General features: G+C 40.0%; 1 protein-coding gene and 1 long non-coding RNA gene across 4 annotated transcripts in view; one reads left to right on the forward strand and one right to left on the reverse strand.

Annotated features, from left to right (window-relative positions):
* LOC121858933 overlaps positions 1 to 12,918 on the forward strand; it is a 16,945-nt gene extending 4,027 nt beyond the window's left edge. For both annotated transcript variants that reach the window (XR_006087573.1, XR_006087572.1), the window contains exons 2-4: positions 6,964 to 7,063; positions 7,865 to 7,968; positions 12,664 to 12,918. This is a non-coding gene — a long non-coding RNA (uncharacterized LOC121858933). The remainder of the gene's footprint in view (positions 1 to 6,963; positions 7,064 to 7,864; positions 7,969 to 12,663) is intronic.
* A 33,665-nt stretch (positions 12,919 to 46,583) lies between these two features.
* Positions 46,584 to 113,769, reverse strand: LOC121858934 (N-alpha-acetyltransferase 38, NatC auxiliary subunit-like). Of its 2 annotated transcripts, none has more exons than XM_042355588.1 (5): positions 113,665 to 113,769; positions 105,865 to 106,018; positions 86,828 to 86,929; positions 52,563 to 52,716; positions 46,584 to 47,320 (listed from the first exon to the last, which is right to left on the reverse strand). In XM_042355588.1, exons 2-5 carry the CDS (start codon positions 105,874 to 105,876, stop codon positions 47,196 to 47,198), a joined length of 393 nt encoding a protein of 130 aa, XP_042211522.1. In that variant the 5' UTR covers positions 105,877 to 106,018; positions 113,665 to 113,769; the 3' UTR covers positions 46,584 to 47,195. The 2 variants fall into 2 exon arrangements, with proteins under 2 accessions (XP_042211522.1, XP_042211521.1); XM_042355587.1 differs by having other exon boundaries at positions 86,828 to 86,972.
* Between the last annotated feature and the right edge of the window lie 11,273 nt (positions 113,770 to 125,042).

The following is a 125,042-nucleotide window of genomic DNA, read 5'->3' on the forward strand; positions in this document are numbered from 1 at the left end:
TTGCTTGTAGAACTTCCCATTAGCTCTAAACACATTGTCAGTTACGCATAACTCTATCAATTTGAGGAAAGTATCATGTTCAATAGTTAAATCTAACAGTTGTAATTTATCTTTAAGAAATGAAAGTAAGTCTTTCACAGGTACTCTAGTGAACAGCGAATTTACATCAAAACTTATTAATTCGTAAGGTTCATTGTGTTTCTTGAGTCTATCAATTAAATCACTGTTATTGTGTATATGTGAATTAGATATTTGGCCTGTAAGAGGGAATAGCATCTTTACCAGCCACTTGGATAATTTGTAAGTAACAGAACCCACAGAACTCACGATAGGACGTAATGGATTGTTAAGCTTGTTTGTTTTGATCAATCCATACATATAAGATAAAGTGGGATTGATTTGAGAGAGCTGTTTGATGAGATCGGGGTTCTTTTTCAATAACATCTTCATTTTGGAATTAGATAACTTATTAATATTTTCCAGGGGATCTTTCGTATATATATATATATATATATATATATATATATATATATATATATATATATATATATATATATATATATATATATATATATATATATATATATATATATATATACATATATATATATACATATACAGTTGTACCCCACTTAACGCGGTCAATTGAACCCAGAGGGTCCCGCGTTAAGTGAAAACCGCGTTAAGTGAATAACAGAACATATGGGATTAATTCCAATAGAACCCAGCCCGACCCCCAAACTCCAATTTTTGACGACAAATAACTATGTTGTAGTAAAAATAACATCTTAATTTTATGATGGTACATGCACACAATTAATACTTAAGAGAAATAGAGAAATACAGTCGCCAAGTTAATGTCCATTCAAATAATGGACTCAACTCCCTCCCCCTCTCACACTACACAGCCGGCTAACAGATGGTCGGTCGGTCCCTCCCTCCCCCCCCCACCCCCCACCAACCGTCCCAAGGAGATGTGTGGGATAACCTCAAACTAAAGTTAGGAAAATATAATTGACATTGCTGGATTCCTTGTAAGACCAGGAATATTTTGAATATAAATGTCATATATTTTTCACAAAAGATAACATACTTACTCAGATTAAACATTTTATCTAAAAATTGTATGTTTAATGCAAAAAATATGTTGTTTATATTCAAAATGATCACCAAATTATAAGAATTCCAGCAATGTAAATTATATTCTGGCCGGATAATTTGTATGAATTTTATGAGCTAAAACAAATATCTACAGTTAATAAAAAAAAAAATATATTCTTCAACACTATCTGTCAATCAAAGTACCCCACCTTGCCTCCCCCCCTCTTCCAACCGCGCGGTCAGTCCCAACCCTCCCCCCACCCCCCACCAATCCTCCATTCAAGAGTTTTTAACATTTAGTATTAAATAATACCTCAGATTAAAGTTAGGATAATATAATTGACATTGCTGGATTCCTTGTAAGACCAGGAATATTTTGAATATAAATGTCATATATTTTGGACAAAAGATAACATACTTACTCATATTAAACATTTTATCTAAAAATTGTATGTTTAATGCAAAAAATATGTTGTTTATATTCAAAATGATCACCAAATTATAAGAATTCCAGCAATGTAAATTATATTCTGACCGGGTAATTTGTATGAATTTTATGAGCTAAAACAAATATCTTCAGTTAAAAAAAAATAATTCTTCACCGGGTAACAGATGGTCGGTCGGTTGGTCCCTCCCTCCCCCCCACCCCCCACCAACCGTCCCAAGGAGATGTGTGGGATAACCACTAAATTTTAATAAATAATACCTCAAACTAAAGTTAGGATAATATAATTGACATTGCTGGATTCCTTGTAAGACCAGGAATATTTTGAATATAAATGTCATATATTTTGGACAAAAGATAACATACTTACTCAGATTAAACATTTTATCTAAAAATTGTATGTTTAATGCAAAAAATATGTTGTTTATATTCAAAATGATCACCAAATTATAAGAATTCCAGCAATGTAAACTATATTCTGGCTGGGTAATTTGTATGAATTTTATGAGCTAAAACAGGCAGTCAGGCAGGGTGGAGGGTGGGGGGTGGTGCGAATCTAAAAATAGCTCTCGAGCCGGACACTCACCGCGTTGCTGTGGAAAAATCCGCGTTAAGTGAAAGTTCAGCTTTGGCAAGGCACCGCGTATATGCGAAATCGCGTTAAGTGAAAGCGCGTTAAGCGGGGTAATACTGTATATATAATATATATATATTATATATATTTTATATATATATATATATTATATATATTATATATATATATATATATATATATTATATATATATACATATATATACATATATATACATATATATACATATGTATATATATATATATATATATATATATATATATATATATATATATATATATATATATATATATATATATATATATATATATATATATATATATATATATATATATATATACAGTAAAAGTCCAAAAATCTGGACTGCTTGGGGATTGGGTCGGTCCGGATTTTCGGATTTTCCGGATTCTCAGGCAGTACTTTTAAAATTAAAATTTAAGGAGGAATAAAGAAGAGATGAACAGGTACATTTTGATAGTTTATTCATTAGCAAATACAGCATGCTTCATTTATCAAAACGAGCAGTTTTAATGAAAAAGCTGTGAATTCTAGAATTTTATTCTTTGCCTTTTTGATATCATAAATTGTAGACTTTCCAATGTTGTATTTTCCATTAGAACAGTATTGCTCACACCACGTACTAGTTTCTTAATTATTTCAAGTTTGTCACTCAATTTCAACGTGTTCTTCTTTCTCTTCACACAATGAAGTTTATCTACTTTAGGAGCCATTATTATGGGCTTGTAAATACGTATGCTATATATGGTAAATGGAAAGAGTAAGACTCAAAATATTGTTCTATTCATACTATGCTTGATATAATGCATTCACGGAAATGTAATATTTTTGCTAAAATGACGTACGTATTACAGTGGAAAGTGGGATCAAATCGTGACGAAAACCATGACTTTCGCTTTCTTTCGTTCAAAAGATGTTACCGTAATCACTTTTCGAATGGTTTAGTTAAAAAACTGTTGTATTGTATTACAATAATATCCTAATTGACTTGAATAAATATTACGATACCATATTTCTGAATATTTTCATTAAAATCCATCAAAATCATTTTCTTTGTCATCGTCTGCAGCACCAAACAGCTTCTTCTCCCAGTCCTCTCCTTGAACAGGGCTAGAGGGTACGTGTTTTTCGAATCGTTTTCAGTTAAAAAACTATTACATCACACGTATATTTTACCTAAACTGCGCCTGAATGAATATATTCTCGGAAATAAATAGTAGTTTTGCTGAAAGGTGATGTATTTCAATGTAAAATAGGATAAAATACATGTCGAAAACAAAAGACTTTACCTAAGCTTCCGATGTTCTTGAGATGTTACTCGTTTTTTTAATAGTTTTCGGTTAAAATTCTGTTATATTACAATGATATTCTATTCATACTGTGCTTGATATAATACATTCACGGAAATGTAATATTTTTGCTGAAATGACATACGTATTAAAGTGGAAAGTGGGATAAAATCGTGACGAAAACAATGACTTTCGCCTTCGGCACTCGTGTTTCAGTTTATAGGACGTAGAGCGTTTTTACTGAAGGTTTTGTTGTTCGCTTACCCTCAAAAACGTGGGTCGAACTATAAACGAGGAATATCATAAATTAACGATTTCTTGGTCAAAAAATCAGGGCGACAGATAAACGAGGGGGGGTTTATAGATGATTATATACGGTATGTTGTCACAGTTTGATTGCTCGTTTTAAAGTGGAGACCACGTGGTCGCTTGTTGTCGCTGTGCAGCTGTGGCGCTCACGCATGCGCATATACACACAAAAGCCCGCTAAAAAAAAATAATAATAATTAGTTTTCCAAAAGTCCGGATTCTCGGGTGGTCTGGATTTTTGGCATCCGGATTTTTGGACTTTTACTGTATATACAGTATTACCCCACATAACGCGGTTTTGCTTAGCGCGTTTTACCGTATACGCGGTGCCTCGCCAGAGCCGAACTTTCACTTAACGCGGGTTTTTTCCAATTATACACGGTGAGTGTCCGGCTCGAGAGCTATTTTTAGATTTGCCCCACCCGCCACCCTGCCTGACTGCCTGTTTTAGCTCATAAAATTCATACAAATTACCCGGCCAGAATATAATTTACATTGCTGGAATTCTTACAATTTGGTGATCATTTTGAATATAAACATCATAGATTTTGCATTAGACATACAAATTTTCGATATAATGTTTACTGAGTAAATATGTTATCTTTTGTGCAAAATATATGACATTTATATTCAAAATATTCCTGGTCTTACAAGGAATCCAGCAATGTCAATTGTATTATCCTAACTTTAGTTTGAGGTATTATTTATTGAAATTTATTGGTTTTCCCCAAAAATTTCTCAGAGAGGGAAGAGCCAGCAGTGTAGTGTGAGAAGAGGGGGAGGGAGTCCAGTCCATTATTTGAATGGACATTAACTTGGCGACTGTATTTCTCTACTTCTCTTAAGTATTAATTGTGTGCATGTACCATCATAAAATTAAGATGTTATTTTTACTAGAACATAGGTATTGTGAAAAAGTGGAGTTTGGGGATCGGGCCAGTTTCTATTGGAATTAATCCCATATGTTCTGTTGTTCACTTAGCGCGTTTTTCACTTAACACGGTACCCTGTGGGTTTTATTGACCGCGTTAAGCGGGGTACTACTGTGTATATATATATATATATATATATATATATATATATATATATATATATATATATATATATATATATATATATATATATATATATATATATATATATATATATATATATATATATATATATATATATATATATATATATATATATATATATATATATATATATATACAGTAGTGGGGTATGCTATAACGAACGTAATTGGTTCCAGAACCTCGTTCGTTATAGCATTCGTTCGTTATAGGATTAATCCGTTCCAGGCCCCCAAATACAACCACTTAACACTGAAAAAATTCTGTGGAAAATGTAAAAAATACGGTACTTTATCTTACCTTAGTGTTATTCAGCATGCAGGTACCCCTAAACACTGGCACATCACTATCACTTCCACTGGGAGTCTTGGCTTTAAGGTCCTCAAACAATTGTTTAGCCTTCTCACAAATTATAGCTTCACTAATGTTACCACCTGCCATTTCTTTCTCCTTTATCCACACTAAGAGTAAATTTTCCATTTCTTCAATCACATTATACCTTGCTTTGCTAAGTCTAAAGATTCCCTTAGCCACTTGCACAGTTTTTAACTCCTCTTTATTCTTCAAAATCGTACATATAGTCGATTTAGCCATCCCATATTCATCACTAAGTTTCGCAATGCTTCTTCCATTCTCACGTTTCTTTATAATTTCTTTCTTAGTTTCAAGGGTTATTAGCTTTCTCACTCGCTTTGGATGACTCATTGTTACAATTGTATACTTGTATAACAAAATAGTTATACAAATAACGCGAATTTCCACATCAAAAGACGAAATTTCAACAATAACAGTGGTGCACTGGCTACACAATGAGACAAAGATGGCGCCTGACGCTCTTGTTGTGGGTCGCGGTACAACAATATTCATGTGCCAGGCGAAATAGTCCGGTATTCATCCGCGTTCGTTGTAGGAGTTGCGTTCGTTATAGCATTCTCAATTTTATAGGTAAAACCGTTCGTTATAGGAATATTCGTAGTAGGGTCCGTTCGTTATAGCATACCCCACTGTACTGTAAATTGTCAATGGAACAATGTTTAGGAAATATTTTGATAGTTTGAGGTATTTTATTACTTTCGTGTTTAGTATGTGTTTCTTTTACGTTTGATAAGTTTTGTTACTTTTGGAGTTGTTACTTGTCATTACTTTCTGTAGGTATGACATTACTTTTAGTTTATTTTTTAGATAAGTTTTTAAATTTCTATATTTTTTTTTTATATAAATTTTACGATAATTTTACTTATTTTGGTTCCTTTTAAACAAATTTTGATACTTTTGGTACTTTCGTGTGTTTTTGTTTTGACTTCTCTTAGTTCTGTAGTTTTTTTTTTTTTCTTTTAATAATTTCCCGAAGTTTAGGGATTTTAGTACTTACATATAAGTTAGGTTACTTATGTTAGTTTAGTTTACTGCCATGATAAAGTAAAGGTAGTTAGTCCTGGGTGATAACTGAGCTGCCATTAACAAGAACTTCCTAATATAGTTTTATAAAATTTATTCATATATAACATTAATATTTAGTTTTTATTCTAGTTTTTACACATTATGAATTATTCTTTTACAAATAAAGGATCCAGTTGCTCGTGTGGTGGACTACCACCTCGTTACTGCCTCGCTGATATTTAACGTAGATGGTAGTTAAGCTCTTGTCATACATTTGAGGTGATTTTTGGTAAATTATATTTAATGTAAGAATTTGAGTCTTGATTAAAAAAATTTGGCCTTTATTTAAGAATGTTGGGTTTTCATTTATGGTAAAATAGTAGTTTCACGATCAGGTGTTTCCTTGGCCAGTAATCTTATTGTATTTGGTGGCATTTAAACCTAAGCTAACCATATCTTCTTCACAAACACTAAATGTCAATATCAGCAGTTATAAGAATTAACCCTAATAGCCGTGAAATATTTTAGGTTTCCTGAAGTTAATTTACCATGTATGTTATTACCCTTAATGACTCAAGTGGTATTAGAAAGTTGTTGCAATTGACCAGATTTAACTTGTGAAGCCAAATTTGCTAGATCTTGATTGGGAGTGAGACTACAATGCCATAAAGTATCCATATTTTATTATTTTTATACAATTTATTCATATTTTGTCTTTATACTAGTTTTATTAATTTTATTTATTCACTTTACAGATGACGGCTCCAGTTGGTTACTGTAGTGTTAAGACAACTACCATATTGCTGCCTCACTGATCATAGTTAATAACTGAAGTTCCTAGTGTCAACCATTGAGGTAAGGTAATTTATTTTAATTAAGTTTAAGGGAAAATTTATTTCTTTAACCATAAGATTGCATTTAAATGTTTGGAGATTTGTGAGTTTCTGGATAATATAATACACTGTACAGTACTGCATACATATTAAATAGTATTACTGTAGTCCACAGTTCTCAAAACACTGTCATACAACAAAACTAATTAGAAAGCTGAATACTGCTGAGGAAGTTTTATTGTAAATTAAACTAAACTTTTCACCTGACATACCAACCATTGTGAGATGTACCCAGCTGTTCCTGAACTATGTGGTGAGTGTGTGGGGTTTCGTGATATGGTCTCACACTCAGGATGGGTTGGAGAAAGGAAACTAACAATGCGCGCTCTGTATATATATTGTATTGGATGTACAGTGCTGGGAAGTTGCAGCGTGGTTAGAAGCTGGAGTAGAGAGAGCTGGTTGATGAGTAGCTTGCTCGGAGGTGGTGTTGCGTGCTGCTGGGCTCAGGTAGAAGGAGGGAGGTCACAGCGCGGTTGAGAGCTTACACTGTATAGCGGAGGTAAGCATGGCTTGATGGCTGACCTGCTTTGTCAGACCACGAAGCGTTGGCTGGGGAATTCGTAAAGGGGTCGGCTAGTCAGCGACAAACTGTAGTTGTAGGGGAAATTTCCACTACAAGTGTTCCGAGAGTACTGTATAGTATAGGTGTACAATGACTACCGTATAGTATAGATGTACAATGACTACCGTATAGTATAGGTGTACAATGACTTCAGAGTATTTAATTTATTAATAGTTGTTGAAATGTTATTCATTCCAGGACGGTGACGTGAAGATGTAAGATGTGGGCCACAAGACGAAGGTTTGTTTTGGTTAACGGGTCTCTTGCTGCACCACATTGGAAACTTTCTGCTATAACATAGGGTACGGTATAGTGTATGTCTTTGTGGTTTTAGTTCTTATTAAGGTTCTGGGATCAAGTAATTATGTTAATATTTTAAGTATATTACGCTGTGCCCGTAAGTTTTAAAAGGCCTTTATAGATGATCTTAAATATGTTGACCATCTTTACTATATGAAGTTTGTTTTCACATTGTCATAATATTTGTCAAATATGCCTGACCTAATACCTTTGTCTTCAGCACTTGGGGTAAAGAAAATAGTTTAAATATCCTACAAAGGTACAGGGTACTATTTTACCTGATTTTAAATCTGGGTGCACTAATTAGTTATTGTGTTAATGACTTTTTGAAACAATTAGACATTTAAAGTAGATCACTTAAGCTTTGCCAGTATTTTTTAAAAGACCTTCATATACGTTTTAAAAATATAGACTATTGGGGTGTCGACTGCATGGAAAAGCCAGAAAACTTTACAAACAAATGGGGTATTTTATTTGGGTTTAGTTATACTTAAATATAGTTTTTTGGCACCAATCTTGCCATAAATTAATGCTGTACTGTGTAATAGGTTAATAATTGCAGTACTTTTAGGAACATACCACAACAATAATTGTAATGATCATAGTTCAAGTTAGTGATCAAATATTACAGGTTATACCTACTAATTCTGCAATGAGTATTGTCCAGTGAATTGTTCTTATAATGGACTTGTGTAAGTGGATTATTCCACATTAATAAAGGTTCATATAGGTGGATAGTGATTTATGGAGTGTTTAGGTCGACCCACGTTTGTCTCCAATATGGGGGGTTAAGGTTGTCTGTACATCACCAGGCCTGGGGAGGGTCGCTAAGGGGTCTAACATATCTTCAGTGGTCCCTCGATTAACAAACACAATTGGTTCCACAGAGTCGTTCGTTAAATGAATCTATATACTGTAGTGTTATATATTATTAAATATTAATGAATAAACTTAAAATAGTTCAACACAAAGTGTTGTTGTTTAAATTTATTTTAGTGAAATTGTAAATGCTGTCAAGCTATTCGGTTCTCAAACCACCGACTTAAGTTTAGTATTAATATATATCTATTAGCGGGAATTTAATCAATAATCAAGCATTATAAAATATAATTTATTTATATAACGTAATATTTATTAATAAAATACCTTTATTATAGTATTAATGATGAAAACTTGTATTACTGAAAGATAAGAGAGAGAATCGGACAAGGTGTAGCAGGTCAACAACAACTAACGTGGTTCTCTTGTTTATTTTTGTTAATTTTGTGAGTAAAAGTTAATTTGAGGGCCTTCCTCCCTCCCTCGTGGTAAGTTAACATATATATATGTGTGTGTATAAATGTACGTATGGCCGTGTTAAGATAATAACTAAGACACAGTACAACTAACGTGGCTGCCTTGTTTATTTTGTAAATTTTGTGAGTAAATATTAATTTGGAGGCCTGCCTCCCTCCCACGTGGTAAGTTAAGATTATTTATGTGTGTGTGTGTATGTATGTATGCATGTATGCATGTATGTCCGTGTTAAGGTAATAACTAAGACACAGTACTTGTACAACTAACATGGCCGCCTTATTTATTTTTGTTAATTTTGTGAGTAAATTTTAATTTATGGGCCTTCCTCCCTCCCTCGTGGTAAAGGTAATAAATGTTTTGTTATGTCAATGATATAAACATACGGTAGAATGTTTTATGTTATGTCAGTGATATGAACATACGGTAGAATGTTTTATGTAATGACGTTGATATAAACATCCGGTAGAACGGTTTATGTAATGATGTTGATATAAACATACGGCAGAATATTTTACGTTATTTTTTGTGATATAAACATACGGTATAATGTTTAAGTCAAAGGTTGGTTATCCGAGATGGTCCGAGTTGGTATTTGATGGGCCGAGTTGGAGGTGCACCGGTCACACTATAATAACCCGTTATAGTACATCCTTCTTTACTCACACAGCCAAACTGTGTCTGTGGATGTGGGTCACGCTATAATAACCCGTTATAGTACATCCTTCTTTACTCACACAGCCAAACTGTGTCTGTGGATGTGGGTCACATTATAATAACCCGTTATAGTACATCCTTCTTTCCTCACACAGCCAAACTTTGTCTGTGGATGTGGGTCACACTATAATAACCCGTTATAGTACATCCTTCTTTACTCACACAACCAAACTGTGTCTGTGGATGTGGGTCACATTATAATAACCTGTTATAGTACATCCTTCTTTACTCACACAGCCAAACTGTGTCTGTGGGTCACATTATAATAACCCGTTATAGTACATCCTTCTTTACTCACACAGCCAAACTGTGTCTGTGGATGTGGGTCACACTATAATAACCTGTTATAGTACATCCTTCTTTACTCACAGCCAAACTGTGTCTGTGGATGTGGGTCACACTATAATAACCCGTTATAGTACATCCTTCTTTACTCACACAGCCAAACTGTGTCTGTGGGTCACATTATAATACCCGTTATAGTACATCCTTCTTTACTTCAGCCAAACTGTGTCTGTGTGGATGTGGGTCACACTATAATAACCCATTATTGTACATCCTTCTTTACTCACACAGCCAACTACATTATAATAACCCGTTATAGTACATCCTTCTTTACTCACACAACCAAACTGTGTCTGTGGATGTGGGTCACATTATAATAACCTGTTATAGTACATCCTTTCTTTACTCACACAACTGGGTCACACTATAATAACCCTGCAATTCCTCTTTACTCACAATAACCAAACCAAAGTCTGTGGATGGGTCACAATTATAATAACCTGTTATAGTACATCCTTTTACTCACACAGCCAAACTGTGTCTGTGGATGTGGGTCAAATTATAATAACCCGTTATAGTACATCCTTCTTTACTCACAGCCAAAACTGTGTCTGTGGGTCACACTATAATAACCTGCTCTAGTACATCACCTTTACTCACACAACCAAACTGTGTCTGTGGGTCACATTATAATAACCTGTTATAGTACATCCTTTCTCACAGCCAAACAGTTCAGTTCACTATAATAACCCGTTATAGTACATCCTTCTTACTCTGTGTCTGTGGATGTATCACACTATAATAACCCGTTATAGAACATCCTTCTTTACTCAAACCAGATGTGGGCACATTATAATAACCCGTTATAGTACATCCTTTCTAACAAACTGTGCTCCAGATGGGTCATAACAACCTGATAGTACATCCTTCTTTACTCACACAACCAAACTGTGTCTGTGGATGTGGGTCACATTATAATAACCTGTTATAGTACATCCTTCTTTACTCACACAGCCAAACTGTGTCTGTGGATGTGGGTCACATTATAATAACCTGTTATAGTACATCCTTCTTTACTCACAGCCAAACTGTGTCTGTGGATGTGGGTCACACTATAATAACCTGTTATAGTACATCCTTCTTTACTCACAGCCAAACTGTGTCTGTGGATGTGGGTCACACTATAATAACCCGTTATAGTACATCCTTCTTTACTCACACAAGCAAACTGTATGCATAGGGTCACATATAATAACCGTTATAGTACATCCCTTCTTTCCTCACACAGCCAAACTGTGTCTGTGGATGTGGGTCACATTATAATAACCTGTTATAGTACATCCTTCTTTACTCCACACAGCCAACTGTGTCTGTGGGTCACATTATAATAACCGTTATAGTACATCCTTCTTTACTCACACAACCAAACTGTGTCTGTGGATGTGGGTCACATTATAATAACCTGTTATAGTACATCGCTAATAGCACACTTTCACACAGCCAAACTGTGTCTGTGGGTCACTATAATAACCGTTATAGTACATCCTTTGCTTTACTCACACAACCAAACTGTGTGTCTGTGGATGTAGATACACTTATAATAACACCTGTTATGGTACATCCTTCTTTACTCACAGCCAAGCACGGCATGCGGATGTGGTCACACTATAATAACCGTTATAGTACATCCTTCTTTACTCACAGCAGAAAACTGTGTCTGTGGGTCACACTATAATAACCGGTGCCGTACATCCTTCTTTTACTCACACAACAAGCTTGTGTCTGTGGGTCACATTATAATAACCTGTTATAAAGTACATCCTTCTTTACTCACACAACCAAACTGTGTCTGTGGGTCACATTATAATAACCTGTTATAGTACATCCTTCTTTACTCACACAGCCAAACTGTGTCTGTGGATGTGGGTCACACTATAATAACCCGTTATAGTACATCCTTCTTTACTCACACAGCCAAACTGTGTCTGTGGATGTGGGTCACACTATAATAACCCGTTATAGTACATCCTTCTTTACTCACACAACCAAACTGTGTCTGTGGGTCACACTATAATAACCCGTTATAGTACATCCTTCTTTACTCACACAGCCAAACTGTGTCTGTGGATGTGGGTCACACTATAATAACCCGTTATAGTACATCCTTCTTTCCTCACTGTGGAATGCTCTGCCTTCTTCTGTTTCCATACTCACACAATCTGTGTCACTTCAAAAAACTGGATTTCCGGCATCTTCGCAATGTAGATTAATATAACCATTTTCTTTTATATTTATATTTTATTTTTACTCGTGTTACACAAATTGATTTAGTCACTTGTAGTTTTCATTTATATAATGTACTTTTATAAGAATATCATCTAAGGCAAAATATTCTGTTTCAGTTATTTTGACGTCACATCTCAAGACCAGGTGTAACTAAGAAGAAGTTCACAATGTCAAGCAGAGATAAAAAGTTCTCATGTGAGGAATGTGGCAAAGAGTTTGGCTTCAAAGCTACTCTTCAGAAACATTTACTTAGACACAGTGGTGTAAGAGAGTTTAAATGTGAGGAATGTGGGAAATGTTTCTCCCGGAAGAGTACTCTCAAGACACACTTTCTTGTACACAATGGTATAAAGGAGTTTGAATGTGAGGAATGTGGGAAATGTTTCTCCCATAAGAGTACTCTCAAGATACACATTCTTGTACACAATGGTATAAAGGAGTTTGAATGTGAGGAATGTGGGAAATGTTTCTCCCATAAGAGTACTCTCAAGACACACAGTCTTGTACACAATGGTAGAAAGGAGTTTGAATGTGAGGAATGTGGGAAACATTTTGCACTAAAGGGTACTCTCAAGAAACACATTCTTAGACACAATGGTATAAAGGAGTTAGAATGTGAAGAATGTGGGAAATGTTTCTTCCAGAACAGTGATCTCAAGACACACATTCTTGTACACAATGGTGTGAAGGAGTTTAAATGTGAGGAATGTGGAAAATGTTTCTCCCAGAAGAGTACTCTCAAGACACACATTCTTGTACACAATGGTGTGAAGGAGTTTGAATGTGTGGAATGTGGGAAACATTTTGCACAAAAGAGTAGTCTCAAGAGACACATTCTTTCACACAATGGTATAAAGGAGTTTGAATGTGAGGAATGTGGGAAACATTTTTCACTAAAGAGTAATCTTAAGATACACATTCTTCAACACAGTGGTATAAAGAAGTTTAAATGTGAGGAATGTGGGAAATGTTTCTCCCAGAAGGGTAATCTTCAGACACACATTCTTGAACACAGTGGTATAAAGAAGTTTAAATGTGAGGAATGTGGGAAATGTTTCTCCCAGAAGAGTACTCTCAAGAGACACATTCTTGTACACAATGGTGTGAAGGAGTTTAAATGTGAGGAATGTGGGAAATGTTTCTCCCAGAAGAGTACTCTCAAGACACACATTCTTGTACACAATGGTATAAAGGAGTTTGAATGTGAGGAATGTGGGAAATGTTTCTCCCACAATGGTTATCTCAGACATCATAAACTTGTGCATGAAAAAAGCAGAATTCAATAAATGTTTGAATGACTTTAACAGAAGGTAAATGTGACACACAAACTTGAATACAGTGATATACATTAATATAAAACCACTTGAACAAACTCTATGAATGTAGCAGAAATAAAGATAAGTGACAAATGCCACTTTTATAGATATTAAACACGTTATAATTATCTGCTCTTAAGATGTAAATTTCTTCTACCATGGCCTTAGTGTAGACATTTGGTGTTGGTTAAATATCACTCATAATAATACCCCATTTTGTTTCATCAACCTTTTTAATAATGTTATTTACAGTACAGTAGTGAACAAAGGTTAAACTTATTGTCTGTGCTTAAAATTTCATCTTTAATGGATAATTGGTGCATCAATAGTTGTCATCTGTGTACATCTGTCTTTATTTACACGTGACGTAAGTTTTATCACAAGTACGTACATTAACACAGGTAGTAAATCATCTTGGTAAAGTAGTACAGTGATGGTAGACCATTTGTTATAGTCAAGGTGTTGTCATTTGCTCACAGAACCTCTTCAATCTCTGTTGAAATTGTACGTAAATATTTGATAAGTTTTGCTCAACTCTGACGAGATATTTTGATATTTTATCTTAGACTAAAATGGTTGGTAGTTTTGATTCATGTTCATACTTCAAATATATTCTTTCAACACCTACAGATATATGGTACCATTGTCTAGTAAATAATGGTTGGGGTTCATATATAGTACCTGGTGTTATGGGGCAGATGAACTTTAACACCTCTTAACTGTATATAATATCATGTTGAATATATTTTTCATTTAGCATCTTGTACATTAGTTAGGTAACTAATGTAGCCAATGCAGAAATGCCAAACTCTGGGTTAAATTTTGTTTTTTGGTCATGTTAAGTAGAAGACTTGGTTTTATTAACATACAGCAATTAGATATATGCTGTTCTCATATACAATTTAAGCTAATAGTTCTGGCTTGTGTTAATCTAACATTGGTATTTTAAAACATTATTGCTCCAAGAATGGCATTTATTTTTGTACATTAATATAGAGTTTTATGTAAATTCTGTGGACTGCATACATTAGTACAGGTCCCTATAATCTCTTGTGACTCTTATTACAGCTGCATAACGTTCACACTCACTGCACTAAGGGAGTATCTTAAGTTTTCTATTGGGTAGTGTCACAGTAAACACACTGAAGGGGTAATTTGTATGTTGTATTATACCAGAGTATCTGTGTATACTGTAATGTAAAGTGTGTACTGATAGTATTAAGGGAGAACTCAAGGTACCGCTGTATGTTGTATTATACCAGTGCTTGTGTATATCTTGTAAAGTGTGTAATGATAGTATTAAGGTCAGTTATTTTGTATGGCGAAGCAGAGACCTAAATTTATGGGAGAATGTCAGTTATGTTTGTGTGGTGCAGTGACCTTAGTTACTTGGGGAAGGTTAACTATTTTTGTATTGTCACAGTGTAGTATTTTTATTGTCGTAAAATAAATTGGTTAAAACTATTAGTTGGGGTTTCACCCTTCCTTCCACCCTCAACTTTGGTAGGTAGTAGGCAGCTACCAAACAGGGAGGTACTATTGCCTGGTAAGATATTGGAAGCATAATGTGTTGTCTAATGGTAGACCCTGCTGCCATATGGCATCACAAAAATTGTGACCAAGTCCCAGGTTGCTGATCTGACTTTCTGCCTCATTTACACACAATTGCAGGGTCTCAATTGTTTCTCTTACTATTGACAACACAACATACATATATCATTTCTCACTTTTGATCTTTTTTTTTCTTTTTTGTATTTATAGTTCTTTATTATTAAAATTATTATTATTATTATTACAGTTACTGTAGTATTATCATCATTATTTTTTTATTATATTTTTGTTTGTTTTATCATAAATTTTATTTATGAATTATTATGACAATTATTATTATTATTAATTATTATTATTTATTATTATTAATTATTATTATTATTAATTATTATTATTAATTATTATTATTATTATTATTAATTATTATTATTATTATTATTATTATTATTATTATTATTATTATTATTATTATTATTATTATTATTATTATTATTATTATTATTATTATTATTATTATTATTATTATATATTACATTTTTGCCCCCCAGGCCTCGATGTGGGTCAGTGACCTGTGTCCGGGTGGGCTAATCTCCGTAAAAAAAAAAAAAAAAAAATGAAAAACATATTCACACTGCTATACTAATCTCTCACTCCTACAGTAGACTAAACTCACACTGCTAGATTTCTTTGCCAGCTCCCCAAAGAACAACTACACATGTTGTCCTGCGGTTTGTTTGCAGCGACCATAAGTTAAGAAGTAAACCCTAGTATTAAAGTGACCAATACGTTTAAGGCGCGGAGGCTGGGACAAAAGCAGGAGGACAAGCCTCTCCCCCTCAGGATCAGTGAGGAGGAGAAATGGGAGGTTATTCAGCAGGCAAAAACCTTAGCCAGGAGCAAGGCATTTCTGAGTGTATTCATTCACCCAGATCGCACAGTAATGCAGAGGGAACAGCACAGGAAGCTCCTCCAGGGCTTGCAGCAGAAAATGGACGAGTCGAAGAGGAGCGGGGACGAGTATACATGGGTTGTATTCAGGGAGAGTGGTGGAAGCAAGTGTGCCGACACAGGGCTGGGGTACAACAGCGCACCCTCCGCCTGGGAGGTGGCACCATCTCTGCCTATCAGCTGGGAGGAGGCGAGCCCCTTGTAAACAATGACATTTCTAACCACACCCTGCAAAATACAGTGTACTTAGCAAATGCTGCAGCTTCTGAGAATGGTGGGGGGGGGTTACTACTATGAGCAGAGACGTTACCGAGAACAAATTCGGGCTTGAATGTCATGTCCACTAATACTGACACGTTCCTTGATAAGAGAAAGAGGAGTTTGAACCACTACTGAAGGTACACCAACCAGATATTGTAGGAGTTGTCGAACTGTTGTACAAGAACAGAAGAATCGATCCAGAGGAATGTGAGTTCAGTATTGCTGGATATGACTCATTTACGAACCTTTCTCAAGAAACTTGCAAGAGGGGTGTGGTGATCTATGCTCGGCAAGTTCTTGGAGCCAGCCAGGCAAGGGTACAGGGAGAGGATGTCTTTGAAGAGTCCAAGTGGTGTAAAATTAAAGTAAAGGGAAGGAACTTACTTACTTGTCGGATGTATCTACAGATCCCCAAACTGTGGCCCACTAAATCAAAGGAACTTAACAGCCTTAATACACAATGCTGCAATGCTCTACCCTACCTACCTCCTTACATGGGGGACTTTACTATGATAACATAGACTGGAGAAACGAGTTCACCCCAAATGACTTGAATAACCCTGCTACTCTTTTTGTAGAAATTATGAAAGATTTTCTGTTCCAACATGTTAGAGACCCCGACACATTACAGAGGGGAACAAAAACCCAAGCCACTAGACTTCATCCTAACAAACAAGGAGGGTATGGTGGCCAAACTGGAACACCTTGCCCCAGTTGGCACCAGACACCATATAGTGTTGTCATTCAGACTTAACTGTTACCTAGTTCAAGATAAGGCCAGGCCAAGGTGCAAATATTATAGGGGAAATTATAACGGGATGAGGGAAGAGATGGGGGGGGGTATCCACTGGCCTGACTCATTAAGCCACAAGAAGGCAGACACTAAGCTGAATATCATAACTAGTAAAGTGACCCATTTGATTGATAAATACATACCAAGACCAAACGCAGTGCCTCTAGGAATACGAGGGGTTCCCTACACATGAACCATGCTGTGGTCGATAAAGTTAAGAGGAAAAGCCAGAAATTCAAGACGTTGGTTGGATCAAATGAGCAGGACGGTCCGTCCTTCGTAACGATATTCAGGAGTGAAGTGCTTCCCCATCTGGAGTACTGTCTTCCCGTCTGGTCCACAAGATATGCTAGGGACTGTCCGTTGGTTGAAACTTAAAAGGAGAGCCATCAGACTGGTGCCTGCACTTAGCCCTTCAGCTACCCTGAGAGATCGGAGTGCCTGAACTACAGACTGGCAAGGGCTGACTAATTAAGGTGTATAAGCATCTCAAGGGGTAATACACAGTCGAGTGTCTTTACTTGGAGCTGGCGGACGTTCTCTCCACAAGGGGCCACAGCTCAAGATTGAACAAGCCGCAGGTCCAAAAAACTGTGAGGGCAAACTTTTTCGGAGTGAGAGTTGTGAACTCTTGGAACAATCTACCAGAAAGTGTTGTGACGGCACCGAATGTGAGCTCTTTCAAGACAAGACTTGACCAACACTGGAGCCGGTGCATGCAAAGTACTTGCCAACAGTGCGTGACAGATCGCCCAGGCGGCTAACAAGCCGATCAGTGATGAGGATAAAAGTACAAAATATGAATAACATTTTCCTTATGGTACTCATATGTTTACTCAAGGAATATTTGCTGTAACTCAAAAGGATTACATTCTTTTTTTTTTAAACTTTAGCTTATTTATTCTTACAGATACACTCTCCATGAACCAAGGTTTCAAATAAACTTTGATTGGCAAAGGCACACACAAATCTACAATATTATATTCACACAACAACTGACAAAGTTTATTTAGTATAAGTATTCATCTTAAAATTACTAGTAATTACATTAGTAAATTAATCAACAGCAGACTAATAAGCCTTAGAGTAGAAATGACAGTCAACTCCCTAATTCTGTGTATTATGCTCGGTACATTTAGCTCCATCCTCATAATCTCTATTCTTGTTGTCCTGCCAAGCACAATCCTCATTGCTTCATTCTGGATAAGCTCTAATGCCTAAGATCTTTTCCTGAGTAAGAAGCTAGAACTGGAGCTGAATAATCAATGATACTCCAAACTGTACTTAAGTACATAGATCTTAAAACTGGTACACCAAAACCATTTCCTCTATTTGACAAAAATTTCAGAGGTTTTAGCCGAGATGTACATATATTTTTGACATTAGTAATTTGATCTTTAACATTATTATTTATACCCACAAACATTCCCAGATACTTGTAACTGGATACTTTTTGCAATTTTATTCCATTTAGCCAAAATTCTTTTCCATTTACTGCCCTTGACTGAAATTTGGTTTTATTTTCCTTAATGATCAGTCCCAAAGAGAGACAAAGTGTACTGCACACATCACTGTCATTCCTAAAAACCTCCTTTAATTCATATTACGCTACATAACATTCAAATCCACCGTGCTTGTAGAATCTCCGAGAACCGGAAACTTTGATAAAGGATAACTCGCCTACTCAATGTTACTGAATCATGTGTTGTATTTTACCCACATACGGTTATATAATATTAATTGTATGTATTCATAGCATTAAGGAGAACTCGAGGTATCCATAAGATGATTGGGAATGTCCAGTTGAGCCTGACTAGTGTACTGTAGGACTAAGTGTGGATCGTGATATGAAGGTCATAATGTGACCGTGTAGCGAACATAACTTCCGCAGATATCATATGAAGATACAAGAGAACAATGGTCTGGAAAAGGATAAATGTATCAGAACTACAGTATGTAAGGTGTTGGAAGTGACCTAGAAAGTATACTTGAAAGGAAATATCTTGTAGGCATTGGTGTGAACTTAATACACCTCTATCCTCAGGTGGCATATACCCACGACATGTACAGTGATCAGAGAATCTTATGTCTGTGTTCAAGTAGTGCAATGTGTGTGAGGAGGATCCCCAATTACAGTTTTAAGTGAAGTGGATACCCAGGAACTAGCAAACCCGAACCGTATTCTAGTATGTAAGTAAGGATTAAAATATGGATTTATAAGACACCAGGTCACAATAAATGGGAAAATGGAGAGGTGAGAACCATAAGAAATCAAAGTAAAAATTAAAGATTGGAAACTGTAAGCCTACGCGGTGAGAAGCGGCTGGGCACTGCCCTCAGTATCCTCCGTTCTCGCATAAACTTAGGTCAGTGTCCTCCATCGGGCTACATCCCGCCCTAAAAAAGGCTTATATAGCAGTTATTGCAGTTTAAAACTTTGCTTGATGCATAAAGTGAAACAGGGATGTGTTGGAGTGGGTCATAACAGCCCATCCGGCATTATTTCTGAGTATCCTCCGTTCTCCCATCAACTGAGGTCCCACACGGTCGGAGCACCTGGCTGGGCGTCAGCCATTATCCCTGTGAACGTCCCACCATGTGAGATGATTACCCCCAGCTATGCTAATCCACTGTGAACCTGTGGATTCCCGGCATACCACCACACATGAGTAGGAATACATATGAAATACGCGAGAAACTCCGCAGTCGTCACTTGGAGCGACCGATAATACCAGGCGTAGAAACAGTACTGGTATGTCTCTTGGTGAAACCCTCGTCTCTACCCACCACCCACCGAGGGCGGTGTGCGAACGAGGTGCCTGATATGTGTACCTAGAAATTACACGGAGTCCCATACTTGCAGGTGTGGAGTATAACAGGTGTGGTGAGCTGGTGCTACAGGGAGGTGAGATGGTGTTACTATGTATAATGACCTAAGGTGCTATATTCCATACAGGTGGAGCGGTCTGACGTGTTGAGTGATATTATTAGAAGGGAAACCAAAATCCTCGTTGTTCTTCTGAGGAAGGCTAACTCATTTGTATTTTACAGGAATGCAGTATGTTTTATAAGGAATAAATTAGTTAAGACATGTTACGGTTTCACCCTTCTTTCCCCTTATCGATCTGGTCCATGAAAAATCTAACCCAATGCCTAGTCCACTCTGCCCGCTACCTAACGAGCTACATACTGCCCAGAGGGGGTCTGGTGGCAGCAAACTTTAAAATTAAGACTATAGTTAAGTTTTCTCCTTAGACTTAGTGACCCCAGAATCTGGCAGTATAAAAGATACTGCAGCTGATCAATGACCCTAGACATATCTTCCTCATTCTTACATTGGATCAGAATGTCATCAGTATAAATGATTACTTGGGACTCGCCCTGGAATTTGTAACTAGCTATTCTGTCCATAAGAATATTAAAAAACATAGGACTAAGAACGCCACCTTGTGTGGTAGCCAACTCTAGTCTTTTTCTTCTGATTCATAACCTTGAAACCAGACACTCGCTTTTCTGTTAGTTAAGTAATCTGTAATCCACATCAATAATTTCCCTTTTATACCTTTACTTACAAGAGTTTCTAAGATCACTTCCTTATTTGCCTTATCAAAGGCACTTTTAAGGTCTACAAACAGAGCTAATGATCACAGCGATTCGTTTAGTTTCCTGTCTTTCGTATACAGTCTTTGGTGTGTTGACCAATCACTTCTGGAACGCTGGCCGTACTGGTCGGACGTGCTGGTCGCTCTCCTACACCTCCCTGGCGGGACACGTACTGTCATGACTGACGGAAGAGCTTCAACGAGCAGATCGCTTACTGAAATGACGGAATTGGGTGGTGGATACAGCAGACACAGCAATGTAGCCCAGGGTACTGCTGGAGGACTGTTGACGGATTTGAAGCTGTCTAGCAGCAGTGAATGTGAAGAACAAGAGCCGTTTAAAGTTGTTAATAGCATAAAGAAGAATAAAAGGAGGAATAGAGTATGGTACAAGCAGTGAAGATAATATTTCCCACTTGGTGGATAAGCGAAAGAAAATTGATGGTGTGAGTCATTCTTCAACCATGATCAGTACAACGAATGTAAACCCCATTGATGGTGTAGTCAGGGGTGTCAAACTCATTTGCCAAGGCGGGCCAGATTTAATATGAGTTCACAGTATGCGGGCCAAGTAACATAATTATGAGCACTTCGCAATCACCTCTTAGGTGAGTAGTACGACAAAATAAGAAAGGTGGTGTAGGGTTTCATGATATTATGTTGTCTAGCACTCAGGATGGATGGAAACTCTAAGGTGGTGGTTTTCTTATATAATATAAGTTATATGGTAGACAGTCTGGTGCTGGAGATGCCGTGTGGTGAGGAGCTGCTCAGTAGACACGTTCGGTGAGTAGCGTGTTGAAGGAGGTAGATGTGCAGGAGCTTCGTTAGAGAAGATGTTGCCTGTTGCTGGCCTCCAGGTTGAATGAGAGCTGGACAGCGAGGAGCTTGCTTGGAGGAGGTGTTGCGTGTTCAGGAACGTAGAGTAGAATGAATCTCAATGGAGAGACAGAGCTTATATACACAGCCGCCGGAAGTAAACCCGTGGGAAGTCGCCGGTTTCTTGACTCCGTTGCTAGGGAAGACGTGGCTGGTTGCTAGGATACTGTGGCATCTGGTGACGCCCCCCCTGGGCCGCTCGTTTGGTTGCTAGGGAAGACGTAGCAGATGGCTGGTTGCTAGGATACTGTGGCATTGGAATGCGGCTATGCAGTTGTAGGGGAGACGTCCACTACAATACTCCCCCTCCCCTCCCGGCGCGGCGGGAGGCTGGATGTTGTCCGGGTTGTGTCCCACACATAACACATACCGGGCAGGTGTACGTACGACTCGGCCGCTACGTGTAACAACTCCGTCTAGTGACACAAAACCTGTGGGAGAATTAGGAGGAGAAAGAGGGTTTGGGATTAGAGGAGGTTGTACAAGCAATGGTTGTTGTGCTCCTGCTGCTGCAGGGGCTGCGTCAGGAGGAGGGTCCATGGCAGGAGCAGGTTCTATGATAGGAGGGAGGTCTATTACAGGTTCAGGTTCTATGACAGGAGGAGGGTCTATGACAGGAGCAGGTTGTACATGAGGGTGAAAAGAGGGTGCCCAGAAATGTCGTGGGCGTGGTGTTGCTGCCGGTGGTAACTGCGGGTAGACTGGTGCAGGCGTAGTTTGTTGATGGTGCTGCTGGGCTGGGGGCCCGACGGGTAAGGTGGCCGGTTTGACTCGGTCTATGCTGACGGTGTTATGTCTGCCATTCCGGATAATCGTCAGGAACTTTGCTGAACGGGTAACCACCTGGAAGGGTCCATCGCAGGGGCGTTGTAATGGGTTGCGGTGAGCATCATGCCTGACGAAAACATACTCGGCTGTGAGTAGTGCAGGAGGGATGTGTTCAGGGTGCCAAGGAGGCTGGCGTGGAGCAGTAGCTCTGAATGCAGAAACTGCTTGTCGTAGCTTTTGGAGTAAGTCGTGATGAACGGCTTGAGTGGTTTGGTTGGGATCAGGAGGGAGTGAGAAATCCCCGGGTAGCCGAAGGGGCTCGCCTAGTGTAAGATCTGCTGGGCTACAGTCCATATCCTCCTTGTGTGACGCACGGATGCCGAGGAACACTAAGGGAAGCGCATCAGTCCAGCTGTAAGGGTCGTGCTGTGCCTTGAGTGCGTCCTTCAGCTGCCGGTGAAAACGCTCTACCATGCCGTTGGCTTGAGGGTGGTATGCTGTAGTGCGTTGTCTAGACGTGCCGAGGAACTGTAGGAGGTGCTGCCAGAGTTGTGACTCAAACTGGACTCCTCGGTCAGTGATTACGGTTGCGGGGGGGGGCCAAAACGGGAAACCCAACCGGACATGAAGGCGCGGACAGTAGTCTCTGCTGTAGCATTGGGCATGGGAATTGCTTCTGTCCACCTGGTGAAACGGTCGATGCAGGTGAAGATGTAGGTGCTACCGTAGGATGATGGAAGAGGTCCCACGATGTCGAGGTGTACTACTTGAAAACGTCCTTTGGGAATAGGGAAGGTTTGTAAGGGGGCCCGTATGTGATGATGTATTTTGGAGGACTGGCAGGCCAGGCACTGGGCAGCCCATTTCTTAGTATCAGACTTGATGCCGGGCCAGACGACATGTTGCGTGAGGAGGCGCTGGGAGGCCCGCACACCCGGGTGGCTGAGACCATGGATGCGGTCAAAAACAGCGCGGCGGTGGACGTGAGGCACGAACAGTCTAGGCTGTCCACAGGATACGTCACACCACAATTTTATCTTTGTGCCAGGAACAGGGAGTTCTTCGGGTGTGAGGCCTGAGGGGGATGTCTTGTATGCTGCCAGGTCTTCGTCTTTCTCTTGAGCCGCGGCTCGCTGCCCATAATCAATGGGTGGAGATGAGGGGAGAATGTTGGATATACAATGAGAGAGGGCGTCGGCGATCTCGTTGTGGCTGCCTTTAATGTGTTGGACATCGCTGGAGAACTCCGAGATGTAAGCCAAGTGGCGCAGGACACGAGGTGTATGTGACTGGGAAGCTGAAGCGAAGGCGTGGACGAGGGACTTGTGATCAGTGAAGATGGTGAACTGACGGGCCTCGAGGAAGTGCTGGAAATGTTTGACAGCCAGGTATATGGCCAAGAGATCTCGATCAAAGGCGCTGTACTTGAGGTGTGGTGGTTGAAGCCGTTGTGAGAAGAAAGCAACGGGCATGAGAATTCCGTTGAGGTCCTGCTGTAAGACGGCGCCCACTGCAGTAGAAGAAGCGTCTGATGTGAGAGTGGTCCGGGTGTTAGGTGCGGGGTGGGCCAGGAGGGTGAGGCGTGTAATGTGCTTTTTGATAGTGGTGAATGCCATAGTAGCCTCTTGAGTCCACACGAGAGACTTGTGAGACTTCTTTGGGCGTCCCTTGAGAAGGTCGTGTAGGGGGGCTAGGACGGTGGCAGCTTTGTCAATGAAGCGGTGGTAGTAGTTGACTAAACCCAGGAATTCTCGGAGTTTCTTCGCCGTTTCAGGTTTGGGGAACTCCCTAATCGCAGTTATCTTCTGTTGTAGGGGTTGTATGCCACTGGGCGAGACTCTGTGACCGAGGAAATCGATGGCCGAGGTTCCAAAGACGCACTTAGCAGGATGAACTTTCATGTTGTTGTTCTGCAGGCGTTGGAGAAGGAGTTGTAGGTGGTGGCGGTGCTCGGCAGGCGTCGAAGATGCGACGAGGATGTCGTCAATGTAGACGGTGACAAAATCGAGGTCGCGAAGCATATGGTCCATGTACCTCTGGAAAGTCTGTGCTGCATTGCGTAGGCCAAAACTCATGAAAGCGTACTCGAAGAGTCCAAACGGAGTGGTGATGGCTGTCTTCTGGGTTTCTGCCGGTGATACTGGGATCTGGTGGAAGGCACGCTCCAAGTCGATCTTCGAGAAGATAGTCTTGCCATGAAGTTTGTGGTGAAAGTCCTGGACATGCGGAATAGGGTACCTGTCAGGTTTGGTGACGAGATTCAGGGCTCTGTAGTCGCCACACACCCTCCACTCGCCAGGTGTTTGCTTAGGAACCATGTGAAGAGGCGATGCCCAGGGACTCCTTGAAGGGCGAATGATGCCGTCTTGCAGTAGTTTGTTGAATTCTAGTTTGGCTGTGTTCAGGAGCTCAGGGCGCAGGCGGCGAGGGCGTGAAAAGACTAGTGGTCCTTTGGTTTCGATGTGGTGGAAAATTCCCGATGTAGGTGGTGGGGGTAGGGAGACTCGGGGTGAGAAAAGCTCCTTGAATTCATCGAGCAGGGAGGAGAACTCGTTGGAAGGCGCAAGACAGGTGATAGTGTCGGTGTGTCTGGCACGAGAACCCTGGATCTTGCGTGCTGTAGGCTCATGGATGAGGCATAGATGACTTGGTTTGACGCCGAGCTTGTGGAAGGTGAGGAAGTCGAAACCAAGGATGGGTTGAGACACGTCTGCTATCACGAATAACCAACGCAGAGTCTTGGGCAGACCGAGGTCTAAGGCGAGGGTGCGTACGCCGTAGGAGGCGATGGAGGTACCGTTAGCAGCGAACAGGTCATAAGAGGGTTGCTTTGACTTGTCTTGTAGTGAGGGAGGGATGAGGCTGACCGATGAACCTGTGTCGATGAGGAACTTCTTGCCGGAGGTGCGGTCAGTGACGCTCAGTAATGAAACGCCTGAAGGGACGGAGGCTGAGGCGTCTACCAGCCTCCGGTGTTGCCGTTTCCCGAATAGGTGCAATAGGGCTCACAGTTTCGAGCATTGTGGCCGAAAGTCTGGTGATACCAGCAGAGGGTATATTTGTTGTGCTGGGGGCTGGCTGCTGTGCGTCGGAACTTGTAGGGCGTGGTGTGTGAGTCAGGAACTGGCGCAGCAGCGGGTATGGAGGAGCAGAACTGCTCAATGGTGTCCATCCTGCGGTTCAAAGTTTGCAACAGGTCCTTGATGTCTTGTGAGGTATTGCTCGGCTGAGGGGTGTTGACCCGGCTTACAAGTTCGGTGGTAGGTACTGGTGTGACCGTGGCGGCAAGGGGTGCAGCAGCGCACTCGTTGAAAATTCTGTCTACCACGGTTGCATATAGTTCTGGTGTCGTAGAGTAATCTACTGCGGACAGGATGTTGCGTACTTCTGTGGGTAGCTTTTGTGCGTGAAGCTGGCGCAGGATAGAGTCAGGGAGTCTGTCTGTGTGACGGGAGTTCAGCCGACACATCTCCTCCCAGAGACGTCCCGGGGTTGAGTTCCCGAGGGAGACAGAGGATAGGTCCTGCAGGAGATTGGGGCTGGTCTGTTGATAACTCGTCTTCAAGGCATCCCGCAGGGTAGCGAATTTGTTGTCATCTGGAGGGTTGGAAATGGTCTGTGAGACCCGCGTGGCAACTTCCGTGGGCAAGGCACAGAGCAGGGTGCCATACTTTTGCTCGTCAGTCGCTTGTGAGCCGACGAGGGCTGCTTCCACATGATCTAACCAGTCCTCGACATTGTGGTTGAAAGTCGGTAGAGAGATCCGTCCGTCCTCCATCCTGTGTGAGTGCTTTTTTCCGGGGGTCACCATTTGTAGGGTTTCGTGATATTATGTTGTCTAGCACTCAGGATGGATGGAAACTCTAAGGTGGTGGTTTTCTTATATAATATAAGTTATATGGTAGACAGTCTGGTGCTGGAGATGCCGTGGGGTGAGGAGCTGCTCAGTAGACACGTTCGGTGAGTAGCGTGTTGAAGGAGGTAGATGTGCAGGAGCTTCGTTAGAGAAGATGTTGCCTGTTGCTGGCCTGGTTGAATGAAAGCTGGACAGCGAGGAGCTTGTTTGGAGGAGGTGTTGCGTGTTCAGGAACGTAGAGTAGAATGAATCTCAATGGAGAGACAGAGCTTATATACACAGCCGCCGGAAGTAAACCGTGGGAAGTCGCCGGTTTCTTGACTCCGTTGCTAGGGAAGACGTGGCTGGTTGCTAGGATACTGTGGCATCTGGTGACGCCCCCCCCCCCCTGGGCCGCTCGTTTGGTTGCTAGGGAAGACGTAGCAGGTGGCTGGTTGCTAGGATACTGTGGCATTGGAATGCAGCTACGCAGTTGTAGGGGAGACGTCCACTACAGTGGATTTAGTCTGCGCTCGTGCGAAACCCTTAAAAACAAACAAATCAAGTGTTTACTTACCTTGATCAATCTTATTGTTTGCTGCTGCTTCCCTACCTCTTGGTATGGACCAGTGCATCAAAGTTTGGCACTAACGACTGAGCTGTAGCAACCTTCAGTATTGAATTAAGGTGCGCATCAGTAAGTTGAGAGCGAAGCCGAGACTTGTACAAGTTCATCACAGAAAAGAGTTGTTCACAGACATACTGTATGTACCTACGAACATTGACATAATCTTTGAGGCAAAACATTTAATACTGGGATAATTTGGTCCAAAATATTGATTAAATGTGCCAACATCAACACTCGAAAACTTGTTCCTCAACACAGACTCACACTGGAGCTCAATTAATTCCAACTGAAGATGTTCTGGTAGCTCATTAACACCAACAGAGAATGTCTCCATAAAAATGAAAAAATCCTTCCCAAGTCTTTTAAAGTCAGCAAATCTTTCTTGGAACTCATTCATAAATTTGGAAATCTTGATGCAGTACTTTTTTGTGTTGATATCAGCATGAAACTCAGGTGTGCCTTGCAGGGACTTCAAGGTCAGAAAGTGAGAAAGATTACTCTCTGATAGTTGCCGTTCAAAAAGCTGAAGTTTCACCTCAAAGGCACGAAGCAGTCATAAAACTGTCACAAATTTATTGCGTCCTTGCATCTTTGTATTCAAGTAATTTAAGTGTTCTGTAATATTCACCATGAAAGATAGATCTTGAACCCATTAGTTATCTTTGACACGAAGAGTTAATTAATGACTGACTAAGAGAACAAAGCAATAGACTGACTCCCTACCACACAGGAAACCCAGAAAGACTAAGACCCAATAAATTCATAAATCACGACGAACTATTACACTGCCTACGCAGATTTAAAGAAAAATCCCCTGGAATGAGCGGCATAACCCGAAACATGTTATTAAACCTGCCCAGCAGACCAGTGGAAGCTCTGATAAATATTTATAGCTCAACCTTATCTGCTGGTTACTTTCCCGATGCCCTCAAGCGGGCAAAAATGATCTTCATTCCCAAAGAAGGCAATTATCAAAAAAAGATAATAAACTACAGACCTATATCCTTACTGGAAATAACCGGGAAACTCTTGGAACGCACACTAAATAACAGACTGGATAAGTTCCTGGTTAACCACAACAAACTCAACCCGGCTTTAGAAGAGGTAGAGGAACCCAAACGGCAATAGCAATAATAACAGAAATCATAGCCAAAGAAAAACAGCAAGGAAACCAAGTAAACATAGTCTTAAGAGATGTGGCAAAGGCATTCGATAAAGTGTGGCACAACGGACTAGCATATAAAATATTAAGACTAGACCTACCTGCAGAAATAAAAAGAATCCTATGTGACTACCTTGAAAACAGGACAGCACAGCTACAAATTGGCAACCATTTAGGTCCACCCTTCGACCTAGAAAGTGGAGTGCCCCAAGGAGGCGTCCTATCCCCAACACTATTCTCCATACGAGCAACTTACCTGAACCAACGCAACATAGCGAACACATTATCTTTGCCGATGACACCACACAAATCATATCATATCCAGGAAAATCAGAAGCAATGATGGCACGCCATACGGCCAGAGCAATAAAAAACACAAATGACTACGAAAAGAAATGGAAAATACGGACAAACATCAACAAATTTAATATCATACCAATTGCCAAGAAAAAGGTCGAACCAGTAAAAGTAGATGGAGAAATTTACCCATACACCAACGAAGGCAGCACCCTGGGACTGAAACTCTCAACAAATGGTTACCAGAGCTTCATCAATAAAAAATTCCAGAAACTAGGTAGCAAACTCTCAGAAATAAGATTTAAAAAACTGAAAATAACAAACAAAAGGAAATTATACACGGCACTAATAAAAACAGTAATGTGCTACCCGCCTGTACCAACCAACTCACTTAGTGCAACGAGAATCAAGAAACTTCAAACGGTACAAAATAAAAGCCTAAGATTCACATATAACATCAGTTACGAAGAAAGAGTAACAAACGAAGAACTCCATAGAAGAGCCAACATCAACTCAGTAAGCGTAGACACCTACATCCAAGCCAAAAGAACATGGGAAAAAGTACGAGCGTTAGACTCAGAAACTAGCAAACTGGCTCGACAACGAACCAGTAAGAAGAGCAAGAGAAGAACAAGCTTGGTTCAGATTAAGCAGAATAAGAGTCAACAACCCACCACCAATACCAAAATACATCTAAAAATTATCAAATTCAATACAAAAACAAAAGAACTGTATAGCCATTAAATACTGTACCTTCAAGTCAAGCTTCAATCTTTCAATTAAACCAAAAAGATAGGACCACCTCCTTGTGAGCAAAGGTAGCAAGTTGGATCCTACACCTCTTCTTAGAAATTAAACTTCCCTACTATAAACAAAACGCTTCATTAAAAGATGAGAGTGATCAAAGGACACTATCCTTGGCCTCTACAACCCTTGTCTTCTTGCCCCTTCCTTCCACTCTTATTAAAACAAAAGATACGTTGCTCAGCCAGCTCCACAAGAACCTGGCTAGAGGTCGTCACCCCTTCCTTGAAACAATGGCTACCTCAAAAATAAACATACTTTTAACTAAATGAAAAAGGCTTGAGAGCTAGATCACGCAATATGTAAGTTCAAATATAATTATTACAACCTCAGCAAATCTGGTTGAGCCCGGATACTGTCAATCTCTTACTTTCCTTCAAATTTCCTCCCTCTTTTCCTTGATCCTCAACCAATCCCCTCTCCCCCAAAAATTCCGCCAAAGAACTTCCAATCCTAATCCAGGCCCTCCCACCCACAAGTAATAGCCTTCTACCTTATCTACAGACGTCAAGTCAAGTCAAGGGAGACACTCTACTCTGACCCACTAAGACCTGTCTGCTGCCAGTCCGGGCCAACCGCCCTACCTGCATCACCTGCTACTCCACACCTCACGACCGTAAGGTTTATAATGCATTAGTCTGTTCTCCCCACTGGCGGTGTGAGTGACCCACATCACAGCCGGAGAGCAACTATTGTGCGATATTCCAAATGTGGTTTGAGCCCTTTTGCCTTCTCTCCTATATTTCTTTTGTTTGTTTAGTTCTGGCCTAAGGACTTGCACCCTAAAAAGTGTATTCGTGCCGAAGTCCCCCATGCAACTGTTCACCTCCCTCCCAGGAGATTGTGAACACGGAAGGGGGTCAGAACAAGCACCCATCCCTCATCCTTCCCTAACAAGTTTGACGCACTTCCGCAAGAATGGACGGACGGATCTCTCTACCGACCTTCAACCACAACGTCGAGGACTGGTTAGTTCATGTGGGAGCAGCCCTCATTGGCTCACAAGCTACTTACAGGCAAAAGTATGGCGCCCTGCTCTGTTCCTTGCCCACGGAAGTCGCCACGCAACTCTCACAGACCATTTCCAACCCTCCAGATGACAACAAATTCGCTACCCTGCGGGATGCCTTAAAGACGAGTTATCAACAGACCCGCCCCAATCTCCTGCAAGGCCTATCCTCTGTCTCCCTCGGGAACTCAACCCCGGGACTTCTCTGGGAGATGTGTCGGCTGAACTCCCGTCACACAGACAGACTCCCCGACTCTATCCTGCGCCAGCTTCACGCACAAAGGCTCCGCACACAAGTACGCATCACCTTGTCCGCAGTAGATTACTCTACGACACCAGAACTCTACGCAACCTCAGCAGACAGAATATTCAACAATTGCGCTGCCGGGAACCTTGCCGCTGCGGACAACCCAACGACCACACCAGTACTTACCTCCGAACTTGTAAGCCGGGTCGACACCCCTCAGCTGAGCAGTACCTCACAAGACATCAAAGACCTGTTGCAAACTTTGAACCACAGGATGGACACCATTGAACAGTTCTGCTTCTCCATGCCTGCTGCTGGGCCTGTTCCTGACTCAGGCACCGCGCCCTTCCTGCCCCGGAAACCGCTGCCAGCCCCCAGTACAACAGATCTACCCTCTGCTGGTATCACAAACGTTTCGGCTCCAACGCTCAACACCCTGAGCCCCACTGCACCTACTCGGGAAACGGCAACAACGGGGATTGGTAGACGCCTCAGCCCGCGTCTCTTTAGGTGTCTCACTACTGCACGTCACCGACCCCACCTCCAGCACGAAATTCCTCGTCGACACAGGTTCATCGGTCAGCATCATCCCTCCCTCACTACAAGACAAGTCAAAGCAACCCTCTTATGACCTGTTCACTGCGAACGGTACCCACATCGCGTCCTAAGGCGCACGCACCCTCGCCTTAAACCTCAGTCTTCTCAAGACCCTGCGCTGGTCATTCGTGGTCGCAGACGTGTCTCAACCCATCCTTGGCTTCGACTTCCTCACCTTCCACAAGCTCGGCGTCGACCCAAGCCATCTATGCCTCATCCATGAGCCTACAGCAAGCAAGATCCAGGGTTCTCGTGCCAAAGACACTGACACTATCACCTGTCTCTCGCCTTCCAACGAGTTTTCCCTCATGCTCAAATAATTCAAGGAGCTTTTCTCACCCCGAGTCTCTCCACCCCCACCACCTACGTCGGGAATTTTCCACCACAACGAAACCGAAGGACCTCCAGTCTTCTCACGCCCTCACCGCCTGCGCCCTGAGCTCCTGAGCACAGCCAAGGCGGAATTCAACAGACTACTGCAAGAGGCATCATTCGACCTTCAAAGAGTCCCTGGGCATCGCCTCTTCACATGGTTCCTAAGCCATCATCCGGCGACTGGAGGGCGTGTGGCGACTACAGAGCCCTGAACCTCGTCACCAAACATGACAAGTACCCTATTCCGCATGTCCAGGACTTCCACCACAAACTTCATGGCAAGACCATCTTCTCGAAGATCGACTTGGAGCGTGCCTTCCACCAGATCCCAGTTGTACCTGCAGATACCCAGAAGACAGCCATCACCACTCCGTTTGGACTCTTCAAGTATACTTTCATGAGTTTTGGCCTACACAATGCAGCACAGATTTTCCAGAGGTACTTGGACCATATGCTTCGCGACCTCTACTTTGGCAACGTCTACATAGACGACATCCTCGTCACATCTTCGACGCCTGCCGAGCATCATCACCACCTACAACTCCTTCTCCAACGCCTGCATAACAACAACATGAAAGTTCATCCTGCTAAGTGCGTCTTCGGAGCCTCCTCCATCGACTTCCTCAGTCACAGAGTCTCGCCTAATGGCATACAACCCCTACCAGAGAAGATAACTGCCATTAGGGAGTTCCCCAAACCTGAAACGGCAAAGAAACTCCGAGAATTCCTGAGTTTAGTCAACTACTACCACCGCATCATTGACAAAGCTGCCACCGTCCTAGCCCCCCCTACACGACCTTCTCAAGGGACGCCCAAAGAAGTCTCAAGTCTCTCGTGTGGACTCAAGAGGCTACTACGGCATTCACCACTATCAAGCAGCACATTACACGCCTCACCCTCCTGGCCCACCCCACTCCTAACGCCCTGACCACTCTCACAACAGACGCTTCTTCTACTGCTGTGGGTGCCGTCTTACAGCAGGAGATCAATGGAATTCTCATGCCTGTTGCATTCTTCTCACAACGGCTTCAACCACCACACCTCAAGTACAACGCCTTCAATCGAGAACTCCTGGTCGTATACCTGGCTGTCAAGCATTTCCAGCACTTCCTCGAGGCCCCTCAGTTCACCATCTTCACTGATCACAAGCCCCTCGTCCACGCCTTTGCTTCAGCCTCATGTCCAGTGCCACTTGGCTTACACCTCAGAGTTCTCCAGAGACGTCCAACACATTAAAGGCAGCCACAACCAAGGTAGGTAGATACCAGGTAGTCTTACGCAGGCCCATAAGAAATCAGTAATTGGCAACTCTACTCTCGAAATCTTTAAACCACGCCCCTTTTGTCTTCATGCGTTTGTAATATTGTGGTATTATTATCTGTATAGATTCTTTCTCTAATCAAAATATACTAGCAGGTGGCTACAGCGCAATAAATCATGGTTATAAAAGAAAAATACTCCACTTTCACTTGTAAATATCCTGCTTCTACGGTTTGATGTAACGAAGTGGGCGGAGCTTAATGAGTGATGTCATCGCTAGCCAATCAGTCACGTTGGATTGAATCCAGCGGTTGCAAGCGTCACAAGAAAGATATTTATATTTGTTTTATATATTTAATCTGTGGCTCCAATTAAAATAAAACAAAAAATCTCCATTCCATACATTTATTGTACAACTCTTAATACCATCATAAGCCTTCAAAAATACGTAAATGAAAATTTCAAATTTATTTTCATTAGCGTAGAGCCTATGGGAGTGAGGCTACCTGGTATCTACCTACCTTAGCCACAACGAGATCGCCGACGCCCTCTCTCGTTGTATATCCAACATTCTTCCCTCATCTCCACCCATTGATTACAGGCAGCTCGCCCCGGCTCAAGAGAATGACGAAGACCTGGCAGCATACAAGACATCTCCCTTAGGCCTCACACTCCAAGAACTCCCTGTCCCTGGGCGGGCTAATCCCCGTAAAAAAAGAAAAAAAATGTTGTACCAATTAGGACTCATTGATGCGTGGTATATAGGTGTAAGGTGCAGGTGTAGTGATGGTGCAGGTGTAGTGCTGTGGTGCAGGTGTAGGTATATGGCGCAAGTATAGTGCTGTGGCGCTGGTGTAGTGCAGGTGTATAACTTAGGTATAGTGCTGGCGTGGTGCAGGTGTATAGTTTAGATGTATTGTGCAGGTACAGTGCTGGTGTGGTGTAGGTGTACAGTGGAATTTATGGTGGGGGTGTAAAGTTTAGGTATATAGTGTGTTTATGGCACAAGTGTGTGGTGTAGGTATAAATTAACAGGTAGACGGTGAAGGCAAGTGGACCAATAACTGGTGCTGCTTATTAATGTAAACTACTGTAGGAAATTGTCAATGGAACAATGTTAAGGAAATAGTTTGATAGTTTGAGGTATTTTATTACTCTCGTGTTGAGTATTATGTTACTTTTACGTTTGATAAGTTTTGTTACTTGTGGAGTTTGTTACTTGACGGAACTTTCTGTAGTTATGACGTTACTTTTAGTTTGTTATTTTTGAGATTCTTTTAAATGTCTGTAGTTTTTTTTATTAATTTTAAGATAATTTTAATTATTTTGGTTTTTACACATTATGAATTACTGTATTCTTTTACAAATAAATGATCAAGTTGCTCGGGGTGGTGGACTACCACCTCATTACTACCTTGCTGATATATTTAACGTAGATGGTAGTTAAGCTAGTATCATCCATTTGAGGTGATTTGGGGTCGATTATATTGATTGATTGATTGATACGTTTATTGAGATACAAAAAACATTAATACATCTCAAAGGGATGAAGTGACATAAGTCATCCTCACCCCAGTCCAGGAATGTCCCTCTCAGGACTCACATAAATCCCTAATATTTCATATAATCAGTCATAGTACATAGTTATATTCTAGATGCAAAATTTCTATATTTCTTTAATATTTCATCTATTTTCCTATTTTTAAACATCCACTCTATTTGCATGGGGACATTATTTATATGGGCATTTCTATATACATTAAGCAATGGGCATTCCAGTATATAATGTGGCAGGGTATGGGATCTGGATGTTCTACAAACTCTACATTCCTTATCCTGTTCACTTCTCTCAGCTCCAAGTTCCCAATAATATTTATATCCTAATCTTAACCTCATAAACACTGAATCTTTCCACCTCCTCCTATCTTTCCCATATGTAAATTTTGTGTTCATGAGAACATGATGGTAATGTTTCATTGTTTCACTTTTCTCGTATATTTCATTCCTTTTGAAATTATCTTCTATTGATTGTATTTTCCGTAATTTGCTCCTTAATTGTTTCAAGGTTTTAGTACATATTATGTCGATCTCGGCCTTTTCCGTGGCTCTTTTTACTATTATATCTACTGCTTCATTAAGACCAATGCCTACATGTGAAGGGACCCATACAAATTGAATATTATGTCCATTTTTCCATATTGTATTTACTAATTTTCTCCATGAACCAATAATGTGTTCAAAGACTGGACTCCCACTGTTCAAAGAATCCAAAGCTCCCCTACTATCAACAAAAAAATATGCTTCTTTATACCTCTTTACAATATTTTCTAATCCTACTAACATTGCATATAACTCAGCTTGTGCTGATGATATAAAACTGCTCAACCGAAGTCCAATTTTGATGTCATCATTTCCTTGTTCTGTGTACTGTCTTATAAGGATCCCGCACCCTGCCCTGCCACTTGACATAACTGAACCGTCACAATATACATGCAATGTGTTTATTCTAGGCAAATTACTAATCTTATTCCCATATAAAGCCCTTAACTGTCCTGGTTCATGTAATGATTTCTTCATTGTGAGAGGCACTATGTCTAACTCTACTTCTCGTTCTTCCCAGGGTGGATTCTTACAACTTTTCTGAACAGCTGTACACCAGTTTGCCAGATTACATTTTTTAATAATATTTACTAATCCATTCATGTATCCTCTCTTGCCTTGCCTGCAGAAGGTCCTTTTATCTTTTAAACCATCATTTATATCTTGTACAAATTTACCTCCACTGTTCCCTCTCATTAATCAAACTGCTGCAACTGTATTAATTTCATTGACCCTCTGTGAAATGCTCTGTAACCCTAGTTCCATTTTCATTATCTCAATCATTGCATTCTTTTGACACCCTAAAATTATTCTCATTGCTTCATTTTGCATGATCTCAAGCTTCAGTAGCCTTCCTTCACCAGTACAAAAGAGGACAGGTGCTGCATAGTCTATAAGTGATCTGATGGTAGAAATATAACATCATTCTCAGTATGGGTACCCCAGCACCTTTACCACAACATGCTAGAGCCTTCAAGGGCTGTAATCTTGCTCTACATTGAGTGAGGACATGATATATTTCTGCCTCTTTACTTTCACTAGTAAAGCCAATATACATTCCTAAATATTTATACTTTGACACTTGCTCAACAATTTTTCCATTTAGATAAACGGATTCAGTTCCTCTTCCTTTACATTCACACTTGGTTTTTTCTTCATTGATAACTAAGCCCATCTTTTGAGAAAGAACACTAAAATTATTTAATGCAATCTGCAAATTTTTGACAGAGTTTCCTTGAAATAAGATGTCATCTGCATAAATGATGGTTACAACTCCTTTGGGATATTTGTGTGAGGCTATCTTGTTCATTAACACATTAAATAACATTGGACTCAATACTCCCCCTTGGGGAGTGCCTAGTTCAAGTGCTCTTTCCTCAGACAAACATCCCTGATACCATACACAGAATCTCCTTCCATGCAAGTTGTCACCTATCCAGTGTAAAAACTTTCCTGATACCCCTAGAGCAGCCAGTTCATTCATAACTACTTCACTGTGAGCTTTATCAAATGCTCCTTGTAAATCCACAAAAACTCTACATCTGTCTGCATCATTTGATAAACATTTTATAACACAGTCTGAAGTACATTTCCCTTCCAAAAAACCAAATAGATTTTCCCCCACAATATATACAAGCCTATTTAATAATACTCTCTCCATCATCTTGGAAAAACAAGATGTTAAAAACACTGGCCTGTATCCACCAGTTGCCTTAGGGACAGGAATAACTATCGCTTTCTTCCATTCTGTTGGTAATCTACCCTCTGTATAGCCCATGTTGAATAAATCTAATAATGGACTATTTTCCATACCAACTAAGCAGTTCAAAATTTCATAAGTCACACCATCTTCGCCTGGTGCTGTAGATTTTCCTTTTTTAACAGCATTTAATAACTCATCTTGAGCAATATCTACACATGTTACATCACAAATATTTAGAGCTGATGAAAAAAATCTTCTTTCATTTTGCCACTCATCTAATGCTTCTATTGTCCTGTTAGGCAGGGAGGCAACACTAGCTGCTTTAGCCCATTTGTCAACCAGTTTATTAGCTTCTTCCTCTGGATGAGGATGACTAATAAAATTACTCCTTTTTCCTCTAATTTTGTTAATATCCTGCCATATTTCTTTGAGATTTTTACTCTCCCCAATGTGCTGTGCAAAGTCTTGCCAATATTTCTCCCTTGCCTCCTTCCTAGCCTGCCCACATATTTTGGCTATATCCATGAAGATTTCCCTATCTTCTTCTCTTCTACCATTCTTTACCCAATCTTTATGTGCTGCCCTTAACATTTGTGTCCATCCCTTCAACATTTTGTCATTGGTATAGCAGTGTTTCCTAGCCCCATGTCTCTTATCATTTATCTTTTTCTGTGTTGACTTAGTTAAATATCTTTCTATCTCCCCAACTAAGTCATTATAAAAGCTATCCATACAGACTGGTGTATAATTTCTGTACCATTTCTCTATATTTTGGGTAAACACTTCTGTGTCATCCTTGTTTAGTTTCAATCTCTTCCTCCTATATCTCACCTGTCTCTTCCCTAATGGTAATTGAACATACACAACAAAATGGTCACTGACTAGCTCCCTTATTATCTCACATTCTCCCTGGACTCCCTGACTGCTTATCATGCAAGCATAGTCTAACCTTCCTCTTTTAATATGAGCCACTTCCTTATTTCCTAACAAGTAAGCATCTGGGTGATCTTGTAAAAATTGGCAAAATTTTATACCATTACTATTAATTCTCCCCATTGTTTCGAGTCTTGGATGTCGAGCATTAAAATCTCCTACAGCCAAAGTTGAATCCAAAAACATGCAATCTGGTAAGAAGTTGAGGTCAAGACAGCCTCCAGAAATATACAAATTTGCTATGTTCAATTCTCCTTCCTTCAAATATAACTTTATACAGACACTTTCTATTCCTTGTACTCTACTAGGGCTTCCAACTAGTTCTGCTGGTATAGAATTCTTAATGTATGTTGAGACCCCTCTTATACCTTCACCCGAATAGAGATGAAATCCCTTATATCCAGACAGTTTAAGCAAGTCGCCTTTCCTGTCCCCAGTCTTTTGAAGGGAAATTATGTCAATATTATTTTTAAGGGTAAAGTAATGTACATCTGTCACTCTATTTCGTAGACCATTAACATTCCAGGACATTATCTTAAGGCTAGCTAGATCCAGGATTAATATTTACAAATTATATATCCTGTCCAATCAGATTCTTTAAGAAGGCCCAATCCTCCTGCACAGATTCCCATTTCCTCAAAAGTTTTTCTTTATCAGCATCTTTACATTTTATCAACACATTTTTAAAACTTAAAGTTGTTGCTCCCTGCACTACACAATCCTTTACTTTCCTCTCCTTCCCTTAAATACTTATTTTAAGCACTGAATTTTTCAAAAGCTGGAGCTCTTCACTTTCCTCTTTCCCTTCTAATTCTACATTATTCACAGCTTTGTTTTCCCTTTCTTTATTTATCACTGTATCAAGTCTTTTCTCTATTACTCCTATTTTCTGACCTAACTTTTGCAAAAGCTGAAACATCTTACGCACCTCTTCTCCCAGAATTTCTTGCACAGTTTTATCACTAACCTGGAGGGCTGCACCACTACTCTCACTTGCTACTTGTTTATTACTCTGTTTCTTCCTGGCATCAACAACTCTTCCGGCCGCAAGCTCAGTCCTTATCCTTCTTGAATCTTCATGCCAGGCATTCTCAGGGATCACTGTCTCCACTGTCTGTGTGTTCTCCTGCTGTCTTGTCACTGTCAAACCACAGTGTACTTCTTCAGTGTTCTCTGAATAATTCCTTTGTTGGTCTTTTCTCATACGTGGCCTCATCTCGCATGCAATTGAACTAGCATTGTGAGTTTTACCACAATTACAACAACAAGGCTTCACTTTCTCTCCTGCTTTGATCTTGTCCTTACAGTTGCTAGATTCGTGCCTCTTCCCACAGAATCTACAACGTGGGTCCAGTTGACAGCTCCAGGCCTTATGTCCCCATCTGCAACACTTGAGACACATTATTGGTCCCTCCACATATAGTGCCACCTTCCTATACCCTGCTCCTGTGATGAACACTTTCTTTGGAACCTTTCCTCTCATTAGAGCAATAACCTGGCTTCTCCCCTTATTAAATGCCTCTTGACCCAAACAAATCTTTCGTCATGCAATATATTGAAAAATTTTGATAATTTTGGTAGTGGTAATAAATTAGAAATATTTCCTGCCCATTTCCCTCGCAAAAAAAAAAAAAAACATATCTAAATCAAACCATTTATCCTTCAATTCTTTTTTAATTATTTCAGATAAAGCGAAGGGTAACTTATTATTTATGATCACAGCACATAACTCACCTACTGTAGTGTTCAAAGCATGTGTGGATTCCACTGTACATTCTACATTCACGAAAATTTTCATTTCACAAACACAATGAGTTGATCGAATGATATTACTAAAGTTGGTAACATGAACTGTTTTGATTAAATCTTCCTGTCCATATGTATTAGTTAATAATTTGATTGCAGGAAGATAACTAGCTTCAACCACACTGAAACCAATTAATTGTAATGCCTCTCCATGTAATTGTCCCTTTAAATACAGTATTACCCCGCCTAACGCGGTTTCACTTTTATCATATACGCGGTGCCTCACCAGAGCTGAACTTTCACTTAACACGGATTTTTTCCACATATACGCGGTGAGTGTCCGGCTCGAGACGCTATTTTTAGATTTGCCCCACCCTGCCTGACTGCCTGTTTTAGCTCATAAAATTCATACAAATTACCCGGCCAGAATATAATTTACATTGCTGGAATTCTTATAATTTGGTGATCATTTTGAATATAAACATCATATTTTTGCATTAGACATACAAATTTTAGATAAAATTTTTTCACAAATTAACTATGTTATCTTTTGTGCAAAATATATGACATTTATATTCAAAATATTCCTGGTCTTACAAGGAATCCAGCAATGTCAATTATATTATCCTAACTTTAGTTTGAGGTATTATTTATTAAAATTTAGTGGTTATCCCACACATCTCCTTGGGACGGTTGGTGGGGGGTGGGGGGGAGGGAGGGACCGACCGACCATCTGTTACCCTGTGAAGAATTATTTTTTTTTTTATTAACTGAAGATATTTGTTTTAGCTCATAAAATTCATACAAATTATCCGGTCTGAATATAATTTACATTGCTGGAATTCTTATAATTTGATGATCATTTTGAATATAAACATCATATTTTTGCATTAGACATACAAATTTTAGATAAAAAATTTTCTCAAATTAACTATGTTATCTTTTGTGCAAAATATATGACATTTATATTCAAAATATTCCTGGTCTTACAAGGAATCCAGCAATGTCAATTATATTATCCTAACTTTAATCTGAGGTATTATTTAATACTAAATGTTAAAAACTCTGGAAGGGAGGATTGGTGGGGGGTGGGGGGGAGGGTTGGGACTGACCGCGCGGTTGGAAGAGGGGGGGAGGCAAGGTGGGGTACTTTGATTGACAGATAGTGTTGTGAAGATTATTATTTTTTTTATTAACTGAAGATATTTGTTTTAGCTCATAAAATTCATACAAATTACCCGGTCAGAATATAATTTACATTGCTGGAATTCTTATAATTTGGTGATCATTTTGAATATAAACATCATATATTTTTCATTAAACATACAAATTTTAGATAAAAATTTTTCTCTAGGTAACTATGTTATCTTTTGTGCAAAATATATGACATTTATATTCAAAATATTCCTGGTCTTACAAGGAATCCAGCAATGTCAATTGTATTATCCTAACTTTAGTTTGAGGTATTATTTATTAAAATTTAGTGGTTTTCCCCCCAAAATTTCTCTGAGAGGGAAGAGCCAGCGAGTGTAGTGTGAGAGAGGGAGGGAGTTGAGTCCATTATTTGAATGGACATTAACTTGGCGACTGTATTTCTCTTAAGTATTAATTGTGTGCATGTACCATCATAAAATTAAGATGTTATTTTTACTACAACATAGGTATGTGCCTTCAAAAAGTGGAGTTTGGGGGTCAGGCCGGTTTCTATTGGGATTAATCCCATATGTTCTGTTGTTCACTTAACGCGGATTTCACTTAACTTGGGACCCTCTGGGTTCAATTGACCGAGTTAAGTGGGGTACAACTGTATGCAAATTTATAGATACTGAATGCTCAAAAAGTTCCCAGAAGCTTAGCCACTTAGTTGAGCCACCATCAAAGGTTGGCAAGGTTAGTGGAGGTAACTTAACATCCACTGGCTTTTGTAGATTCATCCACCGTGAACTGGGTATTATCTGTCCATCTATTAGAGCGATAAACATTAATTCCTTGTTTATATTGTACACTAGCAATCATTTCTCTAGCCAACTCATCTTCATCATCTATTAGTTCATACAATAATTTATCATGTTTAGAGAAGAAATTGAGTGTACCTTGAATAGTCTGTTTCATTACCAATAAATCACTTGATGTAACAGTTGAGAAAATCATCAAAATCCATTACTAACCAAGTAATGCTTGCTTAGTAGCCTCCTCTCACCTTCCTGTGTTATTTTCATTTTGGCTTCAGTCACGCTTACTTAAGGATAAGCGACTGTTACAGCAAACCAACAAACTTAATATTTCTTATTGAATACAATTAACGATTATAATGGAAATATTACAAGAAAGTGTCATCATGGAAACAGCAGGCTAGACTAATCATGAATTGATAAATCATTAAGCTAACTTACTAAATTTATGGCTAATTATTACATTTACGTTCTGCTATTCAACATGATAGGTTAGCAGTTACGATAATATTTACATCTCTAAAACACTATACTGTACACAATATTTACAACGTACTCTGAATATGGTAAATGATGGGCAAAACATAAAACTCAGGAAATACTGTACAAGGTAAAACTGATTTATTGTAACACAATAGATATTTATAGTTTAATTAGCCTATTGTAAGTTGGTGAGCTTCATTTGCTGAAGGAACTGCACAACTTTTCATTACTAATTGGTACATATTTTACGTTTCCATTGTTTACTGGCAGTAAATGGTAAATATTTTTCATGTCTGAAGCTAAAAGTTGCATCCCCCCCCCACACTAGTGGTGATGTTACATTTAACCAAAAAGATGCTGGTGTTTTATCCCAGCAGTGGGTGGACCAGCATTTTAGCTTAAGGTCCGCGTAGGTAATATTCCTAAAATCTAAAAAAAAAAAAAAAAAAAAAAGTTTGTTCAGGTTTTGTCCGAATTATCCGAAGTCTGGATTAAAGGGGGTCCGAATTAACGAGGGTCGACTGTACATAGATTCATTCAGTCACAGTTAAGGTAAAATATACTTGGGATGTAATATTTTAATGAAAACACGGTATTGTAGTTTTCTTTTGTTTCAAATTTATTTAACAAAGATTGATGTTTCAAATGTAATGAACAAAAATTTATGTCCAGTATCTATAAATAAACTTTAATAAATGAATACTTTGTTTTACATCGTCCTGTGCTACCATACCATGGATTTGGCTACTTTGGGCTTGTTATGATGACGCAAGAGATCTGCCCTGGCAACTGTACCGACACTCACAGCTGGTGGTGCGTTGGTGCATCGTTTCCATTGTTTACTGGTAGTTACTGGTAAATATTTTTCAACCTAACGAAACTATTACCCGTTTAGAGGTCGACCCCCAATTTTTTGCCAAATAATTTGGTCTTAAAAACTGGAACTACACAGGTATATACGGTAAATAAGGACATGGGGGGGCAGCACATATACGCGGATTTTTAACATCCATGGGTATCTGTTACGTAACCCCCGCGTATGTTAAGGGCCGACTGTATATATATTGTTCATATCTCCCTTTTCTCTTCTCTTCTATTTTCTACTTTCTCTTAAACGTTGTGTTATGCAATTGTGTCTAAACGCCCCAGCAATATTTGCTCTTCTGTTAACTCCTAAACAAATGGTTAGCACTTTAAGTTGAGTATATATTGTCTTTAATACAATTAGTGTGATCTAATCAGGTTTAATATAGGCCCAACGAGAGCAATAGGCTGCATGGGAAAAGGAATTCCCATGGCTAATGGAGGCAAGAAACAATGCTCAAGTGTCATTTTGTGGACTGAGTGAACACTCTGTAGCCGAGGAAGGTTGCAATTGAAGTGCATTCTGATGGCAAAGCCCACAAAATGTGCACATCTGCCGTTAGCTTTACGAGGGCTACTGTGTTTCATGTAGGTGGCCCTTTGAAGCTACAAGAACATACTGTAGTGAGCCACTCAAGAAAGCTGAACTGCAGCTGCCAGTTACTGTAAGTTGTCACTGTTCAGTATCAACTATCAACCACTTAAGTGAAGTGATAAAGAACAATGGTGCAGGAAGTAAACTAGAAAACTTGTGGTTGTATCAAAGAAAGTGTTCAATGTTGATCAATAGTGTCATCTCCCCTTCCCTTGAGGAGGAGCTGTAGAAGAAAATGATAAATGCCAGGAAATACTGCCTGTGGAATGACGAGTCTACTGATGTGTCAAGTGACAAAAACTTATGTGTGTGTGTGTGTGTGTGTGTGTGTTACATTTTACGATGATACTGTTAGAAAAATGGTAACTGCTTTCATAGCACTTATGTGTCACTGAAACTACAGGCAAAGCATTATTTAAGGCTACTAAGGCTCTGCTTGACAAGAGTGGTAATGCTATCAAAGATTGCATAGGATACTCAAGTGATGGAGCACGCAACGTGACCGGGAAAAATGACCCGCTGTGGTCCCATAGTAAAACCCGGGTGCCTGACTGCAATGTACATGCCACAGCCTAACTTTGTGTTTCCAAAAAGGGTTTGACAAACTCCCATCCAAAGTGATTTAGAAAAAGTACTCTAAGGCGCGAAAACAAGATACTGTTTGAGACAACGAAAGCTGCAAATTAAAGGCCGGGTACGCCCCTCCCATTCTTGAGCCTCTTGGCAACTCTGTGGTTAGTGAGGGTTAAGGTGAATTACAATATTCTAGTCAACTGGATACAACTAAAAAAGTACTTTGAATGTGTTAATGTATGAGGATTCCGTGATGTACGTCACAAGGCTCACTCGCTGGCAATCTTTCGTAACGCAGGGAACCCTTGTCTCCAGGCCCTGAGCAGAAAGGTTTGGGGTGATTTTCTATCAATTTTCTCAGATTTTCCGGTAATTGCGCATTACTGTATGCAGTTACTGCCCTACTTACGACCACTCGGACATACAACCGCCTCAGTCGCACCAAAATTTTGTCAAATTACGTATTTTCGAGTCCCAACGTCAGTGATTGCGCTGTGTACTGACAAAAAAAATTTTTGTAATTCACTTTAAAATGGCTGGCAAGCTTAAGAGTGAGTTTTGTGGTGCTGAGAAGAAAAAGAGACACCCATTTTAGATTTTTTATGTATTATTTAAGCATTTTTGACTTACGACCTGGATTTAGGTCCCTAACCCCGTCGTAAGTCGGGGAGCAGCTGTATTTCATAATCTCCCAGACCCAGAAATAAAAATTTGGACAGATTTTCCAGATTTTTGTTGCGAATATTCAGAAAATGATCCAGATTTTCAACCTCGGAATTTGTTCCCAAACCAGGATTTTAGGGATTATTCCAGAAAAATTCCGAGCAAATTTCAATTCGGGCTATTGGAGAGTTCCGGGTTTGAGGGATTCCGGCTAATGGCGATATTACTAGTACAGCCCCCCCCTCCCCCCAATTTGTGGATTTTTATTTCATGGTCCTCTATTATTCATGGAAGACACTCTGGATGTACCCTTGAATGTCTGTGGGTAGTTTTAAAGTTGTCGTCATTTTTGCGGCTGGGACAGAGAGCCATTCATTCTAGAGACAGTAATTTCCTTTGTGTGTATTGTAAACATGTGTGTGTGTGTGTGTGTAGACACACACACACATATATACAATACAATACATATATACAATCGGAAACAAATTTATTAAAAATGTGACATTCTACCCTCAAGTCAGTGCTTTAATAAATAAAGCAAGGACTTGAGGGAAGAATGTAACATTTTTAATAATTTTTTTTTTCTGATTATTTGTGAGAATATTTTCCCATTATTATTTATTTGTATGTATTGTGTGTGTGTGTCTCTACACACACACACACACACACACACACATATTTACAATACAGGTAAAAGAAATAATTGTCCTAAGGGCAAACACATAAAGGGAATATACATTTCTTTGTAAACAAATAAAAATCCCCCCCTCCCCCCAGTCAGCAAATGTTATTCGCGAATTTGGCGATTCGCGGCCATTTTGAGAACCTAATCCCCGCGAATTTGAGGGGCCCCTGTATATACGGTCCCACACAAAGCAAACAAACCCAGTTCCAGTAAACAGGACATCAATTAAGTTGTAATAGAAAAATTTCCCAAAATGAGAAGTGTGTATCAGATAAACTGTGTCAAAATACTAATCTAGACATATGTCACATGTGTGAAAGTATTATTTTAGGCATGTGTCAAAATGTGTCAAATTGGCTGAGGGGTTATGGAACCTGCTATCATCATCATCATCAAAGATAAATAAAAAACACATTACTTCCAATGGATTATTATTATTTACATGTAGTGTTTATTGTAGGCAATGTTCTTAAACATTTACCATCCTTATCAACCAAACCATGAAACTTTTCCCCAACTGAACTAAGGTTTATCAATGTGTGATCTCTGCAGAATACTGAGAGTCTATTGAAAGTTTAAATGTAAGTCTTCAGGGGTAAAGTTTGGATGGTCCAGGAACATATCCCCTATTCCAATGGTTCTTACCTTTCACCTACTTAACTGCCTTTTGACATCCAACTAAAAAAACTCAATACACATATTTTATAAAATTTCTAGACGTTTATTATTGTATTTCATCTGGTATTAATGGAAGGGTTGACAATTATTCTTCTCCACAAGTATTTGAAGTCTTGGTGAGGTGCAAGAATGAGCACTCAGCATGTCAATTTCAACATCAAGCCTGTTTAAATACTTACGCCCTATTATTAAACAACATCTTCCCTTGAAGAGGGTCGTCGTGTTTCAACCCAAGTTTTAAACTAAATGTGTCCTGAGGGACACCAAAGTACAGTATTTAACGGGGTGGTGTGGCGGTAAAATGAACTAATTCCAATATTATAAATTAATTTTATTGAAATTAGTTCATTTTGCCGCCACACCACCCCATTAAGTACAGTACTGCGGAGTCCCTCAGGACTCATTTAGTTTAAAACTCGGGTTGAAACACGACGACCCTCTTCAAGGGAAGATGTTGTTTAATAATACGGGCGTCAGTCTTCACAGTAACAAGACTGTCTCACAAAGGTAGGTGGAAGAAAAAGGAACAATCACTAACAATGCGTGCTAACTAAGTTCTGGGTAAACAGGCAAATATTTCACTCAAATCTTTATAAATTGGTAGGAATTTGAAATCATAATGAGCAGATGAATTGAATTTTATATTGAGAAAATTACCTCCCAAATACTAAAAGTTTGACAAATTTGGAGAAAAATTTTGAAATTTAATAAGGACATCAATAATCTGAGATCTGCAAATGTATCTTTATAGTTATTTAGGAAGAGCTGAAAAATAAATTGGGAACCCCAGGCTCCAGTAACACTGTCCCAGCCCAGTTAAACACAACTGCAGCCCTGATATGTTTTCAAACACCGACATTACTTTTTCTTCTTAATTTAAAATTTTATGTTAGTCTTTCTATTACTGAATTTCACCTACAAAATTTTTTATATTACCCTTGTGGGGGACCATGAAATAGAATGACATCTCTGGCAACACTACATAAAGTTAAGAGTTTATCGTGCCCTACATTGCCTTGCCAAAGTATAAATTACAAATTTATTTTGTGAGAATATATATTCAGTCATTAATGTTCAATTCCCCCCCCCCCCATACCCTGAAAGACTGGCACGCCCCCAAGTTAAGAACCAAAGCCTTATTCCATCATCTAATAATGGGTTCCTCAGTCATGGTCTTCCCAAGTAACATACGCCATGCAATTGAGGAGGGCAACCTATGTGCTTCTCATACATTAATAGTGGCCAAAAACAGTCTTTCTTTACATTTTACACAACTTCAAACTGCAGTTTACATTGTTTTGGTTTAGTAGAAAATCATGATATTCAATAACAACACAACACATTAAGTGTACATGCTTGTGGGAGGCTGTGGGGGTTGTGAGGCTTCATCGATACAGATTGAAACAATATGACGGCCAGGAATCATAGCCAACCCCAAGACTCGTGGCTCCTCTTCTCTTCCATCCTCTAAAACAAAGAAATGGTTAGAGTACATCGCCATATATAGTACTAAAATAATACAAAAATTTCTACTAAAATATCATAAATGTAACACCACTGTTCTGGCATACACAAAGAACTAATCCTGAAATTCTACTTTGTGATCAAAGGCTGTGTGTATGGCCTCAGAGTAAGTGAGCTGACAGATGTTTTCAGTGCATCCAACCTTCACCATCCAGGTTGTGAAGTTGTCTGGTGAACACAGTAGCTAAAACACACCTTTAGTCTGGTACCATATTTTATGGCACATAAGATGCACTTTTTTAAATGAAAAATGACTAGAATATTAGCCTGCGATCTGTATGTGAAGTTGTGGTCTCCCATAAGCTAATAAATCCCCAAGGTGCAGTCTCCAGAAAGCTAAATTCTACTTAACCCAACTTAAACATAATATCATTACAGTATTTTCTTGATTTACTGAACAAATCTGAGCCACCCGTTCGTTAAATGGAAAATTCCGCTAAATCGAGCTCTCGGTCAACTAAGTGTATATCTTCTATTGCCCACAAATTTGATGTACTTGGGTTCTGTGAGACCAAACTCACTAATGATAGTCAACATTTGTATAACATTCCTAATTATAATAGACACTGCGTCAACACGTCACGACACAGTGGTGGTGTCGCCCTATATGTTAATATTAAGTATAACGCTTCTGTAAGAGATGATTCAAAGGTTCAGGAGGAGTTTATGTTGAGTGTTTTCACTGAATTACGCAACGACACACGAAATATCCGAGTAGGAATAACCTACAGAAGACCACACAAATGTAAGGAACTTTCTTGATAAATTTTTGGAGTTTATCACTATCATAAGCTCTGAAAGGAAACCTTGATCTATTAAAATCCGAGACAGACACCTCAGTAATTGACCTTCTTGCTACCTGTCATTCTAAGCTCTTCCTCAACACAATAACCAAACCCACTAGAGTAACTGCCACCTCTGCCACTGTGATAGATCATATCTGGACTAACAACACTCCTAACAATCTTGCAATTGAAATTATTTATAACAATATCTCAGATCACTTCCCAGTTTTTGCCATGTATAAAACAGCCACAAGACCTGAAAGGTCTAGTAGAGTCTCAGTACAATACAGAGACTACTGCACTGACGACATGCTACTTTTGAAAACAACCTAATGAATGCTAACTGGGATCTTGTCTATGCCTCCGACAACCCTAACGTGAACAGTTGCAACTTCTCTTGCATCTTCAATGCTGCTTTGATAAATGCTTCCCCCTCAAGACCAAGTTAGTAAAACCTGTATCTATATCCAAACCCTATATCACAAAGAAAATTTGCAAAAAACCCATAACTTTCGGTGATGCTTACCAAAGTATCAGAAATAGAGTAACTCAAGCAGTTAGAAGTGCCAGACATAGCTATTATACAAATAAGCTCTAGTCAACATCAGGCAACAGTAAGAAAACCTGGAGTACAGGTATAATCAATTCTAATCAGAACAGGAACACACAGCCTTTGGCCCCCCCACTCAGCTTTTATGATAAATCATTCAGTTGTAACGGAACCCTCCCCCATTACCAACCACTTTAATGACTTTTTTATCAATGTTGGCAAAAATCTTGCAGAGAGTATCCCTGATCACCATGTGGAATCTAGAGCCTACCTGCAAAACAGACAGCAAAATGAGCTGTTCCTCTCCCTTGTCACAGCAGATGAATTACTGACCATCATGAAAATGTTCAAAGATGCAGCAGCAGGCGATGATAATATACCATTGAGCATCATTAAGAAAGTAGCCCACTTATTACTACCTGTTTTCCTACACATTTGTAACTCCTTCACTAGTGGTGTCTTTCTGGATAAACTGAAAATTGCGCTAAAGTTCACCCAGCATATAAAAAATCTGGGGACAAGAGTCTTTCCAAGAATTACCACCACATATCAGTCTTCCCAGCCTTAAGTAAGATACTGGAGAAGCTAGCATGTAGTAGACTAAATTCCTTCTGCAGGGTCAATAACATCCTTACAGACTTTCAGTTTGGATTTAGAGCTAGAAGGTCAATTGAGAGTGCTCCTTTACTAATGACATCTTAAAACTCCTTTGATGAGAGTCAGTTCACAGTCGGTATATTCTTGGACCTCTCTAAAGCCTTTGATACTGTCGACCATACCATCCTCCTTTCAAAGCTTGAACATTATGGCATTGGGGGCCTATCCCAGCAATATGTCTGCTATAATAATCATCAATCTGACTCCTCGCCAATCTTGTATGGTATCCCTCAAGGCTCCATTCTCGGACCAGTAATGTTTTTGTTGTACATAAACGATAGGTTCCACACCAGCACACTCATAAAATACAACTTATTTGCAGACGATAGTAATCTCTATGCTAGCAACTCGGATCTGCATTCCTTGATGAGAACTATGAACATTGAATTGACTAAAGTCAGGATCTGAGTAACATGTAATAAACTGACCTTAAACCTTGAAAAAACCCACTACACGATCTTTCACAGAAGGAAAAACATACTCCCAGATGTGGACCCCCTGTACCTTGGAAATACAGTCCTCAAAAGTGAACAAAATACTAAATTCCTCGGAGTTATTGTTGACAAGAAACTTAGCTGGAGAAACCACATACAAGCCATTCACAGTAAGGTCAATAAACAGTGCGGTATCATGTATCACACTTGACAGTCACTCACTTATAGCAATGAAAGAAATCTATTATGATCTTGTTTACCAACACCTGATACACTGTCACACACAATGGGGGGGCCTCTGGCTCTACAAAAACACAACCCCTGATCACTGCACAAAAGAGTGTTGTGTGAACAATGACTTAACTGAAAAAAAACTAATCACACTAACAATGTGCTAAATTGAAAATATAAAAATTTGAGGATATTATCACCTACTGCTGTGCCTTATTTTATTACGAATCTGTCAATCACTTGATTGACAATAATTATTTCCAGTTCCAGAATAATCAGATACAACTTGAGGCACCCAGAGCTACTAAGACCACACCCCATGCACTGCTCTCAGTCTCAGGCCTCCATAAAATATCATGGTGTGAAAGTGTGAAACAACTTACCCCCACCCATCCCAGCAAAGACTACGCTCCCTTCCTTTAAATCTTCTCTTAAAAAATATCTATTGTCTTAATATTTTTGTAATACAGGGGACTCCCCAAATTTGCTGGGGTTAGGTTCTCAAATTGGCCTCGAATCGCCAAATCCGCGAATAACATTTGCGGACCAGGGGGTACATTTTCGCTTTTTACTTGTGTACAAAGAAATGTATATCCCTTTATGTGTTTGTCCTGAAGACAATTATTTCATTTACCTGTAGTATTGTATATATATATATATGTGTGTGTGTGTGTGTGTGTGTGTAGACACACACACACACTACTACTACTACTTTACTCTCACTTGGAAATGAGTATGAAGATCATCCAGCTATGATACAATGATATGAGGTATTAGGGATGTCACCAAGGTTAGTGAGTTTTGTGGTGACTCAAGAGACCGATACAGGACCCGCAGCGTCTTTCACATTTGTTGCACATGTGGAGGGCGTCACCTACTGTGGGAGGGGTGGGGGCAGGGTCTTTCCGGCGGTGGCGCTTGTCTTCCTTGGTTTGCAGTCAGGCTAACTCGAAAGTATTGACACCTCGTGTGGTGCTCTTCCAAGCGTTACGATGTGGAGTAATCGACTCCCAGGTGAGGGGGGTCAATTCGGAACTTTTTCAGGTTTGTCTTAAGACTACAGCTCCTCCCCGACTAACGTCCTACTCGACTTACAACCTGCCTCAGTCGTACCAAAATTTTGTCAAATTACGTATTTTTGAGTCCAAATGTCAGTACACAGAAAAAAATTTTGTTTGTAATTCACTTTAAAATGGCTGGCAAGCTTAAAAGTGAGAGTTTTGTGGTGCTGAGAAGAAAGAGAGACACCCATTTTAGATTTTCTATGTATTATTTAAGCATTTTCGACTTACGACCTGGAATTGGGTCCCTAACCCCGTCGTAAGTCGGGGAGGAGCTGTATCCTCATACCTTTTCAATTGCCCGCCGGCGTAATACAAGCATCTAATTCACTTTGGAATTCTCCATTGTTACTTGCCCCAAAGCCAGATGGTACCTGGAGGCCCTGCGTAGACTATCGTCATCTTAACAGAGTCACTATCCCCTACCATTTCCCGATGCCTTTGTTGGGAGATCAGTTGAAGAGTCTAGGTCATAGTAAAGTTTTTTCAACCCTGGACCTGCTATCAGGTTTCTGGCAAGTGCCAATGGACGAGGAAAGTCGACCCTGAAAGTCCTTCAGTACACCCTCGGGACATTGGGAATTCCTATGCTTGCCCTTTGGACTACATAGTAGCCTGATTTCATTTTCAAGGTTGATGACAAGTATTTTTCCATCCATTTTAGGCTCTGAAATCCTAGTGTACCTGGATGATATATTTGTCATGTCTCCAGACGTTTCCTCACACCTCGTGAGACTGGAACATGTGTTTGCTAAACTACAAGATGCTAATTTAAAGTTAAAATTGTCACAATGTAAGTTTTTACAACCTAGAATACAATATTTAGGGCATGTGGTTGACCAAGATGGAGTTAGTGTTGATGCTAGCAAAGATGAAGTCATCCATAAATATCCTATACCAAAGTCAGCAGATGATGTACGCTCTGTCATTGGTATGGTGGGTTTTTATCATTCCTTTATACAGGGATTTTCAAAAATAGCTCTTCCTTTAACTGATTTACTTAAGAAAGATGTACCTTTCAAGTGGGAAGAACAGAATTTGTTCTGGACAGGTTAACTGACAGGAAAAAAAGTGCTTTCAGAAATTGTTCAGGACAGGTTAATTGAAAGGGAAAAAAGTGCTTTTAGAATTTGTTCAGGACAGGTTAACTGACAGGGAAAAAAAGTGCTTTCAGAAATTGTTCAGGACAGGTTAATTGACAGGGAAAAAAGTGCTTTCAGAAATTGTTCAGGACAGGTTAATTGACGGAAAAAAGATTAAATGACCAAATCAAGGAGGAGAAACTGGAAACATTTTAAACAATGTACTGTACTGTTTGCAGTACAAGTAAATAATGGCAAGCAGAAAACATTCTCTATAAAAGCAGATGGTGACAACAACAGTGTTCAGTTTTCGTCATTAAGTCAGCCTGTACACAAAGTGCAGTATGTCACTCCTGTTGGATGCTTAAATCAGTTTGGTGCCTACCATCTGGTCTGAGATGCTCTGTACATGATCCAAGGATGATGTTATTATCTCTGTCAGTACACACGAAGGAACCAACAAGAGTACGGCCATCTGTCATCTCTATCTTCATGGATGAGTGCAGCCACTTCTCAAGCTTCATGCGGCCAGGAGTACTCTGGAGAACAAAGTCCCATTAATGGTTTGTCATTTGCCTAACACTGTTTCTGCTTTTAACAGCCAGTGATTGAGGCATGTCAACAGAAAACCCCAAAAAGGTAAAATCTGAAATATGAGCTATTATCAAATACAGTACAGCAAGTCCCCGTTGAAAATAATCCTTTCAATGAATCCCCACTAACACAAAACCAAGTTTTTACTACCCATTTGCAGATTAATGAAAGATTGTTCGACTACTACAAAAGGTAAGTCATAGAGCTTTTGTGTGATTCACATCTTAAGTGGTGAGTACAGACTAAGGAGTGATTACTGACAAGGCTAATATATACAATAAAGGAGAGTGAGATCAATTCCCTAGGGACAGCAGGTGTTCACCATATTCAGGTCATAAGGTAGGGTGACCCAACCCTTTCACCTGGTTACAAATCTTCTTAATCACAAAATTATCCAGTTTGTACATGCCATTACTCAAATTCATGTTGACAGATTCGGTATGTTTAATGAGACTAGATTCTATAATGTTCCTACTGACAATTGAATTATACAAGGTAATATTGTATTGAGAAGGCATTATCCCAGTCAGTTGCAATGCTTATTATCTCTCATATGAATGAACAGAGCATTGGATTCTTGGACTGTCCTAACACTATATTTATGTTGTTTATGTCTAGTTACAAGATCTTTACCTGTCTGGCCTTAGTAGAACATATTACATTCCTTGCGAGGAACCTTGTAAATGTAGCCACCTGCACTGCTGGGGGAGTTCTTAATTACCATTTGTTTTACAGTGCATGAGTAACTAAATGTTACATTTACGTTACAGGTTTTCAGTTGTAGAAGAATTTGAGATAAATTTTTTTTAAATGGTAATCCAGGGTACTAAAAGATTCTTATTGTCATGGGGAGGGTTAGGATCAGTCCTATAAAAAGATTTCTTAGTGATGTTTAGGCATTTGTCTATACAAGAGCTCAGGTATTTTAAGTTGAAACCAATATTATATGATTTATTTATATTCCTCATCAATGAATTATGGTCTGCATATTCATAGAGCATGTATAAAAACATTGATGAAAATACTGACTGTTTGACTCTATTATGGTGAGCAGAATAATAATGAACACACATTAGTAGATTTCCTATAAATACTGAACTTGAAGGTGTTACTTACTCTGCTGATCAGACAGTCTAGGAATGGTAATTTACAGTCACTTTCTAATTCCAGTGTGAATTTGATCGAGAGGGCTAAGTTGTTAAGTACGTAGTGGTAGAAAGGTCTTCATTACATGGCCAAAGACACATTACATCATCTACATATCTAAACCACACTGCTGAAGGTGGTAAAATATTGAAGTAAAACCTCGATAAATCAGATCTCAATAAATAGGAATTTGCCTTTTTCGGACTCCGAGATGATCTAGTCACTAAAAGTACAGTGGTCCCTCGGTTAGGGAACACATGCTCTGGTCACTAGAAGTACAGTGCTCCCTCGGTTAACGAACACATGCTCTGGTCACTAGAAGTACAGTGGTACCTCGGTTAACGAACACATGCTCTGGTCACTAGAAGTACAGTGGTCCCTCGGTTAACGAACACATGCTCTGGTCAGTAGAAGTACAGTGGTCCCTCGGTTAACGAACACATGCTCTGGTCACTAGAAGTACAGTGGTCCCTGGGTTAGCGAACACATGCTCTGGTCACTAGTACAGTGGTCCCTCGGCTAATGAACACATGCTCTGGTCACTAGAAGTACAGTGGTCCCTGGGTTAGTGAACACATGATCTGGTCACTAGAAGTACAGTGGTCCCTGGGTTAACGAACACATGATCTGGTCACTAGAAGTACAGTGGTCCCTGGGTTAACGAACACATGATCTGGTCACTAGAAGTACAGTGGTCCCTGGGTTAGTGAACACATGATCTGGTCACTAGAAGTACAGTGGTCCCTGGGTTAGCGAACACATGCTCTGGTCACTAGAAGTACAGTGGTCCCTCGGTTAGCGAACACAATTCGTTCCAGAAGGTCGTTCGTTAACCGAAACCATTGTTTCAATGGGATTTTGGGTAATTGGTTACAGCTCACCAAAAATTACATACAAGCTAAAAATAAATGTAGTAAAATACACATACTTTGAGGTGTGCATGTAGAAGGCTCCTAGTTGATGATGGGAATTGGAATGGGGGTGGAGGAGAAGGGAGAAGAGAAGGCATTGGGGTGGAAGAGAAATCGCCCCGTGCTTCATGCCGCCATTTCACCCATAAAATTTTAGTTCATTTGGTGTAATTCAAGATTATTTTCTTTAAATCAACACTGCACTGTATTATATGTTGTCAATATGTAAAATAAACTTCAGAATGACCAATAATTGTACTGTAAAAACATAAAAATAGTTTATGTTCAAGAGTCTCAAGCAAGAAGCTTCCTCCACTAAGCAGGGACACACACTGACGCCATTTTGGGTGTGTTGAGTGGCTGTTTGGCGTGCCAAAAACTAGTTCCCTGTGCCTAAATTATGTTAAATAATTGTTAAAATGACTAAAAATTTTAATATAAAAATTAGAAAATTATTGAAAAGAACAACCTTCTTGATATTTACTCAAATGGTAATGAATTCAAGCCCTAAAACCGATTACCTGTACTGTATTGGTGGACTAATACTACAGCTGGTGAGCAGGCGAAAGCAGGTGAAAACATGTTGGGAAAAATTTGTAAGGAATTCGTTCACCGAATTTTTTTTCGTTAACCGAATTGAATATTCCTATGGAAGGTAAATCGTTAACCGAAATTTCGTTAACCGAGGCATTTGTTAACCGAGGGATCACTGTACTAAAAAATATAAAAAATAAAATAAGAAATGAGGGAAGATTAAATAAAAAAAAAATCTGATGAAATGAACAACACTTACTGAATACTCTACAGTGGTCTAATCAGATTTGCTTTTCATTTGTTTTGAGGGCGGGCAGGTGGGTTGAGCCTTCGATGTTGAGCGGCAGGAATTGGACAGTGATTACATAAGAACATCAAGATCGTCTTAGTAATGTGAAAGTGCAAATCGATGTAGGATTTTTAATGCTAGACGCGATTGTTTTTTTGAAAACTCAATTTCCACCGAGTTGGAGGTACAGCCAAGGTCACGAAGCCTATAACCACAAAACCACTGCCATATGTCAAAGCTTTTATTTAATTTTTTCAAGGAGTTGTGGTCACGGCTGTGATAAAGGTCAACCAGGGAGTGTAGTACTGTGATTTCAGGTAAATCAGTTCATAGTGTCATCAGTGACCCCAGAAGAGGCTGTAAATAACTTAAAGTGAATACATATTGGCAAGCAAGCTGGAAAGGCACCGTGCCAGCTGAAACCAAGTTGTGTCATAGGTGCCACAGAGACTTTAAATTTCATTTTGTTTGTGTGCTTTCTCAAGGACTGAAACTGTGCCTACAATACACCATTCACAGGGAGATACAGTGTACGCAGTCACAGAAGACAACTCTATAGGCAACAGAGAGCAGCAAAGTACTGTTCTTTTTCTCTCTTTACTTTTTTAAATAGGTGTAGATCTATACACAGTCTGCACCCCCCACCACAACAACAACAACCATGAGTTTGATATGTGATTACTGCAGGGAGACGTCAGATATGGAGGATACAGGCCTGACCCTTACGGCATTTAGGAAGTTGCAAACTGCCGTAAAGCATGATGGCTGTTGCTGGAATTGCCCTGCCTGCATAGTCAAGGTGAATGAGGCGATTGCAAGCCATAAGGGAACGAGTTCTCTAGGGACGAAAATAGATGAAGCTGGAGCCCTGCTGGTTGCCAAACTAGAGCAAGTTGGGAAAGAGATCCTTGCTAAGACTGAGGAAGTAGCAGATAGAATGGAGATGGTTGCTAAGAGGAGTTATGCTGACATATTAGCAGGGCCACGGGAGGGGGCGGAGAGTAATGCAGGATCAGAACAGGTTCTACAGCAGCTAGGGACTCTGAAGAAGTGTGTCGAAGAAATGAAAATTAACGGACCTACTGTTAGGGGAGAGGAGGAGCAACAGGAACGTTTCCAGCACAGGAACAATGTACTGTAATAGTTTTTGGAGTCCCAGAGAGCCAGGCGGAGGGAACTGTGAGTAAGGTAACACACGATAAGATGCAGTTTCAAATATTTGTACAGAGGTTCTGAAGATTCCATCAACCCCTCAGGATGTGAGGAGGCTGGGACAAAAGCAGGGGCATAAGCCTCGCCCCCACAGGATCACACTAGCAAGTGGGGAAGAGAAATGAAAGGTTATTTGGCAGGCAAAAAACTTAGCAAGGAGCGAGGCATCTCAGAGTGTATTCATTCACCCAGATCGCACAGTAATGCAGAGGGAACAGCACAAAAAGCTCCTGCAGGACTTGAAGCAGAAGAGGGAGGAGTCAAGGAAGAACGGGGACGGGTGTACATGGGTTATATTCAGGGGAAGGGTAGTGGAAGCAAGTGTGCCGACACAGGGCCAAGGGGCAGCAGTGGACCCTCCACCCGCTCTAACCCCCACCCGGGAGGTGGCACCAGCTCCGCCTACCAGACTGGAGGAGGTGAGCGCCGTGTAAGCAATGACATTTCTAACCACACCCTGCAAAATACAGTGTACTTAGCAAATGCTGCACCTTCTGAGAATGGGGGGGGGGGTTACTACTAAGAGCAGAGACGTTGCCGAGAACAAATTCTGGCTTGAATGTCATGTACACTAATACTGACACGTTCCTTGATAAGAGAGAGGAGTTTGAAACACTACTGAAAGTACACCAACCAGATATTGTAGGAGTTGTAGAACTGTTGTACAAGAACAGGAGAATTGACCCAGAGGAATGTGAGTTCAGTATTGCTGACATTTACGAACCTTTCTCAAGAAACTTGCAAGAGGGGTGTGGATATCTATGCTAGGCAAGACCTTAGAGCCAGCCAGGCGAGAGTACAGGGAGAGGATGTTTTTGAAGAGTCCAAATGGTGTAAAATTAAATTAAAAGGAGGGGACTTACTTATCATCGGGTGTATCTACAGATCCCCAAACTGTGGCCCACTAAATCAAAGGAACTTAAAAGCCTTAATAGACAATGCAGCAATGCTCAACCCTAGCCACCTCCTTATCATGGGGGACTTTAACTATAGCGACATCAACTGGAGAAACGAGTCCACCCCAAATGACTTGAATAAGCCTGCTACCCTATTTGTAGAAACTCTGAGAGATAATTTTCTGTTCCAACATGTTAGAGACCCGACACATTACAGAGGGGAGCAAACACCGAAGCCACTTGACCTCATCATAACAAACGAGGAGGGTATGGTGGCCAAACTGGAACACCTTGCCCAGTTGCCACCAGTCACCATATAGTAGTGTCATTCAGATTTAACTGTTACCTAGTTCAGGATAAGGCCAGGCCAAGGTGCAAAAATTACAAGGGAAATTACAAAAGGATGAGGGAAGAGACGAGAGGTATCAACCGGCCTGACTCATTAAGGTACAAGAACGCAGACACTACGCTGAGTATCATAACTAGTAAAGTGACTCAGTTGATCGATAAATATACACCCAAGACCAAACCCAGTGCCTCTAGGAATACGAGGGGATCCCTACACATGAACCATGAGGCGGTCGACAAAGTTCAGAAGAAAACCCAGAAATTCAAGACGTGGGTTGGGTCAAACGATGAGCAGGACAGGAGAATGTATGCAAGAGCCAGAAACCAAGCAAAGATAGAATGTAGAAGGGCTGAAGGGCTGAAAAGAATTTCCAGAGGCTTGTTTGCAAGCGAGGTCAAGTCAAACCCAAAGGCGTTTGACCGCTATGCAAAGTCGAAATTGAAAATGCGAGTAGGAGTATCAGACCTGAGGCTTGAAGATGGTAGTTACAGAGATTTTGACCAGGATAAAGCTGAGGCATTGAACAGCTTCTTTTCCTCAGTGTTCACAAGAGAGGATGCGATTAACTTTCCTGCATTTGAGGACAGATGGTTCGACACAGCACTGACCCACATTGTGTTCACAGAAGAGGGTATTAGAAATAAACTGTCCAGGCTAAAGGTCCATAAGAGTCCCGGACCTGACATGGTGCATCCCAGAGTGCAAAGAGAGTTGTGCAACGAGCTTACCGAGCCCCTGAAGATCCTGTTTTGTAAATGCCTGGATGAAAAAATGGTCCCCAGTGAATGGAAAGTGGCTTATGCGAGTCCTATCTTCAAGAAGGGCGATCGTCACTCCACGAACAACTATAAACCGATGAGCCTGACCAGCATAATACAGTGGGGTATGCTATAACGAACGTAATTGGTTCCAGAACCTCGTTCGTTATAGGATTAATCCGTTCCAGGCCCCCAAATACAACCACTTAACACTGAAAAAATTCTGTGGAAAATGTAAAAAATACGGTACTTTATCTTACCTTAGTGTTATTCAGCATGCAGGTACCCCTAAACACTGGCACATCACTATCACTTCCACTGGGAGTCTTGGCTTTAAGGTCCTCAAACAATTGTCTGGCCTTCTCACACATTATAGCTTCACTAATGTTACCACCTGCCATTTCTTTCTCCTTTATCCACACTAAGAGTAAATTTTCCATCTCTTCAATCACATTACACTTTGCTTTGCTAAGTCTAAAGATTCCCTTAGCCACTTGCACAGTTTTTAACTCCTCTTTATTCTTCAAAATCATACATATAGTCGATTTAGCCATCCCATATTCATCACTAAGTTTCGCAATGCTTCTTCCATTCTCACGTTTCTTTATAATTTCTTTCTTAGTTTCAAGGGTTATTAGCTTTCTCACTCGCTTTGGACGACTCATTGTTACAATTGTATACTTGTATAACAAAATAGTTATACAAATAACGCGAATTTCCACATCAAAAGACGAAATTTCAACAATAACAGTGGTGCACTGGCTACACAATGAGACAAAGATGGCGCCTGACGCTCTTGTTGTGGGTCGCGGTACAACAATATTCATGCGCCAGGCGAAATAGTCCGGTATTCATCCGCGTTCGTTGTAGGAGTTGCGTTCGTTATAGCATTCTCAATTTTATAGGTAAAACCGTTCGTTATAGGAATATTCGTAGTAGGATCCGTTCGTTATAGCATACCCCACTGCATGTAAAGTACTTGAGAGTATTATCAGAGATGCCGCAATGGAACATCTAATACGAAACAACCTTGTAAAGGATTGCCAACACGGTTTTATGCCAGGGCGCTCCTGCTTAACACAATTGCTCAAGGTATTGGATATTTGGACCCATATTCTGGAATGGGGTGGTAATATTGACAATATTTACCTAGATTTTGCCAAGGCTTTTGACAGTGTACCCCATGAAAGGCTGAAAATCAAACTGGAAGGGTACAGAAATCGGGGAAATGTCCTAGAGTGAATAGAAGAGTTTCTAAATGACCGCAAGCAGTGTGTGGTGATTAATGGCATGAAATCGTCATCCGTACCAGTCACAAGTGGGGTACCACAGGGCAGTGTATTGGGCCTGCTGTTGTTTGTGTGTTTCATAAATGACATGCCTGACGTTGTACACTCCTCCATACGAATGTTTGCCGATGACGCCAAGTTATTTTGGGAAATCAAGACCCAAGCAGACTGTGAAGAGCTGCAGAAGGACCTCTGTGGGCTCCAGGAATGGTCGAAGAAATGGCTGCTGAGATTCAATGTCATGAAGTGTAAGAGGATGCACCTGGGGCGTACCAACGATAATGAGGTGTATCATATGTCCCAACAGGATGAAGAAACAGCACTAGTTGAGACTGAATGTGAGAAGGACCTAGGTGTGTATGTTGACAATGAGCTGAAGTTCTCGGGCCATTGCGAGAAGAAGGTAAATCAGGCAAATAAAGTACTGGGTCTTATAAGAAGGTCGTTCAGATATCTAGACGGTCCACCCCTCACAACGATCTTCAAGAGTGAAGTGCTTCCCCACCTGGAGTACTGTCACCCCGTCTGGTCCCCGAGATATGCTAGGGACTGTCAGTTGGTTGAAAATGTTCAAAGGAGGGCCACCAGACTGGTGCCTGCACTTCGGCACCTCAGCTACCCTGAGAGATTGGAGCGCCTGAACTTGCCTAGCTTATATTACAGACGAGCAAGGGGTGACCTAGTTGGGGTGTATAAACATCTCAGGGGGCACTACTCAGTTGAGTGTCCTTCTTGGAGCTGGCGGACGCTCGCCCCACAAGGGTCACAGCTCAAGATTGAAGAAGCCGCAAGTCCAGAAACTGTGAGGGCAAACTTTTTCGGAGTGAGGGTTGTAAACTTTTGGAACAATCTACCAGAGAGTGTTGTGACGGCACCGAGCGTGAGCTCTTTCAAGACAAGACTTGACCAACACTGGAGCGGGTTCAGGTACATTCAGGAGCCGGTGCATGCCCAGTACTTGCCAACAATGCGTGACGGAGACGTGACCGATTGCCCGGGCGGCTAACGAGCGGATCAGTGGTGAAGAGGATAAAGGAAAAAGTAAAGGTATAAGCCTACTGAGAACTAAGACACTGTAAGCAGATGGGGGCTGATTCAGTATTATATTCTCATATGATTGGCCTCTTATGGTTTATGGTTCATCATCATTAATATAACATCATCAGTAATAGAGAAAAAATACAATACTGTATGTAATTTGTAATATGACTTGAAAATAAAAGGATAAACCTTATCAGAAGGTTGTTTACTCAAGACGCGTTCGTGTGACAGCTTTCAATAGACCAGCTTATAACGGGTCACTATAACACACTGTATAGTATTGATATTAAGATACCTTCTTAAAAACGCTATTTACTACCAATGAGTGTTATATGATGACTCAGTTTGGCTACTTGTATTTAGACAAATGATTAATGAATAAACCAGGTATATGCAGATGCATAATACTTTACACTACAGTATTACTTATTAAATGATGATTAATACACTACAATAGTATTTATTAGGTGGTGATAAATACACTGCAATAGTATTTATTAAGTGATGATAAATACACAACTGTACTGTACTAATTTACTAAGTGTTGAAGACAGACATGGTAAGCCAATCAGCTGTTTGCTCTTTGTAAACATATGAGTATGAAATGACTCATGGTGTTCAGTGTGGGATTTTCTTTCAGGAAAGTTGATTCTTTTAGGGTAATATTTTATCAACCTGGTGCCAAATGATCCTAAATTATTTGAGAATTGTGGTGGAATTGTATAAGAAATGTTAAAGGAATCTTGTTGGAGTTTGGGGGAGGGAGCCACCCACCCATGCTACCCCCCTCCCCACCCCTCTGCCAGCTGCTCCCAGATAAACACTTGTCTTCCACACACAATATACTCCTACACTTATTAGTTCTTATTTCTATCTTTATAGTACTGTACAGTATACAGTTTTCTCTTTATTCATATGATATATTCTGTGGTTACTTACATATAACACTTTACAGTAAATAACATTCATCTCGGTGACAACAGTTGTTGTCAACAAGACTTTCTTGTCTGATTTTCAACCCAGAGAGTTGTTTCATATTTTTTATTTTATTGTTGATGCAAAATTCTTTTAATAACCTTCTTTTACACTTAAAGACCTTAGTTGTTGAAGTGCAGTATTAGCATAACATAACTGATTTTCTTTAAACAGTTCAGATAAGCAGTGTTATCTGCAACTCCCCCGCCCCCTATATTCGCTTTTCTCGGACTTTCGCATTTTACGGACTGGGGTCTGCCCCAATTAGTCCGATTTATTGAGGTTCTACTGTATTTAATAGATTTTTTCTCAAAAAAAACAAAAAAACATACAGTAGTACCCCGCTTAACACGCTTTCACTTAACGCGTTTTCGCATATACGCGGTGCCTTGCCAAAGCTGAACTTTCACTTAACGCGGCATTTTTCATCATATACGCGGTGAGTGTCCGGCTCGAGAGCTATTTTTAGATTCGCACCACCCCCCACCCGCCACCCTGCCTGACTGCCTGTTTTAGCTCATAAAATTCATACAAATTACCCAGCCAGAATATAATTTACATTGCTGGAATTCTTATAATTTGGTGATCATTTTGAATATAAACAACATATATTTTGCATTAAACATACAATTTTTAGATAAAAATTGTTCTCTAGGTAATTATGTTATCTTTTGTCCAAAATATATGACATTTATATTCAAAATATTCCTGGTCTTACAAGGAATCCAGCAATGTCAATTATATTATCCTAACTTTAGTTTGAGGTATTATTTATTAAAATTTAGTGGTTATCCCACACATCTCCTTGGGACGGTTGGTGGGGGGTGGGGGGGGGGGGGAGGGAGGGACCGACCGACCGACCATCTGTTACCCGGTGAAGAATTATTTTTTTTTTTATTAACTGAAGATATTTGTTTTAGCTCATAAAATTCATACAAATTACCGGTCAGAATATAATTTACATTGCTGGAATTCTTATAATTTGGTGATCATTTTGAATATAAACAACATATATTTTGCATTAAACATACAATTTTTAGATAAAAATTGTTCTCTAGGTAATTATGTTATCTTTTGTCCAAAATATATGACATTTATATTCAAAATATTCCTGGTCTTACAAGGAATCCAGCAATGTCAATTATATTATCCTAACTTTAATCTGAGGTATTATTTAATACTAAATGTTAAAAACTCTTGAATGGAGGATTGGTGGGGGTGGGGGGAGGGTTGGGACTGACCACACGGTTGGAAGAGGGGGGGAAGGCAAGGTGGGGTACTTTGATTGACAGATAGTGTCGAAGAATATTTTTTTTTTTTTATTAACTGAAGATATTTGTTTTAGCTCATAAAATTCATACAAATTATCCGGCCAGAATATAATTTACATTGCTGGAATTCTTATAATTTGGTGATCATTTTGAATATAAACAACATATATTTTGCATTAAACATACAATTTTTAGATAAAAATTGTTCTCTAGGTAATTATGTTATCTTTTGTGAAAAATATATGACATTTATATTCAAAATATTCCTGGTCTTACAAGGAATCCAGCAATGTCAATTATATTATCCTAACTTTAGTTTGAGGAATTATTTATTACTATACCTGGTTTTCCCCCAAAAATTTCTCAGAGGGAAGAGCCAGTGAGTGTAGTGTGAGAAGAGGGGGAGGGAGTTGAGTCCATTATTTGAATGGACATTAACTTGGCGACTGTATTTCTCTATTTCTCTTAAGTATTAATTGTGTGCATGTACCATCATAAAATTAAGATGTTATTTTTACTACAACATAGTTATTTGTCGTCAAAAAGTGGAGTTTGGGGGTCGGGCTGGGTTCTATTGGAATTAATCCCATATGTTCTGTTATTCACTTAACATGGTTTTCACTTAACGCGGGACCCTCTGGGTTCAATTGACCGCGTTAAGTGGGGTACAACTGTACATCGTATTTTTTCTAATGTGTTTAATATTTTATATTAACCATGATAAAACATACACCATAAAAGGCTGATCATTGGTGAAAAGGGGAGTGCCTGCACCTTGCCTGCCTGCACCTTGCCTGCCTGCCAGCCTCCCTGCCTGCACCTTGCATGCCTGCCTGCTCTCTGCCTGCACCTTGCATGCCTGCCTGCTCTCTGCCTGCACCTTGCATGCCTGCCTGCTCTCTGCCTGCACCTTGCATGCCTGCCTGCTCTCTGCCTGCACCTTGCATGCCTGCTTGCTCTCTGCCTGCACCTTGCATGCCTGCCTGCTCTCTGCCTGCCTGCACCTGCCTGCATGCCTGCCTGCTCTCTGCCTGCACCTTGCATGCCTGCCTGCTCTCTGCCTGCACCTTGCATGCCTGCCTGCTCTCTGCCTGCACCTTGCATGCCTGCCTGCTCTCTGCCTGCACCTTGCATGCTCCCTGCCTCCCTCCCACTCACAGTGTCTCACACAAAAGTTTGTGAACTAGATGTTGTTTATGATGTGGTGCTGGAGTATTAATATATGAATAATGATAAACAATATTGTATTGTTAATGACAGTTCAGTAGTTTGATGAATAGTAGTGACGACTGTCATTGATGATACAATATTGCTTATTTATTACAGGTCCACAATCCCTTTTCCGCAATTCCGAAATCCGAAAAGTTCTGAAAACTGAAAGTTTTTTTTGGAGCATCACTCGTGTGCACGACATAACCAGAGTGATGCCGAACATGACCTGATGCGGCCGAAGCTTACACAGGTGTGAGGCGTCAGTTGTGTCTCAGCACAATGTAACTTACATTGCAGGAATCCTTGTAAGACAGAGAATAATTTGAATATATACATCATATATTTTGCTCAAGAGATACAAATTTTAGTCCATTAGTGTAGTACATTTTGGTACAAGTTATTCAACTAATATTTTTGGGTAAATATGCATAACCTTCTTCATATATTTTTGCTCATTTACATGCACACATTATCCTAAATACATACAGTAATATCTCCATTAGCCTGAATCCCTCAAACCCGAAACTCTCCGATAGCCAGGATTGAAATTTTCTCGGAAAATTGTTCCCAAAGCCGGAAAATTCCGGCTTTGGGAGCGATTTTCTGAAGGGCGCATTTTCTGGAAATTGTGAGAAAATTTTTCCGTTACCCGGAAAATTCCGGGGATGAGGGATTTTTTCTGGCTTTGAGAGAGTCGTCTCATTACCCAGAAATCTCTCATCCCCGGAAGTGCTCTGCACCAATTGTTCCGGCAAAAGGGGATATCACTGTATTGGGAAAATTTTCTCAGAATTTTCTGGAATCCCTCTTAACTGGAACTCTCTGATAGCCGGAATTGAAATTTGCTCCGAATTTTCCCGGAAAATTCTCTCAATTCCGTGTTTGAGAACAAATTCCGAGGTCGTAAATCCAGAGCATTTTCTGAAAATTAAAAATTAAAAAAATCTGGATAATCTTTCCAAATTTATGTTTCCGAGTTTGGGAGCAAAGGTCAATTATGAAATACAGTAATGTGCAATTACAGTTGTACCCCACTTAACGCGGTCAATTGAACCCAGAGGGTCCCGCGTTAAGTGAAATCCGCGTTAAGTGAACAACAGAACATATGGGATTAATTCCAATAGAAACCGGCCCGACCCCCAAACTCCACTTTTTGAAGGCACATACCTATGTTGTAGTAAAAATAACATCTTAATTTTATGATGGTACATGCACACAATTAATACTTAAGAGAAATAGAGAAATACAGTCGCCAAGTTAATGTCCATTCAAATAATGGACTCAACTCCCTCCCCCTCTCACACTACACAGCCGGCTAACAGATGGTCGGTCGGTCCCTCCCTCCCCCCCCCACCCCCCACCAACCGTCCCAAGGAGATGTGTGGGATAACCTCAAACTAAAGTTAGGAAAATATAATTGACATTGCTGGATTCCTTGTAAGACCAGGAATATTTTGAATATAAATGTCATATATTTTGGACAAAAGATAACATAGTTACCTAGAGAAAAATTTTTATCTAAAAATTGTAAGTTTAAAGCAAAATATATGATGTTTATATTCAAAATGATCACCAAATTATAAGAATTCCAGCAATGTAAATTATATTCTGACCGGGTAATTTGTATGAATTTTATGAGCTAAAACAAATATCTTCAGTTAATAAAAAAAAAATAATCTTCACGACACTATCTGTCAATCAAAGTACCCCACCTTGCCTCCCCCCCTCTTCCAACCGCGCGGTCAGTCCCAACCCTCCCCCCCACCCCCCACCAATCCTCCCTTCCAGAGTTTTTAACATTTAGTATTATATAATACCTCAGATTAAAGTTAGGATAATATAATTGACATTGCTGGATTCCTTGTAAGACCAGGAATATTTTGAATATAAATGTCATATATTTTGCACAAAAGATACCATAGTTACCTAGAGAAAAATTTTTATCTAAAAATTGTAAGTTTAAAGCAAAATATATGATGTTTATATTCAAAATGATCACCAAATTATAAGAATTCCAGCAATGTAAATTATATTCTGACCGGGTAATTTGTATGAATTTTATGAGCTAAAACAAATATCTTCAGTTAATAAAAAAAAAATAATTCTTCACAGGGTAACAGATGGTCGGTTGGTCCCTCCCTCCCCCCCACCCCCCACCAACCGTCCCAAGGAGATGTGTGGGATAACCACTAAATTTTAATAAATAATACCTCAAACTAAAGTTAGGATAATATAATTGACATTGCTGGATTCCTTGTAAGACCAGGAATATTTTGAATATAAATGTCATATATTTTGGACAAAAGATACCATAGTTACCTAGAGAAAAATTTTTATCTAAAAATTGTAGGTTTAAAGCAAAATGTATGATGTTTATATTCAAAATGATCACCAAATTATAAGAATTCCAGCAATGTAAATTATATTCTGGCCTGGTAATTTGTATGAATTTTATGAGCTAAAACAGGCAGTCAGGCAGGGTGGCGGGTGGGGCAAATCTAAAAATAGCGTCTCGGACACTCACGGCGTATATGTGGAAAAAATCCGCGTTAAGTGAAAGTTCAGCTTTGGCAAGGCACCGCGTATATGCGAAAACGCGTTAAGTGAAACCGCGTTAGGCGGTAAACTTCAACACGGTTTGCCCCGCTATTTCACTGCTTAACGTTACCGCTATGATTCATGATGATATCGGCTTTCGATCTTATTTTGGGTACCCACCGCCGCCTGCCTGCCTCTCCCTCCCTCCTCTCCTCCGCGGCAGCAGCGCGTGGGCGTCATATGACGTCTCGGACTGTGATTGGCCATGCAGCCCTACCCCCCTCTGCTGCTAGCTGTAATTGGCTTAAAGTATTATGACGTGACTACCCCGGGGAGGGAGGGAGGGAGGAGAGACGACGCTTGACCTAGCCAGCCGTCAGCAAAGCATAACCGAGTTCTTCGCCCGCAACCCACCACAGCCAGCCCAAGCCAGTGATAGTGATAGTGAAGTTGATTTTGAGGGATTTGTCAGGGAAGCCATGACAACTGTAAGTGACAGTGACATTGATTCACCTAGTAATGGTGATTCACCTGAGGGGCAGTAATCTGCCCTCTGCCTCGGAACCAGCCTCCATCCCCGTATGCCGACCCATCTCTTCTACTACCGTGAGTGTTCCTCAAAAATTTTCGTTTTTTAACCTATTCTTTATTTTTCCTATGTTAACCTTTATCTTTCCTAACCTAACCTCTTCTATATTACTTGTTTTTCATGCCACCATAAAGTTAAGATAGAATTTTTACTACAACATAGTTATTTGTCGTCAAAAAGTGGAGTTTGGGGGTCGGGCTGGGTTCTATTGGAATTAATCCCATATGTTCTGTTGTTCACTTAACGCGGATTTCACTTAGCGCGGGACCCTCTGGGTTCTATTGACCGCGTTAAGTGGGGTACAACTGTATAATTATTAATTACACATCAAAATTACATAACAAGTCGAATAATGAGGCAACTTTTTCACCCAATCTCTCTACTGGGAGGAGGGTAGGTGGAGGGTAAGCTTAGCCATTGCCAAATTTACCTATGACATCAGGATTTTTGGTCCCATGGCCGCATGTCACCGTAACTTAGCTCTCAATGCTGCACACAGAAGGAACGATAACAACAAGATAAGGGCATACAGGGAGAGAATTCAGAACGTTGATCAAGGCAGCTTCACTCCTCTGGTGTTCACAACCTCTGGTAGGATGGGACCAAGTGCAAGATGCTTCTACGCCAGACTCGCAGAGGTGATATCCGAACAGAAGCAGCAGCCCAGAAGTTATGTTACAGCCTGGATGAGATGTCGACTGTCCTTCTCTCTCCTTACGTCAGCTTTGCTCTGCCTCAGGGGAACGAGAGCATCGGCCCCAAAGCCAACAACAGTTGCAGATATTAACTATGAGGCAACAGTCACTGAATGCCGCATAAATCTGTGGCTTAACTAACTCGACACAGCTAGGGTAGTTACTTATGTATTAGGATATTTAATTTTAAGGTAATAAAATGGCAGCGAAAGTATGGCTATTGGGGGAGGCTGGAGGCCACGTTAAAAAAAAAAATAGTAGTACAGGTGTAATAATAATACTAATAATAATACAAAGCAATAATAATAATAATAATAATAATGATAATAATAATAATAATAATAATAATACAGTCGGCCCTTAACATTCGCGGGGGTTAGGTAACAGAGATACCCGTGAATGTTAAGAATCCACGTATTTTTGCTGCCCCCCCCTAAAAACACCCCTGGCCCCCCATGTCCTTATTTAAGTAAAGAAAAACACTAAGTACATGCTTACAAATACTTTATTTAATATTAAAATGCAAAAAGAGCTATAAAAACAATTAATAATGTACTGGCTGGCATCTCCACTCGTCCCTGCTCCCGCCTCCAGAGCGTCACCACCCGTCCCCGTTCATCTTCACCATTGCCTTGTCCCTCACTTGGCTGGCATGCTTAGCACTGGCACTTACAGCATCACAGATATCTTTTTTCCTTTTTCTCGATGGTACGTACGGTGCTTTCGTTCACGTTATACAGTCGCCCCACAGCAGCGAACGACAATCCCTCCCGTAACTTATTCAGCAACTCCACCTTCTCCTGCAGAGTCATCACTTTCTTCTGGCGCTTAGGGGTGGCTCCAGCTGGTATCTTTGATGCTCTCTTGGGGGCCAGGGTAAATGTGGGTAACAACACAAGTGTGGTTACAGCAAGACTGACTGAGGGAGCGCAGGGTGGCGTGGCGGGCGATGTGTGTGGTGTGGTGGGCGATGTGTGTGTGGTGTATGGCGGGCGATTAATGCGAATATTAATGGCGTGGCGGGCGTGTGTGTGTGTGGTGTGGCGGGCGTGTGTGTGTGTGTGTGGTGTGGCGGGCGGTTGTACAGTGTGTGGCGTGGCGGGCGATGTGTGTGGTGTGGCGGGCGGTGTGCGGTGTGGTGTGGCGGGCGATGTGTGTGTGTGTGGTGTGGCGGGCGTGTGTGTGTGTGTGGTGTGGCGGGCGGTGTGCGGTGTGTGGCGTGGCGGGCAGTAACCGGCTTATATTAATGGTGTGGCCAGGCGGTGTGCAGTGTGTGGTGTGGCGGGCGTGTGTGTGTGTGGTGTGGCCAGGCGTGTGTGTGTGTGTGGTGTGGCGGGCGGTGTGCGGTGTGTGTGGTGTGGCGGGGCGATGTGTGTGTGTGGTGTGTGGCGGTGTGCAGTGTGTGGTGTGGCGGTGTGGTGTGTGGTGATTGTGTGTGCCCGATTGAATGTACAGTCGACCCTTCACATTTGAGGAGGTTGGGGTAACAGATATACCCATGAATGTTAAAAATCCATGTACTTTGCTGCCCCCCCTAAAACCCTATTTTATGTCCTTATTTACCGTATATACCTGTGTGTAGTTCAAGTTTTTAAGACCAAATTATTTGGCAAAAAATTGGGGGTCGACCTCTAAACGGGTAATAGTTTTGTTAGGTTGAAAAATATTACCGAGTAACTGCCAGTAAACAATGGAAATGACGCACCACCAGCTGTGAGTGTCGGTACAGTTGCCAGGGCAGATCTCTTGCGTCATCATAGCAAGCCCAAAGTAGCCAAATGCATGGTATGGTATGCACAGAACGATGTAAAACATAAAGTATTCATTTTTTAAAGTTTATTTATAGATACTGTACATAAATTTTTGTTCATTACATTTGAAACATCAATCTTTGTTAATTAAATTTGAAACAAAAGAAAACTTCGATACCGTATTTCTAAATACCGGGTATTTTCATTAAAATATTTCATCACAGGTATATTTTACCTTAACTGTGACTAAAGGAATATAGTCTCAGAAATAAATATGGAAATGTAATATTTTTGCTGAAATGATGTACGTATTACAGTGGAAAGTGGGATAAAATCATGACGAAAACAATGACTTTTGCTTTCTTTCATTGTTCAAAAGATTTTACCGTGGAACAAACCTGTACTGTACATGTACTAAATGATTACGGAACTTAAATTGTTATGTCTATTGCAAATATAGATTGTTTATACAGGTATTCAAATAAATCACTATCTTACAAGAATCCCAGCAATGTAAGTTATATTCACCCAGGTCGTTTGGGTGGCAAATTATGAGAAGAGCTTAGTCACTCTTAAGTAATGATAAATAAACACACAGGCCTTCAACGCCAACTGTCAAATCTTATCTCAAATAAATAAACAAACACCACACTCTGTCACCTCACCTCCCGCCCCCCATGCTCGCTGGCTACCTGCCTCCTTGTGTTCCCAGACAAAAGATTGGTGATAACTTTATTCTTTAAGGTGTTTATTTTATATAATATCTCAGACTAAAGTTAAAAGATTATAATTTGCATTGCTGGAATCCTTGCAAGACAGCCAATAATTTGAATATAAACGTCATATATTTTGCTCAAGATATAAAAATGTAGTACATTAGTGTACAATACTGTGTAGTACATTTTATAATACAGTATAAAGTTTTCAACTGTATTTTTGGGTAGATTTACATAAAATTCTTCATTTATTTTCATACATTTACATGAACACACCGTACTAAAAGAAATAAATGACCTTAGTGCAAAGCTGGAGTGTACATGTACTAATTTCATTACGGTACTAAAATTGTTATGCCTAGAGCAAATTAGAGCATAATGCTATTCAAATTAATCAGTATGTTACAAGAATCCCAGCAAAGTGAATTATATTCTCCCAGGTCATTTCACTGGCATTTTAAAATGGGAGAAGTGTAGTAGGATTGTTAAATGAACACACAGAGACCTTCGGCTCAAACTGTCAAACATATCACCCCCTCGCTGGCTGGCTGGCTGGCTGGCTGGCTGGCTGGCTGGCTGGCTCCCTCCCTCCCTCCCTCCCTCCCCCATCTGCTCAGCCAGGGGTTTATTTAGGCTTACAGTTTTTATCTTATATAATATCTCAGACTAAAGTTAGGAGATTATAATTTGCATTGATGGAATCCTTGCAAGACAGCCAATAATTTGAATATAAACGTCATATATTTTGCTCAAGAGATAAAAATTTTTGTACATTAGTGTACAGTACTGGTTTTCAGTTAAAAAACTGTTGTATTACAATAATATTCCCTCCTAATTGACTTGAATAAATACTTGAACGGAAATATACAATATTTTTGTTGAAACTACCCGCGCTTCAGTGTAAAGTGTCGTAATAATAAATGGTAAACAATTTGCCTTCGGCACTCTGTGTTTCAGGCACGGCGAGCCTCAGTTTATAGGACGTAGTGTGTTTTTACTGAAGGTTTTGTTGTTCCAATACCCTCAAAAACTTGGAGCGACCTATTATTAGGTAGTAGGTATTAGGCAGCTACCAAACAGGGAGGTACTACTACCTGGGAAGATATTGGAAGCATAATGTGTAGTCTATGGTAGACCCTGCTGCTGTATGGCATCACAAAAATTGTGTCCAAGTCTCAGGATGCTGATCTGACTTTCTGCCTCAATTACAGGGTCTCAATTGTTTCACTTACTATTAACAACACAACATACATATACAGTATTGTTTCTTACTTTTGATTTTTTTATTATTATTATTATTATTATTATTATTATTATTATTATTATTATTACTATTACTACTACTACTACATTTTCGCCCCCCAGGCCCTGATGTGGGTCAGTGACCTGTGCCCGGGTGGGCTAATCCACGTAAAAAAAAAAAAATAAATAAAAATAAACAAGGAATATCATAAATTAACGATTTTTTGGTAAGAAAATCAGGGTCGACCTACAATGCTGATGTCAACACAAGCGTGGTTACAGCGAGACTGACTGAGTGAGGGAGCGACGCGCTATGCGTGAGGTAGCGGGAGCGGGCGGTGTCCAGTGTTCGGTGCCGCGCGCGACATGAATGGCGCGATTTGAATGTACTTCAATTACTCCAATGTACAGAATATTCCTCCGGCTAGGCAATCCGCGTATTTGCGAATCCGTGTATGCTAAACCCGCGTATGTTAAGGGCCGACTGAAATAATAATAATAATAATAATAATAATAATAATAATAATAATAATAACAACAACAACAACACTAATAATAATACAGTAGAAGTCCAAAAATCCAGACTGCTCGGGGATTAGCTCGGTCCGGATTTTCCGGATTCTCGGGCAGTACTTTTAAAATTCAAATTTAAGGAGGAACGAAGAAGAGATGAACAGGTACATTTTGATAGTTTATTCATTAGCAAATACAGCATGCTTTATTTATCAAAACAAACAGTTTTAAAGAAAAATAAAGTCAATACTTGACAAAAATGTAAACAAACATTTTTTACTACAAAAAAAGGGGCGTGTAATGTTTGAAATCATGTTTAAAAATGAACATTGTAAAAGAAAATTACAGTAAACAAATGAAAGCATTAGTTATTTTATGCAAATTTATTATTTATTTGTACAGTAGTTTATTAACGAAACATTTTCATATAAAATACAAAGTACAAAACAACAAATAAATATTTATTCGTTCATTTCCACGACTTCACTATCATCTGCTGCACTGCTTGTGGATGGAACACTTGCAGCTTCTACTGCATCTGCTGCACTGCTTGACGCTTCTATTGCTTTCTTTAAATACTTTCGTATATCACCTTGTGTACGACTTTGTAATTTCTTTGTGATAAAAATATTCTGCACCATGTGTGCATGCATGACATCTTGAAGACTGAAGCTATGGTTCTGTTCCACAAATTTAATAACCGTTTCAATGCCCTTTTCTGCAGTAGCCCACGATATCTTTTCTTCATCTTTGTCGTCTTCTTCACTAGATTCTTCTGAATAATTCTCTTCTATCTTATCAGGAGTTGTAATGCTTTGAATGATTTCTTGATCAGTGAAAGTGGCTGCAACTTCAATATCATCTTCAGTGCGTATCCACTCTTCTATGTCAGCAGCAATATCTAACTGTCTAATACCATGACGAGTCTTGAAATTCCTAAGCCATCCATCACTAAATGCGCACTCTGATTCAATGTTCATTTGCTCCTTAAAAGACTTTGCTTTGGCATACCTTCTGATCGTTTTAACAAAAACCATTCATGCAACACTTTATCGAGATTTTCTAATTTTGGCCGATGTAAACTTTTTCTTTCAGCAATTTTATTGTGAGGCTCAGACGAGGCTGTGAATTCTATAATTTTTTTCTTTGCCTTTATTATATCGTAAATTGTAGACTTTCCGATGTCGTATGTTTCCATTAGAACAGTATTGCTCACACCACGTTCTAGTTTCTTAATTATTTCAAGTTTGTCACTCAATTTCAATGTGTTCCTCTTTCTCTTCACACAACGAAGTTTATCTACTTTAGGAGCCATTGTTATGGGCTTGTAAATACATATGCTATATATGGTAAATGGAAAGACTAGGACACAAAATTACATACGTTGTCACAGCTTGATTGCTCGTTTTAAAATGGCGACCGCGTGGTCACTTGTTGTTGATGTGCAGCTGTGGCGCTCACGCACACGCGCACACACACAAAAGCCCACTAAATTTGAAAAGCTTGAGAGTTTTCGAAAAGTCTGGGTTCTCGGGTGGTCCAGATTTCTGGCATCCGGATTTTTGGACTTCTACTGTACCTGTAATACTAATAATACTAATACTAATACTAATACTACTACTACTAATAATAATAATAATAATAATAATAATAATAATAATAATAATAATAATAATAATAATAATAATAATAATAATAATAATAATAACAATAATAATAATTCATAGGTCTAGGTCGTGTTTCTCACTTTTGATCTTTTTTTCATTCTTGTATTTCTTTATTATTATTATTATTATTATTATTTTATTATTACAGTATTATTGTTATTATTATTGTTATCATTCTTATTCTATTTTTGTGTATTTTTTATTAAAAATTTTATTTACTATCAATAATTATTATTATTACCGTATATCACGGCCTATAAGGCGGCGGGGTGCATAAGACGCCCCCCCCAAATTTCCATTTAAAAAGTAGCTTTTGAGCTCTATTTGCTGTATAAGACCAGTACCCCAAATGTGACACTTACCCACTGACTCAGTAGTCCTTTACCAACCATCCTTGATTTTTTAAAATAAGGCCAATTCACTTCAAGTAATGTCATCAAATTATACCCGCTGGTGTAGTGTAAACACTAGTGACGTCACTGAAGCGTGGTGGGAGTGTTCCCTCGTCTCGGTGGTGTGACTATTTATACAACATGTGGTTCAACAGCAACCACCGTATTCTAATTGTGGTGTTTCATTAGGATTTGAGTGAAAAAGGTTACCAGTATGTACTTACTACATACATTTATTACACAAATATATATATATATATATATATATATATATATATATATATATATATATATATATATATATATATATATATATATATATATATATATATATATATATATATATATATATATATATATATATATATATATATATATATATATATATATATATATACTGAATATACTATGTACAAAAAATGAATGTTCAATGAATTATTTATGGTGCATTAGGGTACTGGTCACTTCTGATGGGCTATAAATAGCTTGTTATCTCCCCTCCATCTCACCCTGAGCCAGACGGAAGGGTCTTGGTAAATAACATGTTTGCTTATTTTCCATTTACTTTAAATAGATTTACCGAATTATTTGTTTTATTTATTTATTTATAATATACTGTAATATATTAAACACACTGTAATTATTTTCTTTAATTTATAAACTGTTTTGCGACAAAGGAATGTTCTCCAGTAGTGTTTCATTAGGATTTGAGTGAAAAAATATTACGTACTTACACAATTGTTCCTCTTACTTTGACAACACAACATACATACAGTATATTATTTCTCAGTTTTGATCTTTTTTTTTAATTTTTGTATTTATTTATAGTTAGTTACTTAAAATAAGGCCAATTCACTTCAAGTAATGGCATCAAATATTACCAGCTGGTGTAGTGTAAACACTAGTGACGTCACTTGAGCGTCTGTAATTAACCGTCGATAGTTTCAAGAATTAATGCACTTTTCCTTTCTTGTCTCCTCACTGGCAAATGGGGGGGGCGTGGGGAGGGGTGTGTGATGATAGCTGTGTTTATTACAGGGGTATAAATCTCTTTTACGGTATGTTAGACAGGTTTATAATACATTTTTATTATTTTAATATACCGGTAATCTTAATTTGAATCCAGCTTGCCAAACGTAAGTTTCAGTATAAAATAATTAGTGGTAAGACCTTGTGAGTGGCTTACGATGTTTTCATCACCACTCTTGACACACTAAACCACAATATTTAAGAGGTAAGAATTTTAAACTTGGTGGTTTAGACGACCCCCTAACTTTGGGCAGATTTTTTTAATGTTCAAATTTCGTCTTATAGGCCGTGATATACGGTATATATATATGTAAATATATATATATGTAATATATATGTATATATATGTATTATATTATATGTATATATATATGTATATATATGTATATATATATATATATATATATATATATATATATATATATATATATATATATATATATATATATATATATATATATATATATATATATATATATATATATATATATGTGTGTGTGTATATATGTGTGTATATATATATATGTATATATGTGTGTATATATATATATGTATATATATGTGTATACTGTATATATATGTATATATATGTATATATATATATGTATATATACCGTATATACCCGTGTATAGCACGAGTTCTTAAGACCAAATTTTTGGGCAAAAAGTTGGGGGTCGACCTCTATACGGGTAATAGTTTCGTTAGGTTGAAAAATATTTACCAGTAACTACCAGTAAACAATGGAAACGACGCACCACCCGCTGTGAGTGTCGGTACAGTTGCCAGGGCAGATCTCTTGCATCATCATAGCAAGCCCAAAGTAGCCAAATGCATGGTATGGTATGCACAGGAGTATGTAAAACATAAAGTATTCATTTTTAAAAGTTTATTTATAGATACATAAATTTTTGTTAATTAAATTTGAAACATCAATCTTTGTTAAATAAATTTGAAACAAAAGAAAAATACGATACCTTATTTCTAAATATTTTCGTTAAAATATTACATCACAAGTATATTTTACCTTAACTGTGCCTGAATGAATATATTCTCAGAAATAAATATGGAAATGTAATATTTTTGCTGAAATGACGTACATATTACAATGGAAAGTGGGATAAAATCGTGACGAAAACAATGACTTTCGCTTTCTTTCGTTGTTCAAAAGATGTTACCGTAATCACTTCTCGAATGGTTTTCAGTTAAAAAACTGTTGTATTACAATAATATTCTATCCTAATTCACTTGAATAAATACTACGATACCATATTTCTGAATATTTTCATTAAAATCCATCAAAATCATAATATGATGTGAGACAGGTCATCTACACACAGTTGCCAGTTTCAAGATTTTCCGTTTAAAATTTTAAGTTACCGAGTATTTTTTTTTCCAAATCGTTTTACAATACTGTAGGTAAAACAGTTTACTATTGTGCAAACCCCACAGAAAAAAAAACATAACAGAAATGGAGACACCAAAAATGTAAAAAAAAATGCTGTGTCAGACTTGCAACACTGTTGGTCGGGTCAGGTGGTTCTAACGGCACCTGCCAGTAGCCGGTAATCAAATTTATAACAGTGTCTAACCTCAATTACTGTAGTTTATCTGATGTAGGCAATATGAAGTAAAAAATACCAGTTAAAGTGAGAAATTGGAAGATAATAAACAAGAAAGATGTCGTTGGGCTATTTTTGGTAGGGCTGAGGGAGAGAGTACCAGCTGTTTGGTCTTTTTTGGCGGGAGAGTCACGCAAATATCCGTACTGGTATTTGTTTGGTGTCTTCTTTTTATTTAAAAATGAATACAGTAGTACCCCAATTTACGCGGTCAATTGAACCCACAGGGTACCGCGGAAAGTGAAAACCGCAGAAAGTGAAAACCGCGTAAAGTGAACAACAGAACATATGGGATTAATTCCAATAGAGACTGGCCCGACCCCCAAACTCCACTTTTTCTGACACAATACCTATGTTGTAGTAAAAATAACATCTAAATTTTATGATGGTATGCTCACACAATTAATATTTAAGAGAAATACAGTTGCCAGGTTAATGTCCATTCAAATAATGGACTCAAATCACACCCCCTTCCCCTCTTCCCGCTCACTAGCTCCTACCTCTCTGATTAATGTTTGGGTGAAAACTCTAGATTTTAACATTTGGTAATAAATAATACTCAGACTAAAGTTAGGATAATATAATTGACATTTCTGGATTCCTTGCAGGTCAGGGAATATTTTGAATGTAAACTTCATATTTTCTGCACAAAGGATAAAATATTTGCTTTGTGTAAACCAAATTATTACATTAGATCTAAAATTTGTATATCTAATACAAAATCCATCATGTTTATATTCAAAATGATCATCATATTGTAAGAATTCCAGCACTGTAAATTATATTCTGGCCGGGTAATTTGTATGAATTTTATGAGCTCAATAAAAAAAAAAAAATTATAATTCACGGCGTACAGTGGTCCCTCGGTTGACGAGCACAATCCGTTCCAGCAGGTTGCTCTTTAACCTAAAACCTAGTTAACCGAAACCATTGTTTCAATGGGTTTTTGGGTACCGTAATTGGTTCCAGCTCACCGAAAATTGCCTAAATTCAACAAAAAAGGTGGAAAAGTACACTTACTTTGAGGTGTGTATGTAGAAGGCTCCTGGATGATGATGATGATGATGATGATGATGGGAATTAGAATGGGGGTGGAGGAGAAGGAAGAAGAGAAGGCATTGGGGTGGAAGAGAAGTCACCCCATGGCACCATTTCACCCATAAAATTTTAGTTCTCTTGGTGTATTTCAAGATTATTTTCTTTAAACCAACACTGCACTGCATTATATATTGTCAATATGTAAAATATATTTCAAAATGACCAATAATTTGCTTGGAAACACAGAAAAAAAGCATTTAGTTGAAAAGAGTCTCAAGCAAGATGTTAACTCCACTGAAAACAGAGAGAGACTAACGCCTGTCTGGTGTGTTAACAGGCTGGATGGCACGCCAGAAACTAGTTTCTTTACCTTCAATTATGTTCAATAATTGTTAAAATGACTAAAAAAGTTAATATTAAACTTTTAAAATTATTGAATAGTATAAACTTCTTGATATTTACTAAAATAGTAAAGAATTTAAGCCCTAAAACCGATTACTGTATTGGAGGACCAATACTACAGCTGGTGGACCGCCAAATGCAAGCGAAAACATGTTGAAGTCAGCTCGTAAAAAACTCGTTAATCGAAGGATTGCTCGTTAACCGAAGTTAAGAATCTTATGGAAGGTAAATCGTTAACCGAAATTTCGTTAACCGAGGCGCTCGTTAACCGAGGGACCACTGTATATGAGTAGATGCACCGCGGAAAGTGAAAGTCTGGTTCTGGCAAGGTACCGCGTAAATGAGAAATTGCGGAAAGTGAAACCGTGTAAAGCGGGGCAATACTGTAGTACTTGTAAATTAAAAGTAGCGAACATTGTATTATATACAAACTTGTCATATTTCTGGAAAATAAGAAGCAAGACAATAAGAATATACTGGTAAACACAATTTCAACGTACGCTAAAATTAAAAGCTGCTTAAGAAGGGCTGATGCAAAAACAAAGCCTCCGCGACCAGGGCTCTGCCGTATCAGCTAGACGGTACACGTGTTTTTTTAATCGTTTTCAGTTAAAAAACTGTTACATCACAAGTGAATTAGGATAAAATATTATTGTAATACAACAGTTTTTCAACTGAAAACCATTCGAAAAGTGATTACGGTAACATCTTTTGAACAAAAGAAAGTGAAAGTCATTGTTTTTGTCACGATTTTATCACACTTTCCACTGTAATACGTACGTCATTTCAGCAAAAATGACATTTCCATATACTCAGAAATAAATACAGTCGTAGTTTTGCTGAAACGTGATGTATTTCAATGTAAATTAGGATAAACTACATGACGAAAACAAAAGACTTTACCTAACCTTCCGATGTTCAAGAGATGTTACTCGTTATTTTAATAGTTTTTGGTTAAAATACTGTTATATTAGTGATATTCTATTCATACTGTGCTTGATATACTACATTCTCGGAAATGTAATATTTTTGCTGAAATGACGTACGTATTACAGTGGAAAGTGGGATCAAATTGTGACGAAAACAATGACTTTCGATTTCTTTCGTTCAAAAGATGTTACCGTAATCGCTTTTCGAATGGTTTTCAGTTAAAAAACTGTTGTATTACAAAAATATTCCCTCCTAATTGACTTGAATAAATACTTGAATGGAAATATACAATATTTTTTTTTAAACTACCCGCGTTTCAGTGTAAAGTGTCGTAATAATAAATGGTAAACAATTTGCCTTCGGCACTCGGTGTTCCAGGCACGGCGAGCCTCAGTTTATAGGATGTAGAGTGTTTTTATTGAAGGTTTTGTTGTTCCATTACCCTCAAAAAATTGGGTCTATAAACGATGAATATCATAAATTAACAATTTCTTGGTCAAAAAATCAGGGTCGACCTATAAATGAGCGAGGGTTATAGCGAGTATATACGGTACCTTCCATAAGATTCTTAACTTCGGTTAACGAGCAATCCATCGATTAACGAGTTTCTTACGAGCCGACCTGAACATGTTTTCACTTGCACTTGGCGGTCAACCAGCTGTAGTATTAGCCCGCCAATACAGTAATCGGTTCTAGGGCTTAAAATCCTTACTATTTTAGTAAATATCAAGAAGTTTATATTATTCAATAATTTGAAAAGTTTAATATTAAATATTTTAGTCATTTTAACAATTATTGAACATAATTGAAGGTAATGAAACTAGTTTCATGCACGCCATCCAGCCTGTCAAAACACCAAACGAGCGTTAGTCTCTCTGTCTTTTCAGTGGAGGTCACATCTTGCTTGAGACTCTCTTCAACTAAAAGCTTTTTTTCTGTGTTTCCAAGCAAATTATTGGTCATTTTGAAATTTATTTTACATATTGACAATATATAGTGCAGTGCAGTGATATTTTAAAGAAAATATTCTTTATTTACAGCAAGTTTAAACTTAAAATATCATGTGCTGAGATTGTTTGAATCCAGCATGGTGCCTAAGAGATCAAGAAAAGCGATTTCAATCCAAACTAAGCAGGAAATTATAAAAAAAAAACATGAAGAAGGCATTAGAACAAATGCGCTAGGCAAAGAATATGGCATGTCGACATCAACTGTGTCGACAATTCTTGCACAGAAAGAAAAATTTAAAGAAGTGAAAGTGAGAGACAAATCTACCAGTGTTTAAAGGTAGATCCCTAATTGCAGAAACAGAGAGGTTACTTCTCATCTGGATTAGGGAAAAACAGATGAAAGGTGATTCAGTTTCTACTGAATTTATTTGTGAAAGAGCCGAAGAGATATACGAACATTTAAAGACAGATCAACCTGGTTCTTCAGGCACAGAATTTGAAGATTTTAGGGCCAGCAAAGGCTGGTTAAAAAAATTTAAGAAGAGAAGTGACATTTTTAGTGTTGTTAGGCATGGTGAGGCTGCCAGTGAAGGAGAAGCAAAGTTTTAGTGGAGTTTAAAAAAACTGGTGGAAGAAGAAAATTATCTTCCACAGCAAGTGTTCAATGTGGACGAAACTGGGCTGTTCTGGAAGAAAATGCCCAAAAGGACATTCATCACCAGAGACGAAGCCTCTTTGCCTGGGCATAAACCCATGAAGGATCGACTCACTCTATTGCTTGGTGCCAATGCTTCAGGGGATTTCCGACTGAAGCCTATGCTTGTCTACCACTCTGAGAACCCCAGGGTGTTCAAGCAACAAAAGGTGGTAAGAGGACAACTTGGAGTTTTTTGGAAGTTTAACCGTAAGGCATGGGTGACAAGACAGCTCTTTAATGAATGGGCTATTGAGGTGTTTTCCCCTTCTGTCAAGAGCTACCTAACCACCAATAAACTCCCTTTAAAGGCTCTTCTCCTCATGGATAATGCCCCTGATCATGACCCTCAACTTGCCAGCACTTTGGAGTCTCAATTTGACTTTGTGAAAGTGTTGTTTTTGCCTCCCAACACTACATCAATCATACAGCCAATGGACCAGAATGTGATCAGCATTTTCAAGAAGTTGTACATGAAGAAAATGTTCAGGAGGTGTCATCAGGCAACATCCACTGATCCTGAACTAACACTGAAACAGTTCTGGAAGACACAATTCAACATCCTGGAGGCTGTAAAATTGATTGTGTCATCATGGCAAGAAGTCTCCACTAGATCCCTCAATTCTTCATGGAAAGCACTGTGGCCATCAGTAGTCCATGATTTTGAGGGATTTGAAGAAGAAACAGAGTTGGACCAGGAGATTGTGTCCATTGGTCAGTCATTGGGCCTTGAAGTGGAGGAGGATGATGTCGAAGAGCTTGTGATGTCTCATGAGCAGGAACTTACTCCTGAAGACTTGAAACAACTGGATGAGATGTTAGAGGCTGACAATGGTGAGGAGGAAAAGGAAAGTGATGACCATTTGTCAACTAAGGAGTTGAAAGATGTTATTTACTACTGGGAGAAGTTCAGGAAACTGGCTTCAAGGCACCCACATGAGGAAAAATCTGAACTAACTTTGTGTCATGTTGAGGACTCAGTGGTCTCCTTCTTTAAACATAAGTTAATGATGAGGAGGAGAGATGCCCCACAGACCACAATTGACACTTCTTCAGTAAAGGACAGAGGGAACAAGATGCTAGCCCTCAGCCTTCCACTTCAAGAAGGGGAGGGGATGTTCATGGTGGAGAATCTGTCAGTCTAGAGGTTCCTGACATTTTCATGAAAGGTGAATCACCTTCCTAGAAGCAGTAAAATGCTTCACCTCCACTTCCTTCTCTTCTCCCTTCTCCTCCTCCACCTCCCACTTCAAATTCACATCAGCATCATCATCCAGGAGCCTTCTACATACACACCTCAAAGTAAGTGTACTTTTCTACCTTTTTTTGCTGAATTTAGGCAATTTTCGGTGAGCTGGAACCAATTACCCAAAAATCCATTGAAACAATGGTTTCGGTTAACGAGTTTTTCGGTTAACGAGCAACCTCCTGGAATGGATTGTGCTTGTTAACCGAGGGACCACTGTAGTAATAATAATAATTATAGTAATAATAATAATTCCCTGTAATAATAATAATAATAATAATAATAATAATAATAATAATAATAATAATAATAATAATAATAAAAATAAAAATAATAATAATAATAATAATAATAATAATAATAATAATAATAATAATAATAATATTAACACTAATAATAATAAATATACAGTAATACCCCGCTTAACGCGATTTTGCATATATGCGGTGCCTCGCCAGAGCCGAACTTTCACTTAACGCGGTTCATCTACCCATATACACCCAAAGTGTCCGGCTCGGCGCTATTTTTAGATTCGCCCCACCTGCCACCCGCTGCTCCCGCCTGCCACCTGCCTCGCGCCTCCTCCTCCTCCCTCCCTCCCCTCCCGCCTCTGCCTCCCTCCGCCTGGGCAAGCCGTGCTGTAAGGTTGCGCAGTGTGTGTCTTTGTTGCGTTATCACTGACGTCATATGACATATCGGACTGTGATTGGCCATGCATCCCTACCCCCCTCTGCTGCTAGCTGTAATTGGTTTAAAGTAAAATGACGTGTCCACCAGGGGAGGGAGAGAGGGAGGAAAGAGGACGCTGTTGCGGTAGTTTCATCCCTCCAGGCCACCCCGTGTATACGTGCATCCATTGTTCTGTGAAATGGCTTCCGCCGGACCACCACCGCCACCAGAGAGAAACCTTTCCTTACCTGGACCCAGCCGCCCTAAGCCCAAGAAGACACGCCGTGGCCTAAGCTACGAAGTGAAATACCAGATCATTCAAGATTTGGAGAAAGGAACACGTCAAGTTGATCTCGCGCGCCGGCATGTCATCAACGAATCTACGATTCGCACTATTAAGAAGGATTCAGCCAAGATTAAAGAACACATGAAAATCACAAAGTCTGCAGGTGCTTCAATGATCAAGTATTGCCAGAACAGGGTGCTGGTAAAGGTGGAAAATTTGCTGGCGAATTATTTGATTCGTCAGGCGCGACGCAACATGGCGGTGGACACGCGTTCAGTGCAGGAGTACGCACGTGAACTGTACGCAGCAGTGTCACGTAAGCTGGGAATTGCAGAGCCCAAACCCTTCAATGCTTCCTCTGGTTGGCTGCATAGCTTTAAGAAGAGGAACAAGATCGCCAACATCAACATTGGTGGTGAGGAAGCGAGTGCTGACCGTGTGGCGGCTAGAGATTTTCCTCCGTTCTTACGTGAGGTTATGGAGGAAGGACAGTACACTGACGACCAGGTGTTTAACATGGACGAATCTGGTCTTTTCTGGAAAAAGCTACCTTCCAAGATCTTCGTTGTCCAGTCTGCCAGCAAGGTAAGGGGTCGGAAGTTGCAGAAGGAACGCATCACCGTCCTCTTTACCACCAATGCCTCCGGTACCTGTAAACCAAAGTTATCGGTGATTCACACAGCCCGCAAGCCGCACACCTACAAGAATATGGACATGAACAAGCTTAATGTCCACTGGCTAACCGCACGTAAGGCGTGGATGTCCTCTTCTCTGTCCCTCTTCTGGTTTGACAACTGTTTTGTTCCCGACGTGAAGAAATTCTGCGAGCAACAGAATGTTCCATTCAACATTTTGTTGCTCCTTGACAACGCACCTGGACACTCGCCCCTACTTATGGATCGTCACCCCAACTTAAAAGTGGTCTTCCTTCCTCCCAACACTACGTCATTAATCCAACCCATGGACCAGGAGTTGATCTGCAATGTGAAAGCTGCGTACTCTGCAAAGAAGTTCAAGCTCCTGAACGACTCTACCAACACCAAGGATGAGTTGCGTAAGCTGGGTGACACCGACAGCGAGAGTAAAAGCGACGAGGACAAGGAACAAGAGGTGGCAACTCAAGAAGTTCTCGTCAAACAGTTTTGGAAGAAGTTTAACGTCAAACAAGCTGTAGACTTCTTGGTGGAGGCATGGGCTCAGCTGTCTATTGCTACGATTCGTCACGCATGGAGACATGTGTTGCATGGCATACCAGCTGAGAGGAGGAGTCAACCTGTGACTGGTGAGGTTCAGACTGTTGCAGTAGCATTGGACCTTGCCAGAGAAGCTGGGCACAATATTACAGCTGAAGGCTTCTCCGAGACCACCAACGAAGACATCCTGGAGGTGATCAGAGATCCTGAAGTGACTGCCGACGAGATGTTGGAAGATGATCACGTCAGTGAAGAGGAAGAAGGTGTGTCATTCTCCGAAGAACACAAGTTAAGTCATAGTGATATTAAGGGTGCCATGGAGTGTGCAGAAAAAATGAAGTCCTTCCTTTCCCGCGACAATGACGATGACCGCTATGAAGTCTTCCATACCCAGCTGGTGCAGGCTATGGAGCCGTACATCACGGTGTATCAAGACAACATTAACACTAGCCGTCAAAAAAGCATTACCGAGTTCTTCGCCCGCAACCCACCACAGCCAGCCAGAGCCAGTGATAGTGACAGTGAAGGTGGTGACTTTGAGGGATTTGTCAGGGAGGCCCTGACAACTATAACGGATAGTGATGGTGATTCACCAGAGGGCCAGTAATCTGCCCTCTGCCTCGGAACCAGTCTCCATCCCCGTATGCCGACCCACCTCTTCTACTAACGTAAGTGTTCAACATAACTTTTAGTTTTCCTAACCTAACCTTTATTTTTCCTAACTTAACCTTTATTTTTCCTAACCTAACCTCTTCTATATACTTGTTTGTTCATACCATCATAAAGTTAAGATAAAATTTTTGCTACAACATAGTTGTGTGTCGTCAAAAAGTGGAGTTTGGGGGTCGGGCCAGTCTCTATTGGAATTAATCCCATATGTTCTCTTGTTCACTTAACGCGGTTTTCACTTAACGCGGTACCCTGTGGGTTCAATTGACCGCGTTAAGCGGGGTATTACTGTAATAATAATAATAATTAGAATAATAATAATAATAATAATAATAATAATAATAATAATAATAATAATAATAATAATAATAATAATAATAATAATAATAATTATAATAATAATAACAACAACACTAATAATAGTAATACAGGTTGTACCTCTCTAGTCCGGCAACCTCGGGACCTGACCGGTGCCGGACCATGGAAATTCACCCTTTTCCTGAATAGATAGTGACTTGTGCTTATGCCTTTTACTTTTACTTTTATCCTCTTCGCCACTGATCGGCTTGTTAGCCGCTTGGGCGATCGGTCACGTCTCTTTTCCTTTACTATAACTGTACTGTACTGTACTGTACTGTATTGGCGGAATAATACTACAGCTGGTGGGCAGCCAACTGCAGGCGAAAACATGTTGGGAAAAATTCGTAAGGAATTCGTTAACCGAGGGTTTGCTCGCTAACCGAAGTGAAGAATCTTATGGAAGGTAATTCGTTAACCGAAATTTTGTTAACCAAGGCGCTCGTTAACCGAGGGATCACTTTATATAATATTATATAATATAAAATAATATAAGATAAAATAATATACTGTAATATAATATAACATAATGTAATGTAATGTAATGTGATGTAATATAATATAATATAATATAGAGCATCCTTGAAGATCCGGACCGGTAAATCCGGATTTTAGAAGATCCGGAGAAAAAGTTTGGGGGTTCTGGGCTAAGAAGCCTCCTTAAGAAGCATTCCCAAAACAGAGTGAAGGTAGTTTAAGGTTTAAAGTTATTATCTTATAAAATGTCACAGAATAAAATTAGCAGAATATAACTTGCATTGCTGGAATCTTTGGAAGATAGCTGGGGTGGCAGAGGGAATGGCTTCACCTTGATTGTCTACCTCACCAAGTCATTGTACAGTAATACATATACTGTACTTCAACTAATCATCGGATATTTCACTGTTTGAGTGGGTCGTCACTCTGTAATTTACACTTCTCTATCCCATCTTCTGCCTTACACAATAATACAGTACTACATGATACAGTATAATGATGGTAACTCACCTTGTGTTGTGGCTGTTTATCTGCACCTGAGTCTCCAGGCCGGCTCCCACCATCTGTAAGGTCCACCAGGTGTTCGCGTAAGTCTCCGCCAGTCTTCATTCCCTTGGTAGTTGATTTTTTAAAATTTCTTAATACAGTTTTACACCTGTAATATTAAAATTTAAGTTAATACGGTGGTCCCTCGATTAACGATCGGTTCGATTGACAAAATTTCAGTTCACGAATTAGCTCGCATAAGAATTTTCAGTTCCATTAACGAACAAAATTTTGATTAACGACAGCCTTACGAGAAACACGCTTTGTTGTACGCATCGGCTGATCGGCTAGTCCGCCAATACAGTAATTGGTTCTATGTTTACATTCGTTTCCAGTGGAGTAAATATCAAGAAAGTTGTGCTCTTGAATAATTTTGCATTTTTTATATGAAAATTATTGGTCATTCTGAAATTTAGTTAACATATTGATAATATACAGTATTACCCCGCCTAACGCGGTTTCACTTAACGCGTTTTATCATATACGCGGTGCCTCGCCAGAGCTGAACTTTCACTTAACGCGGAATTTTTCATCATATACGCGGGAAGCGGCGCGGCGCGGGCACGATGCGCACAAGGTCGCCCAGTCATCAAAACATTACCGAGTTCTTCACCCGCCACCCACCACAGCCGGCCCAAGTCAGTGATAGTGATAATTATAGTGAGGATATGGACTTATATGGCCTTTGAGGGGTTTGACAAAGAGGCCCTGCAAGCCTCTGTGGTGGATAGTGATACAATTGATACAAGTGATACAGGTGAGGGCCAATAATCTGCCCTCTGCCTCGGAACCAACCCCCCATCCCCGTGTGCCCAGCCATCTTTTCTACTAATGCAAGTGTTAAAAAACCTAATATTATTGATATTTCTCTTAATTATTAATTGTGTGTGCATACCATCATAAAGTTAAGATAAAATTTTTACTACAACATAGTTGTGTGTCGTCAAAAAGTGGAGTTTGGGGGTCGGGCCAGTCTCTATTGGAATTAATCCCATATGTTCTGTTGTTCACTTAACGCGGTTTTCACTTAACGCGGTACCCTGTGGGTTCAATTGACCGCGTTAAGCGGGGTACTACTGTATACAGTACAGGGAACAGTTTTTGTGTGCCCTTCAGCTGATCGAATCACCCACCAACGCTTCTCAGTTTAACTTTGTTTACAGTGGAGTGAACATCCAGTTTGTTGGTCTCTTGAATATTTTTGCATTTTTACATTAAAATTATTAGTCATTCTGAAATTTAGTTCACATATTGATAATATACAGTGCAGAAATTATTATGAAACATGAAGAAGGCATTAGAACCAATGCACTCTAAAGAAAATGGCAAGCCATCATCGACTGCCTCTACAATCAGCTGTTTGATATGTAAACAAAGCTGGTGGTAATACGACATACACACCTCAAAATAAGTTAAAATACAATACAGTATTTAGTACTGTATTTAGTATATATTTAATGTTTTGTTAATTCTACTACCGGTTAACAACCGACTCTGTGGAACCAATTGTGTTCGTTAATCGAGGGACCACTGTATATGATCTAAAAATAAATAAGTGAAAAGCTTGAGGACACATCTTAACCCTCTCAGTCTCGCACGACACCATTGTGGCGTCAAACACAAAAGGCGAAAAAATTTACGCCTATAGTCAAATGACTCAAAACTATTCAGTGAAACTGACTGAACTTGGGATGTCATTTGACAGACGTCGTCTTCTTTGTGTGGACCTTATCACCTTCCCCGAGACGGTCTTGGTCATCATGTGCGAGGCAGCGCAGCATGAAAACAGTGTCACTCTGGCCATTAGAGCGAGAAGAGGCTGCGCTGCTCGGCCCTTTAAGTATTCCATGAGTTTTTGTGTTATATTATTTTTCCTCACACCACAATATTCAACAGGCTTTGTTTTTTATTTTGGAACAAGCAGTACATATCAATGAACACCATAACACAAGGAAAATTTGAATGGAAATCAAGATGTTACTATAGAGAGTTTTTTCCCAGCTGAGCAAAGATGCCTCGCACCCTCCTCAAAAGTTACAGCTGATTGGCTGTTGCAAACCTGTAATGATGTATTTCTAAATGAGTTTATTCATAATCGTTGGGATGACCGTTTCTGATGGGAAAGATACTTAGCTAAATTATATAAAGATACATACATTCATTATTTCAAACAGGAGCACGTAGGAAGTTTATCAGAAGTTTTATATACATGAATTAAATGTTAAACTCTGGGAGCAAATGCATGCTTTCGGAGGATACATTTAATATATACTTATTTTTACCCACAATAAGGCATACTTAGACAAATTACGTATCAGTAATACTACATTATGCAAAAACAACATTTTTAAAGATCAGTATTGCATTGAAATATTACACGACCATCAGCAGAGGCGGGAAATATGACTCAAGATAGTGACTAAATTGAATGTAAACATGCTATAGTTTGCACTAGACATAAAAGTTTTAGTAATTGTTTCATACATTTGAGTACAAAGGACTAAAAATTTCATCTCGTGCAAAATATATGAAGTCTACATTCAAATTATTCGCTGTCTTGCAAGGATTCTAGCCATGCAAGTTATATTCTGCTAACTTTAGTTTGTGACATGTTATAAAATAAAAACTTTAAGCCTAAAAGTACCTTCTTAGGGAGGCTTCTTAGCGCAATTAATAATCGTCCAACACTACCAAAATAAATAATGCATTAGTGTGATTATTTAGTACTGTAGTCTAAATTTCATATTTGAATAAGTCCAAATATGGCAGGTAACCAGTGCCAGGTAGTTCCTAGGCATGTTTCATTTGTGTATCAGTTTAACCACAATTTGTTACTAATAAGATAAATTCAGTGACAAATTAATTTTTTTTTATTCCTTTAGTGACTCAATGTATTGCAAGAAAGAACTACCTTACCACTTTTTGTGCAACATTTGGAGTGGTGGTAATAATTCACTTTGCCAGACAGTGGTAGAATCAAGTGTAGATTTATTGGCCTTGTGTATCCATGATCCCAACAAAAATGAATAATGTCTTCCAAAATTAAAGAAAGTGATGGTCTTATTATCTTTTCGGTCATCCAGGGAATTTTAGGATTTTAAGTTGACCAATGTTTTCCAGTTAGGTTAAGTTAGGTAGTTTAGGTTAACATTTTGATGTAGAACATTAAAATTTTAAAGGGCCTATTTTTTTTTCTATGAATTTCTCAAAAAAAAAAGGATCAAAGTTTTGGAATCACCATAAAAATCGACATTAGAAAAAAAAATTTGAGTGTGTGTTGAATATCAAACCAAACAAATCTGAGTTTCCATTGGATTTTTTTTTTAACAGACAAAATTACCCACAATATGCAGATGTTGGAAATTTATAAATATTAACCCTCATAAATAAAGATATTTCAGAATTCTCAAATTTAACTAACACAATATTAATGACTTACAGGTGGAGATACAGCTGACTATTCACCTTTCACCAATACTGAAGAAATAAATCTTGGTGTCATGATTGATGGGGAATTTTTCCGGTTCATGAGAAGATTCTGGAATTTGCAACCTAACCTAACCTCAGAATTGGTTCCCAGATTCGTAACAGAAAAATTTGGAGACTTTCCGCAAAATCCCCAAATTATTCATAGACCAGAAAAAATGCAGTTTCTGGAATTTTTAGAAATTATGCATTTGGAAAAATCATAACATATGCCTTAATTTTTTTTATTTTTTTTTTTACACTCTAAATATGCATGGATATTTTGTATTAATATATTTGTGAAATTTGTGGACGACTTTTCCTTTAAAATACTTTACTCTTGATCATCCATATATTATAACATATCCTGCTTTTAATAAAGGCTATATTCTGACATTAGTATTATCAGTGTATTCTTATCCTTATTATTATTACAGTTTATATTAATCATTAAAAAATGCAGAAATAATTTGCAATTAACATAGCAGACTGCATTGAGGCTATTTTTAAACCATGTAATTATCATCTTGTATTATGTTTAACATGCTTAGTCTCTGATAAGTTGGTAGAATTTCATGACTATACCTACTGTATATGGGTTCCATGACATTTGCTCACTAGATGAACCTAATCTAACCTAACCTAACATGTCTTCCTTTCCATTATAGTTGAGTATATACCTTGTAAACAAATGTCTGCACACTAACTATATGAAGACTCTGGTGAGGATCTATATACAGTACAGTATTTACATGGAATATTTTTCCAAATAAAAGACCATTTAAACAGCAGATACTTTTCTCCAACTGCTGGTTTAGTCCATGTCATTAACATGTTGTACACATTTTTGCTCCTGACATTGTGAAAGTGTTCATGTATTGCTATCTTTCTTAGGGTATTTATTGCATTTCTATAAGCAGGTGGAGAAACGTAGGAAACATTATCTCAAGGTTTCATATCTTGTAGATAACTGGCCTTTATACTTGTACAGTATAATCTTCATTTACGCTGATTTTGTTTACACATTTGGTCATTTACACGGCACCTTGCCAGAATAACAATTTTAAATTACGCGGTTCATTGCATCATTTACGCGGCGAGCGGCCCGAGAGGTCCAGACGCGCCAATTATTAGCTACGCGGTACATTCTTGACCATACGCGGGAAGCGGCGCGAAGAGGGTGCGCAGTATGTAACTGTTGCGTTATCGCTGATGTCATATGACATATCGGACTGCAATTGGGCCACACATCCTTACCTCCCTCCGCGGCTAGCTGTGACTGGTCTAATGTAATATGACGTTCCCAGCCACTGGAGGGAAGGAGTCACTGACCTATCCGGGCCAGTCTCATTGTTCTCAGTCTCTGCGTACAGTGGTCCCTCGGTTAACGAGCGCTTCGGTTAACGAGATTTCGGTTAACGAGTTACCTTCCATAAGATTCTTAACTTCGGTTAACGAGCAATCCCTCGATTAACGAGTTTCTTACGAGCTGACCTGAACATGTTTTCGCTTGCATTTGGCAGTCCACCAGCTGTAGTATTAGTCCGCCAGTACAGTAATCGGTTCTAGGGTTTAAATTCCTTACCATTTTAGTGAATATCAAGAAGTTTATACTATTCAATAATTTTAAAAGTTTAATATTAAACTTTTTAGTAATTTTAACAATTATTGAACATGCCATCCAGTCTGCCAACACACCATACAGGCATCAGTCTTTGTGTCTTTTCAGTGGAGGTAACATCTTGCTTGAGACTCTCTTCAACTAAATGCTTTTTTTCTGTGTTTCCAAGCAAATTATTGGTCATTTTGAAATTTATTTTACATATTGACAATATATAATGCAGTGCAGTGTTGATTTAAAGAACATAATCTTGAATTACACCAAGAGAACTAAAATTTTATGGGTGAAATGGCACCATGGGGTGACTTCTCTTCCACCCCAATGCCTTCTCTTCTCCTCCACCCCCATTCTAATTCCCATCATCATCATCATCATCATCCAGAAGCCTTCTACATACACACCTCAAAGTAAGTGTACTTTTCTACCTTTTTTGTTGAATTTAGGCAATTTTCGATGAGCTGGAACCAATTACCCCAAAACCCATTGAAACAATGGTTTCAGTTAACGAGTTTTTCGGTTAACGAGCAACCTTCTAGAACGCATTGTGCTCGTTAACCGAGGGACCACTGTATACTGTTCTCTCTTGTGCCAGCTAATCTGTTCAACAATGGCTTCCGCTGGACCCCCACCACCCCAGAAAAACCTTGAATTACCTGGACCAAGCCGCCCCATGCCCAAGAAGATACGACGCGCCCTAAGTTAAGAAGTAAAATACAAAATTGTTCAGGAATTAGAAAAGGGAACCAGACAAGTTGATCTCGCACACCAGCATGGAGTTAACGAATCTACGATTCGCACAATCAAGAAGGATGCCGCCAAGATAAAAGAACACATGAGCATCACAAGGTCTGCAGGTGCTTCAATGGTGAAGTATTGTCAGAATAAGGTGCTGCTCAAGACTGAGAATTTATTGGTGAGCTACTTGATTCGTCAGGCAAGACGTAACATGGCGGTCGACACGCGGGCAGTGCAGGACTACGCCCGTGACCTCTACCAATCAGTGGCGCGAAAGATGGGAATTGCAAAGCCCAAACCCTTCACTGCTTCCGCTGGGTGGCTGCAAGGGTTTAAAGAATGCAACAAGATCACGAACATTAACATTGTTGGTGAAGGAGCCAGTGCTGACCGTGCTGCGGCAATGGATTTTCCTCCATTCTTACGAGAAATCATGGAGGAAGGACAGTACACCAACGGCCAGGTGTTCAACATGGAAGAATCCGGGCTGTTTTGGAAGAAATTACCTTCCAAGACCTTTGTTGTCAAGTTTGCCGGCAAGTGTTGGGGCCGGAAGTTGCAGAAGGAGTGCATCACCGTCCTGTTCACCACCAATGCCTCCGGTACCTGTAAGCTCAAGATGTCGGTCATCCGCACAGCCCGCAAGCCGCATGCCTACAAAACATGGACATGACCAAGCTAAATGTCCACTGGCTAACCGCACATAAGGCGTGGATTTTCACTGCTCTGTCCCTCTCCTGGTTTGACAACTGTTTCGTTCCCGACGTTAAGAAATTCTACGAGTAACATAATGTTCCATTTAACATTTTGTTGCTCCTTGACAACGCACCAGGACACTCGCCCCTACTGTTGGATCGTCACCCCAGTGTAAAAGTGGTCTTCCTTCCTCCCAACACTACGTCGTTAATCCAGCCCATGGACCAGGAGTTGATATGCAACGTGAAGGCTGCTTTCTCCGCAAAGAAGTTTAAGCTCCTGAACGACTACACCAACACCAAGGATGCGTTGCGGAACCTTCTGTGTGGCACAGACAGCGAGGACGAGGATCCACAAGAAGAGTTGGCGGAGCATGAAGTGCGAGTTAAACAGTTTTGGAAAATGTTTAACGTCAAGAAAGCTGTTGATTTCTTGGTGGAGGCATGGGGGCAGCTGTCTGTGGCAATAATTTGATACATGTGGCAGCATGTGTTGCAAGGTATCCCAGGTGGGAGGCAGAGGCAATCTGTGGCTGGAGAGGCTCAGTCTGTTGCAGTGGCAGTGGACCTTGCAAGAGAAGCTGCACAGAGTGTTACAGCTGCAGGTTTCTCCGAGACCACCAACAACGACATCATGGAGGTAATCAGGGAACCTGAGGTGACTGCCGACGAGATGTTGGAAGATGATGACGTTAGTGAGGAGGCAGGTGGTGCGGCAGCACGAGAACAACAGAAGTTAACTCATGGTGATGTAAAGGAAGCCATCGAGTATGCCGAGAGACTCAAGCTCATCCTGTCCAAAGACCCAGTAAATCACCGATATGAAGTCTCCAATAACCATCTGTTGCAAACTACGGAGCCGTATATCCAGATGTAACATGACCACATCAACGCTAGCCGTCAGCGTAACATCACCGAGTTCTTCACCAGCAACCCACCACAACCACAGCCAGCCCAAGTCAGTGATAGTGACAGTGATGGTGACTTTGATAGGTTTGTCAGGGAGGCCCTGACATCTGTGGTGGATAGTGATTCACCGGAGGGCCACTAATCTGCCCTCTGCCTCAGAACAGTGATTCACCGGAAGGCCACTAATCTGCCCTCTGCCTCAGAACCAGCCCCCATCCCCGTGTGCCCAGCCATCTCATCTACTAACGTAAGTGTTAAACCTTGATTTTTCTTTTACCTGGTACAGTATATTATTCTCTTATCCATATTTCTCTTCTATATTATGTGTGTGTGCATACCATCATAAAATTAAGATACTATTTTTACTACAAAGTACGTATTGTGTCAGAAAAAGGGTAGTCTGGGGGGTCGGTCCAGTCTCTATTTCAATTAATCCCATATGTTCTGTTATTTCGTTTACTCATTTCTCGTTTTACGCAGACCTCCACGGGTTCAATTGACCGCGTAAATCAAGAATATATTGTATAATATGAAAGTAAAAATTTTTGGTACAAAGATAATATCCTGTTTGATAGACAACTAACAGTTATGGTGATATTTTTCAAGGTTTTATCCCAATTCATCTGTACAGTGAGTTCATCACTGTCATAGCAAAATTATAATACCTAATACCCTGTACTGTACAGTAGGCTCTCGCCAATAACGTTTAATAGGTGCCTGAAAAACGCCGTTATTAGCAAAAACGTTATTTGTGTGACATTAAAATACATGTAAAAAGGGTTTATTGGTGCCGCCGCCCCAATAATTTCACCAAATTTTTCCCCTTAGAAGCCCTCCTAACACTTTTTGTTCGCTGAAGTAAAAAGAATTGTTATTCAATCATCAAAATAAAGAGTTTGAGTAATATAACACTTGGCTTGGGGGAGTTGTTGAGGTGGATGGTGTGATGATTGTTCCGTATCTGAGGGCCGCTAAGACTTGCACTGTCTTTCATTCTACAAGTTAACCATTTCACAAGAAAATGCTCTGTTATCACTATCAACCTGTTTCTATCACTATTATCATTCATAGCTCGCCTCGCATTTCCATCACTACCGAAATATTTCTTAGCCAGCGCAATACTCTTCTTGGTCTCCTCTAAGTTCCTCTTAATATTTCGCACTGTAGACTCAGGACAGTTCAATTTCCTCACAATATCAATGTTCCGTGCACCACTTTCAATGAGCTCAACAATCTGTTCTTTATCCTTGACCGAGTACGCACGCTTCTTGAGGCTTTGTCTCTTAGCTTTGGGATCTTTTTTCTCATTCACTTTAAAAGTTCCGGGTTTTCAGGCGGCAAATCACTCCCTCCACCATCTCCCCTAACCCCCACAGGCAAAAATGCGGAAGCCATTGTTGATCACTGACCCTAACAACCTCTGGTTATAGAGGCGAAAATCTCACAAGTGGGCGCAGCGCTGTATTCCACGGAGCGTGTGTGAGAGTGAGAGTGAGGTGGAGTGGAGTGGACAACTACGTCATCAACATGGCGGCAAACAAAAGCTATCATTGATGCGCTCGGACGCTTCCCGCGAAATCTCCGTTATTCAAGAGAATCCAGACGTTATCGAAAATGGGTATCTATTGTAACTTACCGTTATTGTCGAAAACGTTATTGTGGAAGTCGTTATTGGCGAGAGCCTACTGTACTTTGTTAAATTCTTCTGACTTCATCCACAGAACAGGCCATAGTTCTCTTTATTTACACTCACCCAACCCCAAGTTCGTGACCAACTTATTACTTTATTTGTTAGATTTAATAAGGATAAAGAAGAAAGGAACAGATACTACACTTATGGTTGTCACAGGCTTTGGTTACCTATATTCACCGTAAGTGATCGTATTTCATACACAGAATTGGCTTATAATCCAAGAAAATAGGAAAATGAGGAGCACCTTAGCTTGGGATTCAAGTTTTTCATGCTCATAAATTGTGTAGCAAGAGAAAACGTTTCCACCAGTTGGTACACCTGACTACACCACGATGACGCAGTAACAACAAACTACAGTCGGGTACCACCATGGCCATTCTTGAATCATCACAACATTTTTACTCCATTTTATTACGACCGCCGGGGTACCACAGCGTGGTGTACACCACGGCTGATCTTGCATTTGACCCTGAGAAAGATAAACAGAAAGCCCAACAGTTGAAAGTGTGGGGAGTTGGGGAGACCTCTTCCTAATCAGCTCCCCCTTCTGAACCTCCCCGTTGGGGCAGAAATTAGTCGTGGAGCAAGGCAGCATAGCCAGGATTCGACTTTCACGACTACGTGACTTACGCCCATTAGTATTTTACGACCTGTTTCTTTGATCAGACGTCTGCACGGGACATACGATCATGCACTGGCCGTGGACCAAAAACATTTAAATGACGCGCGATTTTCTATACCGGAACGCTTCATTCCGGCAGAGGGAGGCGCTGGTTCGGTCGTGGGCTTTGCAGTACACCGCATCGCGGAGCGCTTTTGTTTGTGCTTGGCTACTTCCAGATCCCATTGATCATACGCAGAACTCACAATATCGACGTAAATTTGACGATAATGATCAAGTTTAAAGGAGAGTGCTGGTAGCCCATGAAAAGGAGACAGGCAATTATTTTTGAGCTGAACTGAAGATAATAATATTGTGCATGAGTAACAGAAAAACAGTAGCAATAATCTCACGCTACCCAGGTTTCTCAAGTACTGACTATATCCACTATTCTGGCGACAAGGAACGACGAAGTAGTGAAAGGAACAACACCTATAAAGGGAACTATACAATAAAGAAAAGATGGTCTTATCCATTTATATGGAAAATTAGTTGTGATATGGATAAAGACCAGATGCTGCAAGCGCATTTCAAGCTGCTTCTAACCATACATACAGGCCAAAGCAAGAAGCTCTGTTCCAAAGCCTGAAGGAGCAGGCAGGAGATGAATGTGACTCAACCTTACAGAAGTCATGGGTGGTTTGGATAGATTTAAAAACGCTACAGTCTAAGGCCAAATGTTAAGGTGGAGTGGAGAGCAGCCAGGCCGATAAGCTGAAAGGCCGACGCTTATGAAGAGTTAGATGATGATTGTGGAAGGAATTATTTGCCTGGAGCAATATTCAATGTGGATGAGACTGACGACAGAAGGCATGCCTGAGGAATATATACATCCACAAAGAGGCGAAACAATGCCCGGATTCACAGTATCTTGGCGATGAATTATACTTCTGTTGGGGGAATGTTGTTGGTTTTCTAAGCCAGTTCTTCTATGACCCATCATCTAGAGAACCCCAGGGCTTTTAAACACAAGCCAGCAAGCACACTGCCAGTGTTTTTATCGCAGTAACAAGAGAGCCTGGATGACCTTAGTACGGTTTGGAGGATTGGTTCATGACTCTGTTTCATTCCCACTAATATGAGTATTGTCTGCAAACAGCGATTCCATTCAAGATTTTTACCGATTTTGGATAATGTCAGACAATTTTACCACACTCTGGACGATAGTACCCTGATGTTAAGGTAATGTACATTCCACCTAACACTACCTCTATCAATCCAAACTCCATGGATCAAGGTGCTATTGTTTCCTTTAAAGCGAAGATATTTACGCAAGACCTTCTGCCCAGGCTGTTACAAGTACTGAAGGTGAGAAAAACGCCAGACAGTTTTTTGGAAGGAGTAATATTTTGTCATGTATAAAGAACATTAGTACAAGCATGGGATCAGGTTACAAAACATTGCATGAATGGAATATATAAAGAAAAGTCCTGAAAAGATATGTGCACAGTTTCAAAGGATTGTCGAAATGAAGTTATTTCTTGGATATTAGTAACAAGACAGAGTTAGGTAAACAGCTGGAGTTAGAAATTGATACTGAAAATGCTGGACAGTTGGCTGAAAGTGTAGCAGAAGAGCCTCAGTAATTCAGGATCTTATTGAACGAGATGCAGAAAAATTGCAGGAGGAAGAAGAGAGACAAATGTAGAAGAAGAGCCTGCACTCTAAAAAAGTTTTCAGTAAACAAATGGCAGAGGCATTTGCCAAGCAATTAATAAAACAATGCAAATGTTTGATGACATGGATCAAAAATTATGAGCGTTATGCCAAAGCTGACAGAATCTATCCAAGATGCACTTGCTTGCTACACAGAAATTTATAATGAAAAAGAAAAAGTAATCAGGCAGTCTGGGAATTGGACATCTATTTCAAGAAGTCCCCTTGCGCTGTCTCCCTCATGTTCCCCACCAGCAGCTGCCTCTTCACCCTCAAGATGATCCAATACCTTCAACCAGTAAGTTACCCCTTGCATATAAACCTGTCTGAAGAAGCTTACATTGATGACCCACCCAGCCCTGTTCTCTTCTGCTTCTTCCAATTAATATAGTCCTCCATGTATCCTGTAAATAGAAATTATGGGGGGCCCGTGTGCATTCAGCTGACTACATTTAACCCTTTGGATCGACATGCGGGTAAACCGCCAAAATATTATATTAATTAAAATCGACAAGGGGATATCCACGACCTTGAAAAAACTTCCCCAAATGAGGCGACATGCAGACATATTATGTATTGAGGTATAGGAGTATTTCCTGAATGCAATATAGCTTATTTTGTACTATTTTGTTTGATATTATCTGAATATGTAATACATATCTAAATTTGCTGTTTAGTAACCAAATTGATTAAATTTATTTGCCATATACCAGACATTGATTTATACCAATTTCCTGCATTTTTGGGTATAAATGTCATTTTTCTCTAAAATTTGCACATATGTGAATTTTTGTTCCAGATTTGGAAAATATGCTAAAAGTTCTCTAGGAAAAACATATAGAAAATGTGATTATATGAAATTCATTTTTGGCAGGATAATTGACACTTTTCAGGAACCGGTGGCGAAATTTAATGCTACCTAAAGAGTTAAGGTAAGTGCTCAGTCACACTGTATCCATTCATTATTTATTACTTTTACTGTACTGTATCCATTCCTCATTATTTTTTACGTTTAGTGTACTGTATTTCATTGTAGATTTTTAATTTTTTTTTGAATTTTTTTTTTTATCTATGTCGGACTTACGACCTGGATTTGGGTCCCTAACCCCGTCGTAAGTCGGGGTCTAGCTGTATAGTGATGATTTTTTGAAGTACAGCTTTGCAAGGTGTGAACAGAGCAAAATGAACCAAGGCTTCAGTGTGATTTGCAATGAAGTTATTGCAAAAGAAAGTTTAAAACCATCCAAATTGAAAAGACACCTAGAGACAAAACACACTGAACTCATTGGCAAACCACTTGAGTACTTCAGGAGAAGAAAGGAGGAAATGAAGTTGTCAGTAAAAAATCTTAAGTAAAGCAACCACTCTTAATGATAAAGTACTGTACAACTGGCATCATATTTAGTTGCTTATTGCATTGCAAAAGAAAAATTGTCATATACATGTCATATTATTGAATAAATTATGTTTGTGTTTACCTTTACTCTAAATGTTCTCTTGTTCTAATTGGGTTTTGTTTTGTTCTGTTGCAGATGTATATGGATTTATGAGTTGAATAAAACCTTGATTACTGAAGGTGTTTGATCTCATACGACAACACATATGCTGAGAAACTTATTCTTCCATCCATCCTGGTTATCGTGAGTACAGTTCTTGATAAGTTTCCATATAAAATAAAATTTGTCCCTCTCAGTGATACAACAGCGTCTTGGCAGATAAGAGCTATTGCAGAGGATTTAGAATTCCACCTGGTGTCACGTCTACAGTCTGGTGGAGAATTTGCTATCCAACTTGATGAAAGTACTGACATATCTAACTGTGCAACATTGTTGGTTTATGTGACATATGCATGGAAAGATGACTTTTTGGAATATTTACTCTGTTGTTTGACCTTACCTACACACACTTTGGGGTCAGAGATATACAGTGTTAAATGATTGTGTATTTGGCAAATACAAACTGGACTGGGCTAGTTGCAAAGGAATTACAACTGATGGTGCAGCTAATATGACTGGTAAAAATAGTGGGGTTGTGGATAAAATATCAGAGGCAGCAGGTAATGACTGCCAATGGTATCTGATAATCTCAAGGATGTTCATGAAGGTGTGGTGAAAGTTGTTAATATGATCAAAGGAAGTTCACTGAACAGTCGGTTGTTTGAATTGCTGTGCTTAGAAATGGGAGCTGATCATTCACATTTGTATCATACAGAGGCTTGGTGGCTTTCCTGTGGCAGATCTCTAACACCCCCGCCAGAGCTGAGGACCATCTACAACGCCTTTATTCTCCCCAAACTAACATTATGCATCACCAGCCTGGTCGTCTTCTCTCAACTCCACCCAACAACGTCAGCTAGAGAAGGTACAGAAAAGGGCCTGCAGAATCATGCTCGGCGCAGAATACTCGGCTACACCAACACTCTCCACCTGAAAATGCCATCCCTCAGTGACCTCCACCACCAAGCACTGGAAAGGTTTGGCAGTGGACTACTGCACCACCCTCGTCATCGCCACCTCCTGCCACCTGCAGCCCCCACCCAACTCGGCAGTCACCACTACAACAAAATTCAGCCCATAGGCCGCCCGATAGATATAAGAATAGCACCATCCCATCTATTGTTAAAATAATAAACAACTCCTGATTTATGTACTGTACAGCCCTGTAAATGTATTCAACGCACATTATATCATTATGTCTAAATCAAATGTAAGTCTGTATATTTTCAGCCACCGGCTGCAACTCTATTAATAAACCGTTTATTATTATTATTATTATTATTATTATTATTATTATTATTATTATTATTATTATTATTATGAGCTAAGGATGGAGATTCATCTTTTCCTCTTACTTTAAAAATCTGATTTGGCAATGAGTGGATATTGAAACTGTCATACCTAGCAGACATTTTCTCAAAAAGCTAAATAAATTTAATCTGAAACCTCAAGGAAAGAAAAGATGTATTCCAACACAGTGAAGAAATTAAAGCATTTAAGAAATCAATAGTGCTATGGCAAGCCAGACTTGGAGTTGATCACCCTATGTACTACATGTTCCCAACACTATTGAAATATATTGAGGAAAACTGCATCAATGAAGAAAGTTTGAAGAACATAAGGTGACATACAGATACACCTCCTTGAGTTGTGTGCCAGCTTCAATCAGTATTTTCTTGGAGAAGTTCAATTTTTTGAGAAAAACACTGGGAGGCCAGAATCTATTATAGGGTTGAACCTAACACCTGATAAAAAGAGCTTCTCACTCTCACATGTGATAATACATTAAGAATCAAGCACAAGTCATCATCTGTGTTATCATTCTGGATCAGTGTTACAAGAATAGCCACTCTTAAGTAAGGAAAGTGTCTTACTGTTACAACAACTTACATGTGTGAAGCAGGTTTTTCACCCTAACAAAGCTAAAACCAAAGAGAGAAACTGACTCAAGACTGCAGCTGATATGTTGTGGAGTTAACCTCCTGCAAGCCAGATTGTACCAGGATCACAAGCAACAGGAAGGCCCACCAGTCACACCAAACAGGTAAATAAACTGCCTTACTCCATCTTACTTGTTGCATTTTACAAAGCAGCTTTACATGGTTTGCAATTATTTTATGTCAAAATCTACAAAAGCACTGATTAAAAATTTCATCACATACCTTGTACATGTGTTTTAATCCATATACAATCGACCATAACATCTGGCAGGAGTTACGTAGCCAGAGATAGCCGTGGATGTAAAAATCGGCGTGTATGTGCCCCCATCCACCCAAAAAAACCCTGTCCTGACCCCGTATACCTGTGTGTAAATTAGAGTTATTAAGACCAAATTATTTGGCAAAAAATTGGGGGTGACCTCTAAGCGAATTAATAATTTACGTTGGGTTGAAAATATTTGCAGTAACCTACCAGTAACAACAATGGAAGCGATGCACCAGCGCACCACGCACCTGCCAGCTGTGAGTGCGTTACAGTTGCCAGGGCAGATCTCTTGCGTCATCATAGCAAGCCCAAAGTAACCAAATCCATGGTATGGTAGCACACAAGGACGATGTAAAACATAGTATTCATTTATTAAAGTTATTTTATAAATACTGGACATAAATTTTTGTTCGTTACATTTTCAAACATCAATCTTTGTTAATTAAATTTGAAACAAAAAACTACAATACCGTATTTTCATTAAAATATTACATCACAAGTATATTTTACCTTAACTGTGACTGAATGAATATACGTATTCTCAGAAATAAATATAGAAATGTGATATCTTTTTTTTGCTGGAATAGCGAACATATTACAGTGAAGCGGGATAAAATCATGGCAAACCAATGACTTTTACTTTCTTTAGATTATTCAAAAATTTTACGTAATAAACTTTTGAATGGTTATCAGTTAAAAACTGTTATGCTAGTGCTGTATTACAATAATATTCTATCCTATCATTGACATATAATCCACTACTGAAAAGCCATTGAAAGAATTACGGTAACATCTTTGAGCGAAAAGAAAAGAAAGTCATTACTTCGTCTAATTTTATCACTTTCCTGTATCGACATCATTCAGCAAAAATATTCCATGATCTCAGAAATAAATTGTAGTTTTTATTTGAAGCGTAATGTACAGTATTTATATTAAAATGCAAAATAGCTATAAACAAATTCCATCACCCATATAATGTACTGGCTGGCATCTCCCACTCGTCCCTCCTCCCGTCCAAAGGTCACCACTCCTCCCCCAACTTCATCCCTCCTGCCACCTCCTCTCCTCCACCCCCTCTGCCTCCTCCTCCACCGTCACTACTGCCGAACACAAGCACAGCCGGCAACTGAATAACTGCCTTCCACCTGTAGTACTGAACTGTACTGTACTATGCATTTACAAACAATAAACATAGCAGAAATGCGCAGAAAAAAAAAAGATAAAATTTTCACTTTACTGTACAGTACCTATCCTCGGCGGAAACAGGGCAGGGGGGTCGCCAGAGTCCTCGTCACTCAATTCCATAACAGGTGAGGTGAAGTGGGGGCAGCGGTGGATTCAACTGCTTCCTCACTGCCACCAGTGATTGATGGTGTTAAATCTCTCCTTGGTGAAGTCACAGAGAACATGGTGATGGGGAGTTGGCGTCTCTTTGCTGTTTCTTCCATGATGTTTTTTAATATAGACAAAAACGTCATGCATCCCTCGCATGAATTTCAGGGAGCCTGCTGTGGAGGGGTCCTACTATAGGCAGGTTTTCCAGTGCCTCAATATTCCTGGTCATCTCCCCAACTTCTCTTCGATTGTCTTCTCTTCCTCATGCCTCTTTCCTTTTGCTTCCTCTTCCTTGCCTGAGTCTACTAGCTCCTGTAGATCCTCCTCCAGTCAGCTCAGTGTCGTGCTCTTCAATTAGCTCCCTAATCTCGTCCTCTGCCATGTCCTGAAGCCTTCAGCAGCCACTTTCCTTGACAGTGCCAGGAGGTCTTTCTGAATATTTTCATTAAAATCATCAAAATCATTTCCTTGTCATCGTCTTAGCACAAAACGAAAGCTCCTCCCAGTCTTCTCCTTGAACAGGGCTAGAAAGTGCGTGTTTTTGAATCGTTTTCAATTAAAAAATGTTCCATCACATGTATATTTACCTAAACTGCACCTGAATGAATGTATTCTCAGAAATAAATAGTAGTTTTGCTGAAACGTGATGTATTTCAATGTAAATAGGGATAAATACATAGCGAAAACAAAGACTTTACCTAACCTTCAATAATGTTCAAGAGATGTTGCTCGTTTTTTAATAGTTTTAGGATTTAAATATTTATATTTTAAATGATATTATATTCATACTGTGCTTGATATACTACATTCACGGAAATGTAATATTTTTTGCTGAAATAGCGTACATAATACAGTATTAAGAGTGGGATAAAATGCGTAGCGAAAACAATGACTTCGCTTCTTCGTTCAAAAGATATTTACCGTAATACGCTTTTGAATGGTTTTTCAGTTAAAAAACATTGCATCACAAGTGAATTAGGATAGAAGAATATTATTGTAATACAACAGTTTTTTGCTTCAGAAACCATTAACGTCTGATAACTATCTTCACTCCTACCGTCACTTTCCGCTATATCGTCTGCGTCATTTCAGCAAAATATTACATTTCCATATTCTCAGAAATAAATAGTAGTTTTGCTGAAACGTAATGCATTTCAATGTAAATTAGGATAAACTACATGAAAACAAAAGACTTTACCTAGCCTTCCGATGTTCAAGATATGTTACTCGTTTTTTAGTAGTTTTCGGTTAAAATACTCTTATATTAGTGATATTCTATTCATACTGTGCTTGATATAATACATTCACAGAAATGTAATATTTTTGCAACTACAATGCTGATGTCAACACAAGCGTGGTTACAGCGAGACTGACTGAGTGAGGGAGAGCTATGCGTGGTGTGAGGTTGCGGGAGCGGGCGGTGTCCCGTGTTCGGTGCCGCGCGGGAGTTGAATGGCGCGTGATTTGAATGTACTTCAATTACTTCAATGTACAGAATATTCCTCCGGCGGGGCAACCCGGGTATTTGCAAATCCGTGGATTATAAACCCGCGTATGTTAAGGGCCGACTGTATATGTATTTATGTAGGTAGGTATAATTATGTATAATTGGCAAAGATAATTCCTCTTCACGTAGTCATTTCAATTATATTTTCGCCCCCGAGGCCCCGATGTGGGTCAGTGACCTGTGCCCAGGTGGGCGAATCACCGTAAAAAAAAAAAAAATGATATAATAAAGAAATAGAATTTACATAAACAGTATAACAAAATTTATCTATGCAATTGATGTAATACAAATTATCATCAATATAAGGATATCATTGATAGCTTTATCAGATAAGTAACTTGAAGATGTAGCAAAATTACTTTCCCCGAATGTACATACAGTATATTACAAATACAAGTATGCATGCATGTGTGTATGCAGGCATGTATTGGTAGAATAGCATGTGTTTCTATCCATAAGGGAAGGGGGGGGGGGCTCTTACGACTGGCAATAGGGCCGTGAAGATACTGCATAAAATCGTACTGGGTCGCAATGAAAAAATTAAGAACACTGAACTAGGCTACTCACACAATGTTATGAGGCAACAAATGTAAGTCACTACCAGTGTACTAGACTACTCACACACTGTTATGGGGCAACATTCATTGCCTGTCAGTGATGGTACAACAAAAAGGCATATGGAGTGAAAACTGTACTATCATTAAAGAAAACTAGCTAGAAAAGTGCTTTAGCCTTGAAGTTGAGCAGCACTGCAGAGGAAACAAATAGGATTTTAAAACCATTCCAGTACAGTTTACTGCTAACAAGCCATTCACTTTATATACTTACGTGACCTGTACCTAAACATTCAAATTGTATTTTTGCCACAAAAATGTTAACTTCATTTTACAAACTTTGGACCGAAGAGGATCACTATACTTTCAAATTATATTTTTTACTTTTTTTACCAAACAGTTACACAGCAAAAGAGAAATGGTACAGTTAATGATGAAACACACAGCAGTACAGTACAGTATGACATACCTTGGAAAACATTCGTGTTGCTGCATGGGACGAGGTGACCAATAAGATGGTGAACACAGTTTGAAAGGAGTCTGAGGGGGGGAGGGGGAGCGTTTACAACCTCACAAGTTCTGACTCTGAGATACAAGATGATGCTGCAGCCCACATACTCAACCTGAGGTGGAACAGTGGAATTTCTTTCAGCAAATTTGTTTTTGAGATGAGGATAAAAAAGAAGATACTGTAGTTAATAAATTACTGTCAGTATTTATGAATTAAATTCTTGAAGAACCTCAAGGAAGGAGGGGCCCCAGCTTAGACTCCTGGTATGACTGTACATAGGGGCAAATAGTAAATGTTCAAAACAGTGACTACCTGTAAATATTACGCTACTGTATTACATTACATGTATACAGGTACAAAGTTTTTATACTTACCTTTAATGATAATAATAATTTGATGTGTTGTGTGTGACATTGACGAGTGTGCCAAATTCACGTGTCAACAAAGCTTGTGTTAATGTTTTAAAAATTTAAATAACCACACAATTGTCAACCATTATGACCTACAAAGTAACCTTATTTTTACCTTTTTCCACAGTTCTACATGATTGCCTCTTACACAGAGGTGTGCAAAGTATTTAAATTTGCTTCTGTACTGTACATAGTCTTGTTAAAGTACTTGCACAAGTACTTAAGGTTCTCAAGTTTTGCGAGTTTTGAATTCAACGTTTTTTATTTGGACACAAAAAAAAACACTACACAATTTCAAATTTTCCCGGCGGAAACTCGAATTTCGACGGGTTTGAGCGGCCCGCCAACGTTCAGACGACGTGCACAATTGTGTAAACAGCGTCATTTCTCTTATGTACAAAAGATTCATTATATTATTGTTTATTACTGAATGTCTTTTTGATTGAATTAATGTTTATGTGTGCAAAATGAACAATACAATTCATTAATAATACGTAGAATATTAAAACACACGAGGAGACGAGACAGCATTGTTTTCGTTGTTTACAAAACCAGTGACTGACTGGTTCTACATATAAAACTGAAGAAAATAAGACCCTGGTTGTAGCTGTAGTAAAATTAATGTAAAAAAATTAATGGTAAAGAAAAAAGTGAGACTGCGTATGTAAGTACGCACATGTGAAAACATATCATCATTACTCTAGGGACTGTCAATTGATTGAAAATGTCCAAAGGAGGGCCACCAATCTGGTGCCTGCTCTAAGGCACCTCAGCTACCCAGAGAGATTAGAACACCTGCAACTGCCTAGCTTATGCTGCAGACAGACAAGGGGTGACCTAATTGAAGTGTACCTGTATAAACATCTCAGGGGGCACTTATTCAGTCGAATGTACATACCTGGAGCTGGCGAACACCCATCACACAAGAGGTCACAGCTCAAGGTTGAAGAAGCCACAAGTCCAGAAAACTGTGAGGGCAAACTTTTTGGAGTGAGAGTTGTGAACTCTTGGAACAATCTGCCAGAGAGTGCTGTAACGGTACCGAGTGTGAACTCTTTCAAGACCAGACTTGACCAACACTGGAGCAGGTTCAGGTACATTCAGGAGCAAGTGCATGCCCAGTACTTGTCAACAGTGAATAGCAGAGAAACAACCGATCGCCCAAGTGGCTAACGAGCCGATCAGTGGTGAAGAGGATAAAAGTAAAAGTAAAAAGAAGAAACCATGAAAGGCTGTGACTCTTGAGGCAAAGCTTTAAGTAATTAAGTGTCATGAATGTGATGATGACCCAACCAAGTTTGGGAAATATCTTGATCTGGCTGCTTCTACTGAGGCCACAATTTACAAGCATGCTGAGGACTGTGGTGTCCCTGGCAGACAGCAGTGATAAGGTGGACAACCCTCCTCATCTCGCTGAGTGAAGCCATTACTCAGCTCACCCCTGCTCTGGCGGTGAGCCCTCACTACCCTCCCATAAGGTAATTACCAAAGATATACAGTATTTTTGTTTTCAAGTGTTAGGTAGTAAATCAGAGTAGTTGTGTTCTAGTTGAGAAGGTTTTCATCTTGTTTGTGAACATATTTCGTGCTCTTGAGGTATGATATTAGGGCATTTTTGTCAATGGGGAACTGAACCCTATTTTTTCCATACCCACTATCTCAGATGTGGGGGAATTAATTTAGCATGAAATACTTATTCAAAGTGTTAAAATGAAGGTTGTTATACATTGCCTTACATCCCTTGAAGCTGTTTTGGGACAAAAAGTAGGTGACATCATGAAAAACCCCTCCTCATTCATGTGAGGTGGGAGGAAGGCTGGAAGAGGAAGTATGGACAGGGAGGGGGTAGAGTGGTGTTAGGATGTGTCATGTGTAAGAGAGAAACCCACAAGCAAATTATTTTACAAATGCAATTATTTTAAGAACATAGGATAGCGGCATCAGTTTGTATTAAAAAATATTAAAATTTAAACTAGAGCGAGGGCATTTACAAACTGGATCCTGTGATGCAAACTTTGGTGGTCCGTCAGGTCCATGCCGGCAAATGTGCTACTTGACCTTGTTAAAGGTGACCACTGTGGTGATGTGTGTCATGAAGGATGGGAGTAGTCTGATGAGATTGTGAGGTTATGTCACATGTCCTAAGGAGGGTGACAGTTGTTGCCAAAACTGTTTGAATTAAATATGAATCAATCCCAAGCAAAAGTTCAAAGTGATCTTTTATTCTGCAGCCCTGGATGTAGTAATAGAATCAGTTGAACAAAGGTTCACACCTAAGCATCAAGTAAGTTCCCTTGTTTGGTTTCCTGTATGACATTCACAATATGCAGACAATAGCATCAAAAAAAGTACTGTAATGGAACATTGCTTAAAACTAGAAAATATTCACAACAAGATGTCCACAAAGATATTGACGTTTGCATCACCACGAAACATTTTACAGTTTACATGTTAAAAAAAGCTATCAGATATTGTTCCAAATGAATTTATTGCTTTAAGTATTCTCTTGACACTACAGGTACCTGTGTCTGTGGCCAGTGGTGAGCTAAGTTTTTTCAAACTAAAATTGATACAAACATATTTACTCAACATGACACAAGAAAGACGTTGGGCTTTTCACTCTTGTCCATAGAACATGAAATTGCTGAGAAACTTGACTTGAAACAACTTGTTTGCACATTTTCAAAATCAAGGTATGAGAGAACTGTACTACCTGTATAATGTACTGTATTACCCATACACCTGTTGCTAAATGACTTATTGGGTACAGATGGAACTACTGTACTGTATCTGACACTCAAGTTTCTATTCTGTACTTTTGGGGAGACCATGTTAGTCTGACCCCAGACTAGCTAGATTTATGAAGGTATGACCTGGTGGTGATGTGGGAATACTGTGGCCAGAGTCCACACCACACTTACCCATAATTTACATAAATTGTATCTCGTTTCTTTACTGAGTGTGTATAGTAATTATGTAATAATACAGTACTACTGTAATGAGTTACAGGAGCTAAGTAAATGCAGAAAAGGTAAGAGTGGAGCAGACGGCTAACACCAGGAGTTGTTCGATTTCATTTATATTTTCCACAAATGTTCCTTGGATGAAAGTAAGTAATAAAAACGATTGGACAAATTTTCATCTTAATTATAAGTTTTTTCTCTATAATCATAAGTCACCTGTAGTGGACAGAGCACGGTGGATGAAGGAAATTGCGGGCTAAAAACACAGCGAAAAACAGATCATATGAGACTTTATGTCCTTTGCACGGGAAGAAATTTAATCATACCCATAAATATTCTGCCAAAAATTCTGGCCTGTTGGAGTGTGTTCTCTTCCGATTGTAAACAAATAAATTCAGATTCCAATCTCGCTTAAACTGTCAACTAACAACAAATCATCATATCTGAAATTTTACGACCTGTATTAAAGGCACGACAGCCTTCTTTTTTTTTAACCTTCAGTATTTAGGGGCTTTTTAGGAGTGTTTCTGACGCATTTTTTGGCTTTACGCGAGGTCCCAGGAACGTAACCCAAGTGTGAGTTGCGAGTACACAATACTGTATTATGGTAAAGAAGAAGAAGTGTGGAAATTTCTACAAGAACACGGTGTTCTACCTACGGAAGTTATTTGCGCCAAGTGGAACCATCCTTGTAGTCACCAAGCTGATAAACACCTCTGGTACTGTGGGAGAAGAACTGTTCTTCCCTAGTCTAGCAAGAGTAACAAAAGAAATTATACAGCATTACACTACAAAGGAACAGTTCCCTCTAGTGCACATCTGCACCTGTGGAAACTGATCTTATTTGTCAATCATTGTCTCCATAAGACCTGGGACCCCAACTCCAAGTCTTCTGAGTCTAATTAAAGTAAGCACACAGGTAGATAGGTTAGGATTAGGTTAGGTTGGACTGGTTTCGGTTGGGTTAGGTTAGGTTTGGGATGATTGTGACTTTCACTTCTATCACAAATTACTACTTTTTGTGATTTTCCCCCACCTAAAACCTCTGGTTTCTGCTGGGGTCCCCCATTACCATTAAATAAGAGGGGTTAGCTCAAAAAGTAGTGATTTGCAGTAGAAATGAAGATCAGAATAGTTCAAAACACATCAAAAACCATCGGAATAACATATTTTCAACTTCCAAACAGGTGGATGACCGAAATGATAATTTTACCATGCACCCAATTACAATTTGTGACAGTGAATCTTAGCAGCCATTTCTTCAACTATTCTTGAAGCTCATAGAGATCTTTCTGTAGCTTTTTAGCTTCAAGAAAGCACCTTAAATAGATCAGGCTATTATTATCATTCTGGTTATCCAGCGAATTTTAAGATTTTAAGTTTTGGAATCAATTCTGTTGTTTAGACAAATCTAAGACACTTTTCTTTTATAGTGTTTCTGTCGTAAATTTATATTTTTAAATTATATAATAATCTATAAAATTACCAACAATATTACTTGTTGAAAGTGGGCAGGGCTTTGAAGCAGAGGGAAAATGTGGGGTAAAATACTAAAAAATAACACTAAACAAAAATTGGAAAACCCGACCTAAACTTTCCTAACTCGTAAAAATGTTAAGAATCACTTTCGAGCTTAGGGATCCCTCCTCATCTGAACACCAAAAACATGAATAAGGTCAACTTTTTTATAGTTTTAAGATTTTTAAAGGTTGGGAAACTTTAGGTTAGGTTTTCAAAAGTTTGTTTAGTGTTTTTGGCTAATATGGAGGACTTCACAGCCGACGAGTCACTGTATTTGATTTAATGTTTTTATTCGAGCTATATTTCCATCAGTAAGTTCTGATATAATAATCATTTTTAATGAAATTGCTTCGTATGGTAAATATTTAGACAAATAGGTGCACACTACATTTCATCTTTCTCGGCGGTTATGCAGTGGTGCTTAGCCAATCATACGTCACGCATTACTGTGAAATTGAACTGGGTTTGTCTTCAAAGTCAACACTCATTCACCACTTCCTCAATGCTGTGGATCACCACTTCCCCCCCATCTCATTAACAGTAAGTTCACCCACTGCAGGTGTTAAGTTATGCTAGGTTAGGTTTGGTTGGTTAGGTAAGGTAGGTTAGATTAAAGTTAAGTTTAGGTGAAATTAAAGTTAAATTAAGGTTAGCTTAGATAAGGTTACGGTTAGGCTATATTAACATGAACTTTTAAATAAAAAAATTTTAACATTTGCCATAACTACGACAATGTCCACTATAAAACATAGTGAAATTGTGGCATTTTTAAATTGGTTTTCTATGAAAAATCAACTGCTGTGAAGTCGTAAATAATTAGGGACTTTTTTTTAGTATTTTACCCCACATTTTCCCTCTACTACAAAGCCTTACCCACTTTGAGCAAGTAATATTGTCGGTAATTTTATCGATTAAAATACTCGAAAGATATAAATTTCCGACAGACATGCTATAGAGGAAGTGTCTTAGAATTGTCTAAAATTCGCTGGATAACCAAACAATAATTTAACCTAATGTAGATCAAAATTCAGCCATTTTGCTTTGTCTATATTGTATCTTAGGTTAATATTGACGACTGACCTGCGGACAAGTTATTTATATTGCTGTTTATTTTCTTACCTTACTTTTATCAGTGAGTTCTCATATGACAATTATTTCTTGTGTAAATGCTACATTTGGTAGACAATTAGGGGCCTCGGCGCACAGTACTTTGTCTTCTTGGCGGTAATGCCACAGTGGTCTCATCCCAGGAAGTAGACAGCCAATCATATTGACGTATTTCAAAACACTCTGCCGCCTGGGCCGGATCAATGCTGATGCTCAGTGTATGTTCATGAGCCGTTCGGTACGGGCAACTGCTCTCACATCCACAAAAAACATAGAATTACACTATATGATAGTAAGTTCTTTCTGTTTAATATACCAGGCAGTCCAGGGCGAGGGAGGTAGGTAAGGTTAGGTAGGTCTGTTTGGAATAGGTTGGTGGTGTTCTAACAATGCTTCTGCTGCTTGTTTTCAGATCAGGTTAGGTTTGGTTAGGTTAGGTTTAATTTAGGAATAATAACCTCTTTTTAACACATTTGCACAAACTACGACAGTGTCCACTACAAAACACAGTGAAATTACGGTATTTTTATCGTTTTCTATGAAAAATTGGCATCAGGTCAGTCATCAATAATTATCATATCTTAAGGCTAAAGATAATTTCCATGTTGCAGCTATTGAAACAGTAATATATTTCGTTTAGTTAACAATAGTTGAAGAGATAGTTACAGGCCACAAGCTATGGCAGCTGCATCAGTCATCTACCAACACAATATATGTTTGTTAACCTTGTATAGGCTAACATTACTAACTTCATCTTATTTTATTTATAATTTTTACTATTCCACCACTGGTTTACTTAGAGGGTAAACCATAGGGACTCATGTCCGAAAGTAAAAATTTACCAATATAAAACAAAAAAGTTACAGCATATAAATACATAGACAGACACACTTCAGACAGGTACTCATAGACAGATACACTTCAGACAGGTACTCATAGACAGACACACTTCAGACAGGTACTCATAGACAGACACACTTCAGACAGGTACTCATAGACAGATACACTTCAGACAGGTACTCATAGACAGACACACTTCAGACAGGTACTCATAGACAGATACACTTCAGACAGGTACTCATAGACAGATACACTTCAGACAGGTACTCATAGACAGATACACTTCAGACAGGTACTCATACACTTCAGACAGGTACTCATAGACAGATACACTTCAGACAGGAGGAGACATAGACAGACACTTCAGACAGGTACTTCAGACAGACACACTTCAGACAGGTATAGACAGATACACTTCAGACAGGTACTCATAGACAGATACACTTCAGACAGGTACTCATAGACAGATACACTTCAGACAGGTACTCATAGACAGACACACTTCAGACAGGTACTCATAGACAGACACACTTCAGACAGGTACTCATAGACAGACACACTTCAGACAGGTACTCATAGACAGATACACTTCAGACAGGTACTCATAGCCTTAATGTTACTGAAGCTTCCCACATGTCTCTTACCGGTACAATAGTTGTGTTATGTTAAGTATCTCTTTGACAACTTAAATGTGCAGTAACATTTTTTGTCTTTTATTTCCTCAAATTTTTAAAGTTATATTTGGAATCAGCGTAAAACTGTACTAGTGTCCCGACTTTCATTATCCCATACAGATATGTGAAATTGCCATACAATTTCACTTCAGTAAGCACTGTGTATAGACAGAAAAATTATATACGGTCTTGATATATTAAAAGCAAGCAATATTATAAGGAAGTTATTAGTTCCCTCCTTACTGTAGAGATGATGGCTGTTGGTGTACACACAGGAGGCAGTGTTGCCAACTGTGGGCTGTTGGTGTACACACAGGAGGCAGTGTTGCCAACTCGATAGTGGGAAAACTCAAAACGTATCACAAAAGTACTAAAAACGTAAAAACGTTTCCATAATCTTCTAACACGTTCCGAAAAGTATCCACTTTTTTCTTTAATAAAATGATGAATTTCTTAGTATCTACAGAAATTTTGTATATTTACATATAGCCTACACTTCACGGCATCTGATAGAGTATCTATGGTCATTCGTCTGGCAACGGAGAACATTTCTACAAACTTCAAGAATTCTATTGTAAAAATAGAAGTGTGATAGTGTCGTTTTGTGTTTCACATTTCTTGGTTGACCACAAGATCATGTAGGTAATTTAATAGCCGACCCCGCGAATTCCCCAGTGTATGCCTCGTGGTGACCTACCTCTCTACCTACACCAACCAGCAAGCAACACCTCCTCCTCCTCCTGCTGGCGAGCATGGCGACCCACAAGCTGGTCCTCCTCTGAGCACCCTCACCAACCAGCTTTCTCTACATCACGCTTGTAACCACGCTACCACTTCCCAGCACCAAGCTGCACTATACATCCAATACAACATGTATACAGAGAGCACATTGTGAGTTTCCTTTCTCCATCCCATCCTGAGTGTGAACCAAACAACCTGTACCCCACAAATGGTGACCCCCGGAGATTCGCACTCACACAGGATGGAGGAGAAACCGATCACTCTCCCAGTCTTCAAGCAACATGGAAGACTGGCTTAACCACATAGAGGCAGCTCTCATCGGCTCTACAGCTGCTGGCTCTACACCGCAGGTTAGACATCCTAGAGCAGCACTGCTTCTCTAAGCAGACACCAGCTCCTCTTCCTGCCCCAAGCACCACGTTCTACCGACCCCAACACACCCGTCCTGCCTCAGACGCCGCCCCGGCCCAGCAGTACCCCCTGCCGCTCCTCCTGACGCAGCCCCTTCTCCTGACGTGGACCCACACACCCCTCTTTTCTACCTCAGGTACCCCCTGCTATTGTCCTGCACCCTGCTGCTGTCGTGGACCCAGCTGCTGTCACGGACTCTCCTCCGCTCCTGCTGACGCAGCCCCCCCTCCTGACCCAGGCCCACACATCCCAGCAGGCGCATCTGAGGACTCTGTACCTGTCGCGAGTGAAGCACAACATTCATCGCCTCCACACACCCTTTTTCTCCCTCTCTACTCCCACAGATATTGTGTATCTAGACAGTTGTCTCCTCTAGCGGCTGGCTCATCCACGCCCTCGCCGTTATGGCTCACATGTGGCATGCACCGCCCGTTCTGCCTCACATGTGCCATGCAACCCTGCAGACAACAAGTCTCCTACACCGCCTGGAGGGAAGGGGGGAGTATTGTAGTGGATTCCTCCCCTACAAATGCTTGTCGCTGAGTAGCCGACCCCGCGAATTCCCCAGTGTATGCCTCGTGGTGACCTACCTCTCTTTCTACCTACACCAACCAGCAAGCAACACCTCCTCCTCCTGCCTGGCGGCCCTCGCTCCCGCTGGCGAGCATGGCAACCCACAAGCTGGTCCTCCTCTGAGCACCCTCACCAACCAGCTCTCTCTACATCACACTTGTAACCACGGTGCCACTTCCCAGCACCAAGCTGCTCTGTACATCCAATACAACATGCATACAGAGAGCACATTGTGAGTTTCCTTTCTCCATCCCATCCTGAGTGTGAACCAAACAACCTGTACCCCACAACACAACCACTGTGCACAGACTGATTTTTTTTTTTTTTTACATATTTCTAGTATGACAACAAAGTTAACCTGAAATATAATGATGTTGTAGTGTACTGTATGTGGCCAGTTGTCAATTCTCTTTAGTTGTCTATTTTCTCTTTGTTTGGGCACACAAACAGACGTACATGTAGATATCATACACTCAGGAATGAGGTAGAATAGAAACTCACAGTGCGCTTTCTGTATATATATTGTTATACAGTGCAGTGCTTAGGAGTGACTAGGTGAGGAGTAGCTTGCTCAGAGGTCCTGTAGGGCGAGGAGGTTTCTGAGGAAGCTGGGTGGTAAGGAGCTGTTCAGAGATGTTGCTGGTCCGGTAGCCGAGTGTAGAATGAGTTGCCCGGTCAGCCGGGGCCGTATTTATGTGATTTAGGAATCTCAGGGAATGAGGTGCTCGTAGCGCGAGGGCCAATCACGGGAGCGGAAGCGTAAGGTGTGAAACGCTCTGATCCTGAGCTGGAAGTTGAAGGTCGAGACTACGTCGGCGATCATACCCCTACGTCCACTGCATAGGCCTAGTCTCTCGGCATAGCTGGCTGTACGCGGACCCTCTCTCACCATGAACGGTTACGAGTTTGACAACGTGGCGTGGATACGTCCGGATACGCCGACCTGCCCCAAGAAATTAAACCTCCTAGTTCTCGAGAAGTTCTTTGAAACTCATGGGATCATGGGGGTCACCAAGGTGGAACGACTGAAGCTCCATGGTGACATCAAGATCACCTTCACCGAGAAGGGTATGCCCGCACAGCTCGCGGAGATCCCAGACATCAACAGCATTCAAATAAAGATGATTGCCTACAAGTGGGACAACCTGAAGCTGGAAGTAATCTCCCACGCCGAAATTGCCCACGTGGACCAAGCAGAGCTGAGTGAGCTCCTCAAGGGGCAACTCCACGTTGTCAAGAAGCTGTCCGACACCACTGCCCTCATCGGACACCATACCACCTTCCCCAAGGAGGCTCAACTGGCGCGGGTAACTGTGCCAGTCAAGCCGTACTGCAGACCGAAATGCTGTTACAAATGCCAGCACTACAGACACACTGTCAATGAGTGTGAGGCGCAGGAGGACAGCTGCTCCCTGTGCGGCAGCCCTGGACACCGCTACACTGTCTGCCCCAACACAGTAAAAAAATGCGCTGCCTGTGGCGGCCCACATTCCTCCGCCGATCAGACCTGCCCCAAATGGAAGGAGGAATGCAGGATAGCCAAGGCTCGACTCGACAAGAAACTGAGCTACAAAGAGGCCCTCCTTGCTGTACGCTCCCATGACAAGAAAAAACCAGACGAAAGAAAAATCAAGAAAAGAAAACCCAAGAAAAGAAAACTCCAAGAAAAGACACCCGCCACAAAGAATCAAGAACACCACGAGGCCCGTGGAGCTGAAGCCCACGTGGTCAACCTCACCGTCTCCAACTTCTTCCACACCTATGAGGACATAAGACACGAGGAAGACGAACATCAAGACCCAAACACGAATGAATGGCCACTTCAAGAGAGCAAGAAGAGGAGGAGAGTTAGAAGAAAATCAACTTCAAGCTAACAAGAATACCAAGACAGAAAACAGAAGACCAAGACATTTCCTCCAAACAAGAAAAAAACACACACAATCAATCCGACCAAGCACTGAGAAACCATGGCCCAACCCAACACGCACCTGGCGCTTGACCTGACGCTAACCTGACTCTGTCCTGCCGCCTCCTCGCTGCTTCCAGGCGAGTTGCTGCTGCCTCCAACTTAAACTCCCTCACGCAAGCGGTGTTTAGCCACTGCACCTATTCTCTCCTTCTAAAATTCACTTCAATCCTCCCTTTATCCTTCCCCCCTGTCACTGGCATTTTATGTATGTATGGCTGTATGCAAGGTAGTGGACCCTCTCTCACCATGAACGGTTACGAGTTTGATAACGTGGCGCGGATACGTCCGGATACGCCGACCTGCCCCAAGAAATTAAACCCCCTAGTTCTCAAGAAGTTCTTTGAGACCAATGGGATCATGGGGGTCACCAAGGTGGAATGACTGAAGCTCCATGGTGACATCAAGATCACCTTCGCCGAGAAGGGTATGCCCGTACAGCTCGCGGAGATCCCAAACATCAACGGCATTCCATTTAAGATGATTGCCTACAAGTGGGACAACCTGAAGCTAGGAGTAATCTCCCACGCCGAAATTGCCCATGTGGACCAAGCAGAGCTGAGTGAGCTCCTCAAGGGACAACTCCAAGTTGTCAAGAAGCTGTCCGACAATGCTGCCCTCATCGGACACCATACCACCTTCCCCAAGGAGGCTCAACTGGCGCGGGTAACTGTGCCAGTCAAGCCGTACTGCAGACCGAAATGCTGTTACAAATGCCAGCACTACAGACACACTGTCAATGAGTGTGAGGCGCAGGAGGACAGCTGCTCCCTGTGCGGCAGCCCTGGACACCGCTACACTGTCTGCCCCAACACAGTAAAAAAATGCGCTGCCTGTGGCGGCCCACATTCCTCCGCTGATCGGACCTGCCCCAAATGGAAGGAGGAATGCAGGATAGCCAAGGCTCGACTCGACAAGAAACTGAGCTACAAAGAGGCCCTCCTTGCTGTACGCTCCCATGACAAGAAAAAACCAGTAGAAATGAAAAACCAAGAAAAGAAAACCCAAGAAAAGAAAACTCAAGAAAAGACACCCGCCACACAGAATCAAGAACACCACGAGGCCCGTGGAGCTGAAGCCCACGTGGTCAACCTCAATGTCTCCGACTTCTACCACACCTATGAGGACACAAGACACGAGGAAGACAAACATCAAGACCCAAACACGAATGAATGGACACTTCAAGAGAGCAAGAAGAGGAGGAGAGTAAGAAGAAAATCAACTTCAAGCTAAGAAAAATACCAAGACAGAAGACCAAGACATTTCCTCCAAACAAGAAAACAACACACACAATTTTTTATCAGAGTACCACATAGAAGGGTACAACCTTTTTCACAAGGACAGGGAAGGTAGGAAGGGGGGAGGGGTCGCACTCTTCGTCAAGGATACATTAAAATGTTGTATCAATAATTCAATAAAGGGTGAAATAGGAACCGAGTCTGTATGGGTAGAAATCACAGAAGGAAGAGAAAAACTAATTATGGGAGTGATTTACAGGCCCCCAAGTCTTGGGAAAGAAGCAGCTCAGCCTATATGGCAGGAAATGAGTAGGGCAGCAAAATATAACAACTTGTGCATTATGGGGGATTTCAACTTCAGAAATATTGACTGGGACAACATTGTAGGTGACTATGAATCTGAAGACTTCCTAGACGCAGTACAGGACAATTTTTTGAAACAACTAATTACAGAACCTACTAGAGGTAACAATATATTAGACCTAGTATTAACAAATAAAGAAAATATTATCAGAGATGTCACAGTAGGGGAAGAACTAGGTAACAGTGATCACAGAGAAATCAGGTTCACCCTAAATTGGGAAACAAAAAACAATGACAATATGGTCAGAGTCCCAAACTTTCGGTTGGCGGATTATCAGGGGTTAAGAAGGTACCTAGGTGAGGTCACCTGGGAACAGTCACGTCAGTCCCCAGTAGGAAGGGGTGAGGTCATAGATGACACAACAATTGATCATGACTATAATATATTCACGACGATACTACACAAAGCACAAGAACAAAATATACCATACAGAAAAATTAGGTCAAATAAGAATGAGCCAAGGTGGATGACCGAAAACTTAAACATGACATAGGAATAAAGAAAGGAAAATATAAGAAATTAAAGGGAGGGGAGGAACAGCTCAGAAATAGGTATAATGAACTATCTAGGAATGTTAAGAAAAATGTAAGGAAAGCAAAGAGAGACTATGAAATCAAAATAGCATGAGAATCCAAGGCGAATCCCAAGGGATTTTTCCAGGTATAGAGAACAAAAGTCAAGGACAAAGTTGGGCCTTTAAAGTCAGGGAGGTGAGAAGTGATAAATGGCAGTGAAGAAATAAGCAAAACATTGAACAACTACTTCTTTTCAGTTTTCCCAGAAGAAATTCGCGATGAAATTCCAGAGGTGGAACTAATATTTAAGGGAAAGGAAGAAGAGAAATTAAAGAATATCACAATCAGAAAAGAGGATGTTCTTAAGAAGATAAATAAACTAAAGAAAACAAAATCCCCAGGGCCGGATGAAATTTTCCCTCGAGTCTTGAAAGAGTGTAGGGAACAGATTAGCGGACCCCTCGTAAACTTATTTACAAAATCATTAGACACCGGAGTTGTGCCAGACTTGTGGAAACAGGCAAATGTAGTACCCATATTCAAAAAGGGAGACAGAGCATCAGCGTCAAATTACCGGCCGATCAGTTTGACATCAGTAGTGGTGAAATTTCTTGAATCAATTATAGCAGATAGCATCCGATCGCATCTAGAGAAAAGCAAATTAATCTACGAATTTCAACATGGGTTTACGAAGGGAAAATCTTGTCTAACAAATCTGCTGACGGTTTTTAAGAGTCTTCGAGGTAGTAGATAATGACGAAAATTACGATGTTATTTACTTGGACTTTAGCAAAGCGTTTGACAGAGTACCTCATCAGAGGCTTCTGAGAAAAATTAAGGCTCATGGTATCGAGGGGAAAGTTTTAAATTGGATAAAATCATGGCTCACCGATAGAATGCAGAGGGTCAGCGTAGATGGTGTTAAATCTGAGTGGGGCCGTGTAACCAGTGGGGTTCCCAAGGGGTCAGTACTAGGCCCACTCTTGTTCATAAACGATCTAGATACTGGGATCAGCAGTGACATAAACAAGTTTGCGGATGACACCAAAATAGGGCGGCAGATTAATTCAGGGCAGGATGCAAATGCATTACAGGAGGATCTAAATAAACTGCAGGGGTGGTCTGAAAATTGGCAAATGAAATTCAACACCAGCAAGTGCAGTGTACTTAATAATGGAAGAACAAATACTGATAATGTATACAGCCTTAACAACATCAACCTAGAGAAGCCGACTTGTGAAAGAGACCTAGGGGTACTTGTAAGCCCGGACCTACGGCCTAGTAAACAGTGTGTTAATGTTCGAAATAAGGCAAACAGAGTATTGGGTTTTATATCTAGAAGTGTAAGTAACAAGAGTGCAGAGGTCTTATTGCAACTATATCTTGCGCTAGTCAGGCCGCACCTCGATTATGCGGTTCAGTTCTGGTGCCCTTATTATAGAATGGATATAAATTCACTAGAGTCGGTGCAGCGAAGAATGACAAAAATGATTCCGGAACTTAGAAACCTTCCATATCAGGATAGGTTAAAGAAACTTAACTTGCATTCCCTAGAAAGACGAAGAGTGCAGGGAGATATGATAGAAGTATTTAAGTGGGTGAAAGGAATCAATAAAGGGGATATAGATAAAGTTCTTATAATATCCGAGCAGGATAGAACTCGGAGCAACGGATTCAAGTTGGATAAGTTTAGGTTTTGGAGGGAGATAGGAAGAAACTGGTTCACAAATAGGGTGGTGGACGAGTGGAACAAGCTTAGCAGCTTTGTAGTAAGTGTGGGAACTCTGGAAAGTTTCAAAAGGAGGCTAGATAGATTCATGGATGATAGAGAGTGATAGTAACTCTCGACAGGAGCTGCCATGCACAGGCCAACCGACCTATTGCAGACTCCTTATTTTCTTATGTTCTTATGTTCTTACAATCAAGCCGACCAAGTACTGAGAAACCATGGCCCAACCCAACACACACCTGACACTTGACCTGACGCTAACCTGACTCTGTCCTGCCGCCTCCTCGCCGCGTCCAGGCGAGTTGCTGCTGCCTCCAACTTAAACTCCCTCACGCAAGCGGTGTTTAGCCACTGCACCTATTCTCTCCTTCTAAAATTCACTTCAATCCTCCCTTTATCCTTCCCCTGAACCTCATTCCCCCCTGTCACTAGCATTTTATGTTATGCTGTACGCTGATTGGCTGGTAGGCGCGCGGCCGGAGCTCAGTTGGGAGTTGTAGGGGAGAGGATCCACTACAATGTCATCAATAGTTTTATTGATTATAAAATTATATAATAATAAATTGGGGGCAGCGGTGTCAGGCCTTATAAGGCGGGGGTAGGTGTGGGTAGATAGTTGACCCCCGCTCCGTGGGCGGCGCTGGAGGCGAAGGCTGGGGAATTCGAGAAGGTTCGGTGTTTGTAGGGGAGGAATCCACTACAAAACCCTATTATGACTATAAAGATTTGAAGGCTTTCAAACATACAGATTAGTTTTACTTTTATCCTCTTCACCACTGATCGGCTCATGAGCCGCTTCGGCGATCAGTCACTTTTACATACTTTTACTTTTATCCTCTTCACCACTAATCAGCTCGTTAGCCGCTTCGGCGATCGGTCACGTCTCTGATTACTTTTCCTTTTCTTCTATCCTCTTCACCAAAAGATCGGCTCGCTAGCCGCCCGGGCGATCGGTCACATCTCTCTTACGCACTGTTGGCAAGTACTGGGCATGCACCGGCTCCTGAATGTACCTGAATCTGCTCCAGTGTTGGTCAAGTCTCGTCTTGAAAGAGCTCACACTCGGTGCCGTCACAACATTTTCTGGTAGATTGTTCCAAGAGTTTACAACCCTCACTTCGAAAAAGTTTGCCCTCACAGTTTTCTGGACTTAAGGCTTCTTCAATCTTGAGCTGTGACCCCTTGTGGGGCGAGCGTCCGCCAGCTCAAAGTAAGGACACTCGACTGAGTAGTGCCCCTTGAGATGCTTATACACTATTAGGTCACCCCTTGCCCGTCTGTAATATAAGCTAGACAAGTTCAGGCGCTCCAATCTCTCAGGGTAGCTGAGATGCCGAAGTCCCTAACATATCTCTGGGACCAGACGGGGTGACAGTACTCCAGATGGGGAAGCACTTCACTCTTGAAAGTCGTTACGAGGGACGGACCGTCTAAATATCTGAATGACCTTCTTATGAGACCCAATAATTTATTTGCCTGATTTACCTTCTTCTCGTAATGTCCCGAGAACTTCAGCTCATTGTTCAACATACACACGTAGGTCCTTCTCACAATCGGTCTCAAATAGTGCAGTTTCTTCATCCCGTTGGGACATATGATGCGCCTCCTTACCGTTGGTACGCCCCAGGTGCATCCTCTTACACTTCGTGACCAGTGCCGGATTTAGACCTGTGGAGGCCCATGGACAGCCTCTTTGTGGAGGCCCCCCTCATTATAACTACCCAAGAGGGTGGGGTGGGGAGTGAAGTGAGCCTAAACATCTGGAAGTTCTGGGGGGCGCTGTAAGCCCCCCGAGAAATTTTTGAAATCTGAACACTTCTTTGGAGAATTTTGAAGCCATATGCAGTTATATGAAAAATATTAAAAATATACGGTTCATAGGAAACCAGGTATTCATGAATTTCAAGTAGTAGCTAGCCTAATTTCTATCACGCTTCTTGCTGAACATAGTTTTACGTGATGGAATAGATAAACATGAATTTTAAAGAATGGAAATAAAAATAATCCAAATGAATAAACAAATAACTAAGATATTGTAATATGTGGAGGCCCCCAGATTGTGGATGACCCTGGGCAGCTGCCCACTTTGCCCACTTCTGAATCCGGCCCTGTTCGTGACATTGAATCTGAGCAGCCATTTTTTAGACCATTCTTGGAGTTCACAGAGATCCTTCTGCAGTTCCCCACAGTCCGCATAGTTCTTGATTTCCCGACAAAGTTAAGAAAACTCAGAAATTCAAGACGTGAGTTGGGTCAAAAGATGAGCAGAACAGGAGGACGTATGAAAGAGCCAGAAACCAAGCAAAGGCAGAGTGTAGAAGGGCTGAAAAGGACTTCCAGAGGCTGGTTGCAAGTGAGGTCAATTCAAACCCAAAGGCATTTTACCTCTATGCAAAGTCGAAATTAAAAATGCGAGTAGGAGTATCAGACCTGAGGCTTGAATATGGTAGTTACGTAGAGTCTGACCAGGATAAAGCTGAGGCATTAAACAGCTTCTTTTCCTCGGTGTTCACAAGAGAGGATGCGATTAACCTTCCTGCGTTTGAGGACAGTCGGTTCGACACAGCATTGACCCACATTGTGTTCACAGAAGGGGTTATATGAAATAAACTGTCAAAGCTAAAGATCCATAAGAGTCCCGGCCCTGACATGGTGCACCTCAGAGTGCTAATAGAGTTGTCAACGAGCTTACTGAGCCCCTGAAGATCTTGTTCTGTAAATGCCTGGATGAACAAAAGGTCCCCAGTGATTGGAAAGTGGCTCATGCGAGTCCTATCTTCAAGAAGAACGATCGTCACTCCACGAACAACTATAGACTGGTGAGCCTGACCAGCATAATATGAAAATTACGTGAGAGTATTATCAGAGATGCGGCAATGGAACATCTACTACGAAACAACCTTGTAAAGGATTGCCAACACGGTTTTATGCCGGGGCGCTCCTGCTTAACACAATTGCTCAAGGTATTGGATATTTGGACCCATATTCTGGAATGGGGTGGTAATATCGTCAATATTTACCTAGATTTTGCCAAGGCTTTCGACAGTGTACCCCATGATAGGCTGAAAATCAAACTGGAAGAGTACGGAATTCGGGGAAATGTTCTAGCGTGGATAGAAGACTTTCTACATGACCACAAACAGTGTGTGGTGATTAATGGCAAGAAATCATCATTTGTACCTGTCATAAGCGGGGTACCACAGGGCAGTGTATTGGGCCCATTCTTGTTTATTTGTTTCATAAATGACATGCCTGACGTTGTACACGCCTACATACAAATGTTTGCCGATGATGCCAAGTTATTTCGGTAAATCAAGAACCAAGCAGACTGTGAAGAGCTGCAGAAGGATCTCTGTGAGCTCCAAGAATGGTCAAAGAAGTGGCTGCTGAGTGTAAGGGCCTTAACGAGCAGGATGGTTGTCCGCCGCTCGTTTGCTTGTTCGCGGCCAGCTACTGTCACGTCAACGCCACTTCCTCCACGCCCTATCCACCGTCCGTGCCCTGGCGTATCTCCTGTGTGGTAAGACATTGCCCACAACCGCCGGCACAAAGTGAGGAAGCTGCCCTGGACCTTCCCCCTGAGAGCGCATCACCGCTTTACCAGAACATTCCACCGTGCTGGAGTTAGGAGAAAGAATCATCCGCAGCCGTAGGAAATGCCTGTTCTTTGTTGTATTGACTATTTGTCTTAAGTAATTGCTTGACTCCAGTGCTGTTTATTTAATATTTGTGTGAGTGGTGTTAGAGCTAAATTATTGTGATTATTATCTTAGAAAAGAGATGTCAATCTCTAACAGTTGTTTGCTTCCCCTTGGAAACCCATGGGTCTTGACTTTCCTTTTTATAAGATCCTGATTAGGCTGGCAAGGGATTTATATCTGTAAGAGTGTACCATCGTACGATATGTTTTCCCATGTTGAGATGGGGGCTTGTCCTTGGCAGCGCCCGGTGGCCAGTGTCCAGCTGACGCTGTTAGAATAAAGTCTATAGAGAACGTGGTCTATGACTCCAACCTCTCACATGGCGCAGTGAGTAGGATATGTCGGGGCCCGACACGCCATTACAGCTCTGACAAGAAGCAGCT

This window comes from Homarus americanus, unplaced genomic scaffold (assembly GCF_018991925.1).
Source record: "Homarus americanus isolate GMGI-L3 unplaced genomic scaffold, GMGI_Hamer_2.0 scaffold8226, whole genome shotgun sequence".
Lineage (NCBI taxonomy): Eukaryota > Metazoa > Arthropoda > Malacostraca > Decapoda > Nephropidae > Homarus > Homarus americanus.

Excerpts from the sequence above, each read along its gene's own strand:
- LOC121858934 (XM_042355587.1), bottom strand. The coding sequence starts at position 105,890 with ATGCAGCAACACGAATGTTTTCCAAG. Across the intron at positions 86,973-105,864 it reads CAACACGAATGTTTTCCAAG|GTGTAAAACTGTATTAAGAA; the intron begins GTATGTCATACT and ends TTAATATTACAG. Across the intron at positions 52,717-86,827 it reads ATAAACAGCCACAACACAAG|AGTACTCCTGGCCGCATGAA; the intron begins GTGAGTTACCAT and ends TTTGTTCTCCAG.